General features: G+C 31.4%; 3 protein-coding genes and 1 pseudogene across 4 annotated transcripts; 1 reads left to right on the top strand and 3 right to left on the bottom strand.

Annotated features, from left to right (window-relative positions):
• Positions 1-20,815: 20,815 nt before the first annotated feature.
• On the bottom strand, positions 20,816-22,694 carry LOTGIDRAFT_160804 (hypothetical protein; the record flags this gene model as incomplete). Its single annotated transcript, XM_009055995.1, has 3 exons — positions 20,816-21,342; positions 21,816-21,891; positions 22,398-22,694. 3 exons carry the CDS (start codon positions 22,692-22,694, stop codon positions 20,816-20,818), a joined length of 900 nt encoding a protein of 299 aa, XP_009054243.1.
• A 7,450-nt stretch (positions 22,695-30,144) lies between these two features.
• LOTGIDRAFT_188889 (hypothetical protein) lies at positions 30,145-39,456 on the bottom strand (the record flags this gene model as incomplete). Its single annotated transcript, XM_009055994.1, has 9 exons — positions 39,343-39,456; positions 36,004-36,125; positions 35,480-35,624; positions 34,875-34,969; positions 34,440-34,552; positions 33,767-33,858; positions 32,474-32,532; positions 30,624-30,731; positions 30,145-30,268 (listed from the first exon to the last, which is right to left on the bottom strand). Coding segments are annotated over exons 2-9 (849 nt in total), but the record flags the coding sequence as incomplete, so codon positions are not given.
• A 303-nt stretch (positions 39,457-39,759) lies between these two features.
• On the top strand, positions 39,760-90,525 carry LOTGIDRAFT_150144 (annotated as a pseudogene; the record flags this gene model as incomplete). The annotated part of the gene is made up of 14 exons: positions 39,760-39,864; positions 40,076-40,126; positions 67,045-67,102; positions 68,328-68,445; positions 82,223-82,285; positions 83,963-84,023; positions 84,309-84,395; positions 84,891-84,968; positions 85,068-85,070; positions 87,811-87,929; positions 88,234-88,269; positions 88,655-88,799; positions 89,258-89,309; positions 89,557-90,525. Coding segments are annotated over exons 1-14 (1,083 nt in total), but the record flags the coding sequence as incomplete, so codon positions are not given.
• Positions 90,526-121,340: 30,815 nt separating this feature from the next.
• LOTGIDRAFT_117753 (hypothetical protein) lies at positions 121,341-121,712 on the bottom strand (the record flags this gene model as incomplete). The annotated part of the gene is made up of 4 exons (XM_009055993.1): positions 121,341-121,404; positions 121,462-121,532; positions 121,566-121,596; positions 121,630-121,712. Coding segments are annotated over 4 exons (249 nt in total), but the record flags the coding sequence as incomplete, so codon positions are not given.
• Positions 121,713-124,803: the final 3,091 nt, after the last annotated feature.

The following is a 124,803-nucleotide window of genomic DNA, read 5'->3' as shown; positions in this document are numbered from 1 at the left end:
CATCGCATGTTCCGGAAGTGCAATCATACTCGACCTCACCAAGAACATCAACATAGTAAAAACAAAATTTTTCGGACTGCTGTTTTATAACGTAGATTTCAATTCTCTATGGAAGATAAGTTGAATCCCATCTAAGTACATCTAAATTCTTCAAAAATAAACGATAAATAATGTCACCGATTTATAATAAAAATCTCCACATCGTTTGTATCGACATGTCAAAGGTGAAATATTTGATATTAATGTGCTATAAACAGGTAATCAGATGACAAATCAGGTATAAATGTAATTTATAGTTATTAGTTACTATTTAGTTAACTAATTAATTTATATCATTAACTAATACCGGGTGGTCAGATACACTAATTGTGCAGATAAGATAAGGTTTTTAATTTTTACTGGCCTGATCTCGAAGATGGAAATACTTGATTGAAATGCTTCTTCCGAGGATGTCGAATTCTGGACACTCAATTTCTTAATACTTGCCCTGGTGTAGTATTTGGGAGTTACACCTGCTTATCCTTGAGATTTTTTTTCTAAAGAATTCTAGATGCTCAATGTGCTACCCAATATTTTTAGAATATATTTTTGAAAATTCTTCTCCAGACTTCCAGTCAGTTAAATATTTAAATGTTCGGAAGAAGCATTTGTTACAGAAACGAAACTGTAATAAGTTTTAAATGCACTTAGAGTGCACTACAGAATCAAAATCCCTCCCAAAAACGGAATTACAAAAATTGCAAATTATGTTGAAACTTTATCTCAGGTGAATGGGTTAATATTTGAACTTGTGATATTTGAGAATAAAAAGTAACAAAACTTAGTTCAGTTTTGGAAAGAAATAAATAGAAATGTAAAATGTGGGTGGTAAGTAATGTCTGTTGCTACCAGAACGACTGGAAGAGTTTTTATATATACAGAATAAACATCGCTAAAGAGTGGCACGGATCTTTCTAATGAGCAAAATTGACACTCGCTCTTTTCATCTGGCCCCTTGCTATTATTCCTTGTGTTATTCTTTCATTCGTGCCGAACATTTGTGAATGTCTAATTGCCTGGGTGAGAGTAACTAAAGACGCTATAAAATGAGTTCTCAGATCTTTTTCTACATGGTGGCATTTATTTTACACGGCGTGCTGAGTGCACCTTGTTGTTACCTACCTTTTACATTTTAACACGTGTCTTTTTATGATTGCCGTGATGCCATTAAATATAACGTCCTTTGAATGAAAATGCATCTTTAAAGGATAGTATTTTAACCATAGGTCTAAACCAATGTCACATTTCCATTAAATCATTGTATCAGTAGGGTTGCTTCTGTATTGCTTCAAGCAATTATGTACTGCGTCTTATACACTGACTGTAATAACCACCTTTCTTGATCACGTTTGTAAGCTATTTGAATGGATTGTACGTTGGTGAATACAGCCAAGCAAATTCAGGTCAGAAAGGCTGTAAACAAAAAGCCATAATGTTTACAGCCTTTCGTCTCTGATTGGCGAAAACAATCAAATCGCTGAATTCCGTGATACAAGAAAAGTGGCAATTGCAGTAAGGTATAAGACTAAGTACTGACATTGTGAAGATGAGACAAAGGATGGAAGGTATTTTGTCCACACAAATAAGGTTAATGTTTCGTATGTTATTTCAAAAATGACAAACGTTTAAGCTGTATATTTCCTTCTCATATACTGTATTTTATAAATTTGTCCTTCCTTACAAATCCAATATACACAATATTGTTATACAAGTGCTAATATTTTCCTTATAGATGACGCGGGAGAAGGAGGGCAGATTCATAAAGACTGCATTCATTTTAATACCACCTTATCTAAAACAAATGTTCGCGGTGAGAACTCGAGCCAAACAAGAACAACAATAGTGTCCTTTGAGGTGAAATATGTAAGTCATTGGTACGTGTCAATAAGAGTTTACTAAAGACTCACAGATGGGGAATTTTAAAATTTGATGGTTCCTGGAAGAGCCACTTCACTATTAATTACCATTCCATTTAATACTGATTTCCACCTTGGTATCATACACTTTCATCAACATATGGAATGAAGCATCGACAAAATACCCACTCACTACAAACGGAAGGATGATTTTTTTTAAGTCACTTCTTGTGTTGTGTTCGTCTCTTGTGACATTCCTGGTTAAAAGAAAGTTCTATTTCGCACTTAAACTCACTTCCTTTCAAATATTTGACTGCGATATGCAAGGGTTGACTATAGTTTTGAATACAGTTTATATGCGACCACCCTGTAGTTCCATATATTTGTGGTAAAGATTAAGTATACTATAATTATGAAGCTAATTTTTCCATGTTGCGTGACATCCCAGATGAATTTTTCAGTCAAGATAGTAAACTTCATTTGTTTTTAGTTTGAGTAAAGTTTGTTCTGATAGAGATTGCTGACGTTCCAACTATTATGCATGGAGACGACAGCACCATCTATTGTAATGTTTTAAGGGATATTGGTCTTGAACGTTCTGGATTTATGATATAATGTTAAAGTTCACAATTGAAATGAACAATATTCGTAACGGGGTGAGTTTTCTTTTATAAATCTCAAAGAGAAGACTAATTCAAAATTCCCATCGCCGATGACACTACACCTTAGCATGACAGGGGATGCCCAATATCTGGTTTATTTCGTTGCTCTGCGTTTCACTTAGTGAGGAATGCCACTTGCAGAGTGCATAAATTTACCCTACTCATAAATTCGCAATGAAATTGATTGAGATCAGATTTTTCCTTTCTGTCAGTATTTAATATAAACAATGTTTTGGTAAAAATTGAGGGATTGAGATGAATGCTGGGTTTGGCACTGACGTTTAGTTAAGGATCACTAAGTACACAATTCTACATAAAACATATTGTACACATGGTATTGTATCTGGCAATAATATCTCATTGATATAATACACAGCTTTCAGGAACCTATTTCCTCTCGTCTTATTACGGATATTGTCGACTCTTTTGGATAGTTTTATGATGAGTGTTCAAAGATGACGTTTTTCCGTAGAGATTTCAGGCTTTTTTCGACCATTCTGACATAACGAAACGAATTCGTTTGAAGTATTACTTGGTGGTATTAAATCAAATGTTAGGCTATATCTAGGACTTGTGTTAGTATGAAGGAAGCAAAAAAAAAATGGTTGCAAAAAAACTTGTATAAGAAATATTTTAAGTAGCCTTCAGTTGAGTTGATGTAATTATTTTCAAATTTAAGACATAAAGTTCTCAACAATGTGTAAAATATTAAGATAAAGAAATTGAATATATTTCCGCATTAAACAGTCTAAAACATTTTTTTTACTATTGACATCAAAGCAATAGCCATCAGAGCAAATCAAAGTTAATTCTTTAAAGTTTTTAATTCCCCTTGACAAAATTCTTTAACGTGAAATTTGCCAGACTCACAAAAAACTCACAAAATGGATATAAATTTGGCTTGAAGTCAATAATTTTCAAAAAAGTTTTCTTTACATTGTGAAGGGACTTTTCCTGTGTGAAATAAAGAATTTAATTATCAATATATATGAAATATCATATTTTCATCCAATCTCATCATAGTAGGACTGTTTCAATACTAAAACAGAAGGTTTATGCATAAATAACTGTGAAACACATCATGAAATTTGAAGTTGGAATGATCTATATTATGAATTAAGTAAAGATATTCCAGTTTTGATATTAAATTTTAAGCGCATATATTATACTTATATAATTAGTATGTTAAATACGACATATGTATGCAGTTTCGGGTTTTGAAAAAAAGTTGTTTGGATTAATATGAAGCGAATTGTCTGTAATGAGTGTGAAAGAAGAAATTGATGATAATTAATGATAATATGTAAACTACTGTAGAGATAAATGATAGTGATGATAATTACCACGATTAACGACCTCGATATAAATAAACATCTTTCATAATGTCGTCTGACATCAAACAAGCCAAAACAAGATGGCGGTAACATAAAAAGGCTCTGGGATGACATAATGATGTGTGATAGACAAATATGTTGATAGACACACGGAAGAGTTTGTCTAGCAACCAACTCCCTGCAATGTGATGACGTCCAGTTTAATTTGCATTTCTTTTGATATATACGATCTGTCGACGAGCTCTGGATTAAAAAGAGAATATGAATTGAGCTATACTCAAAGGACAGTGATTTAACCAAATTTCCATGCAACACATTACAAATTTTTGTTTGGACTGCATTTCGTTTCTTACAAAACTGTAAATGGTTGTAGAGACGATCTTGTCTAAATTCATATACATTGTATATTGATAATTTCTGTTATAATTACGGTATAACCAATATAAAAAGAAATATTTTGAATAGATTTCATGAAAGATTTGGAAGAAGTGGAAAAAAGTTTGTATCTGAATCGGCACCCTAGGTAAAGCTGTGTAAAATCTTCCTACAGTTATCACTGCACTTCATTTCTGAGCTAGGCAAAGTAAGGTGCGAGATATCTTGGTTAAAATATTTTCTAACACAATTTCAAATAATCGCGTTAATAAATCATTAATGCAATCTTGAAACAAACATTAACATCATATTCATTATGAATTATATAAATAGGAATTCGATGTTTTGTTTTCCAACTATACTTTCATGAATATGTTTTCCGCAATATTCAAAAAAGTTTCGTCGTTTTTTCATCGTACAAGTGAATTGAAAAATGACATTAAGAAAAGAAAACTCGATCTTTGGCCAATGAAAGTTCCACTGAATCCTAATATCTTCCCTTTACACGGATCTATCATTAAATGAAATCTTTTCTCTTTTCAGCAGCAGCAACTAGAACGGGCAATGTCATGCAATGTACAAAACAGCGAAGGACATTGCCCGAAGTCTCATTAGCATGCTCTTTTTCGATTTTTGTATACATTGTTCCATCCTAACGACTAAACATTTTTCTATGCCAATCCCTTCGACCTGCATAACTGACAAAGGAGAACCGAGTCATCATTATACCAAAAGCTATTGCAAACAAAAATTGAGAAGGAAGTTGTCTAATTGAGACGCATGTGCTAGTATGTGTGTGTATTGTCCTACTGGTTTTATAATTGTTATAAATATTGCGTCAATAATTCATATTACATGGGACACATGTTCAACATAAGTATATTTTAATATGGCCCAACCATCATTTTTAATTATAATTTCATCTCTCATGCATATACAGCTGTGAAATCCGATTTTTGAGTCACACACCCACGATGTGTTTTGAATCATTAGTTCCTGCACAATTTCCGTGTTCACTTTCAAAGCCATCAGCCAAATTTCTTCACCAGTCATTGTTGTATAAAAAGAAATCACACACTCAGCTATAAATGGTTCTTCAATTGAAATCATTTAAAATTCGTACAGAGATTTGTAACCCGCGGCGCTTTGAAAAACCTCTCGATAACATCTCGCGCAAAACCGGAAACGGCGAGCAGACTGTTGGAGCAGACGATGATGATAAGGCAGCCGACATGAAGTTCTTAAGTTCTCTTTACTAAATTATATTTCTCCAGGCATTAAGAGAAATGGCTATCATATCACAGGCGGTATTTTCTTATCAGACGAAAATCATGCTGCTAATCGTTTAATTCACGCGTCTTCAAGCTCCATTTTCAGTGGGTACGGTGGAAAGTTAGCCTTCAAGATAAGATGGAAGAGGTTACTGAGTTAATATGATGCATATGAGAAGTATTTCGATCCCCATGTCGCTTATTATATTGGTATGTTAATGGCATAGAAACACATCCAAGTCGAGTCCACACAACAATCGGACAATATCAGTCATATTGCCATTCTTGTCTCTGTATATATGTAGGAATGTGGATATTTTACCATGTATGTCAAGAGAGGTGATAAATAGTACTGTTTGTCTCAATTTGGACGAAGTACATAATGTACATAATACATGTCAAGAGTAATATAACTCATTATCTAATGTATTGGTATCCAATATTTTAAGTTGTATTTAGCTATAGCAACGTATTTCAAATCAGAAACTAAATGGATTTGAATTTTCAGTTTTGGCCAAATCGATGTAAATTTGAGTACAAATCAGAACAACTTCAAGTATCTTTTAGAATGGGATTTATTGATAAATATTTATAGATTTGTAAGCTTTCTAATTTTGAAAGTCAATGATTTGACATCATATGGTATTAATTTAAGATGTGGATATGTTGTTGTTTTTATTTGAGGTAATTTCTAAGAAAACATTGATGGAACGATTCCGATCACCACATGAAATACTTGAGTTTTCTGGAATCAATAGTCTGGCAATGATTCTCTCCAGTTTCTAGTACCGCCTGATCCTATCCTCCAGCACTCTTTCAACTTGTCATAATGAGCTTGTAAGAGATATAAGGAAGTTGGGTCCAATCATAGAGATATTTGGTGTGGCCGGGACTTTATCAGTTCAATCGGCATTGTGAAACCGTAGAATAATGACTTACAGAGGTTGTCAAAATGTTACCACATTTATGCAATCAGAATTTCATTGCCTGCTTCATATAATGGCTATCTTTGTTTACCAAAATAATAATTTTCCCTTTACGTTTTGATAATATGACTGAAGGGAAATACGTTCTCAGTGTATTGGCATGAATGTGAAATTATTCCTGAAAATCTCTGGGAAATGGGTTATTTTCAGATCATTAAAGAAATAGTATAAGGCTATGTACTAGAATATTAAGAAAACGAGAAATGTCAATTGAAAAGGCAAGGATAATCTGAAACGATTCTCTTTGTGTAATATTTGAGAACTAGAAAACATCATGAGCGCAGAATTTACTTTTTCAAAAGGTTTCAGGTTATACTTTATCAATACCGCTATTAAAATTATATACCCTTAATTGAAACTTAAAGTTAAGTATAAATTTTGCTGTTTGTTTCGCAACTTCCATCGAACTTTCAAAGCTAATTTCCATTTACTGACTAGAGAAGATTCGATGTGCACGTCCTCCTGGTTGTCTTCAACATTGTAAATTACAAGGTGCGATAAGGTGCCTCACAAATTAATTTAATTATAGAAATACTACCTCTTATAATGAACAAAAATAAGTCAACAAGTGTATATATTCATCAGTTGGATTTACCAGGTGACATGACTAAAGAATAGAATCTCTATAGACAATATAGAAATACTAAGTATAATGGATTAATGCTTAGGTTTATGGATTTATTGGATTATAGAGGGATTATTTTGTACAGTTTTGACACCAGACTAATCCACTGATGAACAAAGACTCATTTCGGCAAAGTTTAAAAATTTCAATTTTTGGTCATCCTCAGAGGTAGTATACCTTTAATGGGTTTACAATAATATAGAGATCATCATTTATTATACTTTGATAAAAACAAAATTTATAAGAAATAAGAAAAGCAAATTGCCTTGTTGAATTTCGTGAATACATGTTAGAAAGGGAGAAATCCGAGCTTGTGATATCAGGTGTTCGAACACATGCAAATATTCAGCACGTACATAGTGCATGTTGAGCCTCGTACAGACAAGTTCAGCCAGAATTTCTGAAAATATTTCTTAAATGCCAAACCATATTCCATATCGAGAAGTCTTGTTGTTTTGTCTTTTCAAATAATCTCTCTAAAATAATAATAGCATATCTTCAATATTGGAAGTAATTCACTGGCCATATGGATCTTGTTCGACAAGCTACCCTCTTCTGTTTAGGGAATTTGTGAAACGTGACTGATAGCCTTGGGCTACGCTACGGATAAACTGTTGATGATAGAATCGTTTCAGATCTATGCTGATGAAAAGTTTGGAGAGAAATGCAAATTTCAGATCAGGTTACAAATTCTTCATGTAATCAAAGTTAAAAGTTCAACTTATGTCAGATTTCAGCATAAACGCAACGTATTTCTCACAAATTCAACATCAACATGACATTGATGTCGAACATTCTGAGCCCTTTTTATGTCTTAAAAATATCAATTGTGATGCAAAATTATGCTGGAACCTTCTCTGTACCGACCCTTGACAGAATACTAGAATTATTTTTCTAGTTTAATTTAGGGTTTTGTAATGTTGTCTTAATCAAATTAGTTGATCAAACTGTTTGTATGTCGCCCACATTCATAGTTGAAATTTGCTCACGTCGAATTTATTTCAATATTCTCATATTGGTAAACATTTTGTATGGCAGATCCTAAAACAATTGAAAATTCTTAACAACAATGTAATCACTGAACATGGTGTTTCTTATTTAAAAAGTTATTGGAATATAACCATTTAGATCACGGATAAGTACTATTTCAGAAGGGCGCCAGAAGACCGTTAGAAGATAGATCAAAGGGAGAAAACTCTTACTTACATCAATTAATACTAATTATGTTCATTACATAACATTAAAAATATAAATAATCACATTAATACCAGTTTATTACTGTCTTGAACAAAGTCAATTTCTTCCATATGCCTGCTATTATATTAAATAGACTCTTAAAGGTACTGGATGGCTCAGAAAAACTCGTGGAAGGCAAAGACGCGATGCGAAATTTCTTGGTTTGTTTATTTGGCTGTAAATGAGCGAGACCACCAAGATGAACTCATTTTATAGAAATAAAAGAAAGTTCAACAGGATAATTAAGAAATTTGTGATATTTTGTAACTGAGGGTTGTGTCCGCTTCAATCTGGTTTGTGTTTATGAAATGTGTGAAATAGAGGGAGGACAAAAATAATTTAATTTAATATTGATTGGATATTTCACATTCATATTGGTTGATCCCGTTATGTTTTCCAACATAGGAGATTTAATATTGCCTACAAATCTTATGTTACTTATCCGACTATATAAAACGCGCGTTTATGTTGAAGGTAAAATTAACCAAATCATTGTACGAAGATACGGGCCTGTATGAAATCAACTACTGCTTAATTACAATCGTACAATGAACAACATACTCAATTCACAACTACTAATGTACTTGCGTATGGATCTTTAAATCAGCATTCCATATAACTTATCATATTGCTTATGGCACCTTTATTTCTATTTAAAGCAATCTAAAATATCATACCTGCTCACAATATACATGTAACAATTTTTAATGGCATTAACTTTTGACAGTTTCAAAGAAAATTCATAAATGAATCTGCTATTAAAAAGTGAAAAATATAAGGTAGATTTTATAATCTGTATTTTGTCAGTCAGTGAAGGGAATCTGTACCATCAGTCAATCCAACATATTGGTCTTATCATTAACACTGACATCATCAAGTTGGGTTCCAATATCACTTGTCATATATTTACCATCTTATTATCATATTATCATAACAACTTTCATACTATCATAACAACCATCATAATATCTATTACAACCATCATATTATCATATCAACCTCTGATGACTTTTGCTTTGATATCGTTTCATTCATCAAAAAAGTATATATTGCCTAAAATAAATCATACCCAATATCAGCCTAATTTTAGAAAAGGATATCAAAATGTATATATACAAAAACAGTTTTACATTCGGTTTTTCCTTTAAAATTGGGTAAAAGGATATAACGAGTCTACGACATGGAGCGAAAACGAAGGCTCTGTGCGTTCAACGTTAGGATTCTGAATAAATGGTGAATATAGCTTACGCGTCAGTCCTGGCAACAATTTTCTGTCAATTTTCTGTTCATTGTATGGCGTTCAGTATTTTCAGTTTATTAGATACCATCATCTACTTCCTGTTTTTAGCTGATACACAACATTTAAATCTATGATGGATATCCAAAAGTCTTTATATAAAAAAGAGACAATAGTATACTATTAGATATCGATCTTCAGATGACAACTTGATTTTAAGATTATGTAAACTAAATAGAATCTGTACAGTCTGATCGGAGAGAAAATACAAGGTAATATTTTATTAATATTTACTAAAGACATCTTTTATATTCACTTAACCAGCTCCTACAACAAAATAGCTCAAACAAAAATACCTCGATTTGGGTATTGAAGCGCTAAATGCAATTTAGTAAGTTTACATTATCTACCTAAGGTGTAATTTAAACCAAAAACAGCGGAATGGCATTGTTTGAAATTTTAAAAGATCTAGAATAAAATCAACCTTCTCACCACGAAGGTAGTTCTAGATGGTTTAGATAGGCTGACCTGTGGTATTGGTGACAGGAAGGTCAGCCCATCTTCTCCTAATGGGAGAGGTTAAGTATACCTGACCTTAATGTCCATCTGGTCAGTCTTGACCGCATATGACACTTCCCGCCTTTATAATTCAAATATTTATTTTAATAGAAAATTTATTAAATCCAATTGTGGCATGTGATAAAATTAAGTGGGACTGAAATTGTTTTATCTCTTTTCGTTGCTGAAGATTTTTCACATTTATTAAGAACCTTCATTGTTAATTATTTACCTCTCTTTCCACAAATTTAATATGGCAAAATTGTGTTTTTGGAAAGACAAAAAGCATATTTCATTCTTTACCATTGTCAATTTGATGGTGAGAATTTGCATGGAATTAAAAATCACTTCAAGAATTTCAGGTAGGAATATTTCCTATACAATAAACCCTGCACCTTCCCCAACATGACATGAAACTTAGATAATCACTATTTTACATGGATAGAAATAGATACTTTTGAAGATCAGTCAGGATCGGGGTTTTCTTCGCAGCAGTAAATTAATAGAGTTTTACGTCCCACTTTTCTGAAGATGAGAACCGCCATGCAGGGTGCAATGAGGGAAATTTTGCCAGCACATCGGCATTAGCCTGATCTTTTTCGATTTTAAACTGTTGAGGGATCTCAAAGGTGCACAGCCTGTAGCACACGGGGCCTCGGTTTATTGTCCCATACGAACGACTAGTTTCTACGTAGCAGAAAGGATTCTATATGATTAAATGTTGTGGACAAGTCTAAGAAACATGTACATGGATTATTAGGTACAATAACAGTAGGGGCTAATATATGAATATCATTTTCGTTGATCATTAAAAAGATAAACTAATGTTGGGTGTACTGATGTCTCGAAATCTCCATATTTTCAACTTTCTTTTGTTTATTTAGACATTAATACAGTATATCTTCAATCACTCTTAATGGATGAAAAACGATATGAAAGGTCTGTTTGAGTTTATTTTCAAGATTGACAATCTTTTTACTGGTGCCATCTCTGCATGCATGTCTTTGATTTCGGCTAATCATATTAACCCATACAAACGGTATACACGGTATGGCAAAAAATGTTTTCCATGCCAATTTAAAGCTTGACTATAAGGTTGTTGAAGGTTGATGATAATGATGAAGATAATGATGATGATGAATAATGAAAAGATATGTGTTATCTTATGGACTTTTAGGATTCTCTGTGATCATGTATTGACAAACAAAACTTAAATATGATATCCTTTGTGAGTTTTACGGAGAACGTATTGTATAAACGATTATGATACTTAAAAGTAAAGAGCTTTGAAATTTGGGAAGAAATGATCGTGTCGATTGAGCATTGTGAACTATGTTGTTGAAAAAGCAGCGGAAGTTAACGAAGAAGATGAGTCACATATATTTTTGTTAAGGGGGACAATGTACATAATTTCCTATCAAAGACTGTAAACTATTAATCATTTTACTGAGAGATTTTGCCGAACAACCTGAAATATTGAATAGATCCTCCGATACATTTATCATTATGAACGTGCCTTGCTAACGAAACCTTTCTCACTTTTCACGATATTTTTCTCTGAAACATACATCGTTTATCACCAAGTAAAACTTCAGATATATTTCATGTTTTTACAGTCGTTAATTTAGCATCTCATAACTCTCGTCAATCAAGAAAGGTACACGAGGTTAATTTCCAATGAAAAGTTTGATTGTTCTCAGATTGTAGGGAGAGTCTGGGTGGTAAATGATTCACTCCAGTTAGGTATTTCTATATCATATTTATCTCTTACAATGATATGGTTTAATGGTATGTCATCAACTATCTATCATCTGACAAATACAATACCTGCTTGATGGTAAAATCTATTCTGGCTTGGGTGAAAACCAATTCTGGCTTGATTGTAAAACCAATTCTGGCTTGAGTATAAAACCCATTCTGGCTTAAGTGTAAAACCCATTCTGACTTGATGGTAAAACCCATTCTGGCTTGAGTGTAAAACCAATTCTGGCTTAATTGTAAAACCCATTCTGGCTTGAGTGTAAAACCCATTCTGGCTTAATAACAATAATAATAATAATAATAATAATAAAATCTTTAATGACAAGGGTGAAAATTAGGCCAAAGGCCCTTCTTTACAATTATGCCCGTGAGGGTAAAACCAATTCTGTCTTGAAGATAAAGCCCATCTGGCTTGAGGGTAAAACCAATTCTGCCTTGAAGATAAAACCAATTCTGACTTGAAGATAAATCCAATTCTGGCTTGAAGATAAAACCAATTCTGGCTTAATTTCAAAACTAATTCTGGCTTAAGGGTAAAATCAATTCCGGCTTGAAAATAAAACCATCTCTGCTTCAGGGTGAAATAAATTTCAATTGAGAGTAAAAAAATCTCACTTAAGATTAAAACAAAAGCACTGCTTAGTAAAGATACACAAAACATTGATGTTGATCAGCCTAATAATACTCTTTTGGCAGATATCTATCTTACACATGCAGCACCATAAAAACTGATGAAAATGCACAACAAAATAATTTCTAGAAATATTGATATAATCTCTCTGTATTGCATCCTCGTTGCTCTCAGAAATAACTTCTACTTGTGCTCTTATTAATTGTTTTGTAATATTTATATAAATCGAAGCAGAAAATTATTTCAATTTAAATCCATCAATAAAATGGATTCCAATGTTTCAAACAATTTTTGCATAATTATAGAGCATATTCAAGAAAAATATTATGTATGAATTGCTGCGAATGTGTATGTGTAAAAAATCTATGAGCTATATTATATTATCAGATACTACTAGAGGGAATAATGCTATCAGAACAGTTAATTTTACATGGCATGAGTGGAGATTTGAGTAATTGAGACAAATTCTGCTATTACAGTAAACATGTGCACCCCGTGAAGAAATGTCAGATTTTGAGTTAAATTACTTGATAAAGTGTCGGTATAAATGAAAGTTAACATTACAAGTTGGCTTTATCAGACAACAACTGATGTCTATTTTGATGAAACTGTAAACTATCATAAATCAATAAATATTATCTATATTATTAGTGAAATATTAATTTACACACACATTTCTTCATCATTTAGAATCTGAAAATGGGATTAGGAATTCAAAAGAAAACGACAATCTAACAAGCAAATCCGAGATAGTTTAAAAAGAATAAGATTAAGTTCTCTTTTTTCTTTTAACTGAACTTTTTACATATGAATTGAGTACAATGGCGACTTCTAGGAAAAATATGGTAAATATTCATTATTTCATTATAAAAATGATATAATATTGAAAATTGCACAAAATGTAGGATTCAAGTTCTTTATTATTAAAATAATTTCCCAGTATTACTTGAAAATTGTTTGGAATAATGACTGATAATAAAAATGCGACAATGCATTGAAACCGATGTTAATCTGGATACAAAGTTTCTCATGGCGATGGTCTTAACCTACCAATACTTAATTTCAATTTCTTATAGGTACAGAAAATTGGCAGCAAACTCATTTTGGCAATACTGATTCATTTTGAGTCAAGTGATATTAAGGAAAAACAGAAATGAATAACGATTAAAATTGACCAATTGACAAGAGGAAAGGAAAGTCTTAAATTCTAACTTAATCTAAACATTTCATTGTGACATCTTCATCTACATTCCAATCATATACAGACACTTGGTCCTAATCATAGACATTCTAGTCTCAACCAACATTATAATTCTCTTTTTAGATTGCCAGAAGCACATTAAGGTGATAAAAAGTGAAGAAAATTAGGCAGACAATCATACGGACTCTGACACGTCCTTCGGGCTTGAAGAAATTTACCAGATTTTAGAGGCCAATTTCAAGAAAGGTGTTCTGGAGAATATCATAATACTCAAAGCGACCTCTTTCTTCATTTAAGATTGGGAAAGTCTTTTTAAAATGCTATAGATGTGAACCATAAGGTTTGAAACCATTAGATTTAACTTCAATAAGTTGAACATCAAAAGCCACTGGCAACTTAATTGGCGATTAATTGAAGTCATCAATGTTCTTTACGTGACGCTAACTGCGTTAAAATGAGGGGTATCTGTTTCAGAATGATTTTCTAACAAATGGAATTACTTGTAATTGCTTCTTGTCTGTGACATTAGAATTATTTTCTTAAGAGTACTTAATGAGCTCAATTACTTGGAATGTCTTAAGATATTTCACTATGTAGTTTGAGGAACATTTCCTTAAGTATGTGAATGTGAGCTAGATCATGATTTTTTGCAAATTCGTTTCATTGTAATTTGCCCATTCTTTTTTTCCCATTCGTTTTTCTATAATTTCTGAAAATTTAATTAACATTATTTACAAAATATTTATCGCCAGAATGTGTAGCCTAATTATACTTTAAAAAAAATCGAAAAATTGCACTTGATTTTATTTTTTTTATCTCCAAATAAAAATGATGGAGCATCTACCTTTGACTGGTGAATTGGTGTAAGAAGGTAAACAACCAATAATTCAATATGTACTTCGAACTTAAATCAACTAATAATTTTAATATTAAGGTAAATCTTTATTAAAATAACCAATAATTCAATATGTACTTCAAATTCAAAGCAACTAATATTTTTGATATTAAGGTCGAACTTCATTAAAATAACCAATAATTCAATATGTACTTCAAACTTAAAGCAACTAATATTTTTGATATTAAGGTCGAACTTTATTAAAATAACCAATAATTCAATACGTACTTTGAACTTAAAGCAACTAATATTTTGATATTAAGGTCGAACTTCATTAAAACAATCAATAATTCAATACGTACTTTGAACTTAAAGCAACTAATATTTTGATATTAAGGTCGAACTTTATTAAAATAACCAATAATTCAATATGTACTTCAAACTTAAAGCAACTAATATTTTTGATATGAAGGTCGAACTTTATTAAAATAACCAATAATTCAATATGTACTTCAAACTTAAAGCAACTAATATTTTTGATATTAAGGTCGAACTTTATTAAAATAACCAATAATTCAATACGTACTTTGAACTTAAAGCAACTAATATTTTGATATTAAGGTCGAACTTCATTAAAACAATCAATAATTCAATACGTACTTTGAACTTAAAGCAACTAATATTTTGATATTAAGGTCGAACTTTATTAAAATAACCAATAATTCAATATGTACTTCAAACTTAAAGCAACTAATATTTTTGATATGAAGGTCGAACTTTATTAAAATAACCAATAATTCAATATGTACTTCAAACTTAAAGCAACTAATATTTTTGATATGAAGGTCGAACTTTATTAAAATAACCAATAATTCAATATGTACTTCAAATTTAAAGCAACTAATATTTTTGATATGAAGGTCGAACTTTATTAAAATAACCAATAATTCAATATGTACTTCAAACTTAAAGCAACTAATATTTTTGATATGAAGGTCGAACTTTATTAAAACTACCAATAATTCAATGTGTACAACGAACTTAACGCAACGAATAAATTTGATATCAAGAATGAACTTTAAGCAATATTTTATTTATTTTGGATAATAAAACGAATAGTTTTCGTATAAAAGTTGAAATTAAACAATTAATAAACAATTTTTAATATAAATACAATAAAAGCTAGCCCTTTAAACAGCCAATAATTTAAACATAAAGGTCCAATAAAACAACCCACAATTTTAATTCAAAGGTCAATATTTGAAAAACATGTAATAATTTCAGTACAAAGGTCGCACTTTAATAAAACAACCCACAATTTAAAATTCAAAGGTCAACATTTGATATAACAACTAATAATTTCAGTACAAAGGTAGCACTTTAATAAAACAACCCACAATTTTAATTCAAAGGTCAACATTTGATAAAACAGCTAATAATTTTAGTACAAAGGTAGCACTTTATTAAAACAACCCACAATTTTAATTTAAAGGTCAACATTTGATAAAACAACTAATAATTTTAGTACAAAGGTTGCACTTTGATAAAACAACCCACAATTTTAAATCAAAGGTCAACATTTGATAAAACAACTAATGATTTTAGTACAAAGGTTGCACTTTAATTAAAAAAAAAACACAATAGTTATTTAAAGGTCGACATTTGATAAAACAACTAATAATTTTAGTACTAAGGTTGCACTTTAATAAAACAACCAACAATTTTAATTTAAAGGTCAACATTTGATAAAATAACTAATAAATTTAGTACAAAGGTTGCACTTTAATAAAACAACCCACAATTTCAATTTAAAGGTCGAAATTTAAGCTCATAAATTTAAAATAAACATCGAACATTGATAAAAAAAAAAAACCAAAAAGACCAAAACAACACAATTTGAATAGAAAGGCCAAACTTTAATAAAGCAACAAATAATTTTAATATAAAGATCGAACTTTAAGAATAAACAACCCAGAAATTTTAATTTAAAGGTCGAACTTTAATAAAACAACCAATAATTAAAATATAAAGGTCGAACTTTAAAGATGGGTTTCCTTATTTTTTAGTGTAAAATTAAGTAAACGATTTTATTAATTGGTGTTTCTAATGATTTATCATGTAATCTTAATCATATCATTATGTCCTTATTGTTTATAATTAAAACCAATCATAAATGTCCATGTACGTACAGTCTGGATAAACAAAAAAATGACTTTTTGACCTTTCTTGATCGGTCACTCATTGGAATTCTGCTGGTAATTCTCTTCTAAATTAGCTAATTATGAATTAATTATGGACATGTGAGACAAACTGGTATTTTTCCAAGTCAACACCTCTAGTTTCTATTCATATAAGAATTAGCATTTTCATTCTCATAAATGAAAATAAGGGAACCCATCTTTAATAAAACAACCCACAATTGACGACTCGTCATTTTAAAATACTCTGTGATATATAGAAAAGACGTATATAGAAATAGTAAGTAAAATTCCCTGTTTTTTTGAAGGAATTGTGCGATTTTCTAACATTTCTAGTACTTCTGATGACTATTTACGTATATTCAAGACTAAAATCAAGCCCTGAAAATGGCGCAGCTGTCCCCTTCATAAAACAACAAATAATTTTAATATCAAGGTCGAATTTTGATAAAACAGCCAATAATGTGCACATAAAAGTCAAAATAAAAAAAAAACAGTCCAATAATTTGAATAACGTCTTACATGAGTCTTACATCAAGGTCCATCTTTAAAAAATGATTTAAAAAAGTGATTTTAACATGGTTTAATTTGTTCTATATATATAAACTTTGATAGATTCATTCATATATTATATTATTTATCACTGATATTTATATAATCTTATTTATACGCCTTTACCGGAAGCTGTAACATCTCAACACTTTCAGAAATTTTTTATGACTATTTTCTATCATCTTCATCATACTAAGATCTCAATGTAATACTATGTTCAAATTTAAAATTGAGTTCTGAAATGGTGTTTGGTTGGAAAAAAATAAGGATGTGCATTCTTGTTAGAAATGTCTAATGTCCATAGTGTGTCTGTCTGATGGAACTTTTTACCATTTTGACTGCAATTTGAGTAATATACTTTTAAATATTAACATGTATTTCTACATTGTATTGTATTTTAGAAAAATAAATGTTCTTGCTGTATCGTAAAACAACATGGGGCGATGAATTCTGGAAATTGAAAGGTTGACTAAATACTAGCCTACTGTACTTGCGACGTTTGTTTGTTTTCGAAAACCTGATATTCTGAAGATGATTTTCCGGATCCATTGATGTAGGTGACTTAAAGAGAAATAATTTGTAGGCGGTAAAACTTTGTATATATTATGTCAAAAGATAAGTTGTCAATGAACATCAACATGAAAATGATAAGTGAGCTGACTAAGTAAATTCTATGTATATCTGACCACATCTTGTCATTGAACTGTAGTTTAAATTCCTAACATTGTCAGTAATGACGTAAAAAAGACTATATCATGAGCTTATTTATAAGCTTGCTGGCCATTGGATGAAATTGATAACGTCCATTTCACCATTAAAATATGTTAGCAGAAGAGATTAGGTTGTTTTGAAAAGATTTCCATGTCAGATTAGCCGTGAAATAAATGGTTTGAAGACAACAATTATGATAACGACACCTAGAAAAGATGGTCTTGTCAAAATAAAAAATTCTTAAAAAGAAAAGCGAGATCGACAAAATTATTTGGTCAAAGTCCAAATTATTAAATGGGAGTTTTCTTTTGGGTGTGGAGGTGGAAAAAGTTGATCTATTATCATCTACAAAAATTAATTAACAGAAAGTACTTGCGAGTTTTGAGTTTCCCAAAGATACAGGTCTAGGATTGAACACATACTAAAACCTATTGAGAAATTGGAAGAGGTGGTTTAGATCGTATTTTCCTTCTGTCAATCTTCATTATTTCTGCAAATATATGGCCTAAATATTTTTTTCGTCATATCACGAAATTAAAACTCTGTCTAAGACCATAAAAACATGTATTTCCATATTCATTTTTGGATTATCATGCATAGCTTTTAAGAATCTTGTTGGATTCGGTGCTAATTTTGTAATTGGTTCAAACTATCTAACTGTATAACCTTTTAAACTAAGATTTTGATTGTAAAAGATGACCCATGACAATTACAAGATTGTTTTGTTTTTTACATATCTTTTTCTGCAACGATGCTATGAAAAACCTATGCGGGATAATTTAGATGTTAACGATAGGTTTCTTATTCAAATTACAATATCACACGAACCTAGTTGTTACAGAGTAATAATTAAAACTTTTAGCGAGAATAATGTGAAAATCTATGTTTAAATCAGATTAATAAGTTACGATTAAAGACTTGTAGAAAGATGAGTTCAAGCTAGATAATTGAGTTTTAATTTTAAGAGGGATTGGCCCTCAAGCATTGAACATGTTCTTCTGACACCGATACGTATTTAACACAATTTGGGTGGTCTGTCGTTATATACAGATAAACAGTGGTTTGTGTAAGTATTTGCCACTTTTTCTCATATAGGCTCAAATAGAAATACAAACGATTGAAGTTTTATATGCTACTTTCTGAATCTTACCATTTGATTTTACAGTATGAAATGGAGTTTTACGTCCAACTTTGCGGCATCTAATATGATTAACAGAGACTGACAACGACGACCTAGCCTCCACTTTTCTGTGTCAACATCTCCGACCTTTTTTATAAGCTGAACAGTCTATTTGAAGGTTCATGTGTCTTCTAGGATATAGTTTGTTCTAATGCCGGCTCATCATATTGAACCCTACCAGCTACAAGGGCACATAATTAGAAGACTCTGCCCCTTCAAGAAACTTCAGAGAAGCTACATGAAAAATTTATATGTGAAGTTTTTTTTGCAAAAATTATGTACCGTTACATTTTTTTTTTTTTTTTTTTTTTGGACTTTACAGTAACCATATATCATTTTCTCACTTAAACGTATATTACTTATACACAAACTTCCGAAAATGAAACAAAAAACAGACTGTGGTCTATGAAGTTGTTGTATTCTAAGGGAAATAACCTATGTTCAATAAGAAACTCAGACAACAGAGAAATCGACTTAGCGAAAATGTAGGGAAATAAATCTCACTTTTACGAATTTTGAGCAGAGAAGTAAAATATTCGTTTCAAACGAAAGTTTATCACACCCTGCGTCGATTTCAGTCACAAACAGACAGTCGTAATTTTTTCAAACTTTCGAGAAAATCAACTTTGAAGTATCACAAGAGATTCCTGGAGTAAAAATGCTTTAGCAGGTAGACTATGCATGGTAGGAACTTGAAACATTACAACATAAAGAGTGGGCATGAATTGGGAGCTAGTATATAGAGAGGCAGGAGAAGAAGTGATACACAAAGAATAGATAGCTTCGGGGATAGATATAGTGAATGAAGGTACTGGCGTAAAGAGGAAAAGGCATAGGGTGAGTGGACGGTAGAAAAATGAAAAGAAGTGTGAAGGATTAGAAAAAGGGGAGACGACACGGGATAATGATGAACATAGAGGAAAATCAGACTGCAGTGGACATAAATAGAGGGGACCCTATATAGTGTGTTCTTTTACATTGAGAGGTACATATTGTATCCCCGTGCAATGCAATGCTTCGAATGACAGTACTCTGAAGACTAATCATTAAAACAAGTTAAGTTTGGCATTAAATTAGTCAATTTTTAAATAAATTGAAGATAATTCTATATGGTTCATTGAGAATATGAAATTAATTTAATAATGAATATTATTCGGACAGAATAGAATTATATTAGACTAAATTTTAGTTGGTGCATGTATAGGGGTCAACATATTACTGAATAATGTATAATGTCTCACGTTAAACAAATAAACAATACACAATCTGTATGACCCAATAATTATAGTTCGGCGGCCCAAGTTGATCTGACCTTTCCCCAATGGGTCCAGGTTAAAAACTCGGTTGGCATAATTTGCATATTTGCTTGTTACTCAGTGTTTGTAGTCACAAAAACTTTAGCGCCATTCCGCATTAAGACTTTGTTCCAGTACTTTCATTCATACTGTCATTGATTTGTGTTTAATTGTGATTATCAGAAGTGTATTTCCAAGTTTTTTCATATTGAATATTTTGTACTTTCCTCCTTAAAGTTGCTAACTATAAATAATTCATTCTCTGGGGCGAACTATGCAGGAGTGAGAACAACAACCTTTATTCTCAAGTAGACGCGATAGAGTGTTATGTTACCGCGATTTATAGGCCAATACATAGCATCACGAGAACCCATCAAGTCACTTTCACTACATCTCGAATCATTAGCATACCACCAACTACCGTGACGATTATTAGCACAGTTAAAAGAGGTTTGATCCAATCCAGGAGATGAGAAAGGAGATCCTTCTATGTTCACTACTTCTTTAAGTGAGTCGCCACAATTCTTTTTTAATATCTGATACTGTCCAAGATGTATTGGATACCCACTCGATGCCGCTCCAATGGTAAAATCATTATAATTACTTTCGCAATAAGTTTTATGATTAAGAACAACTGATAGCTTACTGCGTCCGTGGTTGTCTAAAACTTCCTTGATTCTTGTCAGTCCCAGCCAGTGATCACCGTTAGCATCTCCAAAACCATCAATATATTCTGTAATGTTTCTGTTGAAGTTTAACTTGTTGCACATAGTATCACGTAACATGAATTGAGTACAACCTCCAAATCACATACTACCTCGAATGCACTAACTGAGGCTGTTGGTTTGATGTAAGAACGTACCAAAGTGCCAAAAATGTCCCATCCTCGATCATCAGAACAATCTGTAAATGAAAACTAATTTTTGTCCGCTTATCAGACAGTTCGATGAAAGTATTAGCTCTATATGTACTGCAATGGTAACGTCTTCACAATGTCAAGATAATGCGTCTTAAACATCGACTGCAATAACATCCTTTCTTGTATCACAGAATGAAGCGATTTGATTGGATTGGACGCCAATGGATACAGTCAATCAGAGCCCTCGACAGAAAGATTGTAAACATTATTGCTTATGTCGAGGACTCGAAGATTAGCTGTATTCGCTTAGGTACAATACAACAAAATCGCTGCAAAAAGCAACTTCCGTGATACAAGTAAGGTGTCTTATGTTAGTAATATGACAGCGTGAAGATGCAACAGGAATATCTTACCTTTAATGGTATTTTGACAGTTGTCACCATATAAACCTATAGGACAAATCGCTTTATTATTCACCTTACTGTATGTCTAGAAAACAAAATATAAGGAACATTTGAGAAATTCTAACAATTCTGTGTTTTATCGTTAAAGGATGAGTTTCAACTGTGTTATATGATTTTATCCATTTAAAGATTCAAATAGTTCTACTAGATTTAGACACGATGTATATCTCGGTTCCGATCCTGTGGAAATAATTTCCCTGACTTATATTCTTGACCAACCAAAAGAACTAAAGGCTCCAGAAAAAGCTTCACGATGAATAATACATAGTTTAGGATTATGAAATCTACCACAACCACGTTTGCAATATGACCAACAAAGTTTCAATAACTTTTTACACAGCAATACATGTTACAAATTCTCAGATGCTGTATATACAGAGTACTACTTGAGATGCTCCCGTGGAATCATACAATTGTCAAGAACCAACGACTTCTAGATTTATATTGAATTGTTTTAATACCCTTTCATTCATGCATTTCAGATTGTATATTTGTAAATACCTTGTGTGGAATATTTGTATTAAATATTACCTTCATAAAGCAGGAACATCCAGAAGGTTGTGGAGTCGCACAGTTTTCTCCTTCTATATATAAAGAACATTCAATTCCGTCTTGGTGAGTGCAAATCATCATTCTTCTACAGTTAAAATTCTGTGAACAATCCCGAGCACATAACAAAGGACTATCATACATTGATACGGATAAAACCTGAGTCAGAGAACAACTGTCATTGAGAACTTTAGTGGCTCTAAATTCAGAAATATCCGTCGAACTGAACACGAGTAGGACAAAATCTAATAAAATAACAACTATAGCTTCGAATTGCATCTTGTAGTTGTAGACCTTCGAATATCAAATTTGTTCGTTGAACTACATCATATATTTACACGTAAACATGTCATCAGTGAGAAATAGGTAGAATGCTTTTTAGATTTATAATGTTAAACGTGGATTCCCCACGAGTCAAAAATTTTTGATTAATTTCAAAGACCATTATGTTAGTACCCCGTGATCTTTTTGTAGGTAGTTGAACTAATGCTTTTAAACTTATCCCTGTATTTTCACTATTTTTATCACATATTTATGTATATCAATTGAAACGTCTTACAAAGGATTCGTTAAAAAAAATGGAATCCATTTTTACAATCATCCGAAACGCTTTTGGCCTAATGAAGTCTCCCGTGGTGAAATAAAAAATAAAAGCTGTTCATTATCTTATCAAGTAGCGCACCAGTCTTGAAAATTATAACAATGCTTTACAGAATTATTTTCAATAGTTTAAAATATAGTTTCCGAGATAGCAAAATCAAAACTCAACGGACAAGCGATCCGTAGCTTTTGTTGTATTATGTTCTTTATTATAAAGAGAGTTGGGGAAGGTCTGCTGTTAAAGGCACTTCTGTTTTTATTTATTTCGAAAACAATTAGGCTGTGTAGATATAATTATACTTACATTGGTGGAATCAGGACTGTTTTGAATAATTTGAAACTCAGATCTATGCCCACATGTACCACATGCAGTCTGAATTCCAATTCTACATCTCTGATAGTTTTAGAACGGCAGACTTTCTGTAATGATTTTACCCAGAACTGTGCAATCAAACTGTCGTAAACGGTCGGGGCTGGTGTCAGACCTCATTCCAGACTAAATTGGCCATTACTTTTCCAACTTTGACGCGAGAGATATAATTTTGTTTTCAAATGAAAGTTTATCATGCCCTGCGGTTATATCAATCTAAACTAGAAATCGGAATTTAAAACTTTTGAGAAAATCGACTTTGAAGTATCACCCCTTTTCAAAAGAAATATCCCATGGAATTCTTTTGCTAAAAGTGTCCTGAAGTAAAAGTGGTATATTACGGGCAGACTTTAAAGTACCACCCCTATTTTCACGAGAAAAAAAACCCCGAAGGCTGTTTACTGGAAACGTCTGTAGTCGGCAGATTATGCTCGGAAAGAACTTAGGAACTTGAAATTTAGAACAATTTCAGATCTGTGCTCACATGCAGTCAATTTTACATCTCTGATTGATTTCAAACGGCAGTCTGTCAAAATTTGGGGTTTTTACCAGGCTAGTGCCTGACCTCTCCTCCAAAATAAGGTAGCTTGCCACTCATTCATAAACTGTACTCTCTATTGTGTTCACAAACAAATTTTGACGCGTTTTTCAAAAGTCAAGGGCAATAACTCAAAAACCGTTCATCGAAAGATCGTCAAATTCGAACTTGTCCAAGATCTCATTAATATAAATGATCACACCAAATTTCATTCAAATCAGATAAAAACTGTTGTCTCTATTGCGTTCACAAGCCAAGTGTGGACGGACGGACCGACGGGCAGGGGCGACGACAATATACGACGTTCATTGAAAAATCGTAAAATTAAAACTTGAAAGAGATCTTATCAATTCCAGTGCTCGTACCAAGTAAGTTTCATCAAAATCCATTGAAAATTGTAGTTTCTATTGTCCCACAACAAATTTTCGCGTGATTTTACTAAGCCAAGGGCAATAACTTAAATCTGTTTGTCGAAAAGTCTTCAAATTCGAACTTGATGGAGATCTTATCAATTCTAATGTTCACACCAAGTTTCATCAGAATCAGAAAAAAGGTGCTGTTGCGGACAGACTATGCACTTTAGTAACCTTAAATTTAGAACTTCAAATTCCACCTAAACATACTTCTGGCTAGAGGAAACATTACCACCTCAGATGGATATGCAGATGTCTATTAAGTTGATTTTTACATCTCTGATAATACACAAACTTTTCAAAACTGTTTATTAAAACATATTGCTTATACAATTCTTATTAAACCCTTTTGACTGATTTTATAATAAAACATGACTGTGTCAGAATGTACGATTTGAAAAACAATAAAATCGATGTTGACTTATTATAACATGACACATAACATTTCACCTTGACCTCATATTTACGTTTCTTATTCTGCACAGTATATTACAAATTTATCAAAGTCTTCTGTAGGTACACTATTTATCAAAATAGTTCAGTAATCGCTTATAGGCTTGGTTAATAACCTTCTGTATTTTGTTCTATAAATACTGCCAAGTAATAACAACAACAGCCAGATACAAAAATCACTTACAGGCCTGGTAAATAACATTATCAAACTTGTTTAATAAATACTTTAGATAAGAAGCAATAGTAGTCAGATGCTCCATTTATTTTGATATCACAACATAGCTCTATGAGATAAATAACTCATAGAGCTCAAATTTAAAATAATAAATAATCAAAAAAATATCACAGTTGAAATGGATGGATTGATCACTAAGTTGTGTTGGAAAATTCAGGACATCAGAGCTATTTTATTACTAGCTACCAATTTTTGTGCAGATGAACTCTGAGATATGCCCTGTGTGGAAAACAATGCTGTTTTTTCTCTCCTTCTTTCTAATTCAGCCCAACGACTCTCTTCTAATTCCCTCTGAAATACAAACAATGTATGTTAAATTGCCAAAGACTTCATTGGATGTTTGGAAAATAAGGCTAATTGACAAACATAACATAATTTCTTTAGAAGATCTGACAAGATATGACCCATCGGTACACTACCTTCCTAAAAACTAGAGTATGGGTTTACTCATCCTTTGAGAGTTCATAATACCACACTGGACATATTCTAATATATCATCCCCTTCAAAAAGTCCACCCTGATGATATTAGAACACCATTAGAACTTTGCTAGTCTAATTTAATTGTTTTCATGGTTTTTTTTCCATCTCAAAGTATTTTTGTGACATGGTATGACACATTGGTGTCACTAAAAGACCCCAAAATACAGCGAATCTTCTAAATACTTTTAAAGCTTTACCTTCTGTTTAATGAGTGTTTTAGTTCTACTTGCAGAACCAGGTTTGGCTCTGATTTTACTATAACCCTTTTCTCTCTGTCTTTCAGCTTTCTTTTCTTCTAATTTCTTCTGTAATTCTGTTAGTTTCTCATCTTTTATTTCAGGTTTCTGATTTTTGTTCTTCTTTTTATCTTCCAACCTATAAAGAGATTAATATAAATAGTGTTTTAGTTCAACATTAAATATTCTGATATAGAAATTGTGCCTATACAACATAGAATGAGATTACTGGTTATGTTCAAAGCACATCAAAATCAGCTTTTTGCTAAGCTGAATCACATACAGCTCTTTTAAGCTCAGCATATAAATAACAGTTTCAACGATGTTTCTCTGGTCTATCAAGCTTGTGAATACCCAAATTTTGAAATGTACCTGCTTAAGAATATTGTGTGAATGGGGCTTCAGAATTAAAGGGATTGTAAAGAGGTTTTCTAAACTTTTTATGTGTATCGGTGACACAGAGAGCACCAATTCGCACCATTCTAATTTTCATTCCGATGTCTGTGGTTCATGCAATTCCACTAAAACTAACACGTTTTATGACGTCACTAGAGGGGAACCGCATATATATTAATAGTAGCTTCCCTCTTGTTTTAGTGGAATTGCAAGAACCACAGACATCGGAATGAAAATTGGGATGGTGAAAATTTATGCTATCAGTGTCCCCAATATACATAAAAAGTTTAGAAAATCTCTTTACAATCCCCTTAATTGTCTCAATTATTAATTTAATATATAAAGTGAATATAATTTACCTTTCAGCAGCAGATCTTGTTTGTTGTGTTCTATGTTTACAAATTGTTTCTAAAGTATCTAATAATAATTGATCTTTAGCCTAGAATAAAGCATCAAAATGTGAAATTTTACCATTTATCTGATTTTAACATAACAATTAAAACAATGTTACGAAAATACAGGCACAAGACTGATGAGATGGGCATTATTGCACATTTTGTAGTACACAGTGCCCTTGTTTTAGTACAGCCAATACAATTGGCTAGAATCCTTTCTCATGTCAATCCTGTTACCTGCATCATTGAAATGAAAAAGAAGGAATATTCAATAGTACTATGCATGATTCAATCATCAGCTAGCATAGCAATCATTTTAAAAATATATCAATCAATTCACAAACCTGTTTACTAGCTAGAATATCATCTCTCTTCTTTTCTTCTTCTTCTTCATTAGCTGTTCTTAATATTGACAACCTTTCTCTTAGCTACAACATAAAATAATCAAACTGTTTTAAAGGTTTGTGATATTTTTCATGTTCATCTTATGAAAAGAACTTTAAACAATGATAAACTTAGTAAAGGTGATACATTTTACTGAAGTTCAAACTTTTCATGTTTATTTTAAACCATTTCTAGTGTGTGCAGCTAACTAAAACTTCAACACATAATACTGTTTTTTTATTTTTAATAGACCAAAATCTGTCATCTGTGTCTGGTTTAAGTAGACACTATCTAAGATTTGAGGAACAGCTAATATCTAAAACATTCTCACCTCAACAATAGACATTTCACTGAGTAAACCCATACCAGCTGTTGATGTTAGATCTACAAACTTAAATCTTATAACTGGTACAGCTTCCATAGCCCTGATCTGAGCTATTAACTCCATCTTTTTTCTCATATCTTCTTCAGCCTTAAATCAAGAAATAATTATTATTAACTAAGTCCTTTTCAAAGGAACACAATCACAATATGTATGACAAATTGTTTTTATTACTAACTAGTTATAATTCTCAAGAATGTTAAAATAAAGATTTGTTCTTATCCAGCTATTCTATAAATCTCTTGATACTATTATGTCCTGGATTATCTGTACCCATGTACTGCTGGGTCAATAGAACTACATCACAGTCACCAAATTTACACATTTGAAACAGAAATTTAACAAATTTTAAAGTTTTCAAAAATCCATTTTAAGTTCCAAAAGTTCTAAAACAATGATATCAAAAATATTTTCACCTTTTCTAAGGCTTGCCTCATTAGTTCTTTACTTTCTTCATTTACTTCTTGTACTGAAAAATATTTAAATTATTTAACATTAGTTATCTTATTAATCAACAACACATAAACTAACAACTATCAAATTGAAAGCAATTTATATTTGGGGCATTTATGAAAATTCAAACATTGAATACATGATATACTTCATAAATTTTATATTTTAACAGAAGAAAGAAAAATATTACCTATAGATTGTTTATATTCCTGTAATTTTCTCTGTACTTGTTTTATATTTTTATGACCTTGCATTGTTTGTTCTACCAACGTCCTGGAAGTATCAAATAGAAACTAAACATGAAAAACATGAAAACACAAACTTTTTATAGACCTCCACAGGCCTTTGAAAACATTCATTTTTCAAGTGTTTGAAAATGCAGACATTAATGTGATCTATGGGACATAACTCTGGTTTGCTCTTGACTAAGACAAAATCTACAAGAGTAAAAATAACAAACCTCATTTGTTGTTCTTCTTTAAATCTTTTCTCTAAATATTCCTGCATTATTTGTTGAGTCTAAAACAAGGAAAAAGTCAGAGTTTATTTAGTAGGCTAATGAGTAATAAGGCCATTATATAACATAGGTATGATCTCTCACTACCTTTCATCAACTCACTGTGCATATTTGAATTATGTGATTACTTTGTAATTTTTTCCAGAATCCATTAAATTTCTCATCAAATTTATGTATTCCAATGCTGAAATTCTTGTGACCTAGGCCAGTGCTTCTATAGGAGTTATCTCTTTTAACACCTTATACCAGGTTTTGATGATACCATAACAAGTACTTTGAAGTGTCCCCTCCCCCCAATCAATGCTCTTTTATTTGCAGTCTTTAATTCTTTGAATGCACTTCAAAATTCATATTATTTTTTATCATTCAGCAATGGTGAGATCCTGTATATAAATAATAAACAATAATAAATTACCTCTTCCTTCATTTCTTGAACTCTTTGTTGGTTTTCTTTTGCCAGATTTTGACGAGCTAAGATGGCTTCTTCATAACTTAGCTTTCCTTCAAGCCTTCTTCTTTCTATTTCTGATAACTGGACTTCATAATCTCTTTGCCTCATCTCAGATTGCCATTTTAAAAATGGTGTTGTATCTTTAGCACCAGCCTCTAAGTTCTCTAATCTGAAGAGAAGATAGTAAAATGATACAGAAACTTATAAAACAAATCTACAAAATCATGATATGTCAACATCTAAACCTTCATACTATTTCTTATCTTTCCTATGTCCCAAATTGTGTTTTATGTGTTTTTGTTTGTTAGTTTGTATTTTTGTGCATATTTATCATCCTTTGCTACAGAGTGTAATGGCCTTTCTATTACAGTATTTCAGGGATACAAACCATCAGAAATGGGTGGCAACAATTAGTGTTTCACATTTCATATGGGTATATAAAAATGACCTGCTGAAAAAATAAGTACTGGTATTCTTACTTTTTTATGACTTCATCTTCACGTTTTTGATATAACAGACCTTCTCTTAATATACTAGCAGTATTTAACTTGACAGCCTTCTCTTTAGTCTATCAAAATATAATGTAAAATGTGATCTTGGTAGAATCAAATTAACTGTTATTTCTTGCAAAAATAAAATACTGCACTGATTCAGGATTTTGGTTCTGTAAATATAGGTAAAGTGAAAAAAATATTGGCCTTAGGGCGAAAACTGTGGAAATCTTATTCATCTTCATACATGGCTTTATACTTCATGTCTTAATCTAGTCTAAAATTGTAAGCTTTCAAAAACAAAGTCAAAGTCTTGAAAAAAAAAGACTATACTAAGACATGCAGTCTACAAACTTATTTGTATACTTGTTTGATGGCAGAAGACATAAATAATGGGTTTATAACATCAAATGCACCATAAAATATAGGTGTCTATTTATCAACACAGTAAATAGGTTAACAGAACCCATATACAATAAATGACAGAAGACAAGCCATATAAAGGTGAAACAAAAGGCAAAATATGTCAGCTTCTTTTTTGATCCCCATTCTGAATTAAAAAAAAATTCAGGGTAAAAAATATTTAAAAAGGACATCTTCATTACTTATTCTTATGATATAATTGTTTCTATTTTGTTCTGTTTTGTTTTTTATTGACAAAAGTTGAATTAATGGTCATCACTAAACCACGCTTTTTCATATTTTACTTTCTTACAAAGAAAAACATAATCCCTCTTAGTAACCTGATGGGTTTATAAAGACAAGCAACAGTTTATGAGGTGGTTTGTCTTTACAAACCCATCAAGCTACTTTTTAAACAGTTGTCCTTATAGCAATTCTCTTACAAGTTGTAGCGATATGTGTTGGTTTGTGGTACCATTTGATCAAATACTCACAAATGTACTTACAAAGGAAGGTGTCTTGCTAGCTTTATGTTTATCAAAATCCAGTTTTGCATCTTCTTTTGCCATTATATTAGACATTATTTCTTTAGTTTTCTCAGATTTTTCTGTATTGGCGCAAGCAAACTGTTTCCTGGATGCTTCTATTAGATGCTCCTAAAAAAGCATAAAAATATGAAGTTATTCAAACTGAATTACCTTTTTGACCTCAAGAGAAGCAGTAGTGGGGCCTAAATAGTTTGTACACCTTATTACTAGTAAATTTATAAAGTTTATACATTTTTGAACCAAAATTCTTATGACTTTGTTGAATTTGATGTTCAATGCAATAAGTAATTTGGCAGGCGTTGGGCATAATCACTCTTCTGCAACACCTGACGGAAATCTATGATTTGGTTGGGCAACTTGATTGCCCCTTAGATAGTTTTAACTCTTGCCTTTTCATTGAGTTACTGAATAAATGTAGACTATGCTGTCTTAGCCAGCTAGAAAATGTAATTTGATGGTGTACCTCAGCTATCCTTCTATTTATTTCCTTAGCTTCATTTAATCTGTCTATTTCTGTAGGAGTTCTATAAATATGTTTAGGTACTGGTTTATGCGGAGCGAGTTTAGGGATCTAAAATAAAACAAAGTAATTCTTACAAGAGCTTAGAGTTTAGAAGGGATATATTTTCTCAGTACATGTATATGTATTATCATACCAGTGGAAGGAGCTAAACTTCAACTACCTATAGTAACATCCAGATGAAATCATCTTAAACAGGCCTCACACTACACGATTTTACCTACGATTGTGTATATTACGACACTTCAAGACATCATACAGCAAATATGTTGTATTGTATAGCAGGCTATCATGCTGTCCATTCTCTCACACTACACGATGTAATGTAGCAAGCCATTTTGCGTCATCAACCTTGACAAAAATGGAATGAGACCTTGAGGCTTCTGGGGTCTTTAATTATCCGTGCACATAACAAAAGACAAACCAAGAAAAGGATACGGACATGTCCCTGGCATGCAAGGAGAAAGGAGTTTTGTGCCATTGTTTAATGCGGGAACTGAAGAATGAAGACATCCCTGGACATTCCAACTTCACCCTATATCAAATAATATTGCAAAAGCCATGTTCCAATCGATCAATCAATCTGTCATTCTTTCTAGGCCACACCTGTGTCAGGCAACAATTTGAATTCAGAGTGGCAACCAATGGAATTGGGCTAGGTTATCACAGCGTATGTGTGCTACCTATGATTGGCCACGATTTCATTATATTTTTGGACATTTTCAAAACTCTACGCTCAGACAAGACGCCCTGCGCGCCCATGATCGTGTGCGTTGTTGTGTCGTACACACCATCACAATACACTACATCATAGTGAAATCGCACAGTGTGAGGCCTAATTTACAGATTAAAGACATGTAAGGGTTAATCTTTTGCCTATTCACCATCTCCATTAAAATCCATTAACAACATTTCAAATGCTCTTTTTGATCATTGACATAATAAATGAAAATGTCTTATAATAAAATATTTTTTTTAAAAAGTATGCTGATAGTGTGAATTGAAATACTGTGTAAATTATCTTTCAAGTTAAATATTGTCTTATCAAATTTCATGTCATTAAACATGTAGGCCTAATGTCACCATAACCTATATCAGTACAGAGATATAAGTTTAACATTAAATTGAAATGCAGAAAAGGTTTAGATTTAAGAATTTTGAATGTGCTTATATATTTTAAGCTTCAACTCAGACTGGGATTAAAATCACAGAAGCTGTTGACATTAGACAATCTGCTAACTTTTCAAGTCATTATTTTAATATTAGGATACATTGCACTAGTGTCGTCTTGACCCAGTAAATCATGATATAAAAAAACTTAGAAATATGTTAACCATTTTGAGGTTAGAATTTATAAAATCAATGACAAAGGTATATCATGTTTTAACTGACAACTGTAACATTGGAATGTCAACAAAATTCATGACATGTTTTTATGAATATTCTAAATACTAGCCTGGTTTTAAATATGACAACAACAAGTTATGAAACTTTTAGTGTCAATATATAGAGCAGATGCACATTTACACTTTTCAGTTTTCACATGTATAATAGGCGCATCATAAACCGCAATTATGGGTTTCTTGGTTCTCAATGTGACTAGAGAGATTTGTGAACATTGATGTCTATTAAACATCATTAATTTAGTCAGTTAGTCAAGTTTTATCTTGAGTAAGAAAAGTCTTTAAGAAAAGTCTTGAATTAAAATGGAAAATGCAGAGCTTCATGATGTCACTTTCTGGTTTACTCTGATAGTCTAGTTTAGTATTATCATAAAGTATACTGATACTTACTGGTTCTGGTAATGGTACCATTCTGGCTCTCGGTTGAGTTATATTGAATGGTTTGATTTCTGAAAATAAGTATATATAATTAAATCACGATTCCGTTTACACGGTATCACGCAATTTGATTGGATAACAGCAGTCACATGAATTCGGTTTATATCTGTGTAAACGGAATGTAAATATAAGCTCCGCCCCTTAACGGACTATTTTTATCATTGAGTTTGATTGACGTGGCGTAGGAGAGGGTACTATAGGCGAAAGCCTGTTCGCTAATCGTATTATGTAAATAAATATTGTTTATATAAAAAAACACTTCACTGAATGATTACGTTATTTTCGAATGTGCATACTCTAAATATCAACAAAATCATGATTTTTGAACTTAATTCGAACCTTGACTTTCAATAATTGAACTTTAAATGTGGCCGCTCCGTCAACTTTCAAGCAGTAGACAGTAGACTATAAATAGGTGACCTACTTATTGCTGATTGGCTGTTCTCTACCAAGTCTCTATCGTTAGTATCAGTTCATTAACGTTATGTTAAAATTTTAGGTATTTATGCGCCAATTTTGTGCCCTAGTTTGTTGCTATTTTAGATACGCGGATTTAAACAGTATACACAGGTTTTTTCTGTTTATACATCGATAAACTGAAAAAATGTTCAGGTCATTCCTTAAGTGTTTTATTTATCAGTACATATTTGTACATAGCTGGCTGAAATATTCTGACTAAAAACACCTAAAACTGAGTTCAAATTATATTAAAAAATTTGATTTGCAATTTATTACACCAAATTTCAATAATGGTTAAAGTTAAAGTCAAGTTAAATTTTGATGTGCAATAAATAGAAATTCAAAATGTTCCAACTGTAGATCTTAGATTGATCTTGCCAATGACGTTAGTTCCAGAAGGTATTAGAGACTGCCAAGAGTTTCTGTATATTTCTAGATTTGGCAGACAAATCTCACGAAAAATATACACTTTGATTCACAGATTGTCTTGATAAATTTCAATTTTGGCTAATCATACAAAATTTTGGATCGTAAAAGGGGTTATTTTTTATCTCAAACTGCGATACAGTACCCTGTACTATGTTATACAAACTTTGTAGATCAAAATTCTAATGTATTTAAGTAAACTCAATTTCCGCCAAAATGGAGATATTACCATATTTTTTTTTTCTGAAAATCAGATCAACAGACTTATTTAAGGACAACATTAAAGATAATGTACTATAAAAAGTTTGAATATATTCAAGTTTCACCATTCATTTGACACTAATAAGTTACTATACATACCAGTATTTTTGGTTGTTGATTTCTTGGGTTTAACTTTATTTTCAATTCTGTCTCTCATCTGGGTTAATATATCAGTTAATTCAGGGTGCCACCTGTTAACATAATAAAAATGATAATATAATATTAATTATATAAACAGCAAAATATAATGATGATACATAGTAATAAGGGCTATATTTGATTATAATAATTTTCTAGAATATTTTTAAAGTATTGAATCATGAAGTTTTTATATTTCATTTGATAAACTCGTTAAAATGTAATTTATCATGTAAATTGAGATCCATCTAGAAATATCAACTTTTATCTGGAATTTCAACATTTTGATAAATCTAAATAGTTTATCATAATTTCTATATAAAAATATATGTTATATCAAAATATTAACAATAAGTTTTAAATGTTTTGGTGTGGATAAAAAGTCTAACCTAATGACATGCGGTGTGCAGTGAGAGATATTTTGCAGATAAGTACTATAAGCCAAGTCTTTTTTGATTCTCAACTCAAAGGGTTTTGGTTTTATGTCCAATCTGAATGACAAGATGGTTTTTTTATGCCAATTCACCAATTATTAGGGTGAAAGGTATCATGTCAACTTATGCATGGATCAGGCTCAGGAGTCTCATTTTGTCAAGCAAGTGTCTGATTCAATTACCATGGTAAAAAATCTTACCTTAATAAGGGAGAGAGTAGTATAGTTTGAACAAAACTATGTTCATATAATTTACACCAGGAATCTTTTATCCATGTTAATAAGTTCCTTTCATCCAGGAAAAAATTTAAAAACTGAAAATAAAATGTTATATACAATCTTATATATATTAATGAACTTTTTCATCTTTAGACATACAGAAATACTGTTTTTAGATCAAGTTCTTCAGCAGAAGTGTAATGTACCAATAATATGTGCTCACAAAAGCAAATTATAGTTGAGCAAATATATTTGTGTCACACCCCTTTTTGAGGTAGAATAATTTGTATTTGAGACAATGTAAAATATATGTGTATTCTGATCATTATGTTTTAAGCTACCTACAGTGGATTGCTTGTGTTTTATGTAAGTACCTGTTTTATAATTCAAGAATGTTGATATCTAATTTGTCAATACCTTAAAAACTCTGTTGATATCTTGTGAATAAATAAATCTTCTAAATTGTGAAATTCCTAATTCGTCTAATCTAAACAACATCAAATAACAGAATACTGAAAGAAATGAAAATATAATTAGAACTTCAAATGGCTGCATGTGATATGATACTTTCTGCCAAAAATCTCTAAATCAATCAAATCAATTATCTCGTCTCGATAAACATCATCTGCAAGCAAGTGTAAATCAGTTATTTTGAAATAAACCAAATTTCTTTGTTACTCCATTCAACTCAGTATTGTTATAAAAGGGAACATATAATCAAAGAAATATCACTACTAAGAGGTTTGGCCAAGGACCAGCTGATAGACAGAATCAAGAACATAAGTTCTTATCTTAATCAAATATGTTTGTTTCTTGGGTTTGTGGATGCTGTTTCCTACTATAGCAATATTTGTATGTGACATATTCAGTAGCCACATAGTTGTCTATATCTGCATTATGAAAATGGCATGTAGCAATAAATTTTTTCTCTAAATTTCTAAAAATTTATAACATGTGTACATATTTTATAAGCTTAGTCAGAAAAAAATATCACACCTGCAAAATATCTACAAAGATCATACCTGAATATAGACTGCGTTCAGATTTTAAAGCTATTTTGCCATCTTTAATATAGAAACCATTGACTACTGTATCTATAACAGATATATATCTGATACAACCAGTAAATACTTCTATTATAAATGCCTTTATATCTTCTTCATATATCTACAATACATCAATAATAAACATTTTATATACTATATAGAACTGATGGTTAGATCTTGGTTTTAGTTATCAGCTTAAAGCTCTAGAATCAAAGTCCAATATCTTTATTGAATTTTGACTCCACTAGATCATTTACATTTCCTAGATTTTTCTGTTCACAGGTCCTATTTGGAGAACACAAATATTTTTTTTCCTCATATATATAATGCCTGTAATGATCATAAAGAGCAGTTGAAATACTATGTTCAAATTTGTGGTCAACAATATGAATTTAGACTTCTGTTTATCACTTTGGTAAAATAAAAGTATAGGTGACATCTCTTTTTGCCTCTACCTCTAGCAATGTTGTGAGTGGTGGAATCCTGAATCTGTTTTTTACCTGATAGTTGTTAAAATACTGTTCAATATGTTCTTCTACAGAGACCATGCCACTATCATAACTATCTACTATACACATGCAGTGCTGTAGAATCTGATTGTGATTTAAAGACATGCTGACTTCTACAAACATAAAATAATGTGCATGAGAAATAAGCAAAGAATTACCACTGATTATATATTAACTATTTCTACAAATGAAATAAGTGAATGTGCAATATATTACATAAAATTGACTGATAAAAAGAAGAGTATAGTCCTCAATGTGACATTTCATAAAACATATCATCAAAAAAATAGACTGATAAAAAGAAGAGTATAGTCTTCAATGTGACATTTCATAAAACATATCATCAAAAAAATTGACTGATAAAAAGAAGAGTATAGTCCTCAATGTGACATCTCATAAAACATATCATCAAAAAAATTGACTGATAAAAAGAAGAGTATAGTCCTCAATGTGACATTTCATAAAACATATCATCAAAAAAATAGACTGATAAAAAGAAGAGTATAGTCCTCAATGTGACATTTCATAAAACATATCATCAAAAAAATTGACTGATAAAAAGAAGAGTATAGTCCTCAATGTGACATTTCATAAAACATATCATCAAAAAAATTGACTGATAAAAAGAAGAGTATAGTCCTCAATGTGACATTTCATAAAACATATCATCAAAAAAATTGACTGATAAAAAGAAGAGTATAGTCCTCAATGTGACATTTCATAAAACATATCATCAAAAAAATTGACTGATAAAAAGAAGAGTATAGTCTTCAATGTGACATTTCATAAAACATATCATCAAAAAAATTGACTGATAAAAAGAAGAGTATAGTCCTCAATGTGACATTTCATAAAACATATCATCAAAAAAATTGACTGATAAAAAGAAGAGTATAGTCCTCAATGTGACATTTCATAAAACATATCATCAAAAAAATTGACCGATAAAAAGAAGAGTATAGTCCTCAATGTGACATTTCATAAAACATATCATCAAAAAAATTGACTGATAAAAAGAAGAGTATAGTCCTCAATATGACATTTCATAAAACATATCATCAAAAAAATTGACTGATAAAAAGAAGAGTATAGTCTTCAATGTGACATTTCATAAAACATATCATCAAAAAAATTGACCGATAAAAAGAAGAGTATAGTCTTCAATGTGACATCTCATAAAACATATCATCAAAAAAATTGACTGATAAAAAGAAGAGTAAGTTTATCATCGAATAATATCTATTACCTAAGTTTCAATACATATTCAAGTCAAATTTGACATCCACAGCTGTACAAAAAAAAAAATAATCAATGAATAACTTTGTTGATCATATATATAGTACATAAAGGATCATTTTATGATTAGGCCTATGTGGAAATATTTGTATTTAAGCTAATGAAATATGCATAATTTTGTAAATGGTAATCGATTCACTAACAATAAGTTTGGAGCATGTTAATCTAACATCAAAGTCAATATAAAGTCAGAACTCTGATGATAATGGTATGGTATATCATATCAAACTTATCAAGTGATAGATAATTTATCAAGTTCAGATAATAAATTATTCTTATATCAGATAATTTTTACAACGTGGCATAAAATTTAGAGGATAGCAGTGACAAAGAAATAAAAATGTCTAACGGTACTGGTGTGGTAAGATATTTCTATTTAAATTTGATGGGAACTGTGTACATAGACCTACTTGATTTGATCTGCAAGTTCTTAAAAATGTTCTTGATTTATTTCTTTGCCAGTTGGACAGAGTATTTTATTTATTTAATATTCTTTGGCAATAATGAAGTGAAAAAATGTTCCAATTAAAACCAGATCAGGCACTTGTCATTGGCTCATTTACTGATAAAATATAAATTGCTATCTGTAGATGTTCTTTTCCTATAAACATAAGGTTACTAATTGGTTGGATTAATTAAATTGTTTTTATACTCCAAAATTATTCAAATCATGGTCTTCTTAAACAAATAGTATTAATATATAGTTTAATGCAATTATGAATCCATGAAAATTGGACTGATTTCATATTATTTTATGCATAGCCTTTGGGAATTTTTTAAAACCAACAAGATAAAATGAAAAAAGTTCTTGAAAGGATACTAAAATTAAAGTAATTTCACCAGGCCTGACATTTAATTTCAACATTTCTTCCAAAACATCAAAGATCAAATTAAAGTCTGACTTCAGATGACTAAAAATAACCTCAGCCATAACTATCACAAATAAAAGTTTTGTCTGCTATTATTACAGCCTCGTAAAATATCAGCATCATTACTAGCAACAATTGAAGAACGTAAAGGTCTTTTGGAGGTAAGTGATTTAAACTTTTTTTTAAATTCATTCTTTTAAAATCTTGTTACCAGTACTGTGAAACTAGGACAATAAGAAATGATGAGTATAACAATGTTCTGCTATTAATAATAAAGCGTACAGTAAGCTTATTAGGCCAACCTATATACTGCTAAGTTATATATTCTATCACATGGTAACTAACTTTCATAACCTAAGATTTTCTGAGATAGTCAAGATCGGTAATATCAGCACAGGCTTTACATCTACATATACAAAGCTCAGCCTGTTAGTGGCAATTGTCCAAAATTTCATGATCCATTATTAAAGGTCTTATTCAGATATTGAGCTCTATAAGAGGGTATTAAACATAGCTCCATCTTTGACAATGATGCAAACTCAGATCTAAAACTTACTGACTGAATATTTCTAGTCTATAATATGCTATTATGCTTAGTTATCATTAAATTGATCTTAGCTTGAATCTATGATGGATAGGTGCCATACGTAGAACCAGATTTAGACATTTATAGGACATATATATAGTGTTGAGCGATCAAGATACTGTGTGGTAAAAAGCTTGATTTTGGAGATGAGAAAAGAGTTGTACATAGGCCTAATTCTTTAATGAAATATCATTGTTAAAAATCAGTGCCATATGATATATTATGATGCAATGAGTTTTGTCTAAAATCTCTTTGAAGTCCAGATAGAAATATTAGCTTTTCTTTCTTTAGTTTGTTTCACAAGATTCATAAATAAATGCTGTGAAACTTTCTTAGGTTTTTGACATATAATTTTGTCTTATACATGACAGCACATAAGGCCTACCTTAATAGTTTATTTTTTCGGTGAAAGAATCCAGATGATTGTTATGAGTTCAATCCAGAATGGAAGCCGCCATATTGATATTGCCAGGGAAACGTAAACAAAAAAGGAATGAACCTTTTATCGGCAACCAACGTTTTCACAAAAAAAGTGATATTATACGATCACTTACGTTAAGATAAAGTTTAAGTACTTACATACTTAAAACTCCCTAAATCTACACTTTAAACAGAGATATGTACATATATCACTTAGAAATTGATATAAAACTACTAGAAACTCTATTTGTTTACACTTTTAGTCGCCATGTTGTTTATATGAAGTCACGTGACTGACAAATACAGAAATTTATCATTTTTCCGTAATCCTCCTCCTGATTTGATTCCATATCAAATTAAAGATTTAGGAACATGTTGCGTTTTAATGATTAATTTGACTGTTTGGATTTCAAATTTTTTAATAATGATCGTTGATTTCCGTATGCAAAATAGCATGCAAATGAGATTCCGGAGATTTTTCATTAAGACTCGATCTTTGAGTCTCTTAGTGTTCACTGCACAAAATGAATAATTTGACAACCGAGACTAAAGTTATAGCGTCGTTCTGGATAAAGTGGTAAATACATTCAGTAAGCTTTGTGTTGGATAGAAAGCAGGAACCGAAATTGAATTGTGCACATAGTATTCCTGGTAGTAGCAGCTAAGATGGAACCGTTGGAAGTAAGGAATTTTTAAAAAAGAAATCATGCTATGTGGTTGTCAAATTATCATATTACCGGAGATTATTGAATTTTGCGGCCGAAAATTAAGCGAAATTGACCATTTGCATTCTAAAGTCTTGTAATTCTTCTGGCCAATTCCACAGACTGGTGCTTTGTTTGGCATCCAAATTGCTTGTTTACTTTACGTGGTTTGCTTTCTATATTTACAGCAAAGAGAAATATCTGCTCCTCGAGTTGGAAGATTTAAGGTTTATATTCAGGTAAGAATGTACTTTGATTGATTCTATAGATTGCATGCATGCAACACATTACAAGAAAAAACCAAACTAATCACTCACTCCATACAACAATTGAATAAATGCCAATTTGTAAACCTACATACATTTCAAATTTTTTAATTCTTAAAGGAAAACATTTCAAAGTTATCACAATAATTATTACCAATTCCTGTCTAAAAACATGAAAATGTTGAAAAATGGATTTTTTGATCATTTTGATGAATGTGGTTTGACTTTCAAGAAATACCATCTGTTGAGGGAAACCACAAAATAAAACCTGATACATGGCCTACTTAGCCAAAATCAATATCATTTGTATTTTAGTTGTGCATTTTTATTTGAGCTCTTCTCAGAACAAGGCCAATAACAGGTTGTTTTAAGACAAAGTCAATTTGAAGGAGAAAATACCAGAAAATTTTATTTTGTTAGAAAAAAATTTCCAGAAAGTAAATGTTTTTCTAAAGTTAAAGTGGTTGTAGATTATCTTCTATAAACAAAGTGTGGCTAAATTTATAGTTAAAAAGATATTTATATATCCAATATAGGAGGAAATTAATTTGATTCATTCATATGATAGAACATTGACCAGTTCATTTCCATGATCAATCAGAGCATGTAAATGTATTTAAAGTACCTATCTTTTTCTTAGCACACATTGTAGAAATACCAAATGATTTTATAAGCTAAAGAGATTAAGAAATATACTGAAACAGTTCCTATATTTCTATAGCTGATGCCCTCAGTTATCGTCATGCCAAAAATCTGCTTAAAATCGTATCGAAGATCTATAGCCTAAATGGATTTCACAATAAACAATTTTTGATTTAGGTTTTGCATTGAACTAAGAAAGCACTAAATCAATGTTTATTTTCAAATTGCATTATTTTTCAATGGAATCTAAACATTTTTGTTACATTTTCTGTTTCACTCCCTCAAGAATTATGTTAGAAGACCTTCAATTATTTAACAACAGACTAACAGAATATTGATATGCATGTTATATTACTATAGGAAACTAAAATACACTAAAATAACATTAAATTGGTTGGCTGCCAAATGTTTAAAACTGTGATTCTCCTTCAATTTTTCAAAACATAGTTCACATCTGCTTAGGAAGTCAAATGATTGTTTACATTCTATATTATGTCACAAAAAGCTGTCATTGTTGATAGACCTGTTTGTAAACAATGATGAAATGTAAACACGTGATTGAAGTGTTTTGTTGACAAGACAGTGGTTGTTAAAGACAGCATGTTGACATTGTTACCCATTCTGCACATGTGATTGATATTTGAGAAGAAAGGTTGAGCTGATAAAAATATGTCCTTGTCCTGCATTTTCTAAATGGACCTGTGACTATTTGCAATAAGTGCATTAAGTTAAGTTATAGTGAATTATAAAGCATGCAATCTCTTTCTAATATTATTTAGATTCAAGTGAATCTCTACGTGAGCCTATAATATTATTTACAAGGCTCAATTAACTAAATAAACTATCTTCAGATAAGCAATTAGATTGCAAAGGTTTGAATCCTTCTATAGACTAGAAAGGGCTCAACTTTTACAAGATCTCGTATTAGGGTCTTAAGTAAATATTCATGATGTCATATGATTTTCAAACCAGCCAATCAACACACTTTTACATATGATTTGCTTTGCAAATATGAACACATGTAAATCAAAATGTCAGTATTTCATGAGGATGGGCATGGTATTTCCTCTTGAGAATTGTCCCCCGTCCTTTTTACCTATAAACGGGTATGATTGGACCTTAAGGTTATGGCTTTTATCAATATATCCACCTGTTTAAATTACGGTGCAGTGTATTTAGATAAATATTCTAGCTTACTCTGGTCATAGTATTTCTAGTAGATTCTAGTAAGGTCAAGGTTATGTTTGTATTGATTGACAATACTCCTTGCCTTGATTTATGGTCAAATTAAATTGTTTCTCATTGACTAAGTTATGAAAGAGAATTGTTATTCATTTCCTTTAATACAAGCTTGGGCCATTATTATTATATTATGAGTTCACGCCTGTTGGTTTAGTGTTGCCTACTTATATGTACTATGTAGTTATATTCTTAAGATTGGTTGTACTATAATTGATATATGCACAATGTCACAAGACGGACGGGCGGATCCTAAATTTCCCCCCTGTAAAGGAAAACAAAGATAATTGTTAACATATTTACATACAAAACAAATTAACATACATAGTTAAATCGTAAGAATCAAATCTAATGAATGTCTAGTGATCACACAAGATAATGTTCGCACACACGTGAAGTTCCGCACTACCTCCACAAAATATAATCACAGTTTATCCAAATATTTTCCTTGTAGACATCTAGTTAAGTCCTTGTGTACTGGTATAACAAACGAAGTTACCATTTATGAAAACCATCTCATTCCCATGAAAGTTTAGATCTTACATTTATCAATGACGTAACGATATTTCAACTACAGCTTATATACATCAAAAACATAACTACAGCATTTTGTCATGCGAGTACTCATACACACTGATTCTCACCATAAATCAATAATAACCATTTTCTACTGAAGGCCCAATTTCACCTAGTAGTAGCCCAATATGCTTATACACCTAGAAGCATTCTACTGAAAGATACTATTCACCTAAAAGTATCAATTAACCAACACCAATTCCATCCTAAGACACCTAGCATAAGATTCACTCAACATCGTAACCAATTGCCGAGTAACAAAATGACAAACATAAAAACCTTATATAGCACTCTTGCACACAATGCACGGACTTTCATACAATCTAATACTCACATGACAAACCTCTCGAATATCAAGACACTAAAATAACAATACTTTTATTAACATGTAAATCGTATCTACATTAGTTTGCGCGAGTCGTAGAGGTACGTTTGCGCGAGCCACAAATATGCGTTTGCGCGAGCCATTAATATGCGTTTGCGCGATAAAACTTAATAATTTTGTGACACACAATGTCAAACCAATAAAGTTCTTAAGACAGTCTGAATGTGGACACATTGAAAATGGTTTGCCTATAAACAGTTTGAATCAGATTGACCTTTTGACCTTGAATTTCATGGCCTTTAGTCCTCTGATTGTAATTTGGTATTTCACATTGTGAAATGATGGTACCAGCTTTTATTCTATAATTAGCTATTTCTCATATATTGACCTTCACTTTCAATGATAGTTTTTTTATGGCCTTATTGGACTAATAAATACAAGCTACATTATGCTGTGATCAGTGAAAGCAGGACAAGGGCAATAACTATCTATCTCTTTTGTCATGAAATCCTAGACAGACACATTAGGTTTTTTTCCTTTCAAAAGGCTGATTAAAAAATTCAAAGGAAGTCTTTTGTCTAAGTGCCCCCTATCAGAGTTAGGAAGCACCTTACATATTGACTAACTGAGCACAGCATCTTTTAACACTGACAAAGTATTGTAGAGCTCTTTGTATGCAGATAACTAAGATGATTTTTATGCAAAATTTAGTTTGATTTATGTGTCCGATGGTTTGCATACATTATTCCATATACCTAGAGCTTTGTTTACACATCAAATTACAAGACAAACCAAGCATAACAATTGAAATTTGAATAGATAGATAGTAAATAAATAAAAGCAATAAAACTTGTTATTATTTGTTAATATTCCACCTGTAAACGTGTTTACAATTTGAAGTGTCAGATAGTAATATAGTTACAGTATTTATGAAATATGCCAGCAGGGCCTCGTTCCACAAAAAATCTTTTTTGTTGTAAATGCGGTATTTCTCAATGCAAATTTTACACTTAGTAAGATAATGCTGTTGAACACATGAAGTTTTTGTATAATTATATACTTTACTGTGATAAAGAGCTATAATTCCAAATGATCATATCATGACAAATATTATCATAATGACTTCCTTATACCAGCAAACCTGTCTATAATGATTCTAAGGAAGTCTGAAAATTTACATTATATAACTAAAAGTCTGTCAATATCTTTTCATGACAAATATTTCAATAATAACTTCCTTATACAAACAAACTATCAATGCTTCCAAGGAAATCTGAAAATGTACATTTTGACACATAATATAAATTACTTTCAAAAACAACAGAGGTTGATGGATGGAAATGAGTTTTCTTATCCAATTCATTTTACATGTAATTCCAAACTTTTTGTTCAAAGAATATAAAGATTTTTCATTTAGATAAAAAGTTTAAATTACAATGTAATGATGTTGCTTTTTCAGGGTTAATGTCCTATTGACTTGTTGACCTTAGGGATTTCAATTCTGAATTGGCCTATAACTTATTCTTGACATAAATTGAAAACTATTTAATATAGGTAAAAGGAAAAAGCATCCTAGGATGAGACAACAAAATAAGACTATTCATGTTTTAGGTTGTGCACCATCCTTTGATAGTTAGAAATCAAACAGGAGTAGTCAAATGTAGGCCACTGTGCTGACCAAATTCCTCTCATGAATTGCACACATCTTGGCATTTCTTTATCAGCCTAATAATGTTGTGAAAGTAGGTTATGAAGCTCCCTTTCATTACTATCAACAACAATTTAATCCACAATACAAGCTACACAGAATAATGATCTATAGATATTTCATTAAATTTAGAATTATGTGTGTAACAATTCAGTTGATTTTGATACGGTTCCTGCAAGTTGATATAAGCCATATGTTGCACTAGATATTTCATATGATTCTGTTACCTGTAGTTTTAGTGGTAAGAAATGTAAACTATGTTGGTAGTACTTTATATTTCATAGCAATTCTTGTTTTCAAACCTGGTTGCCATGTGCTCTTTTGTTGACAAGAGTAGTTTTAGTCTATAATGCACTACGTGTTCATTTTATAGAAACTTGAATTTTAGTGATTCATCAGTCATATAAAATTATTCTGATTTTTAACATTCTTATTATATTCACATTATATCACTGGTAAATGGGTTAATGTCATTCAGGGTATGAGGAAATGTTTGTGTGGTCTCTTTTGAATATTAATTGTTAAGGGATAAAACATGCCCTGTAGGAAGCATTTTGGTTTATTGTCCTATCTCACCAACTGCTTCCTTTTTCCAATGTTTTAAGGGTTGAGGTAGTATTCATGTCAATATATGTAATTAAGTGATTTCATCTGTCATCAGATCAATGCTATGTGAAAGCATATAATTATACACCTACTGGTTATTTGTATATGAATAATGTAAAAAACTCTATGAGTAAGGAAAACTTTCAAAATCATGGGATATGCAAAATACCAAGCAGCACCAACAAGACAGTAACTATTTTTAAATAAAAATGAATTTGGCTTTCTTTGACATGATAGAAATTTTCTGGAAACTTTGTATAAAAACAGCCAATGTCTCTAAAACCTTCCCTTCCATTTTTCCTAAACAATGAAAATACAAAGAAAACTGAATGGTTAGCTCTTTTTTGTCCTGAACTTCCTTGATTTTATCTTTGCATGTGATCACAGTAAAGATATTGTTAATTTCAAAGTTATTCTCACAAATTGCTATCCAGTATTTCTGTATGAGACAATCCACAAATGTTTTCTTTCGTGATGCTGTGTTAACCAAAGTAAATGAAATTTACAAGTTAACCCTTTTGAGACAAGTATAATCTGGTTAACCCTCTACTGTAAAGATATTAATCTGTCACTGGAGTCAGTAAGTCAATTTATGGTAGTCTGATGTTGAAAGTAATATAAAGACTAAGAACTATAGTAATGTAGATTTTATCAGGTCATGAATCTAGTCTACAGACCTGGGCTTGAAAATGAGAAAAACATTAGGGTACATTGACTTTGTGATTTAAGGCAGTTGATGATTTTTAGCATTATTTTTAAAAAAAAAAAAACAATATACCATCGGAATCACAAGGAAGAGACTAACATATACTGATTGAAAATTTGAACCCATTATTCAAATCACAATCGATATTTCAAACCACCAACTCACACCAACAAAATCAATGATGTTTAAGTAGATATGAATCAGTTTATTAGCTAGCTTGTCATTAAAACATTACTGATTCTATCAAAGAGCAAAAATGACTTAACAAAAATCAGAACCTTTGGTGCAGAAAATAGGAGTCTGTTAAAATGAAATTCACTCAAACCCTCATAAATATAATATCAAGGTTTCCATCAAGAAAAATTATTGAGGAACAAAAACTGACTAATACATGCTAAATGAACAGGTTTTTTTGAAGATAATTGTGAGAAATATACCATCAAAAGCCATATCATTGTTACATACAGTAATATCAAGGCAAGATCAGTGTTCAGCACAATCATAAGGAGAAACATCTTTATGCTCATGGCATTGATCTTTCCCAGATTATCTATACCCATATACAGGTGGGTTGACTGGAATAATGAGGAAAGATGACTTATTCAAAGTCAGCAGACTATGTGTCGACTATGTGTTATACATAAAATTTTTATTTGATCTATCATGAACAGTGTGTTGCATGCTTTGCATTTTAAAGATCCCAAGACATTTGGGCATCATAAAAGAGTATGATGGTGAATTCCCTTCCCCTAATTATTCATTGCACTATCATCTTCATAAGGCTCATATGTTGCAGAAGAGATGCACTAAACTTATCTGGGTCAGGATGAGGAGAAAATGATCAAGACTAGTAGCCTGCAGATAATTCTGGAAAAACAATTTGGTTTAGGCCAAGGACTAACATTGAAAGATTCCTTGCTTGAGAGTCTAAAATGATATCATTGTAAAATGTGGATATATCTATCTCCTAGCTGAGCAATTCTTTGGATTAAATGAGCTTAGTCAGCACATGAGTATCAATTTGACTATTTAAAGGTTATATTATTCCAGTTGGTAATGTTTTAATGTAGTTATAGTAATTACTTCTGCCATGTTTTCTATGATTAGTTTGTACAGTTGAACTTGGTATTGATTTTGAAGTAAATCAGTAGTGTATATGAGTTTATCTGTCTTGTCTATAAAGTAGATTGCTGTCAAACAAATAAAGCTAAAACAAGGTTATTGTTAACTTAATCACAGAAGGGCATCAGGTGTTCCAGAAATGAAGTAGACATGTTTATATTCTGATTCCTGAATTAATGATTGACATTAATATATGTTTTTCCCAGCTGAGCATTTTTTTGTTCTCTTTATAGAAGCCTGTTTCCTTTGCAACAGTGGTGCCACTATACAGACTTGATCTTCACTCCTATATATAGACAATTTTTAATTAGTTATTGGTCTGCTCTTTGATCCTTTTCCTAAAAAGGGTTTTGTTCTGATTGGCTTCAAATTTCTAAATAAGCCATCATTTGAATAGCCCAATTGGTTTATTTTGATTCTTGTCAAGCTGAAAGATATGTTTTAGTTCAAGGTCATGATTTTCTTTTTTATTTTCAAATTTTGATGAGGAATTCGTGAATTCGTGTTACCAATTGGTTTTTTGATTTGTTACATGTAGGAATATTGGTATATATTTAGTACTAGGTTTGGTGAAGTGGAATTATTTGACTCAAAAAGTAATATGCTTACTTTCTTAGCCATATACATGATGGATAGCCTGTATTCATACTGACTACAATAGTTACCATGAATGCACCTATTGCACATAATTAATTAATAAGCTTATCTATTGCTCTGGGACCAAGGACAGTGCTTTCATTGAGACTCGCCTCGATACACCCTAACACTAACAAGTATACTGAGTTTAAAACTGGTTTTGTGCAGTTGTATTGACTGGCAATGAATAAACTTACTTAAATTATCCAAATTGTTTTTAAATTGTATTTTATGTGGACTATGAATAAGGACCATTATTTAAGAACAATAAAACAGCATTGTTTAAAAACTCATGTCTAGTCTCTGATATCTATTTTTCTTTACCAAATATGTTCAAAAACTCAGTTACATGGTAGCAGGTGATTGACCTAACTTGATTCAAAACATTTATCTTAAGATCAACTTGTTTTGATATCATGTACAAAATACTTCCATTGTTGTTCACAGGATCTTTATTTCTGTGCTTGGTAGCATATGTTCATAAATCTAATTGGCAACATTCCTTAAAACTCTCAGCCCATCTGCTGTACTAAAAGATAAATGAGTTTTACATCCTACTCTTCTGCACTTATTTGGGCTGTCTAATTATTCAAATAATATCAACTCTTCCCGTGATGCTAACATTTTTGTTCTCATAGATTTTCTATTTAAGATTAAAACATATCTTTTAAGTTAGAGCAGATATCATGTGGCAAATCCAATTAATAAAAGTTTATATGATTAGAATATTTTATCATTAACATTGCAGACATATTTACTTTTTGTTTTCACATCAACAGTTGTATAATGAGATATAATGCCAAGGTCAATTCAAGTTTTTCATCTGTGGCTTATTTTATTGTGGCCAAGTTAAGGTGGACTTGACCCAATGACAATTAAAAGCATCTCATTGGATCTGTCACAGTTGACTTGAGCAACATGCTCATATTAAGAAATTGGCCAGGTATTTGAAAATCCCGTAAATCTTGAATTCTACCAGTTGACCCTAAATGCAAAATTATCTTGCAGCTTGTCAATATAGCCACATTGATTGAAAGCCAAGAGAATGGTCTTTACATTCCTAATAATAACTACATACAAATATAATGTTATTTTTTTTTTAGGTCAATTTCAGTTATGGTATTTGTTGTCTTTGAGCCAAAAGAACATTGACTTTAGGTCTTTAGGCTCTATCATAAGAAATACTGTGACAAATGTGGCCCTCTTGGCAGGCATCCTTAGATTTCCCACAAACATCTGATATCACTTTGTAACTGGTTTTATGGATTAGGGTTTTGGTATATTTTATTTTCTGTCAAACTCTCCAACCCTATATTAAGTGTGAAATACCTTAGTCATCAAATAGTCTGTAATCTGAATGTATTTCCAGCACAAAATGATAAGATAAAGAATTTCTCATTTTAATCACCTGAATAGATTACTTATCTTTTACTTTGACATCTTGCTGTAAATTTTGCTTAGTTTTAAGTCATGATAAACTGTAGGCTCTGATTTTGGTCTCACATGAAATTTGTAGCTGTGAAATATCTGAAGCAACAGTCTTATATACAAAAACCCCATTTACATTAAAAAATGTATCAGAACCGGTCTCAGAATAGAATGGATGAATTTTGTGTAATCTTAACAGTCAGGCGTTCTAAGAAATATACCAATTCTAGCAGACCTTGGGGTGATGGACACAGAACGGTTCTCAGAATGGACTTGATAAATTGGTCACCGTTTTACTGTGCATGCCTCACAAGCGACCTTCACCTTTTGTAGTCATTATTCAGTGAAATTGTTGATTACATCCAGATGTCTTTGATTACATCATAGCGACTACCAAGGGTTAATTTTAACTTCTTCAAGAAGAGTTCCACATATAACCCTGCTGAGAACGCTTTTCAGAATAGTTCAAAGATTCTAATAATTTTGTTAGTATGTTCCTATAGATCATTAGATTTATTGAATTCGCTTAAATATGTGGCAATTAGATGACTCAGATATTTGTTATTCTTTTGGAAAAGTTACTGAGAATACTTTTTATTTTATTAAGTTGTTCAATGATCATGATATTTTTAATGCATTTGTTCGTAAACATAATCTTATTCTTAGTTACCAAATATATTTTGTAAACAAACACCAAAGTGTGCTTTCTTTTAGAATTTTGAAATGAAAGAATCGATACATCAATTGTTAATCCTTGAAGAAGATAAAAACAGCATTGTTCTCTCCTGTTTACATGTTTTTTTGCAATTGTTCTGTTGAAATCTATTGATTTTTCTGGTATGTCCAATATTTTTATATAAGTAAAAATTCTTCTTTATCTATAATTGCAGTCTGTGTTAGATCAATTGATAAAGTTTTTTTGTAAAATATTTCTGTATTAATTTTATAAGTAAGGCATTATGAATCTGTTCAATACCTTCTGTCATTAATACAGGGGCTTTTAATCTCTTGTTGTTGACAATATCAAGCTTTTTTTTTATCTTTTATGAACTTCTACAAAGATAAATCTCAAGAATATAAAAATACAGTGTAATTTCTAAGTTATGACATATCTTTGAGAGTCACAGTTGGGAACATGTCTCTTGAATATGTCCAGATGGTCTCATTGATCCTAATTAAAATTCCACATTAAATGTGTACATTGAAGGTGCTGACATGGAAGAAGTGTGATATCATTTGGATGCTGGACACCTTCATTAGTCCAGTACACTTCATTCCACCATCAAATCAGTTCTTGAGCCATTTCTTGTTTTGAAATAAATATTTCAGTTTTCCGTTGAGACAAGAAGATAATTGAGCGTTCAGTAATTGTTATGTGTTGTGAGGTGTTTGACATGTGATGTAAACTGGTAATCAAATTAGACAGAATTCTTCCATTAGTCTGACACTGTCAGGCAATATACTTAGTTCTGACTTTGTAAACATTACATAGCTTTCACTTGTCAACCTACAACTCACTTCACATAAGACTTTCAAATGGATCTCTAACCTTAAGACAATAAATGGTAACAATATTTGGTTCTCTTCAAAAACATTTTCTGTAATTATTTAAAATAATGTAAAAGGTGTTTATGATCTTTGAATGGCATTTATTAAAGGTGTTGGATATAATTAAAAAATTCTTATGGATTACAATTCTAACTTTATTTGAGAGACGTTTCAACCAGCGTTCTCTGGCATTGCTTGATAAAGACCAGAGAACGCTGGTTGAAACGTCGCTCAAATAAAAAGTGTTTAGTTAATAAACTGCAGAAATTATTATTTGAAAATAAAACCAACAAACAAGTTAATCATGTACATTGTTGTATTTTGTTTAGTGAATACAAAAACCAGACAATATATCTTTCAAAGAATTGTTGAGAATCATGTAAAAAGACAAGTTACATGATTTATACGCTGGTAGTTAACAGCGCACATCACAAAATGACGCCATCAACTAGAAATAGTCTCACTATACTCAACTCTCAATTTACTAGTGACTAATTACTTTAACTCCAGTATTGATCGGTACTTGTAGAAGTACTTAGTTCCTGTCTATTAGGTTGTCATCACACTAGTATTTCAGTCATAGTTACTCAGGATTGTACTGTTATCTATATACAAAAATCTGGCATATTAAATCTTAAGAATACCTTTACTAGAGGATCTAGGATCGTTTTTACATGACTTGCAAAAACAACCACATCAATGGTTGTTGCAAACTTTTCATGTCTAGCAGGGAAAACACTTATTTTTAGAACCTTTTTTTTCATTAACCAGCTGAAATCACATAACTTTGTTCAGAATAGAGTAAATATATTTGTGCACATGGTCCAATAGATTTTGAAAGTAAATAGTAATAGAAAGTATACTTGTCAGACTTATGTTGTTTTGATTCTTACTAAATCTGCTTCTTGCATTGTGATAGATTTGTTCAGTCAAACATGAATTGATCTCATTGTATCTCATGATTATTATCTATATAGTAGTGGCACGTGCAAATAGTCTTGCCTACTCTTTTTGAAACACCTGATGGTGCTTCTCCAGTATTATGTTCTTGGTTAATGGAATTGTTTTACTTGTACAGATGTTTATTACTTAAGCTATGTAATTCACTAACCTAAGAATTGTCTCCCAGATCTGAGTAACATTGACATGTATAGATGTGATTTGATATGTATGTAATTGTTATTTGTAGATATCCATGAATGACCTTGGAAATTTGTTGAGGTTTACATCAATAGATCAAATTTAGACAACTATAACATTGTTACACTAATAGTGTAAAATTGTAAGTTGTAAATTATATAGGTCGGTGAATTTGAACAATGATGTATTGTAGAGAAGTTTTTAAAACAACTCAAGTTTAAAATTAACATGTTCATGTACATATAATGATGAAAGTTGTATAGCACTGCGGGATATCCATGGTCTGAATATAGATATCCATCTCTGTTTCTGATAAAATTAGACTTGATATACAAATGAAATGAATGGAGTTTTACGTCCTTCTGTTCTGCACTAGACTATAAACATGGCTTAAATAGATAAAGTAGTCTACAAATATTTAAGCAGTTGTCAACTCACACTACCTGCAACACTTTTCAGTATGTTAATTAGAGCTCTTGAATCTACACAAAAAGGATTGTTTATAACCTCTATCAAAAGAATGAAGACAATTTCAACAGTGCATTGCCAAAAAAGCATTCATAGTGAAATGTAATTAACTCATGGTTTAAATAAAATTATCCATTGATTAAGCTTTAGTTTTGATTAGGAAGATCTCATTCTAGACATGTACTATGCAAAAACACACAACACTTTAATGACATTGGTATTGTATATTAGCTGTGAGAAGTGTTATTCTAACTTTGACCAAGTTAGTGCTAGTAATGTCAGAAGTAAATTATGCTCTTAAATTGCTCGCTAATTACATTGGCTTGAACACTTTAACAGTGACATCTATTAAGTTTGACATTCACTTCTTCTGTTCAGTCAATTGTTATTGGTGTTTAGGCAACTTTGTCAAACACTGTTGATGATTGCTGATCTGTGTTACATGTAATTAATCTGACAAATAAAGTGATTAAAAGATTGTCAACATTTGTTCATCTGGTGGTATCTGATTTAAAGGTAACATTCAATGACAAACTTTATCAATTGATTTTGTAAATTTCTGCCAGGAATATCTCTCCTACCTGTTCCTGTTTTTTTTTAACTACATTGAATCTTAAGATTAAGTGTAGTTTGGTGACAAGATGGTTTAACTGGGGAAATGTTGCCCGACTCCCATCTGATTTCTTGACAAAGTGGTTGAAATATTATCATTGGCTAGTATAAGAGCTCTGAGTAAGTCTCAGTTTTGAGATGAATTCTAATTAAATACTTGAGTATTATGTACAGAAATTATGACAAGCATTTTTGGTACTTAATATACTTGTTTGATTGCTTGACATCATAACATTGATTATGAAAATAAAGTAAGGTAATTGATATGCTTGGTAGAAAATTGTTTGATATTTAATAGACACATTTTACACATTTTGAAAACTTCTTTGATCAAAAAAGAATGTATCAATGTTAAACATGCAATTCTAAGACCTAAACATATTTTACTCAAAATTGTTGGTGCTTTTAACAAATTGATATTCAACTGATGGATTCTGTAACACAGTCGGTTACATGCTTGGTTAATTTGAACAAATGATGCTTTTAATATTGGTTTGATGACCTTGAATAAATCTCTTAACCTCATTATTCTAGTTTACAAAGATATCAATTTTTTACAGAAAATACGGTTTCGAAAATAGGTTTGGCTAAGGACCAGTAGGTAGAAAGGACCTTTGTGAATCTAAGCCTTATCCTTGTAAAAAAAATGGTTGTTCTTTTCCCTCTAACAGATTTCCTTTATCATTTAATTTCCTTTTGACCCCCTTCTCCATACCACAAGACAATTAACTATGAGTAGAAAATTCCATTATTCCTAGGCTATCTGATTCTATTATTAATTGATATTAGTAATTTAGATAAATATAACATCAACTACCACATGTGGTTTATTACATTGAAGTATACTCTGTATATTCAGATCTACTTCAGTTATAAAACTTACAGATATATCAGTCTATAAAGATATCTAATGATTTCAAATCATACTTCAACAGATCTATGTAAATAGTATTGACATGTCTTGAAAGGTTAGGTCTATCACAATCAATTGGAGTTTTCTAGAACTTTTATTCCCCTTGTTGATAAAAATAGTGCTATCAAGAGAAAATTTGTTTTCATCAACTAATAAAGGCAACCTTGAAGTTAATTTAAATATTGGACTAAAACAACATTTCTACTCCAGATTGCATTACTGATAGGCAGTGTGTATGGAATGTTTTGGCATGAGCCTTTTCTTTATTCAGATTTCTGGATAATAAATGTGCACTTTCTGTGGCACTCGGAACTTAAGTTAACTGTCATATCGGAGCACTTAGTAGCTTTTTCCACGTTGGAGCCTCTGACAGGAAACCAGGTTAAAATATATCTTAATGTATCAATATCTCCACCCATGTCGGCATGAAACCTTGATTCTCAAGTTCTTGTGCAATAAGTCAAGACACTCTATTGATCTAGTAATTCTTATAACTCAAGTTTAAATAAGTAATACTATAATTAGGTGGATGATGAAATAAGTGTGATCTATTGATGATATAATAATGTAACTATTATTATAAAGTGTGTTAGATATGTCAAGAATAAACCTTAATGGTCCCTGAAATTAATCTTACAATACAATAATACAATGTCTCATTAGCTTCACTACATAACTAGCATCTATTACTTCATAAGACAGCTTGTCAAGCTTACCAAAACACTAAATACCACTCTACAATTGTGCTTGTCAACATCTTCTGTAACTCATTCAAATTGTTTTCTTTCAAGAATGATTCAATAATTATTTTTGAGATATTGTACAAAAGGGAAAATTTGCCTCATTATATTAAAAGTTGATGCAGAAGACAGATTACAACTTGTTATTTTTATCATAATTATATCTTATAGATAAAAACTCATCTTTGTGATCAACATATGTTTTGTTAATGAGAATCAGCATCAATTTAGTTTGGAAATGAGAGATATAACTTCAATAATAAGCCATAGGACATGTGGAAACAGTAAGCAATTATATTTGACTTGGCAGATTGAATACATAAAAATGTAGATGGGAACATGAACAAAGAAAACCCATTCACTTAAATATCTTGGCATATTACACAGATCTAAATTCAGAAGTATGTTATAAAACACGTTCATTAGGTACCAATACTTTTGGCATACAGTTCTCTTGAATTCCTTCCCTTGGCATTTTATTCATTTAAATATAAGATCACTATTCTGAACTCAAATCAACTGGATACACAAAATAGTTTGTCTATATGTAATGATATGATATAAACAAATGCATATTCATATGTCTGATTAAACAGGAAACATCTGTACATTTTCATTAAACTAAAAACTATATGGCCTGACAATTAAATGATTTTACCAGTCATGTCCATACATTATACTGAAGCTGCTAATGTAGTTTATGGGATTGTAAAATACAAATTTATAATATTTTCAAGATTTTGATTAATTTCTGCTAATTTCTATATTTTGAAAGAATAGTTACTCTTTTCACCAAATACTCTCACAGACAGTCTGTAACTAGCAGTCTTCATTGGCCTGTATTACATATACTGTGGTAGATGTCTGACAGCAATAGTCAGGAAAACTTAACTATTAGTTCACATAATGTATATGCCCCAAAGAAATGTGAGAAATGTAGCACAGTTGGTGGAAAGGATCATTAATAAAGTTGTTATCCTTGTAAAGCATGGAAAAGAAATAACTAGAAGTTAACATATTTGCACTTGTATGTGACTCCATTTTTTCAAGGCCAACCCAGATAAATATACACTATTAAGGTTTTAATGTTGTCAAATTATTTGAAATATCAAAAATTGACACCTAGAACTATTGTCTAGACTATATAATGTTAATTAAGTGTTGTTATTTATGAATGTCAACATATCTTGTACTGACAATATATCTCCATTGTCTGGATGCTTGAAAATTTCTCTTGGTTTTACTCTTCATTGTCACATTATTGAGGATCACCTTTAATTCCTACATTTCATGGGTTTTACTTTTGACTTTCAGATTCACCAGGTTTCACTTTTCATGCAAGATTTTCTCATTTTGAATGCTTATCTCTTTTCTCTAGATGTAAAGCACGGCCTTTCCATGCAAGAATTAGCTTTCTTAATTCAGTTGTTGTTAAAATAAATAGAGGTTTCATAAACTCACAGGAGCAATGAATGTTCAACATTTTAGTTATATATTACAGTCAATAAGTTGTAAATGTTTGTGTTATTTATTACATGTAAAACTACATCTAAAATAGGAAATTGCTGTCTTCCTGATCTTATTAATGCTAGACATTTTTTATATTGACATTACATGTTTTATAGACTGAAATGTATCACTTGTAATTATTCAAGGCAATGTGTCTTTTGAAGTTTGAAAGGTAAAGTCATTAAGTTGATGTTAATCTGATGTGAGGTTTGCCAGTTATTTAGAACACATCCTAACTCTTCAGTACACCAGACTTTCTTTTGCATTTGACTATGATTTTGAATAGCATGGCTTGTAATTATTCAAGGCAATATGTCTTTTGATGATGTAAATTAAATTAATTATGATGAAAAATAACTTAAATGAGGGAGAAAGCCAGTGTAAATCTATCTAGTAGGTTTTGCAAGTTAGGTAGAATTATTTATGCTTTTCAAAACACCTGGTGCCCTTTGTATTTGATTTTGATAACTCAATCTGTCTATAGTCGGTAGGTAAATGAGACCATTGACATTTATATCAGTAAAAAATGTTTTATGAGCTCCTAAACATTAGATTGTCTGGAAAGATCAGACTAGAATGATTTTTAAGCAATTGAAATGTCAGGAGGAATGAGTGAGTTAAAACTGAACTTGAAAAAATGTGTCTCAAATGTTTTGCTGGGAATGGAACAAACTCTCTTTCTTATGTGAACAGACGCATCAGTACATCACTACAATTTTAGGTTTCTCATCCGGTAGTACTCTCTGTATAATGGTTGGCATTCTGATTTTATATCATTTCTGTAAATCAAACCACAAATTAAAAAAGATTAATTCCCCTATGAAAAATCCAAACTTGGCCCAGCCTCCGGCAGTCTTGGAAACCATTATAATAGAAAAATTATATCTTTTAAATATTTCACAAGCAGGAGAAACTTTTCATCAACCATTCTTACAAATATTAAAATTGCGCAATCATATGAAGTGATTACAATATATCGGAATTCAGCTTTATTTTCCTCTACAAAATCAATTTCAGTTGAATTTCACAATTTCATTGATCTATTTTAAGAGGAAAATGAAACTATTTATGTGTTACTACCTCGGGTAGAATTGAACTCTAGCTGACTGGACTTCAATGAATTTAATCAAAATTTACAGACAAATGTTGTGATACAAGAAGATTTATCTCTCATGATAAAACCCTACATGTCTGAACATGATGGCATTGAACACCTACTCACATCATCAGTGCAGTTACTTGAGATTTTTTACTTTAGAATCAGTTGGGACTGATGATTTTGCTGATGGGCAATAACATTTCAAAGGTCAAAAACCTTATCAAGTCCAGTAAGGTTGTATGTGTGGCTATCATAGCAAAGCATGTACAAAGGAAGTGGCATAACTATGCTTGTTATAAGTATGATTTTGGTTTTCATATAACAATTGTGATTTCTGTGAGTTTCCACAAACCAAGTCTGGACACAACAATTAAATCCTAGCAACAATAGGAACTTTGACCACAAATAGTTTCTGTATTATGCTTGCATGCTTACTTTGGATTATATTTTGGTCTTCTTTTGGTTTTGGTATTGATGTGTCTGAATTTTTTTTTACTGTAGTCTGAAAAGCCTAATGTATTTATAAGTTGTCTGGTTCTACCGGTATACCTTCAGGTGTTAAAAAAAGTTTTAATGGTGCAGGATCTATAAATGTTCATTATGAAAACCACTTTAGATTCAATATGTGAAGTGTTTTTAACGCCTGCATTATAATGTGGTCGTATATTGTTGTCTCCCCTTTCTGTTCACAATTGGCTTGTGAACGCAATAGAGACTACAGTTTTTATCTGATTTTAATGAAATTTGGTGCAATCATTTACATTGATGTGATCTTGGACAAGTTCAAAGTGGACAATTAAACAGAAATTGAAGTTATTGCCCTTGATATACTGAAAATGTATCAAGAAAGTGGGCATATCTTGCTAGGCAACCACTTGTTAACTTACCTGTTAATAGTAATGTCACACTGTTCAAGTGACTACATAGTAAACTTAAAAAGCTGCCTATCAGCACGTCTTAATGTATTATATATTATAAGGGATTTTACGTTATCTATTGTGAAGGGCATTAAACACAGTCTTTACATTTTGAAGGTCTTTAAAATACAAATCAATAGAATAAGAAAAGAAAAAATACATCAATTGTTTTTATAATAATGGATGACTGTATTATTTATATTGATTTATATCTGAAAGAATATTTCTTCAATGTAAATTTATACATTATTGATAAATCTTGCAGAATCTTTCTCTTCTTTATTATCAGTCATCCCAGGTGGGAAAGCAAAACAGAAAATTTTGATAAATCTGTGTCTAGTTTCATTCAGGAGGTGCAATAATACTTAATACATGTTTTAATATAATATTGACAACACACCTGGATTCTTTCTATGTACACTCAGGCTAACAAAACATTTGAGAAACAAATATATACAGTGTGTAAAAAAGGTGAAATTTCACATCCAATATTCATTGCTTAATTACAATCAACCATCAGACTGATATATTGCTCTCCTGTTTCTCATTGTTTCTTATATGATAAATTATGGTTAATGATATGTTACCAGACTAAAGGACTTGCACTCTAAACTTCTGACTGTTTATGTCTTGACAATGGTATTGATAATGGTTATTTAAGTTTAGTGAGAATGATCCCAGATCACAGTTCTTTTGCATTGATACCTTGGTTGAATATTTTACTTCTTTTGAAAGAGGTTTCTACAAGGTTATTTGTATCGGGTTACTGCTAACAAATGAGAAAAAATATGGCTATTGATCATTAAGTTAATTTTCTGGAAGATTATAAAAGAAATAATCCTAACTTTCCTTATACATGATAGGTCTATTATTCTTAGATTAGACCTGTATAGGACAAGAAATTGCACTCAAGGGTTGGCAAGCTAGAGACAATGACAAATTCCACAGCAAGTATCAATTATTTATTTGAATAGACCAGTATTCCCATTTGACTTTTCTATTTTTAAGGCAAATGAAAGGAAGATAATTGTTTTCTTGAAATAAATAAAAATAACCTCAGACATTTGTGAAGATACTGGATCAACTATGTCCTCATTTTGATAATTCAGTTCTTACAAAAAATCTTAGCAATATACAACATCATTAAGGCAGAAGTTTTATATAAAATTGTATAGAAGTTGCCATTTTTACTGTGAATTATGACAATACTGAAGTAGTTTTAAGATGGTCTCATGGTGCTTGTAAGGTTATTGAAATTGTAAAATTGGTTTGAAAAAAAATATCCATATTTTACAAGGTTAATATATAATATATGAAGTAAAATGCTGTTGATCATATCCTTGACCAAATTTATGGAGGAAAATAACAGTATTCAAAGTCAATTAGCGAAACAGGCTTGGAAGGCATAATTCTGAAATTGACTAATACTATAGAGATTTACTTCAAAATTGATGTTTTTGGAATGGAAATGTTTTACCCTTAGGGATTCATTTGGGCATTAACAAAGCAAGGATTTTACTACAGAACTGTGATTGGAATCTAAAATCAATTTATGCCATGATCTCTCTCAAACCATCAGATAATATTTGGTATTGAAGTGTTTCGGTTCTGATAGTTTTTATATTCAGTATTTCACATGATTGCTTGAACTTGGTACTTTAACAGAATTAATAGGTTTATATGATCAGTGGAAACTGATTTTTGGTGGAAACTGACTGATTTAATTATTATACTCAGGAAACAGTAAAAGACATTTAATAGTGATGAATGATTATAGAGAAAAAATCACTCATCTGTTAATATGTTACATGATAGAGGTGAAATCTTCTAAGTTCTCATGATATACTTCAATTTCATTTTATTTTTTGCCTGATTATTTTTAATGTGTATGATATGAATGTTACATGAAGTTATATTTATCACCATAATCATGTGGTTATCATTCAAAGAGATCAGTTTTATCTCCTGTTAAGAAGCTAAATGTGACAGCATTATCATTTAATAAGTAGGCTATTGCTACAAACATGTATTCATATGCTATTCGCATGGTGTTGAAACAAATTCAATTACCACTGAATAAAGCTAAGTGTCAAGATTCATTTGGTAAAAACTTAATCTGTTTTTCAGTCAGTTGTAAAATGCAATGGCAGAAATGTAGTCTGGAAAGTAGCATTTGAATGTCTTTGTATATCAAAGATTGTTATCTGTAGGCTTCCTATTGCATTTTTTAGTAGGGGGAATCAGATTGATACTTTGAAGGTTTCCACATATATTTCTAACTCTCTTTCGTTGACAAAAATATTGTGAAACTTATAATGTGCAGTTGGTCTATAATTGAATGGGTATAAACGACTGTAAAATGTACACAAGGCACAAATCAATTTGATGTTAGCCAGTAAAATGCTAGATTTAGATTTTTTACATACCAGTATGTGTTTTGATGTGAAGCATACATGATAATAGTTATGTTATATTACTTTGTATTGTTATTTTATTGTCTGCAGTATGAAAGTAGATCAATTGTTTTACATATACAATACACTTTACTCTACTTGAGGAAGAGGTTTTTCTTCAAATGTTAACTCGCGCAGACGGCTCAACTGCAAAATCACAGTCCACTACAGTCCTTGTAAATTACTGATATTCTGTGTCTTGAACAATGAATGGATAAACTTAATTGTGGAGCTGCATCAGATGATCCAAAAGACTGAGTATGCTCTTTCTTAATAACAATTATTATTGTAGTATCGCTCAAATAGACAGGGTATGCTTACTCTTCTAGAAACCTGATGCCACTTTTTATTTTGAAATACTTACTAAATTATGATTGATATACATCCTCATGTGAAAAGTTCATCAGCTGCTATCAATGTTTTGCCAGTATGATATTTGGGTTTCAGGTTTCAGTTTGCTGTGTGGATTGTGCTTGGTTTGTTCCTACAGTGAATCTTCTGTACTCAAGATCTTGAAGCTGATGGATACAACAAGTAATATGTTAGTGGTTAAGATAGTTAATTACTGTTGACAATTGCTCTTCTAGTCACTAGTTGTAACAACTGATCAATATAATGACCATCTACTACACTATCTTTTTGTCTTGACATTCTCTCACTGATTCTTACTACCATTTATCAAATATCAATCTTACATTTCTTCATTTGTTTGCACAATTGTTGTCATTTATGAACTGCTTTGATTTAGAACATCAGAATGTATTGTTAGGACAGTAACTTGTTCTAACCACAAAAGGAGTCAAACATGATTAGATGGTCTTTTCGAATGTGTGCTTTGAGGCCCTGTGTGCTACAGACTGTGCATGTTAAAGATCCTTCGACAGTTGGAAATCAAAAAAGAGCAGGCTAATGGCAATGTCCTGGCAAAATTTGCACCCTGCATGGTGTTGTCCGTCTTCATTCGCCCACATGGTGCAGTAAAACTCCATTCATTTCATTTCATTTCAAATGTGCCATATGGAAACTGACACAAATGGCTTCTGTGCTAGAAATATGGCTAAAGTGCTTACTGGTTGACTCTGTTCTATGCTGTGAGTTTGGATAAACTTCTCTCAGTATGACTTCATTGCTCATAGGATGACTCTTCTCTATACAATCTGCCTTCCTCAAAGACCTCTATTCATTCCTTTACTGTTTTTCACTGGAACATAATGGAATACTGCAGTTGTAAGACATATTGGAAACAAATTTGATAAAACTCCTACATATGACAAGTAATCATTCATGTTTGACCTTTTTCCTGTATTTCATGTAAAATTAATTAAAGTATTTTTCAAAAATCATATTCGTTATTTTCTGCTATCAATTTGCAGGAGTTTTTCTAATGAAATGTGATATATCATTTTAACCTTCAATATTTTTATCTTTTATAATTATAGTCAAAATGTTATCTTTCAAATTTGAAATTTTTCCAAGTTATTCACCTCATCTTACCTATAGTTTGTTGTAACCTTGACAAGTTGTGTTATAACCTGTTTTTCTCAAGTTTTGCTATCCTGTTCTAATCATCATGATCAATAAGAATTCAGGTTCTTATTTAAAACAAGAGACCCGTTGATATACTTTTGCTTAAAAGGCTTGAAATATACACTGTCCACTAAGTAAAGACCACATTAATTTGAATCTCCTTCAATGGCAATACCAGATTGAATCCTCTTCAAGGAAACAATAGACAAGACCACAGAAGACAGATTGAATCCTCTTCAAGGAAAGAATAGACAAGACTTAGTCTGTAGATTTGAACCCTCTTCAAGACAAGAAAAATTTCTAAGAGTCTGTTGTGATGTTATTTGTGGTCTGACTATATTATATTACAGTGCACTACTAACTTTATAGTACATGTATGGTTTAAAATTATGTCCAATCTGAGCCAGATTGATTCTTTGTAACAGTTCTACATCTATTATTGATAGAATTGAATGATAGATAAATGTTTCCAGTAGTTAATTGGGTATAGCAATTGATTTTATTTCCTTTATTAGACAAACTAGGTGTCTGCTTTAACTTTTGTTTTTACATTTGATGAATTATTTATTTGGTTTTTCCTTTCATTGCTCAAAGTAGAGTTTAACAGTTAAAATTAGTCTACAGTGTTACAGTTGGCTCCAATCTTGTAAATCTTTTCAATTGTCATTCCTCAACTAATAAAAATATGTAAGTTGTTTCCTGGGCAGTATAGGACAGTGGTTTAGAAATTTCAACCCTGAGTGGTCACTTGGGCATAATATTTTGTGTTAATGTGTCCAAATTTGACAAAAACTTTATCATTCAATTCATGTTAAAAAATAACAACTTGTGAAATTAAGATTGCCGCCAAAAGATGCCACAGATACAATACTGTGAATTATTTATAGCGTCTGCTCTATCTTTGTCAATTTTTCTTTACCAAATATAGAAATAGATTGGTTTCAATTCAATGTTCGAGCTCATCAATAAGAAATCTCAATATAGCCCAGTGAGTCTTTCATCTGAACATACCATTTTATTGAGCAATCCATTAGAATTTGATCAGTTTATAAGATAACTTATAGGTCAAGTTTATTTTTGTCATGGACCCTCAATGTTTCCAGGTTTATCATGGTTAGGAATTAATGGATCTAACCAAATTTGGAAGAACTATGCTCAAAATATATTTCCAATTACTCAATATTAAGAAAATTAGAGGAGATTTAGAGCATCATTGCTTGTGCTTGTTTCTCCATACTTTGTTGGGCATTTGTACCATCATTGTGGAAATGAACTCCCCACAAAAATCTCAATCAATATCCTACTAAGCTATGGACCTTATAGATTATATGTTACTGTCATCATTCAGCAAATTTTGTATTTGGTATTCCTGAGCTAAAATCTACAGAAAATGGAATTGATCCAGAGCATTAACATTAATAAAGGAAATGTAATATTTTAGTAAGAGAAGATTTATTGTATTGTAAATACACCTACACAGGCCTACAGCTAGTCTATTAGAGGAATCAATTAGTTAGATTATCTATGAAAATTGAGCTGCATCCATCATTTGTGATTGTTTTACTTGGCTGAATATAAGTTTATGCAAATTCTGTGTCAGACATTTTAGACATTTATTCCTCCTAATTAAATCCTGCCCAGGGAAACATTCAATGCTTGTGGAGGTCCATTCATAGACATCTAAGATGCATTATTAAACTATGAGATCAGGGTAGTAAATAGAAGGTTTGGTTACACATTGTAAACACATCATAATGTCCTCTGGTCAATCTCTCTAAACTGTTATTAAATTGTCAAAAATATGTTTCTTGTCCTACTTTGCAGCTACTGATTGGTCAATGAATGGTCCTAAAACAGTTTGTAAATAGAGATTTGGCATTTTGCCTACTCTTGAAAGATCTTTGATGTGCACATGAGGCCAAATTTATTGCCCCATCTAAAGTCTGAAATGTTATATGATATCTGACCCTCTTACCTGCATCAATGGCAGGAGGAATGTAATTTGAAATAAATTTTGGTGCTATCTTGACCAGTGCTGAAATCCAATGTAGACCTCAAGGTTATTGGGCAAGTTAGCACATACATTGGTTAGTTTTATTACATTAATATATACAATACAATAGGGTTATAAGCTGTTATAAGTGTTGTAACTAATGTAAATAATATAATAAATCTATATATAATTGCACCAGGCTGAAATAGGTCAGTGAAGATTGCATATTGTGAAACTCTGAGTAATAACATGTTATTTTAGGTTCGGTTTTAATATTTCTATTTCTATAATTGCATGATATAATAATACCTTATAGTGAAGAAATGTGGTCCATAATGATTTGTCAACACTATTGATAAATACTATATTCCAGTGTAGCAGACAGTTACAATATTAACTGATGAAAAGTTGTCTGATTATAAATTACCTTCCAAATTGAAGAGCCATTTTTATCTCCAAAAAGAATTATTAGCTTGGAGGTACTGGATAGGGTATAAATCTTCTGAACATATTAACAGGAGGTTGAATGCTTTTTTTTTCTTCAGTTTCATTTTAGTTTTGTCTTGAAAAATAGGATGACCAATAGGCCTACGTCATGTAGAGTGGCAATTTTCAACACTTTTTATTATTATTTCATTTAAACAAATTATTATTTCGTTTAAACAAATTAATTTTTTTGTCTATTTCATTTAAACGAAATAATTAACCCATCTTTTTATTTCGTTTAAACGAAATAATAAATAAATATGTTTACAATTGCGCCTTAGGGGCTCCGTAGGATAGGGTATAAATCTCCTGAACATATTAACAGGAGAGTGAATGCTGGAAGTTAAAGTTAAAGATATTTTTCTTCGGTTTCATTTTAGTTTTGTCTTGAAAAATAGGATGACCAATAGGCATACATCATGTAGAGTGGAAGAGTGGAAGACGTTTCGACTTTATTTCACACTCATTCAAAATGTGGTCATTGTGAAAACAATTGAAATTTACAAGTTCTGTGCTATGCCCTTGTTTTCTCATTGAGTTTATAATTTGTAATAAATAAGTATGGCCCATATTTCTTGGCATTCTTCATTCACAAGAAGGTTTATGTTTAAAAATATTGGCAGTAATATAAGTTTTCAACTACTCTACCCATTGTGAGATAATTGTTTTCTTTTTTACATGAAGGTCATAGAAAAAATGCCTTCATTTACTCATTAGTATCAAATTCCAAACTTTTAGAAAACTTGCTAATTATAATTTTATACTATGTGTAGGTGTCTTGTTGTTTACCTTTAAATATAGATTTTAATGGAAGTCGGCCAGTTTGTAGGCTAGAATGTGAACTTTATGAACTTCTTAATAATGATAATAATATGATGATATTCAGAATGAGATAGATAAAGTAACATTGCATAAATTTGGTTTGCAGTCACAGTCCACAAGTATTAGATAGGTTGCTATTGAATCTAAACAGAGTCTCCATGGAAGTCATCATGGATTTTTAGCATTTATTGACAAATTAACTGACTGATGGCTACTATGATCTACTAGATGATTCACACTGAACTAGATCAAGTTTCTTCAAGAGAGTACAACATAAGCAACTATTGGCAACTGGCAGAAATTTCAAATTTTCATTCCTCAGTTCAGTAAGTTAATCTTAATCAATTGGTAAGATTCTCTTGAATGTTTTCTTTTGAAACAGTCACTGATAATTCACCTTTAGATTCTGTCTGTTGCAAGGTAGACTGACCTCTGAATGGTATAAGTTTGCTGTCTTCTTTTGACAGAAGCAATGACTTTATTTCAACAAAAAGATATGATTTAAAAACATTACTTTGACTGACTATTGTAAATATGATACAATCAATGTCTTCAGACCCCATTTTTTTTAAAATCCTTTACATTGTATATACTTGTACTCAGCCCTGTCGCCAGGAATGATTTGGTGCTGGGGCTTAGATTCTGTAGAATTTAAGGCCCAAAGAACTGATTTCTGGCAATGTTGAGTTGCGAAAACATATTAAAATCTTTATCTTTTTGATTTTGTACAAAGACACTGTAAATGAATTAATCTCTGCTGAACTGAAGGTTTTGCAGGAGCTTAATTATTACTTGCTGGGGACCAGCCCCCAGAAATTCCACCCTAACGACAGGGCTGCATGTAGGCCTACTGTCACTAAAATCATGTTTTTATGATAAAGATGAAGTAATTTATGGCAACTTAAATTCATATTAACTTCTTACAGAGAGAACTAATTATTTAGATGATGTTATATCTTTGACTTAATGTGAAAATCATAAGATCTAATTGAATTGATGAATAACTGATCTTCTCACTTTCAAGTCAGTTTTAAAAGTAATTTTTATAATGTAGTTGTCAGGATTTATCTTTCCAGTTTGACTAATCATGATACGTCTTATGTTCAAACTATCAAATGCTTTAATGTTTAATATATACTTACATATAGTTTCAATTACATCAAATATATATGTATTCATTCACATACATACACACATTTATAAAAATTCCATTGTATATCATAGCATCATAAATATTGTCTGTACATATCTTTATAAATTAAGACACATACAAATAATTGATTTTGAACTATACCATGTATTCTGTGAAATTCAACATCTAACGCATCTGTAAAAAAATGGCACAAGAAGGAAAAAAACTCCAAAAAGGTGCTGGTATTGTTCACATTCCTGTAAAACACTGATGTCAGAATTGTATAAGTATGAAGCTCATACTGTAACTTGTAAAAGATGTATCTATACAATATATAATATATCTTATTGTATATAAACACTATTGATGTTGATTAACTGAAATCAGAAAGAATATTGTTATGAGAGATATCAACTGATAGTGAGAAGATTCAATAATGGAAATCATGTTTTACTCATGACTATCACAAACATATTTTATAATGTGTTTTTATATTGTGTTAATGCCATTATCTTTAATTTGAAATGTTATTTGTATTTTTCAGGGAGATTTAAAACACAGGAACGTGGTCATTCTTACAGTTCATGATTTAGGATGCAATCGTAAGTGTTTCTTTTTTACTGTTAAAATAACTTGTCTTAGTTAGTAGCTAACCAAAACACTTTTCAGAATAAAACTTTTGGTTTGTATGCAATTAAATATAGACAATTGCTATATCTCAGAATATATACATGACAACCTTTGATCTTGAGAGATCAGGTCTGGATAACCTGCCATCCATTTTCAAGCAGTTTTAAAAGTCAAATAGGACATGGATTTTTCAGTTTAGCAATTGCCATGGGTTATTGAAATTATTTTAGTAAGCTATGAATATTCTTTGAAGACTATGGGTGAATGTCAATCATGAATAATCTTTTTTCAATCTAATATTATTTGAGAAAGAGAAAAACTTGATGATGATGTGCAAGAAAAAAGAGACTGACAGCTGCAATGTCTGATCATCACATTTTGTGGATTAGAACTGAGAAACATATTAATCAACAATAATTGTGTGCTCACAAAAAAAAATAGTAATTACATAGATAATAGATAGACATGATATAGTTTATGTAGAATGATCTAAATACTGTATTATTATATAAAATTAGTATAAAATGATAGGTTTCAGGGTCATTTTATTTTATAGATATTGATGGTTACATTTCTTCCTTAAAAATCAATACTGACTGGTGATATAAAAATCTGACTTGATACTTACATATTGAATTTCACTTTATGAATATTGAAACCATGTAATAAGTATACAAAAAAATAGCAAAATCACCTAAGTTGCAAAGTTATCGATGTTAAAACCTACTATAAACCTGTTATAAATATATCATTGCAATCAATATGCCATTGTGACAATCATACCAATGATCATACTAATGTGAGAAACAAACCAATGCAGCAAATATTGAATGTGATAAAGATGTTAAAAAAGAAAAGAAAAATTATTTTATAACTTAACAATTTATTTACACTGAGAGAGATTTATCGTGGGTCATTCTTAATGTAGAGGACACACTCTTCCCTGCATTCACTAAAGCAAAAAAACATTTACAAGGTAAAAAAACAAGGTACAAGCAGTTATTGCTGAAAGTACTAGCAGTTACTGCTGAAAGTACAAGCAGTTACTGCTGAAAGTACAAGCAGTTACTGCTGAAAGTACAAGCAGTTACTGCTGAAAGTACAAGCAGTTACTGCTGAAAGTACAAGCACACTCTGCAGGTGAAATTAATGTGTATAAAAAAAGATAAAACTAATTATAATTCTTTTCATTTACAGATTCAATGTGGATACACTTTTTAGAGAACCCTTGTATGGAAGCTATTACTCAAAGGGCAGCTTTTATACATGTAGATGTTCCAGGACAGGAAGATGAAGCAGCAGACCTACCTGCAGAGTGAGTACCCTTCACTGTTCCTTTAACAGTTATCAGCACATTTCTAGCCCAGTCATTACCTTTTTATTGTCTTCATTTTTTTCACAGTAGAAGTTTGTTTTTAAGTTAAAGCAACATAAACATTCTAAAGGGTCAAGATTATTGGTTACAGTCGGTCAAATTAAATCCAAAGATTATTCCTAGTAAAGTTCAGTTTTTCAAAGACTAGTAAGACTGAAGTTTCAATATTAGGCAGTAGGGATAGTTAAGTTTGGAAGTTCTGAATTGATCAAATGATATTAGTGAGTGGCTTTTGAAATTTTTTCCATCTTCATTGAATTTTGAAGGAGATGACAAGTCAACTCACTTCTAACTGAACTAACTAAACCAACCTGCAGATGTAATAATTGTATTTTATGGATTTTACTTTTTGACAATTAGAAAGTGTGAAAATGATTATTGTATTTGAGTAATACATGAAAATTCTTTATAATTTTACAGCAATTTTGAGAATATCAAGTGTGAAATGTTAATCTATTTATCCTAAACAGGGGTTAGATGAATAATTTAGAAAGGTCATATTGCTAACACTTTTTGTTAAAGAAATTATTTAATTCAAACATCAATATCGCAAATGTTGCATAAGTTTTTAATGAATATTTTGGATCTATCTAACTTATAGTTTGCAGACTAATTTGATTGGTTTATGATTTAGCTCTTGACATATTAAATTCAGTAGAAAAAAAAACATGACCTTTCCTGATGTCTGTATTACGATTTATTATAACTTGATAATGAAGTTGGCAGCACTGAGGAATACTTATGCTGGTTTGTTGTATTTAGGGCAACATGATGAAGACTTTATATCAGATTCCTTAAATTTACAAATACTACCAATGTAATAGCCAGTGTGTTGTCTTCTCTAAGCATGACGGAAGTGATTGCATCATGAAAAAGTCATAATATGTGAACAAAATATAAAGAAAGATTTTTTAAATTCCAAGTAGACCGTTATGAGTACATTTTCTGCTTGAATATTTATCTATAAAATCATCATCATTGGTTACCACTTAGGAATTTTCATCCTCACTTCCTTGTTGACATTAAAGTAATAAGCCTCAGTGCTGATACACTGATGAGCATTTACCTTGAAGAAATCATTAAGATAAAAAAAAAGTCTGAATAGGAACATGGCTCTTTGTCTTCAATCTAATATATTAATGGATTTTCCACAGCCCTAGGTTTAAAAAGGTTGTATACTGTCAACATTGGTTTAACTCATTGTCAGCCATTGTGTTTTTTTCTATCAGCACTTAGGTTTCTGATAAACTATGAAAGTTTAAGGACTGGCACATTTTTAGGCTGGACATTGACATAGGTTTTGCATTGGACAAAAATTTACATGGCATACTTTGAAGTATTTAATTTTCATAGTTGTCAATTACAAGTTGGAATTAAGGCTAATGGTGAAAATATTTAAATCATTGGTTATTTGCAAAATATACAACCAATTGAAGTAAATTAAGCAAAGATTACTTGCTGGTGTAAATGTAAAACCCAAACTTGAGATTTAAATTGTTGAACATGAACAAAAGGATACTTTTAATAAACACATAGTGATCTGAATCTTAACCACCCTGCAGAATTTAAACATGGCTGGACTCCCTGACAACGAGATAATTATAAAACGTGGTTTCTTCAGAAATTTAGGGATAATTCTCCTTTATTAGACAGACACATTCTTTTAGTCTGGACAAAGACTTGTACACTGAAGACTTAATTTGATAAGGTTTATGGAATCATGGATAATACAATCATTTCATTTACCAGGCATGTTTGATTATATGGATTTGGACCAAAAATAAGAGACAGTAAGGATTTGCAGTAAGGTGCAAGTGAAATTGGTAGACATTTTAACACATCACATCTTGGTTTGTAAAGCAAAGGTGTGACTAAAGACTTTTTGGGGCGTTATCAATTTGTAAGCTGATACTGAATAATATATTTTATTCATCGGGATTCTTCTGGTCATAAATTGAAATTTTTTTATTTCTGAAGCCAAGAAACTAGCCTACTGGATCAGATACAATACAACATCAATTTAACACATATATGTGACGGAAATGGCATAAACTGAGTAAACTTCATTCATAATTAAACACTTCTAGAGACAAGACTGTATTCAGACAATGATTATAGTACTCATAATGTACAGTGTGATCTTTCCATGTTTCAATTGTTATTGTACTTGACTGTCTGAAGACTGTGCTTTTAGAAATACTCAAGTCTGTCTAAGACTGTCCTTTTGGAGTCCTTCCTTGAGTCATAAAATTTATTACTAATATCATTTTATGTTGGGTCAATGCACATAATATTATATCTGAATTTGGTTTTCGTTTTGTTCTTCATTTTGAGGTGGTGCTCATATGGCCGCATACAATGAGCTAGAAGTCAAAAGCTAAATTCATCTACAGAGCACAGCTTCTTGACTTCTCTCTAATGGACTTAAGCTCATATCATGCTTCCAACACATATTTAGGCACATGAATAGGCTAAGTGAATTCCCTGAACATGACCGAATTCACTTAACAGAATATTCAACAATATAAAGACTTGACTCATACCTAATTGGTTAGAGTTCATCTCATGTTGCCAACAGATATAGTAAGGTGTAGTAAAAGGGATCAATCTAAAGATGGATGACATGTTAATTCATACTAATCTTATTGATCTTTCTTAAGACTGAGAGAAATTTCATTTTATAAGTTGGTTTAATGTTGGTTTAAGTATGTTTCTGATGCTAGTGATATTATGTACCAATGTATTGATTGATATTGTAATGGTTTTCAGCTATGTCTGGACAGTGAGGCATGTTCAGGCAATCTGAATACTGTATTGTAGTTAAAATTTGAAATAATGTGTTTAATACCCAGCTGTGAATTCTCTCTTAACACATGTAGCAGGATATAACTCTATATTGATTTTAACTTCTGGTCCATTTTTAATGACTTTTACATCAAGGCCACCTAGGTCGTATTTCAAAAGATGCAGTTGTATGTATTGAACAGCCATTGAATCCTTTAGAAAAATGGTGACTCTACAAGATTAGCTGTTTGAATATTGATTAGTAAATCATTAGAATTTTATCGACTGGTAGTCCCAGGTTGATGAGTTCATTTCATTGAGAATGGAATCTTCTAGTTTTATTTTGACTACAATAACAATGTGAGAGTGGCTGACAAACCTATTCAGTAGTAATGGTCTATTGAACTGAATATTTTGATGAAATATACAAATGTCAGAATGATTAGTTTCATATACAGTACATTATTCTAGAAATTCTTACACTTAACTCTTGATTACTATATAATTTGAAAAACCCAGTATATGTTGTCTTTAGACAGGACTTTGTTGTGTGTTTTCAGCTGGACATATGAAAATCTGTTTGCCAAAAATAAAGCATGTGTTATTTCTATTTAAGTTGATTCATTTGTAATTAGTTTGGAATGAATGAAAGGCTTTTCTCCGTAAAGAAAAAAGGAAAAATAATTCATAAACAGAATATTCTCTACTCAAAGTTCATTAACAAGAGTTGCATTTGATTTAGTCAACAGATATATTATCTTTCCATCACAAGTCTATTAAAATGGTAATGTAAAAAGTAAGCTGAAATATTACCCAGGAACAAAATTCAGTCTCAAATTCAAAACTTTATTATGAAGTATTATCAAAACTTTACCTTCATATTGTCAGACACTACAATCTATACCTGTATATATCAACTGAACTAGTGTCAGACATTACAATCTATACCTATATATCAACTGAACTCGTGTCAGACAATCAAAACCTGAACATTGACTGAAATATTGTCAGACTCTACAATCTATACCTAGGGAGCCGCGGTGGCTCAGGGAGTTAGATGTTTGCTCGCTAACCTGAAGGTCCAAGGTTCAATCCCGGTATATGTCGAGATAATACCTGTCAGTGATGCAGGTACGAGGGGCTGACATGGAAAAAGTGTCTAGTCGTTCGGATGGGACAATAAACCGAGGCCCCGTGTGCTACAGGCTGTGCACGTTAAAGATCCCTCGACAGTTGGAAATCGAAAAAGAGCAGGCTAATGCCGCTGTCCTGGCAAAATTTCCCTCATTGCACCCTGCATGGCATTGCCCGTCTTCATTAGCCCACATGGTGCAGAAAAGTAGGATGTAAAACTCCATTCATTTCATTTCATTTATATACAATCTGTACCTATATATCAACTGAACTTATGTCAGACAATCAAAACTTTACCTTAACATTGACTGAAATATTGTCAGACACTACAATCTATATATATATTAACTGAACTTGTGTTAGACAAACAAAACTTTACCTTAACATTGACTGTAATATTGTCAGACATTACAATCTATATATATATCAACTGAACTTGTGTCAGACAATCAAAACTTTACATATTTTTCAATGATAAATCAACTTTAATTTTGGATAATGACAGGGTGAGTGTGCCTTCATTGAGAACAAATTAATAGATTTTATAAAAATAGTTATTAATACTCAGTGATTATTAAAAAATATATATCTCATATGATAAGTTGATGATAAAAATATTTTATTAATTTGATATTACTAATTACATGGACCTTCAGAAACTATTCTTCATATTGTTTTAATAGAATTTATTGTCTTATTTTGATAAAGACAAAGGTAGGACTGCAACGATTCCTAAAGTGGCGATCCGATACACTGAGCGATACTCGTTCAAGGATACAATAATAAATCGCGATTCTTTGATTAAAAGGGAAAGAAAAAGAAAACTGATAATAAATAACATTTTAACACAGTTTAAATTATTTTGGCACGTTTAGAAGTACAAAATTTACTTTTCATCATTTGTTACACACAAGGACTAACAAATTTCTTTAAAAAAATAAATAAAATACCAAACCATTGAATACAGCTTCGTGGAATTATTTTATGACTATGCAAACACATATTACGTTTGAACATATTAATATGCTCTCTTTTCATCGTTTATAACAAAAATTAAAAATGCTGAAGACAAATTAATACGTGAAAAGCAATTTTTTAACATTTGAACATGACACAAATTCTAAAATACGCGAGGATTCCGTGCTATTGGTCAATAAAGGGAGTTAATTATATTTATTAGAATTGGGCCGATGTATCGCGATTATTTTTTTCTTCCGCAATGCATCGATATGCAGGAACGAATCGTGGTTCATCGATTCAACAGTGAATTGTTGCAGCCCTAGACAAAGGTGATTTAGAGAGCATAAATGGTTGTGGATATAGATATAGATACAGAAACTTGATATTGGTTGGTTACAGATGTGGATATAAAAAATAGTCTACTTTTGAATTCTGACATTCTGAGTCAGACATAGTATTTGTGAATAAAACATGTATATAACACAACATAAAAATAAATAAAACTTTAACACTGTGTCAGATATGTTAGAGCATGTCAGAAGATTACTGACTTAAACCTTTTTCATTTTCAGTTTCAATATAATGTTTTTTATTCCCTACAGTTACTCATTAAAAAAACAACTTAACACTGTGTAATGCTTCGAAATGATTTGCTTTATTGAATTCAGGACCAGTCATTCTCATAATACTAGCATTAAGAGATCTTGTAAAAAGTTGTTTTTCTTAGGAATTATGTATTAAATGTGATTTTCTTCTGCTATTGACAATATAATCTATCTTAAATACATCATGATTGATAGTCCAACTTTTCTGAATATAAGAACATTGTTTTTTCCATGTAAATTATTTCTTAGTTTTTTGCTCTGAGAGAAAATTTACTTACTGGAAATTAGAATGATTTGTTCTCTTTCCAGTTATTTTAAAAGTTTAAACTATGCTAATATTATTGATTAAGAAATGTAGATAAATGTTAAAGACATTTCAGGAAAAAGGTTATCTTTCTTTCTTTTTAAGTCTTAAAACATGTTTGCTCATTATCGGACAGGATTTGGTTGGTTTTTATATTTCATTAAGGAATTGCTAACAATTAAAACTGTTTGGTCAGTTAGAAGCGTGACATAAAAATATTATAATGTTTCTGTCATGTGATTTTTTACTACTGCCATCCACAATCATTACAAAATCAGATTTTACCAATCATTTTTTTATGAATTGAAACATGAAATATTTGTTTACAGAAGAGGAAGAGGTCATTTCTTGGGGGAAATTTCTGGGAGGCCAATGTGTTTGTTTTAATTGTAAAAACATCAAATCTTATAATCCTATGAACCAACAGACAGTCTGAGACAAATGGCATGCAGATGAAAATTTATATATTTGTGATATGACAGAAACATTTCTATTCTGAGATTAGATGGCCCGAGAATAAATTTGATATTGGAATCACAGCAATCAAACATGAACTTTAGATCGGATTGAGAGTTATTGTGAATGAAACAAGTCTTGTGGGATTAGTGAAATAACATTAATATTATATATGATAATAAAATATAAAATACAGTCCATTATTGGTTGTATTTTATTATTCTCACAGGACCTTTATTACATTAACCAATCAATTAATTGTAATAATTTTATTTGTTAATTAGTCTGTATTATGTATTATCCCACTATATATATCCTTTGATGTATTCTGTAAAATAACAAATCTGAAAGTGATAACAGTTGAACATAGTCTGGATTTTCTAGACCTATTTTATTAAAAGCTGCAAAATTACCATATTGCATTTACAAAATTCAGAGTTACAAAATGGACGACCAATACTTTGACATGCATTATGATTTAAAGCTTCATTTTTTCCTAGTTTAGAAAAATATAGGTCAATAAATAAACCAAGTACTAATGATCTGAACCACAAAATGAAACACTTGATCCAAAAATCAAAACATGGTGAAACATTAGTAGAAGATAGTGAACTTTTCAAATGGAGTATAAGCTTATCAAGCATAGGTGAGTTAGTATTTCAGAATGAAAAGTGGTATCAGGTGTCTAGAAGAGTAAGCATGCCTGGTGCCACAACCTTCATAGCTGCTAAACATACATGACAAACATGACAAGAATGTACAAACAAACAAAATAGTGACTTGACTGATGACTTTTAAAAGTCCCTTTATACGGTAGATGATGATGATTGTAGATTGTTTCGTTAAGGAAAATGATGGCAGTGTATTTTGTAGATTGAAAAGGATAACAACATTATACTATAATTGATCTAGTATTAAATACCATCTTTTTACAGATTATTATTAGGTTGCAGCTTATAATGAGAACTATATAACCTTTTTATTATAACTGTATCTATTATTAAAGATTATTGTCATTATACAGATAATAGGATTCTTATAATTATTTCTTAATATTTCAATGAAGATGGATAGAGATTTATTGCCAAGAAGATTATAAGTTTCATCTTGTCTATAGGTTTGGTCACAGTTCTGATATTAAGTGCTGGATATGTAACACTGTAAATTGATGAAGTATAAATGTTTACTTCATAATGTTACCTGTATGTGTTTCAAAACGTAGTATGTAATAAAACTGGAAGTAGTATATCCATATAAGTTGTGTTCTTAATATTTGTGTTCTGTTCATTTTCTACCATAATGCTACTTGAAGTATTTTGTGTAGATATAACCTTAATGTACCATAGTTTCTAGACATGTACTGTACTAATGTCCATAACAGTGTTTCCACTAAGAATTGTTAGAGCAAGCTTTATTGCTGAGATCGCTGTGTTTACTCTTACTGTAGTCTAACTGGTTCTCGAATCACAAAATCACACATTCACAACTCAAGATGTACACCATTGAGTAAAATAAAGGCGGATTTAAGCTAGCTTTCATTTGGTCCTCAATAAATTAACAAATGTAAAAAGAGAGGTTTTTCAGTAACAGTTCTGCAATTTGCCCTGCAGAAACACACGAAAGCTGGCTTAAGTAAAATCTACAACAAATATACAAGAAATTGATGCTATCTACATAGACAATAATAGTAGTGGAACTGATTCCAGAGAAAATCAATTCTAATATCAGCCATGAAATAGAATAGCACCTCCAGAAGTGAAACAGTTTATTTAAACAAACAGTTCTCAGTGTATACAGTAATTGATCAATTCTGTCATATAAAAACATCTCAGATTCAATATCCAAGCCAAAGTGGCTGAGCGAGATGTCTTCCGACCAATCCTTGCTTTTTTACCAAATTCTAGAGTTATTCACTTTATTGAATTGTCAAGATATTACTCTCGCTACATATTTATCAGATGTTAGTGATGCAGGTTGGTGCAACTGACATGGAAAAGTGTCCACATGCTTTAATGGGACAATAAACTAACATCATAGGGTGTTCATGTTAAAGACCCTCAACAGTTTAAACTAACACCATAGGGTGTTCATGTTAAAGACCCTCAACAGTTTAAACTAACACCATAGGGTGTTCATGTTAAAGACCCTCTACAGTTTAAACTAACACCATAGGGTGTTCATGTTAAAGACCCTCAACAGTTTAAACTAACACCATAGGGTGTTCATGTTAAAGACCCTCAACAGTTTTAACTAACACCATAGGGTGTTCATGTTAAAGACCCTCAACAGTTTTAACTAACACCATAGGGTGTTCATGTTAAAGACCCTCAACAGTTTAAACTAACACCATAGGGTGTTCATGTTAAAGACCCTCAACAGTTTAAACTAACACCATAGGGTGTTCATGTTAAAGACCCCTCAACAGTTTAAACTAACACCATAGGGTGTTCATGTTAAAGACCTTCTACAGTTTAAACTAACACCATAGGGTGTTCATGTTAAAGACCTTCTACAGTTTAAACTAACACCATAGGGTGTTCATGTTAAAGACCCTCAACAGCTCAAAATGAAAAATATTAAACTAAAATTGCTGTTTATCTCTCATTGTGAAAGCTAAATATTTTTCAGAAGGATGGGGCACAAATATTTTAATTCATTAAGATTCCACATACTGCCAGATTGCAAAATGTTCATGTTATTAAGATTGGACATTAGCCAGTGAATAAATCTGTTTTAACATGTTGTGTTTATAATTGACTGTCAGAAATTGTGCTGAAGGCAAAAATTGAAACATGCCAAGATTTATCATCTGTTTAATTTTTTTTTTCATGAAAAAATTATTTGAAAAATGGCACATTTTGATTTAGAGTGAAAAGATTTATGATTTAAACTTTTACTTCTAAAACCATATCATTCCATTGTTTTTTATTTCTTTAGCAAAAACTTAAAACTGTCTCTTTTGTTAAAAAAAACTGATTTTCTGTTGACAACAGTATTTAAGTAACAAGCTGTTATAAAATAAGGAGTTTAAGCACAGATTAACTGTCTATGAATATATATGTATGGTGAAGAAATGGAATGAAGTTCATAACACAATAGATTGATATCTCTATTAACGGAAAAATCAAGGATGATTTTACAATGTTACAATAGTAACAGATATTAAAATAACTGTGTCAAATGTGGCACACAAGATTTTATAACAATTCTTGATATTTGAAGTGTTATAATAAAACTCTTTACAAGTGAATTATGCCTTGTTTTAATCAAAAGTGGGCTGATTTTTAGGGATTTTTGGTTTTCTGCAGGGACTGAATTTGAGCAAACTTATAAACTATTGAGAAACTAAATGTCAAGCTCTTGATGTGATAGCTAGAAATCTTTCATAACATCAGGAGGTATATCTGACAAGTATTTAAACTAATTCTTTATAAATAACAGATCTACAAGCACTACATGTATTTAATGTGTTTCTACATGTAATAAGCATGTTTATTGGTGGAATTAAAAGATTAATAAGACCAGGAATTGGGTGTGATATTATTTATTAGTCAAGCAGAAGGCCTACTGTTGCATAATTCTTACAGTCTTGATAGTTAATCAATAAGATTCCTTCTCATATCAACTCCTAACTTATACCATTGGTTTGATGGTGAAAATACACTCAGTAGATCTTTATTATGAACTCTGATATAGTACAGAGACACAAGATGATCTATTATAATACATTATAAATCTAACCTAGTAATTGTATTCAGTTGAGGTTGTAGCAAGTAAAATCTAGTAATATCTATAAGTTATAAGATTGTAAGTAAATTATTGTAAAATTGGTTGTCAGTTTAAACTGGAGTCAAGATATCATAAACTATTGATTTTGTTCTAGTACCATCTTCTACAATGACTAGATTATGAATATATTGTATGATAGTTTTCTTCAATTTACCCATACTTCCAAATAAACATAGGCAATGTAAAGTCTACAAAAGGGTAATCACAATATTCTGGCCTTTAATGTGACCAAGAAAAGGTTTTTAATATTTTTAAATGTTAGTTCAGCTGATCAAACTTGTTTGAAATTTTTTCTGAAAACTTGACTGTGTCCCTATTTGGCACCTCAAAGGTATTTTCAGTTAGTAACATTTCATTTTAAAGAATTTAAATTTTAATACCACATAAAACAAAAAAGAGCTTTTTTACTGAATGAAGTTCATTAAACAATAATTACTCCCTCGACTTGAGAGAAAGGATTTAGTTCAAATGTTTGTTTTTATGAAACTGGCATAAAAAACTGTCATTAATGGTATTAAAGTGTCTGAAAAGATATTGGTTTCTGTAAGAAATGCCACATACCTGTTATTGTTATAATTCAATCACATGTGATCAACAATTCATTATCATCTCATCTCAATTAAACATGTTGTATGAAACAAGTTCTCTCTCCCCTAGCCCATTCACCAGTTTTATAACCCATTACTGCATATTTTCAGATATCGACCGAGAAAAGGAGGCAGCGGCAGTCCTGATTCAGCCATTTGGTAATGAAGTGAGACTTCATGTCTTTTTTCAGCATGATACTATGTGATGATGCATGGCTTGGGCCAAAACAAAATATTGTTTCTTCAAACCGTGCTACTTTGTTGCAGGATGGATGAAGATGTTTGTTGTCTATATAATAATGTACATTTGGATATATTGTATGTGTGTCAAACAAGAATGTAGAAATTAATAACTATAGGACTCATGGTTGATTGAATGAACTTTAAATTAAGTACATCTGATTGCTGCAAAAAGTTTGTCTAGAGTCTGATACTTGAGGTATCAAACACAGTCTTGAATTGAACATTTGAGAAGATATTCCCAATGTCTTGAAAATTAAACATCAAAATTCCATTTAAATTATCCATTTATGCTGTCTGTATTTCTGCATTCTTATGGTAATTTCTATGCTTTTGTATTTTATATGATGTAGTTTTGTAATATTTCAGTGAATAACAAACCTAACTTAACTGACAATTCTCTTTCAGAGTCCAGAACAGCTTGTATGTTGTAGCTTACCCCTTGTAACCCATTTACCAATATCATATTTGGAACATAATTAATTTGTATTTCAATATCATTGTACAACTTATGGTACATATTTGATCATTATATTATTTTACAGTAAGAAACATGGGAAGCCATGTCTGAAAGGGACAGATGCGCCATTTTTTTGACCAATTATAAATTACTAATGTCTCAGAAACAGGATTGTGTACCAAGAATTATCCATGTTTGATGGTTAAAGAGACACTGCCATACATAGAAAAGACATATATAGAAATAGAAAGTAAAATTCCTAGTTTGAGATATTTTTGAAGCAATTATACATTTCTAGTACTTCTGAGGACTATTTACATAATTCAAGACTCAATTCATAAATTGAGAACATATTTGAGTTTCGTGCCATGTTGAACACTGACTTGATCATATCTCTAAGGCAACTTAACACGGTCAGCATGGTGGGTGTAAAGGACAAGATAAGTGCAGATTAAGATAGGTTATCTGTAGCCTCAAAATAAGATACTATGCATTATCATTCAGATTAAAGTTATAGTTAGATGAAGGTCATCATAGGTCATCTATGAATAGCCTATTCACCAAGTCAATTGCATGCAAGTATAACTTTTATCTAGGAATTTGATATGAGTACTCTTCAAAAAGGAGATATAAATTGTGTATATACTAAAAGAATGAAGAATAACCAATCATTATTAACTATATGAAAACTATCTACAATGACAACTCATACAAGCATCATATCATTGGCACTCTGTCATTGTTTTGTGATTTTGATGTTACTAAAGTTAATATAGTAAAGTTGCTGATGTAGATGTGTTATAGGGTGGCCTGGGGTAATTTAAATAACCAGACAGGGTTCTTTTATGGTTTTAATATAGGTGTGAAACGGAAATCAAAAACCCTGCAATACACAAATATAACAATTAAATACAATTATAAATATAACAAATACAAATAAAATACAAATCTTTACAATAAACGAAATTGCCAACTATATATAACACAAAACCTAATTCATTAATATTTGAAATAAATAATTATTCAACGTAATATACATTTATAATACATAAGTTGTAAATAACTCTTACCGGAAGTGGGGTTTAAAGATGAATATAACTATGTAACTTATTATTTACCACACAACTTATTCCTGAAACAGGACATTAAATCAAATAACAAAAATTAAAACACTAATGTAATTGACTTTTATAAATGTAAAAAATATGGTTACTTTATGAAAACTTACTAATAATATTCTTTAATTGTATACTTAAACTAATACTTATAAAACACTTTAACCTCTAAACCTCTAAACTATATCCAATAAAATCCAGATTACCATATGAAATTCAAACACATCAATTTGGTGAAAGTACAAACTGACTTGACTATACAAAAGCTAGGTAACTAATGACTCTGTATCCAGGTATCCCAATATCCAAAAAAAAATGTAACTACAAGGTGATGATAGATCACTGAACAAAGTTTATAGAATTAAACTCAAGAAAAAATAAGAAGAGGAAGAGAGAAAATAGAAAGTGAGAACAAATTAGAAGATTAGTAATAAGTTTTTGCTGTAAAAATTAATCATTCATTAACATTAAAGTCATATTCTCTCATACTATAACAGATGCTTCATTGACTGACTGATATAGCTCAATTTCAGCTATCACCTTTTATATGCAGGAAAATGAAATGTCAAATGCATGTATATTAACATGTATGCCTACATGTATGTAACAGTAGAAATGGTTTCAAAGCCCTCTCCAACTTTCAGCTTGAAAAATCAGCATCTGATTTGAAATGATATATCTAGATGACTTTCCAATTATATTGCGTCTGTGGAAATATTAAAGATAACTTTTGCTTGAAAAGAAAATTGAAATCTGATTTTTGTTTTATTAACAGACAAGACTACCTTCAGTTCTTTTATTACAATATTAATAACAACTTTCATTTTATGTTGTGTATTTACTATTGTAGATGTCATTGTTCCAATTCTTATGTTAATCCTTAATTATTCATCACATTTGTTTGCTTTCATCGTAGTTAATATTATTAGTTGTTGTCATCATTAATATTAGTATGTTTTTTCCCTTCTTCTTATTTCAAAACAGGTTGCTTCATCAGATGTGTAATCACATCATTAATTAATTTCATCTTATTATGATCAAATCATATTCAGAAATGATCAGATCATATCAAATTATGATCAAATCACATCATCCAAAAAGCTTAACTAATCATCAAAATCATTTCATATAGTCAATTAATGATCAAATCACATCATCATTATCATATATCATCAAATTTAATTTATATTGTGTGCCTTTCCTAGCATATATTCTTATTAATTTGAATTTAATTTAGCCTGTTCATGTATAAATATATTTAAATATTTGCTTGTATTTTTCAGCTATACATTCCCTAGTATGCAGAGTCTTGGTGAAGATTTAGTCTGTATTTTAGATCAATTGGAGTAAGTATTATTATTTTTGTGAGAACAGATTTGATAATGTGCTGTCCTACAAATCAAGACATTACAACATTGACAGTTCTGTTTAAAATGGCTATATTGAACCAGAAATTGGATACTGGGTATTTATTATCAAGAGGCATAGCTTCTACTGCACATCCAAAAATATCAATTGTTTTAAAATGGTGAATTTGGAAATCTGGTAAGAACAACTGGTAAGAACAACAGTAAAGAGCAGAAAAAGAATTTGCTTTTTCTTCTTTTGTTTTATAAGGGGTGTACATTATGCATGTTTGTGTATAATAATCACAATTATACAGTAATTGGTGATTGCCTGTAAACTGAAATTATTGTGGTACACATGAGTTTTATCTGGTAAATGTATATGTAATGTTAACATTAAGAGACTAGTTAAACATTATGCAGTTGTAATTTAATGGAATGTTATAAATCAAGTACACCCTAGAAGGAGTTTTTACACTGGTTTTAAGGTGAACTATAAAATATAGGCTATTTAAATGTTTGATAAACATGTTTATTATAAGTTAGTTATATGTATCTTAAACATTCTTACTTGTCACATCAACTGCATCTAATGTTTCATCTTGAGTGTTAAAAATATCTTTATATAGTGAAAACAAAAAATCTAAACCTAGTTGTAAAAACCACCATATTTTACATGGACAATCATTTGATTACTTGAGGAATTTGTCCACAAGCTTATCTTCAACAAAACCTTCTGCTGGATTAACCTCAAGATATATTAAACATTATTTCCACTACCCAGAGAATTTTTTTCAAAATGGAACTTAATAGTGGGTTATGATCAAAATTAAATGAAATCGATATGTTTTCACTCAGTTGTCAAACAAAATTGAGCAATCTAGCGCCTACTGCTTTTCCCCTAAAATAATCCTCGCAGTCTCTGAATCTGAGTAAAGAAAAATCCAAATCTCTTTAAATAACACAATACTGATGCCTATGCCAGTTTTTCTGTGAGTCGACTTAGTGTCAGCCCCCTTCCCCCCTCCCAAATATAATTAGGGTACAAACAATTAGGAATGGAGTAAAGACTTATATGCCTCCATGTAATCTGATATCTTCATTAATGACTTCTAGAATTACAATTATCATTAGGATTTTACATCAGACTTTTTCTTCTAAGCTTTATGGTGCTCATAAATAATGATTGTTGACGTTATGGATTAAGGGCAGGTTTGGCTCATTTTTACTCTACTTGAGAAAGAAGTCAAGGTCAGATTAAAAGGAAATAAAAGAAGTTTTATTGTACTCTTACACTGAATATAAATATTTACAAAATAGGTCATCATAGAAAGTACATGTCGGTCATGAATAACTCCCATACGTACTGGGTAACATATTAAATGATTGATAATTCTTCAATTCAAAATTTCACATTCTGATAGTGACCCATCCATGAAATTACGCTTTCATCTTTTTGAGTCAATTTCAGATATACATACTATGATTATTACCTATAGCTTTCACTATAGATTTACATTATGTCCTATGGCCAAATTTTAAAGGGGCATCATTGAACAGATGATGTGCTTGGTGGAAAACTAGGAAATTTGATTTTCAAAGATTTTAAGCAGTATTGCATGTGAATTGTTGAGTTTTATATTATAATGTCTGACCAATGACATTTTTTATTTTCAGTGTTAAAGAAGTTATTGGATTAGGAGAAGGAGCTGGAGCTAATATTATCGCTCGCTTTGCTGTAAGTAGTATATGTAACTATTATAATGTTGTCTATTCTGCCCATTCACAGTATTGTCAGATGTTTCTAAAGTTTCAGCATGCTTTATTTCACTATCGATCACAGTAATAATCAAAATGGATAAATATAATTAATTTTTTTTGTGTGTGTTCACCTATTTTTGTTTAATCAAAATGAAGTTTTCTTGAAAGATTTAGCAGCAATTTTTTGGAATATTTATGTAACTATTTATCATATCTCTGAATTTGATGGCTCTTTTATTTACCTGTGTTCATTATTTTGTAGATGGCTCAGCCAGAACGTGTTAGTGGTGTATGTTTAATACATTGTACAGGTTCTACAGCTACTGTGATGGAGAGTTTGAAAGATCAGGTACAATTTACGTACTTATTTTACTTACAATCTAATCAAAGGTTGAGGTTATATCAGAAACTATGACTGTTTGAAAGGAGATCAGGATTGTTTGATGTATATAATTACTAAAGGGTTGATTCCAAGCAGAAAATTGATGTATGAACACATGTATCAAAGTCAGTTTGTTCAAAAGATGATGTTTCCAGAAGAGAATTTTGGCTGGTGCAGAAAAAATTTATCAAAAGTCTTATCTAAAATTTTAAAATTTACAATCAAAATTGTTTGTGAAGTTACTTTACATGGTATCCCATAAGTCTTTCACTTGGTTTCATGCATCTTAAACTTCTTTTAAATTGTGTTCTTTCCACAGAAGCGTTGTCACCTCTTATTAGATATATATTTCAAAACTTGTAGTTTACCTTGTTCAAGTAATGTCCTTGCATTTTGATAAATTTGCTGAGTTCTGCATGTATTTTGGTATTTTATATAAAGGGAAACTACTCTTCTTTTCAGGTTATCAATTGGAAATTAGAACAGATTGGTATGAACCCTACAGCTGAAGCTTATCTTGTTTTACATAGATTTGGATCTGTAAGTATATATAACATATGTCTATAACTATATGTAAATTGCAAAACTAGTAGGCTCTTAATGAAAACTGATAGTTCTTGAGTCCTTTCCAAAACTTTTACAGTGTTTTTCAGTCACAAGTAAATGTCTTTTTCTGAAGTCAATATATTTGATGTTGTTACTTCAAGCTGATCTATATCAATTGCTTCCTGTTTTGTATCATATATCTATATTCCTGTTTATATGCATTTGTTTACTTAATTCTGTTTCTTTTATTTTTTGTATATTTCATTTGCAGAGCTTTAGTGCATTTTTGATTTTTGTTTAGTTTCTATGTTTTAGTTCTTTTTATTTCATAATTTTTAAAACGATAGCCACACATTTTTTTCATAAAAAATTCAAAAAACACTTAATTTATTTCAGAATTTAGCCTAGGTTTTTGATTGATTTAAAATATTACACTATTTTTTTTATTGATAAAAATTGTGCATATTAATTAATTATGTGCATTAATTTCTTTCATACCAACCATGAATAGTCAGAGGTAATGTAATTAGCACCTCGTTAGTGAATCTTTCACTTTAGTTTTTATTCTATATATTTTAATATATTATTCGATGCCATGGGGATCAAGTATGCTAATGAATTTAATATTATGAATATTTATTAAAGGATAATTTGTTAAAAGGTGGCTAATTAACATAATATATACAAATTATTATTCTAATATTGATAACCAATTACTAATTTATTATGATGAATAATAACATTTTGTGCTGCTTTTTGAAAATTAACCATTTTACACTAATATAATAATCAGGGAATGAGTAAATCTTCTAGGAAGAGGCAGTTTTACCTCACTGGACATAACATCCAAGATCTACTCTATAGCAAATTTAGAAAGAGCCTAGTAGTGGTCTACCTCTAAAAATGATTGATTACACCCATACATTCTTTATTCAAATTATATTTTTATAAACTATGTTCTAGCTTGATTGTTTTAAAATTTCAATATTGAAAGCACTTTTGTATTTATCTAGATTTGGAAGATAAAACTAATAATACAAAACTAATACGTCAAAAAGTCATTTCTTCAGAGAGTCCAATTAGAACTTAACTATATTGGAAATTTGTATTCAACCAAGATTGTTATAAACATGTATCACTCTACCAATAGAAAACTTCTTTCAGTGCAATATGAATATTTTATGTATTTTAACTCATTGAAGTTTAGTGGTTCCTTACATTAAAACCTATTTAAATGAAACTTAACAGTGATCAATAGAGTGGAAAATGCAGCCTTTTCTGATGTGTTCCTTTTATTGTGCTATCATTGATGGAGAGAATGTTTTTTATGTCCCCTTTCTAGATTTTTTGTAGTTGAGTATAGGATAGATATTTTAGATAGCCTATCCATGTCTTTTTTTAAATTTCTTAGCACAAGAAAGTTTCTCAAAACAATCTCTGGAATTTCTTTTTACTTTCTTGACAGAGTTAAAACTACTGTTTAGTAGTTTCTGCATTGTTTTCTTAATAATCTGAATTTCTTACTATTTCTCAACACACAGTTCTATATTCTCACCAGACTGATAATTCTCAGCATTATTTCTACTAATTGCATATGTGTTGAATCTTTTGAATATCTAGTTGATTATTTGATATTAACTGTTTTGCTTAATGCTTTAATAACAACATAATAAAGTATGGCAATGTACCTGAAATACAGCTTGAGATATTTCATTGTGTATCTGTGAGTTACTTATACCATGATCTGGCAACAGCTATAGAAATTACATTTAACCAACGCTAAGGAAGCGCTTGTACATTACTTGTGTGGAATTATACAATATTCATAATGGAGGTAATTGATCAAAGCGTAAATGTCTTTGTTGGTAATATCTTTAGGTCAAACTTATATTTAAACTAAAATGATGGTCATGGTTATGAGTGATGTTGACAGGGAAAAGAAAAGAAACAATATCTTGAGCTTAATTTCTTATCATTTTTACAATAGCCTTTTGCACATGTACGTTTTCAGATAAGTTTTTGCTGTAAAATCTTCTTAAATAGCATGGTTAACATTAATCATTCTTAGATATAATATGAGGATTAATTTATAAAAGAAAAAAAAACATCCTCCTGTTATCGTTAATTGTTTGCATGAGTTTAAAGTAGGCTTAGAAGATCTACTGGTGCATGATTATGATTTCAATGATGCCATAGTTGTTAAGCAAACTTTATTCATTGCAGGAAGTTGAAAACATTTCAGATAATTCTCACTTTCTGATCTGATATAATTCCCAAAGAATGGGCAAACTTGATTTGTTGCACTACTTTACTCTGACATAATGTGGCAAGGCAAACAAATATGACATAGTTTGGAAATGTGTTACAAGACAAAAGATTCTGAGTATAGTCAAGCAAAGAAATTAATGCTCGTCTAGTTCCAATTCAAAACATAAACAAAGGAAATTGGAGTCTGTGGTAGAAGTCATGATCAACACCAATGGTCAGTAAGAACTGCTGGAACCTGGGCTTGTATTCTCGAAATGATCTTAGTGCTAGGATGTCTTAAAAACAGTATTAGAAGGTAAGACCTTAGGATGTCCTAGCACTAAAATCATTTCAAGAATACTGGGCCTGAATGTGCACGAAAATATCTTTCCTTGACTACAGCTGAATACTGAATAATGGACATGAATGAATGATAAGTCTATTGAAGTGTATTGAATATCACCAGTAGCAAGAATGTTAATGATGCAGAATATTCTTGGAACTTGCTATCAATATCAATCTATCAAAAGTTTTTCTTCCTGACTAAAATACTTTGTTATTGTACTTTATTGTATGAACCAGTTTGTTGTAGATTGATAAAGCAGAAAATAAAGAACAACTCGCTGTAGTGATTTCAGCCTTTCAAGATTCTTTGCGTTCCAAAATTAATGCTAAAAATCTGAAGAGATTTGTACAATCTTTCATGAAGTAAGTATATTTTGTATAATATGAATATATATTCTTGGAGAATATTTTTTTCAAACTAACAAACAATGGCCATTCCTGTATGTTCTTGAAACTCATAACTTCTATCATGAGTTTTTGAAATAACATGTAGTTGCTGATTTAGAATTTCAAACTCATTAAAAATAAAGAGAATTACAGATTGTATTGGAATAGTTCTATCATTCAGCAATGTGAAATGGTTGGTGTGAGTGCAACAAAATACAAAAGCAATTATCTGAAAAGAATCTGTGCTGTTGAACATGCAATTTTTTGTTCATTCTTTTAGGAGATCCAATATTGCAGAATCTGTTGGAAAGATCAAGTAAGTCTTTAAACACTTATAATTCCAAACTATCTTATTACATGGCAGAAGAAAATCTGAATCACTGTACTGTTTGAAGTAATGAGTATCATAGCATAGCTTTTTCACTGTTATCTGGTCCATTTACTCTGTCAATTGGGATAATGTGACAGTTGACTTTATTCCAGCCATCACTTTCTCGATTACCCATTATCACAGCTGTTTCAACACGGTGACAAAAGTTGACTTTCATGGGCGCCAAGATTGTGCACTCTGAGGAGATCAGAGATCTAGATCACAAATCCATCATGAAACCAGTGAGGGTCAAACTTCCAATGATCTAACCAGCACTGATCTTTGTTCCAAACTCATTTCCTCAGGTTAAACATTATTTTGTTGATTTCAGATGTCCTGTGTTGATGATAACTGGTACTAAAGCCTATCTTTATAAACCTTTCATGTCATTATATAAAAAGATGCAAGCCTCACTACCTAAGAAAAATGTTGAAATTCTAGAAGTTTTGGATATAGCAAATGTCTTAGAAGAGAGAGTAAGTTTTTTTTAGTTTATTATATCATCTTTCATACTCCTTATTGCTGTACCAAAACTAAGTAAAACTATTTGGAGCAAAGTAGATAATTATAAAATCTTGTATGAGTTTGATGTTAACCGATATCTCAAGGGTTTGCCACAGTATTCCCCTTGACATTGGTTTAAAACATTATGTGCCAAAGTTATCTTCTGAATTTGATACAGGCACTAATGTGTCAGTTGTTTGACTATATATTTTAGGGACAAATCAGTTGTGTGACCACATATTTTGGGGGACAAATAAGTTGTGTGACCACATAATTTGGGGGACAAATCAGTTGTGTGACCATAAAATTTGGGGACAAATCAGTTGTGTGACCATATAATTTGAGGACCACATATATTAAAGAGCTTATTGGTTAGTAATTTGTAAATACTTTTTAAAAAATGTGATCAACGATTGTTTTTCTTTTACAGCCAGATAAATTTGCAGAAAGCTTTTTATATTTCTTACAAGGACAGGGTTTCGGTAAGTATTTCCTGTTCATCTGTTTGATCTTGCTACATTCCTGTATGTACATTTGTTTCAATTGCTAAGAAGTACAAGTAAAAGCAGATATCACAATCATCTGTCCATTCATTTATATTGAAAAATCTACCATTAGAAATAAATATCATCTGTAATCTTATTTTCATGAAACATGGTTATGTGTGGTCAAGATTCTTAACACTAATACTAAAACAAGTTTTAATTATTTCATGCAATATTTTTATAGGAGCTGGTGTACCTATGCCTAGAGTTCAGAGGTCAGCTTCGATTGAAGGAGGGATAATACCACCAACTGGAGGAAGACTCAGAAGTTTGTCCATGGAAGAGGCGGATCAACCACGAGGAATATACTCAATGAGTCCACCCAAATTTGGTACCTCACCACCTGCGGAACATTTGCCACCTCTCAGCAGCAGTCCACCCAAAAGTTAAAAAGTGTGTGGAATTATTCATTTCCTATAGGGGCAGTTTGTTGATATATTTTGATAAAAGATTGAATTGTGATGATTAATTCTTACTTTAATTGACATCTTGAATTGCAAACGGACAGATAATATGATATAGTATCAAACTAGTTATCATACAATTTTCTAAAATGTAGCTTGTTACAATACACTGTATGTAGATCTTCTATTCATTGTTGATGTTCATTGAAAGGCTCTGTAGAGCAAGAAAATACAAATTGGACCAATTGGTCAGATCAGAAAGAACACTAAATATTTTAGTAGTCAGTTGCATTGAAGTCATTCCTGTTAGAAGAATTGGGTACTGTATTTTGATAATTGTTTTCATCGCAGGGAGAGAAACTGCAAGCAATAATTGTTGATTTTGAAATGAATGTTTTATGGATGTTAAGATTTATGTACAATATTTCAGGATAATTTACAAAATTGAAGATATACCGTTCAAGTAAACTACTTAACTATTTTCTATGAATTACAATCTTTCAAATATTTAAAATGTTGTTTCTTTAAATACGTATGAGAATTAGTTGTTTTTGAATTAATTGTTGTGTTCATTTTAAATTGTGAAATATATTCCAATTTCGTCCATTTTTTTTTTAAATCTTAGTTGTCCATACACAGACACTCTGCCTCTCTTTGTTGTGTCTAAAATCTAAAATTTGGGAACCAATTTTAAATTATTTTGTCGAATTATTTTTCAAAATAAATTTTTTATGTATGAACCATGATGTATATGATTTTTCTTTTTGGTGTGAAATCCATTCAAAATCGGAAGCAATAATTGGAACCCCATGTTGTACTAAAATTTGTTAAAAACCAAATTCATTTTCTATGAAACAGCAAGGTATTTGTTCACACTGAGGTTTAAATATATACAATATAAAGCAGTCCTTTTTGTTTTGAGTTAAATAAAGTGAACTGATAGTTTTTATATTTGGAATGTTTCCTAGATGTGTGCAAATATTTGTGCTCAGTTATAACTGAATCATCTGTAAGATATTGATCATTTAGATATAAAATGGTGAAGGGTGTTGTTTTTTAGATTAAATACGTTCATAATTGTTCACAATTTTTATAATGTTACTATATTGGAACTTAGTTTTTAAGTGAAATTGTGTTCAAAGCTGTTAAACAGATATTATTTCTTTTACCCTAAATTGGATAATATTCACATTCATTCAAGTTTTGTCACATAAGAAAAATGTTTTGTTTGGACAAAGGTTCATCTTAAGACTTGTTTTCTTAACAGTACCACCAATAATTTACATTATATTAGTTGCTTTCACTCCACTTAAATAGCTTAGTGCTTTCACTCATATTAAGGGAAACTTTTGACAGTTGTTAATGAGCAAAACAAGAACTTAAGCACAATGCCTGCATGTATGGCACATTTGAGCAATTATTTTACACTTTCTTATTTCAATATTTGTTAGAAATATAAAGGCATTGACAGGAACTAAAAACCTTCTTACAAATATGTGAAATATCAGACTCCTCCAAATTCCTTAATTCTTACTAGTACCACTAAAATGGGCATCATTTTCTTATGGGTCTGTTGAGTAGTTGGGACTATGATATATTGGATAATGCTCAAGCTGAATTTTGTACTGTAGAATAGGTTGGATATTTAAAGTTATGGTCTAATGAATGATTATGATACCAAGTTAATGAATGTCTATATAGAATACTTATACAGCTATATAATTAGTTATATTCTATACATAATGTACTCCATACAAGTACAGTTTCTGGTGTACACATTTTGGAAATAAATATAGAGTATGCAATATTGTGTTATTTTTCATGGCTACAGATTTATTTGGAATTTGACCATCATTACCCTTATTGTTTGGTCTTCCGAACTTGTGATTTGTCACCAATTCTAGTGTTTTTGTCACAGTTATAATTGTACTGTGACTATTTGTACTGTGTTAAGCTTTAATTTGATATTTAAAGGAATATTTTCAATTGACCATGACTGTCACAAGATGAAATTGCTATTGAAAGATTAAACTATAATACACAGTTAAAAAAAAGAAGTATAAAGAAAATTACCTAGAGAAAATCAAGTTCAAACCTATATACAAAACTCTGATTTCCAAGAGAGGGTCTTTGCAATTCAGAAACCAAATTACTTATGAAAGCGAAATTCACAAAAGAACCGAAACCAAGGGAACCTGGGTTAACAGAGATCAGGAATGAGTGAGTGAGTGAAGAAATGAATTCATGCAGATGAATATGAGAGTATGAAAAGAGAAAGAAAGGGTGAGTGAGTGAGTGAAGAACTCACTCAGATGGATAAGAGAGGAGAGAAAGAAGATAGGTGAACTGTGCTACAGTGTTTGTTAGGAAAACACGAACAGTGATTAAAACTTAAATAGATAAATTAAACTGTAAATAAACAATGAATAGGCCTACAAATCGCAGATTTCTCCAGACTTCAAATGCACATAACTTTCAAATTTTCAAGGCACAAAAAGCCAGGAAGTGTGTCAGATAATCTATAAATTTAAAACTAGAGAAAGCTGCCTAGATTCCATTGCAACATCCCCCATTTTTCATTAAGGAGGTCGAAAGAAGAGGGGCATAACGTAAAACTTCAACAGTCTCTCCGAGATAATCGATGTTGATAATGGGAAGCAACTCAACAACGTGCGTTGATGAAACCATTCTAGACAGTACAGTATTTGTTCACTTTTATATATACATTTTGTATCACAATTACACAATAACATGACAATAAAAATTGTTTCTCAAGAAAAATGTCCAATAGTAAGTGTTCGTCAAGATATATAATGTCTATTACTAAGGTTTCTCAAAATAGTAGTCTAATAAAAAGTTTACCACGAAAATGTCTAGTAGTGTCTTTCAAGATACATAATATCTAATAAAGATATGTCAAGAAACTTTGTATAGGTCTAATACTAAGGTTTCTAAAGATAAAAGTATTATAATAAGTTTCTCAAGGAACATTTTTAAGTGTTTGTAAGTGTTTTAAGATTCTCCGCTTTTACAAATGATTTCAGTTATTTTCCGTACTCGGCTGGTGTTATAGGATATAACCTCCGCAGATATATTCATGGCCTTGCCGATTTGAGACCTTATGAACTTTCAGGTCAAGTCAGTACACGATTGACATTTATGGCAATCAAATGAATGTATTGAAATGGTTGATTTAATGATGTAATGGAATTTATGAAGTGTCTAATAATAACTGTTTGTCAAGATACTTGTCTTATGTCATAAGATATCTATTTTATAATTAGTTTTTTAGATACTTGTATTATGTCAAGATACTTGTCTTATGTCATAGATATCTATTTTATAATTGGTGCTTGTCAAGATACTTGTAGTATGTCAAGATACGCGTCTAATAATTTAAGTGTATGTAAAGATACCTGTATTATGCCAGGATACATGTCTCAAGATACTTGTCATAGATATCTATCTAATAATTAGTGTCGGTCAAGATACTTGTATTATGTCAAGATACGTGTATAATACTAAGTGTTTGTCAAGATACATGTAGTATGTCAAGATACGTGTCTAATAATATGTGTTTGTCAAGATACTTGGTTTATGTCATAGATATCTATCTAATTAATGTGTGTCAAGATACTTGTATTATGTCAAGATACGTGTCTAATAATAAGTGTTTGTCAAGGTCAAGATACGTGTTTAATAATACGTGTTTGTCAAGAAATTTACTTATGTCACAATACGTGTCTAATAATAAGTATTAGTCAAGATACTAGTCTTATGTATAGATATGTATCTAATAATCAGTGTTTGTCAAGATACTTGCATTATTCCAAGATACGTTTCTAAGAATAAGTGTTTGTCAAGATACTTGAAGTATGTGAAGATACGTGTCTAATAATAAGTATTTGTCTTATGTCATAGATATGTATCTAATAATTAGTGTTTGTCAAGATACTTGTAGTATGTGAAGATACGTGTTTAAGAATAAGTGTTTGTCAAGATACTTGTATTATGTCAATGTCAAGATACTTGTATTATGTCAAGATACGTATCAAAATATAAGTGTTTGTCAAGATATCTGTCTACTTATAAGTGTTTTATTTGAAACACGTAACAGCGTTAAGGCTTTAAATTTGATTCCGCACTTGATGATCCGTAGTTCAAGTATTTCAGAAGAAAAATACATCTCGTACATCAGCATATCGATCAAGAATGGTGAAAAATAGTTCAGCACTGTTGCAATTTGCCTTTTCTATTTCGATGATTAAATTCAAAAAGCCGCAGGTAATGAGCTAAATGTGAATTTAATTCAACGCCATGTGTGTGCTAATAGTTATTCTAAAATTCTTGGTGGAAATGAGAATTTTCTGTAATCGTACAGGTTTATTGATATCTTCTCTGACATTTAAGATTCTAATAAAAGGATTTGCATGTCGGATATTAAACGCTGCCTTATTTTCGATGCAATAAGTTCCAATATTTTTTAAATCAGATTTGTACAGCTCACTTTCTTTTTGAATCTAACAGAACCACATTTTTTTTTCACTTCTGAAATTGATTCATTTTTTATTATGTTTCTGTATAATCAATAGGGTTTTATCGGTAGATGTTAAAAACCTAAAATAATATTGCTTCCAATAAAAACAAGATGGACTCACTAAATGAAGTTATAAATATGTCAATACTAAAGCTATGATATACGCTTCGACAAAGGAGAGTATCTAACATAAATGAGCAATTCTCAACTATATCTTTATTGTGTAACATAATTATAAATACTATTATTCACAACTGGAGCAACAATTCACTCTTAATCCGCCCTTGACATGAAGCTCAGGTATTACTACATATTACTTCCCGTATAGCAGTGAGTTAATTTTCCCTCAGCGTATGAAAAAGTTTTAATCACTTTCTAAATATACATTTCCTTATTCAAAGAGTTTTTTTTAATTAGAAATGCTAATTAAACCTCTAGGTAATAATTGAAGAGGAGATTTTAAATAGATTTCACTCCCTCAAGAATTGTAAATTTAAAGTGAAAACCATACTTATTGAATTTGACATTTTCGCATGAAAAGATCTAATTTCAATAGACATTTTCACGAATTCTACCAACAAGAAAAAAAATGAGTTAAAATTACCATAAGAAGAATTGGTGTAAATATTATTTCTTTGTAACGTGACTTCTAGTCAATATTAAAATGAGATTTAAACAGAGGTTGGTAGTATTAGCCTATTACAGCGAGAGTGAAGGAAATCCATCAATGTCATGGTTGATCACGGTGGCCAAGGATAATTTGGTACCAATTCACAAATATTGATTTTAAGTTGACAATCTTTCACTGCCATATAATAGCTTGGAATAATCTCTGGCTATAATAAAGTCAACCTTTGTCTACCATATTGCATTACTAGTCTAGTTGTGTTAGTTTAGATTATGCATAATATGCTCTATGCTCTTCATTCGCAACAATTTGATTTAAGCCACCACATCTGTCAGATGTACAGGGCTATAAGACTTTGCGATAGCAATAAAAATCCGTATAAGCAAGGCAATTGGTCAATCAACTAGCCCATCCACAGAATAGCACAATCGGGTAGTGGATTCCTCAAAAGAGAAGTACTATCGATGTTGCGATAAGAGTAAGCATGATCTGCTTCGTGCGCAACACCCACCACTACTACAATAGTCAAAATCATGAGATACGACCAGATCAATTCATGTCTGACCATGCGATTTGACAACTTGACTTGCTCTTAAAAATGGTGGGATATTTCGTCCATGAAAAAGTCTTCTTTATTCATATTCCAGTGGCGGAGCCAGGTTTATTTCGGTGTGGGAGGGACGAAATATCTGAGATTGCCCGAATTTTAACCTGGTTATGAGATTTTTGCCCAAAAAACTTGCTTTCTGCCCCACTTTAGCTCAGCCACTGCATAATTCCAGACGATCTAGCTGTTAATAGCTTCATATAATCCGGGAAAGATCGATGCCAAGATGTTTTGCCAAGGACCAGCTGGTAGAAACGATCATTTGAGAGCCTTATTGGATATCCTTGTAACAAATCATGTTTCTGTCTTTTATAACGTAGCTGATAATGTTTATGAGGTATAATTAATACTCAGTAACTCAACCTCGATTTTAAACAATTGAAACATATTATTTATATATGCGTGGATCCTTGATTTAGCTTACATATTGTTAATTCTGTGGCATTCTGTAAGAGTAATTCTGTTATCAAGCATGATAGAAAATACAGTAACCTACTGTATTAACTGGTACCTCTGCAAGACAAGAAATCGAACACATGAAGGTTGGTAAACAGACATACAGTGATCAGCATCTTCCTATTGTCTTCTCTTTGATATGATCGTGTGAGTGACAGTTCTGATAGGTATATGTCAGTCTTCTCTTAATGATCTTGTCATTATATCCATAAGATTGGCCAACTATCGTAATAGATAAGTACAGCTATTGACCATTTGACCACTGGATACTGACCACTGACGCCATTTCATTAGATATCACAGGATGTGTCAATATCATGAATGACATTATCAATGGACTGTCACTCTGTACTTTTATTCCATTATCAGAGTTAAGGATGTCCTTGAAATACCCGATAATAATGTTGTTTGTTTGTCGTATTTTGGGTAAAGGTGTGTTGACACTATCAACATTTCTCCAACATTCCTGATTGCAACATCATGTTGGGAGATCGTTGGCAGGTGTAGACAAGAGTTGGTAAAATTCTTGGAAAGAGAATTGCCTAGGTATTTTTTGTTGGAATTTGTTAATGTAATGTAAAAATGTAGGCCTATAACTTTTCACCTTTTCAACACTTAACATTCCGCCAATATCAGTCTAGTCATGAGAAATGAGGTGGAGAAGTATAAAAGCATTGATTCACTCATTAGTTCTATAGAAAGCTGTCCCCTGTCTCTGAGAAACGGTTTTAAAACTTATAAAGATCAGAAAAACATGTGTCCTTTTCGCTAGGTGATCCATTGTGCTTTCACACTCATTTTCACTCATATGTTGTTGAAATGTTGTCCTAATATAGAATATCTAAGAATATATTGATGATTTTGGTACACGTTTATTTGAGCTCAGTGCCAAAATCTCATGATATCGTCTTTTTAGGTCTGATATCGCGAAGATATCGTCAAGATAAGATCGCAACGGTATACCGGTGTTCGTATTGTCCAGTTTTTTTTCTCATACACCGGATTTTTTCTCTCGATAATATCGTCTTATCGCCCAACTCTATCTTATCGTAATTAGGCCGAGTGTAATACCCATGTATGCAAAAAATACTCCTTCAGTTGATGCCACCATGTTTCTGGGTTTGTCATCTCAACAAGACCGCATAGCTCATTAAGATACTTATATCTGGAATGTTTATTATCTACACAGAACTGAGGTAATTTCCAAACTTTTTACACATTCGACCTGGATGTTGAAGACAATCCTATAACACCACTTTAGTTGAGATCTGTCGTTTTAACGTTAGTCAATCAAAGACTCATATTAAAATGTAATAACTGCTTATGACTTAAAGAATGTGTTGTGCGAAAGAAAGTATAAGTCCTTGAAATAGTTTCAGATATTCCATGAATAATCAGCAAGATACCGGCGACTGTAATAGTATTTCAGAGAGAAAATGGAGCAATCTAAGTCTCTGACTTTTATGAAGGATAATATTAATTTATAAAGTGGTAATAGGGTTGTATAATGAAGGAAGCAGTATAACGTCTATATTGAAATTGATATTGATCTAGTTGTCAGATTTATGTTCAAATTAGAATCTCGGCGCGACAAGGACACAATTTAACATGCATCATCAGGAAACGGAGATCTTGCGAAGTACACACGCAAGGTATTAGATATAAAATAGATATATATATATATATGTTAATGTTCCTGTAAGGTTTGTCGAAATATATATGAAAGAATGAAGTATTTTTTGAATGCCAAACATTCCAAGTGGAGATGTTTAAAGATCATATCTTAAAGGACCAAACTAGTCCAAAACAACTTGGAACACCATTATGTTTTATTCTAAGCAACATAAAACATTTGTCATTGGAAACTATCTGGGTTGGTTTCTTAAGGTGCAGGACCTACAGGAAACAGTATGGACAAGAAATGTGCCGAAACCACACACTCTTCAGATTTTGTATTATCTACCATTCACTTAACAACAAAACACAAAAAAGTGATGCTAGTCCAGCCAGGTTTACAGCTTTTCATTCTTTATATGCAATTGTCGTTTAGTTTAATTATAGAAAAACCAGTCGCAATGTGTAACGGATGGCTCTTAGTTACAGAAACTAGTCTTGCAGTCAATTGTTCAGTTTTATAATATATGGGACCATTTCCAAACCACATTCAGACAAGATTAATTTTATGCCATAAAGATTGTAGAAATTTACTGCTTTGTGTTGCCAAGTTCCCCACTGAAATTAATTGGATTGGCGGAAAGTCTTTAATCAATAGATTCTTTATTAAAGAAGCAAGATGGCTGACCATTGATTGTTCTCCATACAAAATTGCAGCAAAACTGTAAAAATGTATTAATATTTGACGCCTTTGAAAGATATTGATTCTGTAGTCAGACATTCAATAAAAACTTTCAGGTCGAATAATCTAGCAAAATACTTCCACATATTTCTTTAATAAAACGATTGAATGCAAACCAACTCAAAGCAATCAACGTGGAGAGAACGCATTGGATGAAAATTGAATTTGACGGCAGAATCATATTATGAGAAGATTCCAAATAAAAAGAATATCCACACATTATACGATCATAACAGACACATTCCTAGTCCTTACAGACATCTGCCATTAAAACCCGTTGTACTCATGCCCGGTTTACTGAAATTCATATATATCGTTCCTGATACCCATTCAGTATACAACCAACTTCAGTATTAACATTATTGATACAATTATCTTACTGATCCAGCTATGCCACTATATGTTTTTTGGTTCTGCTGATCCCATTGACAGTAACTCATGCTTCATTCATCAAAGTAAAATGCGATCAAACCTTTTACTGATGTTGAAATGTGTACCAAATAAATTTCAATGTTAGTATAACCGAAAGCATCTATTTACGTAAGGTCAAGCATATACGGCAATCATCACATGATACGGTTATTTTCTGTAATTTCATATCTAAAAATTAACAATCATACCGCTTCAACGAAATATCACTTTGAAACAATTCATACAAGCGTTAAGAAAATTGCTTTTGATTTCATGGAAAGAAAAGAAACATAAAATACGTTTAGTTGCGCTTACGTTCTTCATGTGATAATATTATTAATATGCATCCAATAATCATAATTGCTGGAATAACTAAGTCAAACGCATATTATTGTAAGGAATGTTACTAAAAATATAAATGAGGAAATAACTAATTGCCATTTTGAAATAAAATACTGAACCCATTTAAGTGGCAATTGTAACCACGAGGAAATAACAAGTTTCCAAGTTAATAAAATTTATTAAATCTATGCAATTGGCATTTCCACCCACATTCTGTAACGAGGAATTAACTATTTCTCCATTTCATAAACTTGATTAAATTCTAGCTCAATTAATAAAAGTATTTTGGCGAGTCTCACTCATATAAAACTTGCAATGCAACTTTTCATTTGGTACACCTTTGGAAAAATTTATATAGCTTATAATGTTTACGGCGCTGTTTATAGGTAGAGTACAATAGTTTATATATTAGGTATTTAGGTTTATAGGTAGAGTACTATAGTTTATATATTAGGTATTTAGGTTTATAGGTAGAGTACTATAGTTTATATATTAGGTATTTAGGTTTATAGGTAGAGTACTATAGTTTATATATTAGGTATTTAGGTTTATAGGTAGAGTACTATAGTTTATATATTAGGTATTTAGGTTTATAGGTAGAGTCCTATAGTTTATATATTAGGTATTTAAGTTTATAGGTGAAATAGGCCTACAATAGTAAATATAGTAGGTATTTAGGTTTATAGGTACAGTATAATAGTTATTAGGTACTTAGGTTTATAAGTACAGTATAATAGTTATTGGGTATTTATGTTTATATGTACAGTATAATAGTTATTAGGTATTTAGGTTCATAAGTACAGTATAATAGTTATTAGGTGTTTAGGTTTATAGGTACAGTATAATAGTGATTAGGTATCTATGTTTATAAGTACAGTATAATAGTTATTAGGTATTTAGGTTTACAGGTACAGTATAGTAGTTATTAGGTATTTAGGTTTATAAGTACCGTATAATAGTTATTGGGTATTTAGGTTTATAGGTACAGTATAATAGTTATTAGGTATTTAGGTTTATAAGTACAGTATAATAGCTATTAGGTATTTAGGTTTATAAGTACAGTATAAAAGTTATTGGGTATTTACGTTTATAAGTACAATATAATAGTAATTAGGTATTTAGGTTTATAAGTACAGTTTAATAGTTAATAGGTATTTAGGTTTATAAGTACAGTATAATAGTTATTCGGTATTTAGGTTTATAGGTACAGTATAATAGTTATTAGGTATTTAGATTTATAAGTACAGTATAATAGTTATTAGGTATTTGGGTTTATAGGTACAGTATAATAGTTATTAGGTATTTAGGTTTACAGGTACAGTATAATAGTTATTAGGTATTTGGGTTTATAGGCACAGTATAATAGTTATTAGGTATTTAGGTTTATAAGTACAGTTCTGCCACTTTCTTTAACATTCACCGACCAACGAACTAGTCTGATCACTTGATGAGAATGGGCATGGAAAAGACTTAAGCTAATATTACTATACATGTATATGAGATTCAACCTTCTTTCTTCTTTTAACAGCAAATAAATATTTTTCCATTTCAAAATCAGACAAAGGTGCATTAATGTGTTATCTTTCTCAATCGAAAAACATCTTCTGCTTCTTATAATTACAATCAAACTACGTCACCAGAATCTGTCAATGTCGAAAGGACCCTTTGAAGAATTGAAACAAACAAATTTTGCTTCATATAATTTCACACGACGAAAATAGCTTGATTTAAAGAGGTGAAATAAATATGCAATATATATGTAAAACATATATTCAACCATAATAACATTTCCAATGTTTATGTTCCAAATAGGGAAAAAAGACAAAGATATTTGATTCTTTGAATATACAGTGTATTTAATCACATTATTTCTATCTTACGATTTCTCTTTTAAACTCGGTTTAGCGAATAATTATTCATACGAAAAAGTGGCAAGATCATCTTTTATCTCGGGTTAGCAAAAAAGGAGTCTTTTTTTAAGCTTTTTCATCCTGATTTTTATTTGTTCCTCCGATTCCCAAAGCTTTACAACGTCCTCACACCAACTTCAAAATCAAGAGTACCTTTTCATTAAAAACATAAATTAAACAAACAATAAGGATGATTTGACCAAAAACAATACGACTACCAATTTTGAAACTTATTTCTTTATCTGTAATCTATTCTCCTTATATTGATTCTTACTGAGCGAAATTTGTGTTGTATCAAATTTAAAAGCAACCACAAGCGGCAGGAGGCAATAGGTTTAAAAATAACTTTCCTGAAAACTTTAAAATAATAAAAGATTTGGTTACAACATGGTTAATCCCAGAGAAATTTATGGCACATTAACGACATTAACTCAATGTTGGCTACAAAATCATTCTTTCCTGCTTGCACAAAAATCGCATGCTATCATTATTTAGATGTCAAATACAATCTAATATAGTGGTCCCTTATCTCTCCAAGATTCTTCTTTCTTCTGTTCTCTCGATAAACATTTTCAGAAATAACCTTCTAAACTTTACTATCATGTCAGCTATAGATATATTCTCATCTGTTCTTCAAACAATGAAGTATGGTTGGAGCATTAATTCTTTAGCCTTGGGTTTTTTTTTAATCGGCTTTGATGTCAATTTGACTTTTGGTCGACTAAGCTCTTTGTAAATTTTAGTGTACAAGCGTTCGTTTCTCCAATATTTCCTTTTATAGGATGTGACTATTATTACAACAGTCTATTATATAAAACATATATGTGTAGTCTTACAAGGTGGCATGTTTAGGTTAAGGAAGGGATGGACATGATTTTGTTGAAGTGATAGCAGCTGCTTTTATATGGTTTAGTTATGTACTGTACCGTAAGAATAGAAAAATTATTTGAAGTTACGACTGTCGTAACTCTATCCAGGCTCGCTTTGTATCCAATATATTATACGTAGCTATAACAATAAGGATAATCTATCTAGAAGTCCGATTGGAGCATCAAGTCGAGGATTAATCTATCAGCTCGATGTCTATTCGACTTTCAGTCGTCCAACGATCGTTTCGACAGAACACCAAGATTGTTTTATCTTCGATAATAATCACGGATAACAATAAGGGTATTTTATATTGAAGTCTGGTAAGAGCAGTGAGTCGAGGTTTTATCCGCATCCATGTCAACCTGGCCTTCAGTATTGTAAATTTTAGTCTACCAGCGTGCGTTTTGCAAGATCGCTAAGAATATGCTATTCAACATGGTATACGCATAGATAATGATAAAGATAATTTATCTTGACGCCTGTTTATAAATTATTGGCTTCGATTCAATAGTTTCAGGAAAACCTCTACCACATTAAGTAGATATACCGGAAACTTTTGACGAAAATATGAGTGAGCGTTGATAGAATACCAACATCAATTCATTAACTGTATTGAACGATACAAAATAGTGGACAGCGTAAACAACTTTCAGCTGCCTATGTATAGGCGGTAATAATGGAGTTTCTGAAAACTGCAGTTGAAAAGTCAACATTGCAAACTATCAATGTATTATACAAAATCGCACTCTGTATCTGATGGCGAACTAGAATCGTTAATCTCAAATGCAAGTTACATGCACACATAGGGATAATATGGGGTCCATTAGAGCCGAATTTGGTGATTGACAAAAAAGAGGATTTAATTGTTCTCCAAGTTATATTTTTGTGCAAAGTGGTACTTTTATATAGGAGATTAAAAGGTAAAATGGCACATCGAGAAGACATGGGGCAACACGGTGGGGTTGCCATCCACCTTGACAAAACTTCAACTTCATGTATACGTAATCTATCTGAAGTAGTCCATGATCACTGCATGTGAAATATAAAGAAAAATTGTAGTAGATTGAACACAAACAATCGTTTATTTTATAATTTCTTCCTGTGTAAAGCTGGTGTTTCCTTATTTTCAACCGTTGTATTGACCTCATTCACTCATCCCAATTTTCTTCCTTTTCGGCCATTTTACATTGTGGAAAGTACTAAAATCTAACTGTTTATGCAAGGAGTGTACATTATTAATTGAAGTTTTATTATAGGCAGAAATAATTTCATAAGAACACTGTTGGAGAGAAAAGAGAATGTACTGAATCCCACTTAAAAGTTCTCCGATAATAATATTGATCGTTTAGGCTGAAGTAAAAGTTACAGCGAAAACTCGGATTTCTTTCTTCAGTTTTACTGATTTGGACAGTGGATAGCTGCACATATCACAGTGTGGACTTTGTTTACTGTGTTGATTTTGTCTCATTTGTCAACAAACAGGTGTGTCTACGAGTGGCTTTTGGATATTGTTTTTTAACTCAAAGGTAAGCCTAGTTATTTTAGAGTTATATCTGTTTTGAACTTATTACATGAAATTCCTTCACTAATACAATGCAAATGTATTTACCTTATTTTGAACTGTTACATAATGATGCTTTTACATGGAAATTGATACATAGTACAAAGGGTCATTGCTTATATCAATTTGCTACGCCATATATTTACAGGTTACATCTTCCATAGTATATGGTTATTGGAATAGTTTTGTTTGTACGTTTTTAATATTATATTCCACATTATCACAAAGCTTTTAGCAATTATTATCATATGGCTGCATAATACATCAACCATCCATCTAAGATGATACCGATTAAGATACTTTGAATACCAACAGTTTCAATGTTTACTAGTTACATATTGCTTAGGACATCGATGATGCATCTTGCCTAAGTGCTACAATAGTTCGATATATTATGAAAGCTAGGCAACTATGCTTTGTCTTTAATCTCATTTAATCTTATAGTTTAATATTAGATCTAATGCTATACTATATATCAATTGCTACATCATAAATCAAATAAGTCAATATGCCAATGGCTAAACATAATATTATTATTTTTCATTATCTACGATGACTGGCTGAGAAGTTCTAAGCCTAGCTTTGAAAGACTCAGATCAGGTTGATGGTTTTATTCATTTGTCTACATAGTCCCCTTCCAGGTTAACACACAGCCACCCTAAAAAAAGGTCTTACCCAGTGGGATTTTGACGTCATCGTTACTAAAAGAAAGGCAACCGGAAAATACTTTTTTTTTCATTAGGGAAACAGGTAAAATTCTGGGTACCAAATCTGACTATAAAATCATTGGTATATATATTTTATATGCAGAAAACTTGATTAGTTTCTAATCCGCTGTCAAGAGCTCTTGCACCCATATTGCAGACTGGTAGGTTCACAAGATGGTCTGGTACAAAACAGTGATAACACTACAGTTGCAGATATGATGTATTTAGTGGAGCGGATAAACGCAAAATTTCAGCAAAATATTTTACTTGGCTCAAATGTTTGTACAGATTCAAAAACAGTTGGCCATCGAGATTTTTGCCATTTTCAAAATGGCTGCAGCTTAAACAAAATGGCGACAATTGACATTTTATTAGAAAGCTGATTTTTTTTAGGATAGGTCATTCGTTTTTTTCGTAATCTAAGACCACCATTTCTCTAATTTCTCATTACTTTGCAACTAGATAACCCAAATACAAATTTTACATGTCTAAATATATGTTTTAGCATTAGAAACTCAAAAATATACCTTTTTATAAGTTTTGAAACATAAAACGACCTCCCAAAAACAAAATGGCCACCATTTCTAATTTCATATCAATATCATGGACCCTAACTACTCTCATTTGGATTCTTTGAAGTAAAAATTTTTCTATTCATATGATTGTTGACTTGTTCATGTACTTAGAAGTATTTTGATGCATTTATATGCATATAGAAACTTTTCAAAATTCATAAAAACCATTGAAAACTTATATAAACAATTGGGCACTAATTCTAGAAAATTATGGAATCACATTTAGAAAAAAAAGATTATTATAAAATGTTCTCGAACCGAATGAAGTTTTTGGAAGATTTTGGAACTTTGGAAGTTTTGGAAAAGCGAATATAATATATTGATAAACAGAAGAGACTCAGAAACATACATCAATAGAAAAAGTTAAAAGAAAACAATCAGAAACAGTCAATGAATAGCTGGCATTAATTCTGCAAAATTGTGGACTGTTGGTTGTTACACCAGAAATTGCAATCGATTTTGGCAGAAGAGGAAAGTAATTAAAAAGTTGTGAGTATCAAAACAGCGAGGCAAAGAACAACCTTGAACTTTTGATAATTTATGTGCATTGCATTATCTGTTAAGAAGAAATCATCTGATACAGTTGTAGTTGGGGAGAGAGGACAGGGGATAATTGTCAAGTCAAGGAAATGTTCCACAGTGAGAAAGAGAGAGAAGAGAAAATCTTCATGTCAAAGTGTAACGATGTCTGATAGTGTAAGACAAGGATATGATCTGGAAGCATTTCAGAATCTATGTGTGATTCTCGATTATGGTGATGAATGCAAAATATTAGTCTTGCATGGTGAGTTTCCGTTAATTCAGCACACAAAATACGAAAATGGAACAGTGATAGAATATCAGATGCTGAGAACCATAGCACTTATAATATGGGAACAAGTGCCAATCGTTACAGACATGCTATGCTGCAGTAACCGTGTCATTCATTAAATTCAGCATGCCATAGCCATACTAGGCATCTAAGAGTTACTCATGCTGTGTCAGTGTATAATTCTGTCTCTGTAATCTACTGTTAGTGCAAGAGAAAAACTGTCAATACTATGACTATGACTTGATTGTTACCTTCAAAGATCGTGGAAGTATCCATGGCAAGGTAAAAAAAAAAAGAGCTAGAGAAGCCATTTTTATTGTGATGGAGAGCCAGCAGTTTCCAATCTCTGACGCCACAAAGCACAAAGCACGTGGGCAATTGGTCTTATTTCAACTAGAAAGTCTACCTCCGACTAGTGTTACAGCAAATTAACATTTATCTTACAGTTACACTTGTAGGGACATACCTTACTTATATATGTTATTCTAGACATATTCTTGGACCTATCTTGAGAACTATCCAGTTTTATTGGAAGGAAAATGTCGCCAATTTGATTTGGTTGCAGCCATTTTGAAAAAAAAAAGCAAAAATCTGAATGGCCCGCGATATTTTTTTATTAGGGTTCTTCTTAAGGAACATTCATGCCAAATTTGGTGCTTGTCTCATCAAATGAAAAATTTTACCCACTATCCGCTCCACTAATTTGATTCATTGAATGAGTGTACCTGTTGGTGGCAAAAAATGACTTTTCAGCCAAACCTCGTAATTGGGTAACCTTCCTTTCACATAACACTGAAGACTACACACTATAATTAGTTATATATCATATGGAATACTCTGTATATTTCAAGGATATATATACAAGACAACCAAATTAAAATCATAATTATTTCCTAAATACACACACACAAACTATAATTATCGTGCAATTAACATTAAAGTACTCTTCATTTGATTGTATTTGGTCAGGCAGAAATTTCATTGTCATGGTAAGCTCAGCACAAACACCAATCATTGAAAACTTGACACAAATACATGTGTTAATTATGGAAAATTGAGATAAAAACAAAATTCTGCTGATCATGGAAATCGATGCAATCTTCGAAAGTGAAACATAAATACTATATGTAGAAAACCAGTATTTAAGATAAGATTATCCGGTTAATACAGACGAGCACTGTATAATGTACCGTCTTTGGCGCATGGGATTTCTGTTAATTGTCACTACATCCACTATTGAAAGGTCAATCTGCTAGAGATGTTGATGGTTAATGTTAAAATACTGATATAAATTTTATGTCCTCGATTATTTTTCCGGCAGGTAGTTTTCTTCCAAATTACTATTTGATAATAACAAGTGGTATTGACTGAATACACTCGAGCATTTCGAAATTGGCTTTGAGCTGGGAAAACATGTAAAAGATGTGTGTTTACCATATTAATCGCTTGATTAGGGATACCATATTCCCTATAGACTTGTTGTTCTTTATTTCTCCCTTATTCATTGATGACTGTGCACTGTTTATTGAAAGCAGATTAGGACGTAAGAATAAGAATTGGCTTCTTGGGTTAAAAAAAATCGTTATTTCTTTCCAGTCGATGACCATAAGTAACTGCAAAACCGAAAGGCAACTGTATAAGTCTGTAGTGCTGATGTCCAACATTAAGACCGAACCTCTGATACCTGGAACTCCTGGGACTAAAAAATATTTGCGATACTTTTTATATTAAGAACTATTCCCAATTCTCAGTGACTACAATACGCATTGATATCAATTACCTGTCCTAAATTTTAATGACAAATGACTGTTCGACATCATGTTAGAAAATAGCAATGACCATCGTGATACACCCATAATTGTAATGTTAGCCAAGTTGTCTGGAAGGTTTAGTAGAGTTATCAGTAAATGAAACATTTAAGATCTATTTGTTTGTTTTATACACAAGTGCAATTTTATGTTGCATCATTTGCAATAACTCATATCAAATATTTTTCGATTTGTCTGATATTCAATAGGGTTCATCCTAACATTAACTCCAAATTTCAAAAATCAAAAATTCAAAATTATCAAAATCCATCAAGAAACCAGCTCTCTATCGTGTCTACAACAAATTTTGAAGAACAAGGGCAATAACTCATTAAATATTTTCAATAGGGTTCATCCTTGATGTTTGTACTCACAACAAAAATTTGGTCAAAATCCATCGAGAAACCAGTTTCCTATCGTGTCCACAACAATTGTGGTTAGACAGATAGACAGACATGCAGGAGCGTATAAAAATTTATACCATACTCCTGTCTGTACTCAATGTAAACTTGCACATTCTTAAAATTTAAATGGTAATGTCCGTCTAACCCAGATGTAACAAAGATACAATTGACTTTGACAATTCAATGTCGTTCAGCTAGACAGGAATTATCTTATCGATGGGAACTGAAGGTTTGTAAAGCCATCACAAGGTCAAGAATATACTGAAAGAGAAAATTGATGCCCTGGATATTTATCATTTCCGCCATTAGATATTTAATCAGCTTAAACACTAGAATGAATAACAATAGGCCTTTTACACCAGTCCTCTTGATTTTAAAGCGTTCCGTTCTAGGTACGGCCAAAACTATAACTTTGCCCATTTTTACATCACGGTTACATTCCGATAGTAGTATAAATAGAATTGTTTCTCGATGTTTATCTGTTGAACTTAGCTCTTATAGTTACCCTGATGTAATCATGGCATCAATAACACTGACTATGCGACGCGGGAAAAATCGCTTATAAGGCATGCACATTAATTCGTTTACATTAAACTATTTTATAGAGCGCGTTTTGAAAGTTGTTTCCTGAACGTTCAGAACTCATTCCTGTTAACGACTCAGATGAGAGCAGAGCTGATCCGGGCCTAGTGCATTTGCTTCGTCTAGTTGATACTTTTACTATTATCCAGTACAGTAGGCAACTTCGCACCGATCGTCTATGACAGTCTTCTCAAAAACTACAGTTCCCACCAAATGTAATGGTGTGAGTCTAGCGGGAAAGAGTGACAATGTTTTTGTCATTGGACAAAGAAAGGTCACAGAAAGGGATCTGGATATACTTTCCCTATGGTTCGTATATGGTTGATTCTTTAGCTAATAATTAAGAAATCTGTTTAAAGCTTGGCTAAATTGACTCTTCACTTTTTTATCTTAGGTGAGGTGAGACATTCCGATCAGCTCAATCTTATATTTTGACTATAAATACCGGTTTTTTTATTAATATTGATGTGAGAGAAGCAACTAATTTCAGATTGGTCACGTCTGCTAACAGTTAAGTAAAGTGACAAATACAAATGGTGGGTAAACACGGCGCGAAATAATTCTGTATTGAACAAAACCTCAACTCTATATTATGTTTGACTTGAGTCAGATTCTGTTGACGTATAAATCTAAATAATATAATTTAGTTCTTAAGCATAAAAATTTAATGTGAAAATTATCATTAGAATGAAACGAAAACATTGTAAGATAACTTTGATAAAGTACAAAATTCTCCAGAGCATTTAATTTACTCCATATTTCAAATAATTCTTTGTGGCCTTATGTGGACGCCTCTTGCAGATAGTACATTTGATATTGCTCGTCCTAGCGTGCAGTATAGACCTACTGAATTCATTCTTTCACGTTGGTATCATTATTTTTTATTAGATTTGCAATCCGTTTCTCGACCAGTCTGCTCTACAGAATCCAGATTCTGAAGTTGAGTTTTATCTACGATTATGTAAATATCCTAAGTTATTCAATGGGAAATGCTAAATGATTAGGATGACCTTTAATATGTTAGCTGGGTTAAGGTGAAATTTTATACATCTTCTGAGCAATGCGAATTGATACAACTGCATAGGAATCCTATCAATCTCGAGTGAAATAGATCAACCTCACGCAGTGCATCTTCTCAAGAATTGCAAGTTTCTACGCTTTTTTCTAATTAAAATTGAAAAATGGGCAGATGTTGAGAAATCAGAAGAAGTTGTTAAACTTTCTTTTAAATTAAATGTTATTCTCGACATTAAATCGCATTTATCTTAAATTGGTTGATTTAAATCGATGTCATTTAAACACTGTACAGATCCAATTACATTATTTTGAAATCCGTCAAATACACATTCTAGTAACAGAACATACTTCATGTAGTTTGACTTTCTTCGGAAACATGATCACATGGTTTTTAGATGAAAAGAGACGACCATTTTGATTTTTTTCTTCTTGCAAGAATAACAACTTAGGTGCACGAGGATCTTGTCTAACATCTGATGCTTTACATTGATCTTCCGGATTATCAGTACCATTTACTGCTGGGTCCACGGCCACAATTCTTTTCTAAATGACCTTGGCGAATTAAATATCGAAATATTTCTTATCAAAATATTTCTCTACATAGTACTTTACAGGTCAAAGCAGCCAATAAGGACAGTTAAAAGCAAAGCGCAGTGAGACAGTTATTCCTTAGCTATGAGTTCAATGGCAGTCGTAAATTGATAGGGAGTGTTACGTCCTACTTTTCTGACTGGGCTTGGGCAATGAAGACGGGGAACGCCATGCATTGTGCATTGCCAAGACAGTTTCAATTTCGCAGATCTGATTCTCGGACTTTCCCATAGTAGTCATGGTTGCTGATACAATAACATGCCTTCTCTCTTTATTAGGTCAATTACCAAGAGAGATCGTTAGTGATAGTGAGAAATCGATTAGGTGTCGGTAACAATTAAATTTGTGACATACAAGGCTCATTAATATTTTTATACGGCAAATAATACTAAATTACTGTACTGCATATAAACCCTATCAACTAAACTGAAGTCTCGGCACTTATTGTGTGCAAAGTGAACAAAATTCAAAGTGTATCGTGCAATATCAGCAACTTTATAACAAAAGAAATAACGATCAACGAACAATGAGATTGGAAATTTAATAAGCGAAAAAATATTTATTCGAAGAAATAAAAAAGCAAACACATGTGGCGTAGTTAGAAGTCAAAAAGGACAATGAGCTTTAGATTGAAGGAATCCAGACATTTTTATTGCTTTTTACAATTAATTTGAAATGAACAAAAATGTGACGGTATACAGACACTAACAAGACTATAAAAAGAACGTGTTTTACTAAAGGACGTCCTTGATTGTAGACCTGACATTTCAAGATAATTCGAGTGATTCTTTCAATGGAATGAAAAATCTGTGGAGAGGGATTAAATGATCCCAAGCATGCCTTTCAATCCTCTTTAAGCTGGTGTCTTTATGACAGTACCATGAATAATATATTTACTTTGCAGTATGAAGAGGTGGGGGTCGGGTTCAATTGTCATGAAACACCATCCATTATCTATAAAACATACCATTGTATCGAGTAGGTGTAATGATATCATAAGTTATCATAAGCTCATCGTCATTCAGTTACCTAATCAATAACTGAGGTATTTGAACAAGCAACAAGAGCCTGAAGGAATTGCATACGATTTAATGCAATTATACTAACAAGATAATGAAATATGTTTGAGCTTCGATTAAATTTAGAGTTGAACCTGTCGTTTTAAATTATTTCTACCTTAAGGCTATTGATGTGTTATTGAATAGTGCTGTCTTATAGAATATAAAAGGTGAAGATAATATTTTTGATAATAATAACATGAAATACATTATTAGTCGATTATTCGATTATTGTGCTCATTGATCAGTGTCTTTTTGCACGCTTCCTTGTATTGTACTTTTTATATTATGCTAACGCCCTTCTATCAGCTTCTTAATAAAAGGCATGGTATATTATACTACTCAATCAAATATATGAAAACATTATATTTGGTTTTAATAATTAATTAACTATGCTATACTTATGTTACAAAATAAAAATAAAAAGTACAAATATCTTTGCTCATTAATAATTTTATTCACCCAAAACAAATTTCACTGAACACAATCGGAAACCTGGAAACGGTTTAGAACTATCAAAGACAGTGGTGAGGGGTTAATTCTGTGACAATCTTGAAGGTTTATGTTAAACGAAAAGCATTACTGTCCGAGATAGTTTTTAAAAATAATACGTTACAACAAGTATACCAACAAAAGATGTACGTGGACACTCTGTGAAGGATGTCGAAATGAAAACCTCTATTGCAGATTGACACAAATAATCTTGAAGATTATACCCTGCCATACCCGTAACACCCGTCACAGTCAGTGTAATAGTGGTGTAGAAAACATCAAAATGACTCGATCAATCACTTACAATTACATATAGAGCTCATCTTACTCCGCAGACCATCATCACCAGGACAGTCCTATTGCCTGCCGAACTACCAGTTATTCAAGAAATACAACCACACACTCAAGACAATGTTGTTACAGGAAGAAGCTAATTTACAAGTAAACAGGTTTTATCGCACTTATCGGAGAAACGACGACGTCTTAACAACATAATCTGTTGTATTTGACAGATCTAATTCGATATGTATCAAGACTAGATACTCTTCGATTCCATTATGAACTTCCAGACTGTCCTGTCTTATCTGCTTTTTTTACGTTTGACCATCAAGTGATTTTTATCGTCCCATAAATAAAGGAGCTATGGGGTTCATCGATATGCTGTGTTGAAACGGGCAAACTGGCAATTAGTGTTCCAAAACAAAAATTGAATAAAGTCTTCTCGATAGCAAGAGATAGTGTATAGTTATGATCTGCAACGTTCGCACTATCAAAAAACTATTACTTGTTTAATTTGGTCAATTGTACAATACAATGGTACCGACGCTTCCTTTGTACATTTTTAAAAAAAAGTGTTGCTTTGTACATTAAGATGCACACAACCAATTAACGATCAACGATAAATATGAATTGCCTTTCGTAATAAATAAAATCACTATCTCAATGGAAACTAATTTCAGTAATATCAACACTAGGGTCGAAGATCAATTATTTATTGTAATAGTTCAATTGCAGTTATTACATAGCTTTGGGGTATAATTTTATATGAAAAAGAATAACCTTGATATTTATGAGAGTTCTTGGCGACTGGTTACAATTTCTTCACATCAGTCTCTTTCAAAGATCTCTTCTTATTTCAACATTGATTTCATATTTAAATATGTACTTCGTTTCTACATGTAATTCTATTGACGATGCAGTAGAAACAAATATTCGCTTGTTTGTCTTGAGATGTTCGTTGTGAAATTTGATCTTTAACAAAACCACCATACAAATGCATATGCTACCCAACAATACATCAGTGGGTTTCTATCTAGTTCCATTAGTTCAACCTAGAGCATTTTGTACCAGAAATTGTTTGACAACCTTGATAGCTATCAAAACCACCAATAAATGAACATATTAACCACGGTACCACAGTGGTCTTATAAAAGGTTCTTTTTTGTACCAGAAGCAACGCGAAAACCATGCTTACTTGTTTGTGCGCTTCATGTCAAAATCGGGGACCAATTTATAACCAATACATTAATTTGTCAGTTTAAAAAAAATATATAAACTTTTCGAAAAATCTGAAGTCAGTCATTTTTTCTTACCTTTTCATAAACCACATCCAATCTCATTTCTTTTAAAACCTTTTAATAGGCTTCCGGTAAACAGTTTAGTGACAATGAACCATAAAGTAGTAATCAATACTAAACCAAGCAGAGTGAATTCTTTGCGATAAGCTGGCCTGGAATTTCTAAGGTTGTCAAGTACAAGTCTTTTGCAAAGAATTTTTTTTCCTGTTCTGATTATGGCCACAAATATCTTTTAATAGCATAGAAACAAAATCTATTTTTTGACCTTAGAATAGCATTGACTTAAACGTCATTTTGTCAAAAAGAGAAACCGAATATGACTAATTAGAGAAAAGCTTCAAATCAGGAAAAAAGTTCTGAAGATTGAATCAATGGCTTTCCAGGAACTGTCAATTAATTTGTACTTAGAGACGACAATTTCTAAATTTGAATGTTAAATATAGATCTCTGGAATTTGTAATCCCAAATTGTGCCAATTAAACTTTCTCTTTTTTCTATTTAGAGTCTCAAGGTCTCCAATATGTATATATAATCTTGAATATTGCTTGAAGGTGATAAAAAAAACTTTATGTTGAATATGGTAATGTTCATTATATTCTTTAAAACTATTAACTAAATCCCAATACGGTTTCTGTGAATTTCCATTAGTTAGGTTAAGAATAAAAATATAGAGAAATCGACTGGAAAGAATTCTCTATAATGGAAAATGAAGTGAAAAGATGTGTAATGCATAAATATAAACAAACCCCTAAAATTCGTTTAAACAAATCCACAGAATAAGTGATAAAAAACACCATCAAAACGTCATCGAATTGGGAAAACACATCAATAAATTAAAGAAATCTAGACAAAATTACATAACGAATGATGTTTTCTTCTACACGTCATATTAAAAGCTTGCAAGTATATCTTTCCATATATAGCACAATTTAATGTTTGTAAAACAGCCAAGAAAAACAGAACATGTCTAGATTACTAATGAAAGAAAATTGAATCAACTTGACAAACCACTCAATACCAAATTCAATACCAATCCAGATAAGAGTTTTAAAAAAATGATGTTCTTCATTTCATGTTATTTTCATTTACGTTATAAACAATATGTTTTCAGAAGGTTTATTGAGGCTGGGGTGTTTAAGATTTCGTCATGGTATGGTTTTTTCCAACTTTTGTATTTTTTATAATGTGAGGTGTTAAGATCTCTGAATAAACATCAAGCCGAGGTAGTGAATTACTGTCTTTGGGTCAACCATTAACATATCATGTTGTCTTCAAAAGGTCAGATTTGATCGTTGTTAAATATAAATCTCAGGCATGCTTACATATGTGTACTTTTATCTAAAGGAATGTAACAGTGATATTGAAAGATTCTGATCTTCCACGCAGATCCTCTGTTTAGGACTGAGAATCAAAATCATTGAATATTTCAAGATCCATCTTCTAATATTTTGTTTGTCCTCGCGACTTTGTAAAAACATATTCACACATATTTTTGTCTTCAAATCTGAAATACACGGTTTATAAATAGATATAAAAAAATGTCATGGCAATAAATCGTTTTAGTATGGATAAGATCATAATAATCTTAGTTAATATCTCAATAATATCAAGCAGATATTTTCTAGATCAAGTGCAAACATAGAGACTTATCAGAGAAGAAATCTGGTCACATCATTATTGATATTGATAATGAACTGAAATTAAAATATGACATATTTAGAATATCAATAATCGAATAAGAAGATAGATATAAGAGATCTGAATATTTAATATAAAAAATACAGTTACTTAAACGTGATATCCACTTTCCGTTTCGAACTATCGTACAGCAATTCAATAAGTTTCTTCTATGAACACAATTACCACGACTGACCTCATGATCTCATAAGATCTGATAGGATTATCACGATTAATCCAGAATTTCATTCGTGTCTCAAACCGTTATAGTGAAACCTAAAATTAAAACTTAATATTTGTTCTAGTAGCTTATGGACGTCTTGTAAAACTTGCAAGGTTATCAATTCTGAAACTATAGATATATTTCTGAAATAATAGCGCTTTGTTAGTCCATCAATGTCCTCTGCGGTTTTCTATTTTGGATTTGAAAAAAACTATTGGCAATCGTTTGACCGAAAAAATAAAATCAAGCGCCTATAATTGAATGATCTATGATCAAAAAGTGATTTTTACAGTCGATATTGTGTCGATTTAAACAGGGTTATCATTGGCACTGGTTTAGTTACATCTTCATCACGATGACAAAAATATGTTTACAATTTTCTAAAAGAAAATAGTTCTTCGATGAAAACAATTTTTCAGTGATATTTCCGTTTATGTATTTGCAGGAATGAAGGTGTGTTTCTAAACTACATTTTATGAGAATTTCTAAATTTCAATTCTGACGTAAGTTCAGAGGTTTATATCTGCCCAATAAAATAAACTGAAGACATTTTTAGGAAGGATAGTTCAAAACTAGTCGAAGACGGACAACATATAAGAAAAGGAAAGACACAGACCAGATTTTGGTTTCATGAGAACGTCCCTGAATGACAGCAAACCTGTATTCCCAAAGAACAGAGCATCAAATCATTAGGTATTGCGTCTCTGAGGAACAGTGTTGAATGGTGTAGTGTATGTCGCATTGAACAGACTATAAAACGAGATAACAATGTAAGAATTAAGAAACACATCGGATTGACAACTGATGGAAGTCATTGAGAAAGTCGACACTAACTAAATCTAATATAAATATCGAAAGTTTTCTTGAGATTTTCTTATCGTCTAAGATACCAGATAATATTATTCTTACCATTCACTTACCTCTACTTAAACCCGATTAGGAATCAATCTTGTAGAAAAATCAGAACATCAAGTCTGCTATAGCTATCTTTGACGTTAATATTGATAATTTAATCGAAGATATTGAAGAGCTAGACTGATTTAGATGACATTTTTTATTCATTATGTCAACGGTTAAAATATTTAGCCGTCAATTTGTCATCTGAAAGCGGGGATGTCTATTGTCAATGATCTCTTGCTCCAGTATCTAAGTTGAGATTTTTCTAGTAGACGAATAGTTTATTTCAATTATTCATTAAAAAGTACATGTAAATGTCTTTCAGAATAAAGAAAACAGCTGAAATTTAATTTTATATGAATTCTCCGATAAGATATGTTGGTGAATTTCAACTAGCAACGGTACGATGAACAGTGCGATGATTATCCACTAACAACGGTACCATGAACAGTACGATGATTATCCACTATGACAACGGTACGATGAACAGCGCGATGATTATCCACTAGCAACGGTACCATGAACAGTACGATGATTATCCACTAGCAACGGTAGGACGATTATCTACAGGTGTGGATGTCTCTAAAGGAACATGCCTACAAGAATGTCGAGTTGACAACCCCATTGTAGAATGATACCATGCGTTCAATGTGCGGCCAATGAATAAAAGAAAGTCTGCTTTGTAAAAATGGCTTTAGCAATGATAAGTGAGATTTAGATTGGGGTGATCAAAAGTCCACTAATGAGTTTAATATGGTGAGTCAAATGGCTTTCGTCTGTATATACCAATACCTGTTATTAGCATAATTTACATATTGGTTCCAGTTTCAGGATAATGAATGGCATCTGTATTGTGATGTCCTAATTACACTACATGTACTTAATGGATGCCATGAAAGTATGGAAAATCAATTGGTTCGGCTGTTATTTGAAATCGACATAAAAGTGACTTTTCGAGTTGCATTATACTACGAGGCTCTTTCACATGTTTTGCCTCATTATTTGACAAAACTGTTTACGTCGTTAGAACTGGTTTGGTATGAGAGATAAATATTTTCATGAATTTTGAAGTCTATCAAAACCATGGCTCTTGCCTTCATTCGATAGACTAATCACATGTAAGTAAAACTTAATATAACATCTGTATAATTGAATTAAAAAAAATAAAATTCATGTTTTTTTTTCACATCCAAATGTGATTGAGACCGAGCCTTAATTGTTTAGTGAGCAATGTAGCTATGATCGTATAGCACAAGGCAAATATGCATTCCAAATACACCTGGCTTTGGTATACCTTTAAGTCTTCGTCCTTGGTTCTTTTCACTCCGGTCGGATCATAGGGCCCGCACTGTAGATCTCAATCTCGCTCTATCTTAGGATGTTCTTCTGGCTTCATGTCATATTGATGGACTTGAGCTCTTCTCCTGGAGGTGACTCAACTGGTCGTCTTTCGTTTCGCCCGGTTCCAGTCCAGAGTGTGGGGTAGGTCTTCCTCTACGCATGGTGTAAACAACCCCCCTCCCCCCTCATCCTCGTGCTCTTGGTGATTGGGTTCGGAGAAAGAGTTCCTCAATGGAGCTATGTTCCGACCATCCGATGAGCAGGATATGGCGAAGACCTGTAACTTGCTGTCCAGGCTCTTTTGGTGTCTCCGGACTCCAAACCATACAATAAAACGAATTTGACGTTTGTGTTAAAGAGTCAATGTCATTTCTCCACACTGGTCTGAGGGTGACAAAACATGAAGCCCCTTACTGATCCTGGCCTTTACATCTTCATTAGCCACTCTTGTCTTGCTGACAACGGCATGTCCGTCGCTGTTGATAGGTGTTGAATGGCATTGGCCCGCAGGCTCTTTATTTTCCCCGTGTTGATCTCCAACCTTGTCATTCTGGCGACGTTGCTCAGCCTCTGTTTTGTCTTGCATGTCGTCTACAAAATCTAAATCTTCAAGCTTTCTCATTAGGGTCCATTGTTTGCGCCTGGGCTGGTCCTTGCTAGTCTTCAGCACCCATCTCTTTAAGTCTTGATTCAATATTCTTCTGATACTCATATCTCAATTAGAGCTGTCGATTTATGGACTGCAACTAATAAATAGCTGTATATATAAATTTCAAATATCATTTATCGATATTTACAGCACAATATTTCTTTCAATTAAACCACCGAGTATTTTCATACGCCCGTGTAATACGAATACTAGTTTTAATCGGATATCGGTGTGCTTTTGGATGTTGATGAGATCTGGGAGTTTTTTTAATGAATGTTTGATTAAAAAGAGTTATTTCCCTTGGCGGAACTAAAATACGTTAAAATTTACATTTGAACTTGACAAAGATTGATTAATCGGATCTCGGATGACTGAAGAACTGTTTTTTAGTTATTGCTTTAGTCAAAATGCGTCATAATTAGTATGTGAATGTGATAGAGACTAAAGTTTGCATTTTAAATTGACCAGACTTGGTATGTACTTTGAGATGATCTCAAATGAGTTTGGTTATCACGATTTCTTCAGTGATTTTATTGCTCGTATGCTCCAAATACATTCAAATTAGTCCATGAATACGATAGTCACAAAAGTTTCAATTGGATTTTTGACGAAAAAATACATCGAAATTAGGTAATGAACAAGCTTTTTGTCTTCCATTCAAGATAACAAGTTCTACTTTGAATGCCAAATTACCGTGTGTATCTATAAAGCTATCTTCTTGGCATTATAAGTTAATATCACTGCTACAGAATTAGAATCTGTCCGTTATTGAAATTACTATCTAAAAGAACAGGGAACATAATGAGGTTATTGTAGAGAGTAATGATGGATAGAGTTTCAATGACTCTCACTGATTGTAGCTCTCTCTATTATTTTTTGTAATTGTGAATTATACTGCAGTTCTTTTCACGAGAAAAGTACATCGACAATACTCAAGTGAATTATAGTTCACTACCATATTAGTTGACTCTCTTTGCTTTTGTCGCAAAGTTGATCGTATGGACAAAAGAGCGAAACTCCTTATGTTAAGATTCATACTTTGGAAGGTAGCATATATGCTGATAATTTTTAAATGGCATTTAGTAAAGGGGTTGGATATGAGAAGACAATTCTTTGGATTACAATTGTGAACTTTATTTGAGAGACGTTTCAACTAGCGTTCTCTGGTGTTTATCAATGAACAATATTTCAGGTTTGGTAGGTAGGTAGATGACAAGTTAACGTTCGCTTCCAGCGGATGCTGATATCGCAAACTAGGTAGTCGTAGTAGTTAGTAGTTGGATTGGTTCAAATTGGATGATTCTGTGTTGTTGGATTGGTTGTTGAACAATATTTCAAAGGTGAAGAAGTATATATAGGTAAAGACAAAACAACTTAACAATGGATTAAGAATACTAATTCTAAGTTATAAATGCTAATTAATGGTTAAGGAGATCATAGGCTCTAGAGATAAAAACTCCAGGATCTTTATTGATTGATGTATCATGTCTTCTACTTTTTAATTGTTTTTATTGGTAGCTAATGCTATGATTTCACCCAAGTTATCTTGGATTGCTGATTGGTTAATAGCTGCATTTAATTGATGTTCTTTGATTCTTTTTTGCAGTCGTCTTTTTGTTAACCTATTTTAAATTCTCCACAAGATCAAACAAATTAAATGTTATGCTCACTCTAATAGGTAGGGGTTCCGGTTTAGCTGTTGGTTTGGCTGTTTTGGTTTCATGGCTTTGGCTATTGTTTGGTTGACTGTGTTCTGGGTATTGGTTTAAATTTATTTAAGTTGGACGATTTCGTTCTGTAGATTTTTTTTACTGCAAATATTTAAGGCACGTTTGGAGAGGGTAGAAATTTTAGTAGTTGGATTTAAAATGCAGATACTGATCGGTATGCGTAGATTTTGTATAAACTGATGTGCTGACTTGGTTGTTGATTATTTTACTATTGACATCCAGGAAAGATATAGAGTTCTCAGCGCTGGTTTCCATGGTGAATTTTATTGATGTTGTTTGGTTGTTGAGGTGGTCTAGTAAATTTTGTGGTTCGTCCTCTTGTTTTAACATGACAAAGGTGTCATCGACTTTTCTGTACCAACATATTGGTTGTATGACAGATAGTGCTTAGGCTTAGGTTCTGAATGGGACATGTACTGTTCAGCTAAAAGTGGCGAGAGTGGGCTACCCATTGGCAATCCTCTGATTTTCTCATAAAAATCATCACCCCAAGTAAAGTATGTGGATTTTAGACAGTTATCTGCTATGATGTTTTCGGGACTGAGTTTCGTGTCAAGAGGGGTAGATAACTTAAATGTTATTATATAGCACATCTAGAGCTTCCTTTCTGAGAACATTTGTAAATAAATCTACCACATCTTATGATACCATTTTTTCCCTAATGAGCTGATTTTGGAATCAGGTGGAAATCTGAGGGGCCAAATCGGGCTACAGTATCATGGGCATATATGTTATTGGCACACATCTTGCAGAAATAACACAATAGTTTTTTATGAGAAGAGTTTCAGTAAACGAGCGTACTTTGTGGCAAAAGTCTGTTTCAATCCGATTGAGACATGACACTTTATTACCTAGTCAATCCTCGTATTATTATATTTATATTCCATTCTTTTCACATCTTGGCATTATCAGCTCATTTTCAACAGAAAAATTACATTGAGAAAATTGACAAGATTTACATCATTGATATTCTGTTCAGATTTTGCATGAGATGGTAAGCTTATAGTCTTGTAATTCTAGCATAATGCTTTCGTAACTCTGACGTCAATACTCGTGACCTCAGAAACTGATTGCAGTTAGCATTTCTTTTACTTTATTTAGTAAAATGAATGAATAAAATCCATAGCTTTAATTTCCGATTGTATTCTTTCAACTTCTTCCATGAGCATGGCTTCTCAGTTCACTGAAAAAAAAACGTATGGACAAAAGGTAGTCAATAAATGCAACATGTATTTTATTAGATTCGAAAAGAAAAATAAGTCGTGCCTTTTAGTTCAATCTCTGAAAGTTGTTAGCCATTGGGTAACAGTTTCTTTCTGAATGTCACCACATCACTTCCCAATTCTTCTCCCTCTATGTACCTTTTCAATCAAGTTTCATTTAACTCAATGCTTTATTGACGAATACTTTTGTTTTGTTAGTAAGTTAATATCGCTTTGTATAACACTAGCACTACGACAGTATATTGAATTGTAAAAAATGTGCACCTTATTATAACAATAGCACTAGGATAGTGCATAACAATAGCACTAGGATAGTACATAACAATAGCACTAGGGTAGTGCATAACAATAGCACTATAGGATAGTGCATAATAATAGCACTAGGGTAGTGCATAACAATAGCACTGGGATAGTGCAATGAATTGTTAAAATAACTCAAGGATATTTCAATGAACTGTAATAATAATAGTGCACTGAAGTGTAACAACATGACTACAATAGTGCACTGAAATGTAACAATATGACTACAATAGTGCACTGAAATGTAACAATATGACTACAAGAGTGCACTGAAATGTAACAATATGACTACAGTAGTGCACTGAAATGTAACAATATGACTACAATAGTGCACTGAAGTGTAACAATATGACTACAATAGTGCACTGAAAGGTAACAATATGACTACAATAGTGCACTGAAATGTAACAATATGACTACAATATTGCACTTAAATGTAACAATATGACTACAATAGTGCACTGAAATGTAACAATATGACTACAGTAGTGCACTGAAATGTAACAATATGACTACAATAGTGCACTGAAGTGTAACAATATGACTACAATAGTGCACTGAAAGGTAACAATACGACTACAATAGTGCACTGAAATGTAACAATATGACTACAATATTGCACTGAAATGTAACAATATGACTACAATAGTGCACTGAAGTGTAACAATGTAACAATATGACTACGAGAGTGTACTGAATTTAAACAATATCACTGCGACAAATGCACTCAATCGCAACAAAAGCGCACGGAAAGTATTTTAACAACTTAATTAAACGTGCTACGATTAAGAATTTCCCTTTGACATCTGCTTTTGAAAGAGATTATCAACTTTAAACATGGATGAAAAGTTGTTATAAGTTTAATCAATTGAAATCAATGGAAGTTATTTTCTTGCATAAAGATCGGCAAGGAGATATGGTTGTCGTCAATTTGAAGAGCAATATCACCTCAAGGGATTTTTTTGTCCTTTTACAAATCATCAGAGATATAGTGTTACATTTATCGTTCAGAACAAAATCCATCTCCATACGTTTTTGTGATTGTCGATTTCACGACTTGCAGGCTATCTTACCATTCTACAATTTCATCTACGCAATTGCATCGACCGTGTATGAAAGGATTACCGCCTCTTAGTATGAACATACAATTTAAAGTCTCAAACTTGGCCAACAAGTGTATATATTCATCAGTTGGATTTACCAGATAACATGACTGAAGAGTAGAATCTCTATTTATGATGATGAAATATATATTTATCTAAATAATTCTTGAAACATGCTTCTGAGCAGGTTGTTTTATAAATTTTTAACGAATTATTCCTTAGTTTTAACATGTCAGAATTGTATGATTTTGGAAAATTTATCTCCACAGTCTTTTATGACAGAAAAAATTCTCTGTAGAAACAGCCATGAATCGACACCTGCTCGACATAAAGAATTTTAGCTGCAAAATCAAATCTATACTGGTTTGAGCAGTTTGGGGGTTCGAATCAACTGTGTGACGAGCAACATTTAAAAAATTGGTTTCAAGAAACACGTGGCATTCTTTCAGTGTGTGCACGCTACACTACACACTGTTTACGACATGCTATGTTCGTACGAGCTATCTATATTTACATAGGTTATGCAAACAAACAAAATATTTTCATGTATATCTAACCTTGTTTCTATCAGGAGAGACTTTTTCAAGAAGAAATGAATACATTAAACTAGTTTTATCTTACTAATTTCCCAAGATGTTAAGGAGAGAAAACTATTCTATAGCAAATTGTCAATCATTGTCTTTTTTAAGTATTATATCTCTTGATTATTGTCGATATAACAGCACTGTCAAAGACATTCTGTAGAAAATTATCTCAGGGTTCTGTTTTTGTGATGCCAATGGGATTTACTTTCTAGCGAAATTTTAGTATGTTTTACGTCTTTGATATTTATAAATGTCATTTTAGCGTGAAACAGAGAACAGGCTTACGAGTTGCGAATATATTTTTTTTTTATGATTTTGCCATTCTAAATGAGATTTAATATGTCTTTGAGCAAAAAAAAAATACACATGCTGCAACCAATAAATAATTGGAACTATCACTTTCTCGAGCTAGTAAAACATGTATATTAAACTTCGTTAAGTTTAGTGGGGATAATTTAGATAACGGTTTTTAAGAACCCTAATCACTGCCTTGCATTTCACCTAACAAATATAGCCTCAGGTCCACCAACGCAAGGGCAAAAACGGGATTGACCAATGGATGCCATCATTGACTCATGCTGGCGGCATACTCTACTTAATTACGGTGAAATGATTGATGAGTCATAAGTTGATAATATATATAATATTCAGACTAGTATTGAAGTAGATTAATATTTGTTTTCGGTTTAAAATCGAATGAACATGGCTACTGTATGTTGTAAGCAAAATTAAATGAAGCGATTTAAGTTACTTTTCACAACCCACATTTCTATGTTGATCTTAGGTGTCGTCGGTCCGTCTGGACTGCTATACACATATCACGGAAAAGAGGAAAGAAGCTATAGATGTCTATTTGTGATATCAGGCATGATTGTGATCTTACGGCTACCTTTGTTCAAGAAGCCTGAAGGATGCACCATGTTTGCAAAGCATCTCATTTGATACGTCGAAGTCATTATGAGAGAAACGCTGAAATGACCGAATACTAGTAACTGTTGTCAACCTCATGGTTGCAGATTCCGATCGCTCAGGTCATCGGCGATAAAATGCTTCTTTTCAAATAACCTTTTGTAATTGTAATTAGGATTTTTATTAATGGGTTTATGAAAAAGAATCGCAGAAAGCCAGTCTATTATCATAATAATTATTTTCCTCTTTTATTTCAGTCATGTTAAATGTCAGGAAAAGAGGCAAAACCATATTCTTTATATTTATAACTATAGAAAGTACATGTTTAATGTTAGTATGTTATCTACATCATTTAACATCTGATCAGCAATCGCTATCGGCCACACAGAATCTAATTCGTTTACATTAAAAAATAATATAAAAAATCCGGAAAAACACTTCAGGCCTCATAATTATTAGTAGATATAACAATTAACCAAATAGCCCGTTTTTTTTTATTATTCTGTTAAAAATTGTTACTAAGCCCTGTAGACATACAGAACGGAAATTATACAATTTAAAATGAATGTAAGTAGTAATGAAAGATGACAAATAGAGAGAAGATATTATTGAATATGATTAACTCATCTCTTACTGTCACACAACGGATATTCCTCTGTGATGACAACGTAATACTAGTAATAATAATTTTCTGTAAGAAATGCTGCTAAAATAAGACAAACGAACTTCAGGTGCCATTAGATGAAGAACGTTATGGTGCAGGATTTTAGATACAGTGCAAAATAGAATAGTTTATCCCGTACGATGTATTCACTTCATCTATTTTCTATTGCATCATTAATTCGTCCACCGCATCGGACAGTTACTTGTATATTTAACCTAGGAGTAATGACTGACTCCAAGATTTGACAGTAACATTTTGTATTTTACGGCGACTCTTCATTTCTTAAAAACGGTGTACATGGCATTTTCTTGATGAGTTATAAAATGGTAACTAAGAATGTACATTTTATTTTTTTGATACGTAAGAATAATATTTAGTTCCACGATCCACTTTTGAGTCGCTAGTTTTTGAGAATGTTCATCATGAC

This window comes from Lottia gigantea (genome assembly GCF_000327385.1).
Source record: "Lottia gigantea unplaced genomic scaffold LOTGIsca_26, whole genome shotgun sequence".
NCBI lineage: Eukaryota > Metazoa > Mollusca > Gastropoda > Lottiidae > Lottia > Lottia gigantea.
This window is presented reverse-complemented; position numbering and strand designations above follow the sequence as displayed.